The sequence below is a fragment of the Urocampus carinirostris genome, chromosome 1 (assembly GCF_059441175.1).
Source record: "Urocampus carinirostris isolate Australia breed hairy pipefish chromosome 1, RoL_Ucar_1.0, whole genome shotgun sequence".
In the NCBI taxonomy this organism is placed as follows: Eukaryota; Metazoa; Chordata; class Actinopteri; order Syngnathiformes; family Syngnathidae; genus Urocampus; species Urocampus carinirostris.
Window position 1 is genome coordinate 53,535,798 of NC_142349.1, and position 137,445 is coordinate 53,673,242.

Here is a 137,445-nt window from a genome sequence, read left to right on the forward strand (position 1 = left end):
TCGGGCCAAACAAAGTAATGGTGCGCGCAGCTCAGGGGGTATTAAGAGGAGTACTGGTGGTACGTGTTTGGACACGGAGCGTTCCAAGCGTGGGAGTATTTGGTTATAACGGAAGCAGGGGAGTACTGGACCCCAGGGGACAGCTCTGAGGCCCAGTATTTCAAAAATCGGGTTAAATTGCAGCATCAAAGAAGCAATTTACAACCGTTACAAACCAGACAATTCGACCTCCGGGGTCAGATTTTTTAAACAGCACGTGCTGGGGTTTCACGTTGTGGGCCTGGTCCTCGGGACTGGACTCCTTTTTCCGGTCGTAGTGTGTGTAAATGACAGTATGAAATCGACTGATCAGCCAAAATTAAGTAACTACTCTCTAACGACAAATTTCACATCAGTAAGCATGTCAGTTAAAGACATTGATGTCGTTCAAAGTTACCACAGGAATTTCAAGGATAGATGACAACTGGTTGCTAATGGCTGAGCAGGCGGCACATGCTGTCATGATTAATTGTGTTGTGTGTATGGGTGCTCGCCTCAAAAGAGAGTTGTAAAATCCACTCTGAACTCAGAGTTCCTGATAAACGTAATGAATAATGCTGTACCAAACGGAAACTGCTCTTTCTGGGATCAAACCTACCCCGGAACGACAGTTGAAAAACATAAGCCTGTGTTTTCTAAAAGAGTAGTTCAAAATAATTTTACCTGTATAAATAGAATCGGACTTTGTGATAGTCTGAATGGTATACAATGTCACCAAAATGTTGACAGTCAATATAACATTTAAACCACTCTCCCGGAGTGACATCTGGTGGTGGTGTGGAGGAGACAAGTTGTATGATAGACTACCGTACAATACCACAGGATTGTGTGCATCTGTGTCTTATTTTACCTGTGTCTATAACCGCCACCACAATCCCTGAATTGCTAACATCTGTTAAGAGCTTGTTATCACATGTATGGAAAAGTAAAGGTCTACCTATGCCTAGAGTGACAATGATCCTACATACATCGACAGCATTGGTGTTCCAAGAGGCGTACCAGATGAATACAAATTAGTAAATCAAGTAGCAGCGGGTTTTTTGAATCTTTGATTTGTTATTGGTGTACAATTGATAAAAATGTTGACAGAATAAACTATATCCATTTCAATGTGCAGAAGTTAGGAAACAAAACAGAACAAGGTTTCTCCGCCATAACGAGCAACTGCTACCTCCCTCATGGCTTTCCAGAACCGGATTGCTGTTGATATGCTACTGGCTAAAAAGGGAGGGGTCTATTCTGTCTTTGGTGACCAATGTTGCACGTTCATACCGAACGACACGGCAGCAGACGGAAGTCTGACAAAGGCCCTGGAAGGCCTCAGGTCACTTAACAACAAGATGAAAGACCACTAAAGAGTTGACACACAAATGTGGGATGGTTTTGGAGATACGTTTGGAAAATATAAAAAAAAATGTATACTATACCCGTTTTTGCGGATATTCTCACATTGTGTGGATGTTGTTGTATTCCGTGCATAAGAACATTGCTAACGAGACTAATTACAAAAAGCTCTTGCCCCAATGCAGGCAAAGATGGTACCTTTGTATGCTCTGTTGCCCTCGGATACCAATGCTGACGATGACTCTGGCAATTACCATAAAAATGATGATGGTGAAAATTGTAATGACACAAATGTTGATGATGATTGCCTGTCTCTGCATTTTCATGATTTTTACTCAGATCCTGGTCATTATGACGACAACCTCTAAGTGTAACGACTGTTGTTGTGTTCTTGATTTCTCTGTTGAAAATCGTATTGCGAAGTGACAGTTGAATGAAGTATTATGTCTCCGGTAGGATAAAGAGGAGGGAATGATAGAGTTTTATAACTTTATTTATCCTACAGTTGACATGAATACGTTATATATATATATATATATATATATATATATATATATATATATATTCTTAGTCATTTAGAAGAAGTTCTCAGCTTGTAAACTGCTTCCCAAGGTCATGGGTTGTGTTTTGATGTATTGACTGTGTTTCTGTTCTCACATACCATGTTGACCTGGAATGACCTTTTTTGCCATAACTCAAGATTATTTTCCACCAAAGAGCGTGAGAACGAAGGACATGAACTCTTTCACAAGGGAGGCCCTACAACATATCAGCCGGAGAAGAGGCTGTCAAAAAGAAGACTGATTAACGCTACATAGCAAACTGAATATTACAAGGGACGTTTGGAGAAGATTTCTTGAGAGTCAGCTGAGCCTCAGAGCTGAGCAGGGCCGAGCGCAGCAAGCAGCGCAAAGCGAGCGAAAAGATGCCAAACAGCAGAATCTCGGCGGCTCTCAATAATGATGATTAATAAAGTAACTAATTATAAAGAACCGATTCTCTTTGTCCTATATTGCAGAGCGTTTTATTATAAATGTTGGAAACGTGAACCTAACAATCTTCTATCTCCATAATTTTATTCGTGTTTTCATTTTTCCCATCACTTTGTTTTAGTTCCTCTTCTAGTTTTTTTCGTAACTTTTCTTCTCTCCCCCTTTCCTGTCTTCTCCGTTTTTTACAAAACAAAATCGAATGTCTTTTAATATCATACTTTAGATTGTCCCACCATATTCCCAAGTTACTTTCATACTTTGTCATGTTCTTTATGCTGTTCACAATTATATTTTCTATTTCCATTTGATAAAAATTGTCTTTTAAGACTTTTGTATTTAAAATCCATACCCCCGGCCCCTTCTCTATTTTATTCAGATCTATATTAAAAACAATAAAGTCATGATCACTAAAATTACATCTTCTGTAGTAAATACTTTTAAAATTCTCCATAAAACTACTTTTTGCCAAAACAATATCAATTCTGCTTTGCTTAATTTCATCTAAAACAATTTGTCTTCTGCTAAACTTTCTAACTCCTTTATTCCTTTCTCTCCATACATCTATTAAATCGAGTTCTTCCATTACCTGTATTAGTTCCTTTCTTCCCCTTTCTGCTCTAAAAACTATATTATCTGCCACATCTTCTTTCTGTAGTGCTATATTAAAATCCCCAGCAACCACAGTTTCCCCCCAAGCCTCGATTAGAACTTTTAATTTCTTAAAAAATTCAACTTTCTCTTTCTCTTCATTCGGTGCATGTATGTTACAAACATTCATTTTCTCATTACCTTCTCCAACACTTATAGTTAGTATTTTTCCTTTTTTATCATTATATATTTCTGTTACTTCCTCAACCATATTCCTTTTAATTAAAAAAGCCACTCCTCTACCTCTTCCCTCACAATTATTAAATAAAACCTCCCCATCCCATCGTTTTCTAAAATCCTCCGCTATCACACTTGTCCAGTTCGTTTCTTGCAATAAAATAATATCATTTTTCTCAGTCTCTCTGATTAACTTCTGTAATTTTTCGGGATTCACCCCTCCCCTCATGTTTATTGAAATAAAATTCCACCCCATTGAACTAAATAAGTAGCAGTAAATAATCCAAGTCAGACAAAACATAAAAACCAAAAAATATATCATGTGCCACCATCATCCTGTAAAACAGGGGTCACCAACCTTTTTGAAACTGAGAGCTACTTCACGGTTACTGAATCATACGAAGGGCTACCAGTTTGATACGCTCTTCTGAAATAACAAATTTGCTCAGTTTGCCTTTAGTTATACATTATTTATAATGATTAGTAATACTCACCTATGTAAAGACACTGATCATGTTAATGATTTCTAACAATGATTATCAAAAATGACAACAAGGTGGGAAACAGATATCAATATTCAACACTTTATCTCTATTAATCACAGTATTTGTTACATTTTCAGATGATCACTTACATCACTACATTTTAGCAAAAAATATCCCATTTGCACAAGCCACTGACATGCCCTGTTAACAAATCATGAACTATGTTGCAACATGTTTCAAAAAGTTAACAATTATGTAATGTTAAACAAAATCAACTTACATATTTTTAAATATGTAATACATTTTTTATTTCACATTTTGAACTAATGGCCAAGTCTGTGTTATGTTTAACAAAATTATAACTTTTAAATGTCATGAACACACTTTTAAATTGAACACAATTCTTCAATATTTTAATTCAACTTTGCCATGGCACTACCATGTTGTCACTGACTACATCTGGTATCCGTCCTTGGTTAGTGGGAAGACTGGCATTGAATGCTGTTCACCAGTGTGTTGTAATCTGGTGTGTAACTTGACACTGCAACTGTGAGTGAGTCTCTCAGATGTGCATCAGTGAGGCGTGTTCTGTGTTTGTTTTTGATGAAGTTCATGTCAGAAAATGCTGATTCACAGAGATAGGTTGAGCCAAACAGGCTGGCAACCTTCATGGCTGCTGTGCATACTCCACTGTACTTCTCTGTGTCAACAAGGCGCCAAAAGTTTGGTGCAGCCTGGTAGGCTTTGAGATGGAGATCATTTTGCAATGTTATAATTTCAATCTCCACCTGTCCAGCATCCAAGTTGAACGTTGCACTTAACTGCTCAGCAAAGCATGTTGTGTCCCCATTCATGAAAGGGTTGGAAATGAAGAACACACATGGTTCAAGCTGATGAAGGTCACAAAACCTATTCTCAAACTCTTGCCCAAGTCTGTTTATTACTTCAATGTACTTTTCTGCCACTTTTTCAAATGTCTGAGATGCAGAAGCATTGTCTTTCAGCACTGACTGCACAGAGGGAAAGTGCAGAACTTTTTTTCTCTGTAAATCTGCAGAGAATGCATTCATTTTGGCTTTAAATGCATTTAAAGCACTTATCATATCGACAACAGTCTTACCTTTGCCTTGCAGCTGGCAGTTCAGGAGGTTTAATTTCCCAGTAATGTCCACCAAAAATGCAAGGTCAAGTGTCCACTCTGTGTCCTCTAGCAGTGAGACATCTTCGCCTTTGGACTGCATGAACTCTTTGATTTCACGCAAAAGAGACAAAAAACGATGCAAAACTCGTCCTCTGCTGAGCCATCTGATTTCTGTGTGTAGCAGTAGGTCCCCATATTCTGCTGACATCTCCTCTAATAGTACCTTGAAAATCCTGTGCTGCTTTGCTTTGGAGCGGATGTTGTTTATGATTTTCACAACGGGAGTCATCACGTGCCCAAAGCCGATCACTTTCGCACACAACGCCTGCTGGTGAATGATGCAATGGTAATGCAGAAATTTGGGGAAGTCTGGGTCACGTTTACAGTGAGCGATGAAACCTGTCTGTCGGCCGACCATAGCAGGAGCCCCGTCTGTTGTCACCGCTACCAGCTTTTCCAATGGCACCTTTTTCTGCACGAAAAACTCCTTCACCGTGTTATAAATGTCAACTCCTCTCGTAGTTGTCTTTAAGGGCAGTAGTGTCAGGAGTTCTTCTTTTGTGGAGAAATCATTAAACACCATCCGGATAAAAACCAATAACTGCGCTGTACTGCTGCTGTCCACGGACTCATCGCACTGGAGGCTAAACCACTTGCACTTCGCCAGATCCTGCTCCAACTGATCGACCAAGTTACTGGACATAGCTGATACTCGTCTTGCCATCGTAGATGCCCCCAGTTGGACGTCGGAAAGAGTGGAGATTAGGTCGCTTCCATTTTTCTCGTCTTTAAATACAGTGTTAGCAATTAATAACATCGCTTCTTTGACAACTTCTCCATCTGTAAATGCCTTTTTTTTCTTGATCAGAAAATGTGTAGCTCTAAACGAGGCTTCGGTTGCTTTTTGTGAGTTTTTGGCCGGCCTCGTAAAAAAAGACTGTTGCTTACCCAGAGCGGTCTTTAGCTCACGGGCTTTTTCTGCCCGTAGGGCGCTTGCAGGTGGATATTTATCATGGTAGCTTTTGTGACACGTATTGAAATGTCTCTCCACATTGTGCCGTTTTGCTGTCGCCACGGTCGTCCCGCAAATCAGACACACGCAGGTTTCTTTTACAGTCGTAAAAAAGAACTCCTCTTCCCATTCACTGTGAAAGAGATACGTTTTCTTTCTTTTTTCTGCCATGTTTTTGGGGTACGAAAGTGCATACAGCGCCCGCTAGCTTACTCTCCACATCCCACAAGCTCTACTTTACTGCCCATAGGTAAATATTGTGCGCGTTAACCTTAAAGTATTTTTAAGATAGTATTTTTTAAATCTATATACATACAAGTGTGATTAAAAAAATAATAGCAACAGAACAAAATTAATTTTTAGACGCAGCTCTCTATGAGATGTGCTATTTTTGGAACAGGCCCGCGGGCGACTCATGTGGTCCTTGCGGGCGACCGGGTGCCCGCGGGCACCGTGTTGGTGACACCTGCTATAAAACCTCAAATCTCCCTCCAGTTATTTCTATTTGTTTTGCCTTTCTTCTTCTCTCCTGTGCTTGTAATACCTTGTCCGTGTCAATACTTGGTTTTAACCTTTTCCTTTTGCTCATAAAATTGCCCAACTTGTTTAAAACGTCACAGTTACCTTTTTCAACTTCATCCGATGGTTTTTCTTTAATTAGTTCCATGTGCGTCTGGGTCTCCTCTTCTCTCTGCTCCCTCTCTCCCACCGCCTCGGCCCCAACCGCTCCAGTTAAAATCTCGATGTCCATGCCTGAGTCCTCGCGCTCTGAGGCCTGTTTTCCGGGGGGTTGAGCACAGGGGGGATCTTCTACAGGTGCCGGTTCCTGGGAGGGACCCTCATCCCCCTCCTTTGATGTCTCCATGTTTATCTCTGATTCGTTTTCTTCTCCCTCTTTCTCGGCAGAGGAAACACAAGTGCAGCGTGCGAGTGCACGGCAGCAGTCTGGGCATTTTGGAGCGTCGCATTCCCGGGCGTAGTGACCCTGTCGTGAGCACTCCCTGCACGCGAACTCCGGACACTCCCGCAGCACGTGACCAGGGTTCATGCACAATCGGCAGATTTTCACCTGCCGGTCGTGAATCACCCGGCAGTACAGGGGACCGTCCGGAGTCTCGAACCTGGTGGAGTACGGCAGGGAGGCTACATCTTTCGGGAATTTTACTTTAATGAATCTTGTTCCATCTTCAACGGACGTGCCCGGGTAGAAGCGCCGCCTCAATGGGAGGACAGGGTCCACTCTCCACCTCTGCAGCTTTTCCAACACCTCTTCATCTGTTATGAATGGGGGCAGTTGTAGGAAGGAGACCATAACTTCGTTAACTTGTAGTCTTTTAGTCTGAATTAGAACCCCTTTGCATAAGAGACCCCCATCTAAAATTTCACATGCCTCCTCATTTTCCAACGTCGCTTCATATTGTTTATTTTGTGTAGACCGTAGTACCAGTAGCTTCCCCGTACCCACCATCTTCTCGAGCTAAGCAGGGTCGGGCCTGGTTAGTACTTGGATGGGAGACCGCCTGGGAATACCAGGTGCTGTAAGCTTTTTACTTCCAGCAAAGTTTTTGGTATTTTTTCTGGCCTCGGAGCAGCCCCTTTTGGACGGATTTGCATTCTTTCACAACCTGTTTGCAAAACAAATAAATGAAGAATTACACACATATTAAACCCCTGTTGTTTTATAAATGGCTACCCCTCTTGGCAAACAGTGGCGTTGCAACTTCCGCGGTGTTGTCATGTTCCTAGCTCTGTGAGATCTTTATTGACGCATCAATAAAGTGACATCTCCCTCCATAACGAAGCTGGCTCCTGTCTATTTCTTTTATCCACTTATGAGAAGACTTTCTCTCGATTATCGGACCTCCAATTTCTACAACATTTGGCGCCGCAACGTGGACTGGCACTAATTAAGTAAAAAAGAAAAGGGAAAAGACTTCTCAGTGGAACGGTCTCGAATGAGCGGTTGAGGTAAGGAAGATTTTTTTTTTCTCTCCTTACTTCGGTTTGCTTGTCGAGATTCGTGGGAGGACAGGAGCCTGTGACGTCGGAGCTAAATTATGAAAATGCGTGCACGTGGAATTTTCCGTCTATAATCAGGCCCAAGTTCGGACGGATGAGATATGTAAACTGAGTTGAGATTTATTTTTTTTTGTTTTGTCCCGGGAGTTCGGTGCTCAAAGAATCCTGTTTGTTTTGGGACGTAGGCTGCTTGAAAAAGGAAAAAGGCTAATTTTACCTGGATAAAATGGTGCAGCGGCGTCGGTATTTGTAGATTTATAATTGTCTTGTGATCTGTATGGAAACGGTGATGAGACGTCATCATTTGCTGAAGTGACAGTTCGGGAGTAGACGATCTATGTGTGGTTAATACGGGGCATGTTTTATGTGTCTCCCTAGTCGATTGATGGTTTGGGAGGGATATGTAACCTTGCACTTAGGAAAAAGTGTGGTGCATGGAACCTCGCCATTTTCTACAATCTAAAAGGTTATACCGGCGTTAGAAAAATGAGCAGTAATCAGATGTTGTATTATTAAGATATATCCGCATAGAAACAAGCGATACACAGAATGTGTGAGAATTGCTGACATGTTTTCAGTCTGGGAGATGTCTCATTCGGGAATGTTGGTGTGTGTGCCAGCTGGCGTTAATTGTGCGTGTGTCTCTCTGTATGTGGATGTGTGTTCTGTTCGGTTCGGTTTCTCCCCCGCCCGCCTGAGTGAGTGTGCGCGGGTGATTTATACTTAACTGTTTAAGGGCTAGGAGAGCCTGTGTTTCTTTTTGTCTTTTTTTGTTTTTTGTGTTGTTTGGCGTTGGGAGAGGAGTTAAGGAAGCATGGATGATTGATGGAGTGACTGCTTATTCTACATTTTACGGTCTTGTATGTGCGTTAAAGTGTCTTGCTTTTTGTGGGTTGTTCTCGCACCCAAAGCTCACCCCCACCCCACCCCCGTCTTTCCCCCGTCTTTCGCTCTGTGTGAGTTGAGCTCAACCATGTGTATTCCCGCCCCACCCCCGTCTTTCCCCCGTCTTTCGCTCCTTTACTGTATCGAAAAACAAAAAAAAAAGTGGAGGGATTACTTAATTCGTCAAGTGCTCCGTTTGCGTGTGGCCTTTTGATTTGTGAGATCTTGTTCCGATGAACGTGATAAGTATAGTTTGGGTAAATTGAGGAAACAATTTGGCAAGCATTTTCAAAAGACAATGAGGAGCAGATTACTCGATCTTGAGGAAGACCATGAAAAATTTAAGAATTTAATTGCTAAGGTGATGTCTTCATGGTCATTTAACCTAGACTAAACATCCGAGTTTGTAAACATGACCGATTTAACAGGATTCAGAAGTCAGACGCACTGTTGAAAAAGGCTGAAGATGGACAGGAAAACAAGCAAAGAACAAACAAAGACGTTCACTCATCCGTTGTCTGCGCAGCTTGTCTACAGCAGGGTCGTGGGGACACTGGAGCACATCCAGGCTGTCCTCAAACAGTGAGCAGGTGGCAATCTGAACTGATTGCAGCCAGTTTCGAGGAGAAAGAGGTAGACAACTGGGCACCAAGGTCAGTGTGGCACTGATAAAGCTCATGGCACATTCCTGCAGCGGATTGCGAGTGGAACGTCACGATGGACTGAGCCAGACGGCCAAGGCCGTCGACGAGGCGGTGATAACGAACAACACGAGTCTGCATTGAATCACGCTAGAATCTTGTTGATTGACGTAGTGTTTACAAATCTGAGGAATATTGATACGTTTGGATTGTGAATTATTTTATTTTTAACACAGAAATACTGCTAAAATTGTATTTTGAATCTGCTTTCCAGGAAAACGGTGATGTGTCTCCAGATGCAGGAGCATCAGGAGGATTATTAAGGGGAATAGGTAACAGGGGAATACCTTTGACTTTATATCAGATACAAGTGCACAATTTAAAAATATTATGCAAGGGGGGGTGTGAAATAGCTGAAAAAACAAGGTTACTGGTCTCCGTATTTACAGGCCACGGTAGACGGAGAGAATAATAATAATAGGAGTAATAGGAATAATAGGAGCAGTGCCATCAAAAGATCTAGGTGCGGGAACAGTAATTAGGTTTTTGATTAGAGAAGTTATTCCGCGATTTGGCATACCGTCAGAAATAAGCTCGGATAACATTTGTTCAAAAGGTCGTGAAGGGCATCTTACAAAAACTACACATTAAACAACGGTTCGGTGAGGTTTATCAACAAAGTCAAGGGATGGTGGAAAAGAGTAAATGGAATATTAAAATCAAAGATAAACAAGATCTTTGTGAGTACTAGGCTCGACTGAGGGGATGCGCTACAGTTAGCGCTGATGAGTTATCGCATGCAAACTCATTGGATCACGCATTTAACACCGCATGAAATGCTAACAGGCAGACCAGCGCCGCATCTGGGAGGTCCCTATAAGGGGCCGCCACTTGAGCAACTACAAACTGAACTGAGAGACTGTATGAGACAATTGACGGCTGTCATCTACTGGCTGGTTAAGAGACAAGGGTCCAGGGTCGAACAACCATTTGAGAAGACGTCCCAGGGGATCTCGTCTACATCAAAGTTTCAACGAAAGTGGAACCATCCGAGGCGTGAGGGCAACGCTGGCCGCAGTCCAGGTCAAGGGCAGCTCAAAATGGTACCATCTGAACCACTGTACCACGGCTCACGCTGCCACCGTCAACGAGACCAAGCAAGATCAACAGGGCAGTAACGTTAAATTAGGAAAACAAGATGTGGATGACAAAGCTGTGTGTGATAATAAATTGTCTGATACGGTTGTTACTAGGAGCAGAGCTCGAGAAATCGCAGCGGCGAATGGAAATTGCGGGTCCAGAAGTGCAGCCGGGGATCCCGACAGCGACGCTGCAGTTGCAGACCATGACGCATCCTAGAGACAGCGGCCCGGTTAAGTGTGACACTACTGTATAACATGCCAAAACGGTTGAGGATTTGGAAAGTACAAGTACATTTTACCTCATGAAGGGCTCACTGGCCCTGAGGTATGGAAGCTCGAAAGTACCAAAATCAAAAATATTACAGGAAAAAAGAAAAATGTGAGATATGACGAAAATGTGTAAAATATAATTTTTAGAATATGGTTTCATAGGAAACATGCACTCGAAATCTTTTAAAGGGACAGTGTGTATAAATTGACCCCAAGATGTCTTTGCACTGTGGAGTGCAACCAAAATAAAAGTGCTGAACAGGATAAATAAGGAGAGTCACAGTGCCCAAAGAAGCACTATTTTCTTCTAATTATTGTGTCATATCCACTGCCTCTAGGTGATGCTCATGTTATGGAAAACAGCATTTTTTTTTAGAAGACAATGAGAAAAAGATTGATCAATCCTGGAAAGGATTAAATGAATTAAAAATACCGGATTAATGGATTTCGAGACATATCATGGTGATTTAAAAATATAACTGCATGGGAAATGAATGGAAATTAATTAAACTAAGATAATTAATGTCTACTAGTACTTAAAAAAAAACAGGGGTGTCAAACTCATTTTAACTCGGGGGCCACACTAAAGAACAAACATAGAGCGTGACGTCTCGTTTGGTTTCATGTTATAGTCATCATAGTTCCATTCCACTCCATTTAGTTATTAGTATCGATACGACGACACACACACACGCACACTGCTGTCGTCTTAATAAAACTGAATCGTCTCTGCACCGCACAACACAGTGGCCAGGATCACACTCTCAGTCCACTCTTGGCGCCCATACTCAGTCATCCCTCTCCTTAGAGCGCCCTAAACCTTGCTTCCTTGATTGAGTAGAAGGACGTGTATAAATAGTGCAATTGCGATAGAAGACAAGTTTTGAATTACTGAAATTCCGAGTATTATGGGATGAGTCAGACGAAAGAGAGACATAGATTGTGAACTTAGGTTTTAACTCAGGGGGGAAGTTGAGACATTCCGTAAAAATAAGTTAAAACCTAGTTTTTTCCGAAATTGATGAAAAATTGTCTTCTGAATAAGCTCTCCATATAACTGTTTTTTGAGATTCAAATTACGAAATTTGGACGGATAGAAAAATATTACACAGAAGAAATGTTGTAATATTACAAAATTTACAATGTTTGTCAAATTGATTAACAAAAATCAATTAAGATAACCATTCACCATTAGCAAATCGCCCACATTGAGAACATTTTGGGATGGTATTTTTCATTTTTGGCAAAATCATTCACTTTGAGCGTGAATTACCTGCTTTCTTTGCAAAATACTGTTATTTTGAACAAGTTTACTTACTGAAGAGATCATATATAGGTTATGATTTTTATAAAAGGCAAAACAAAGAGTGAATCATAACAATAAAAACGTCTTTTCTTGGGTTAAATTGACAATTTAACAATCTATCCTGGTCATCTGCCTCGAGGGGAATGGCCAACAGCAAGATAACACATTGAAAATCAAAAGAAAATGCAAATAAAAAGTGCATACAAATTTTTTCTCGGATGTGATCAATCTACAAAAGAGAACACTCAAACACTCAAATCAGGGTAAATGATTCTGACAAGGATAATGGTTAAACTGATCCAGTGACTGTATTTAGTGAAAAAGCAAAATTTGAAATTTAGAACTGACGATTTAAAAAATAAATTGTTTATCTTCTAGTTAGAATTTTGGGATAGAATGCTCAAAATGGATAGGGCATCTTATAGTGGGGATTTTGATTTCCACTTAAAATAAATATAAAGACGTGCAACCAGTCGGAGTGCCGATGGACTACCAGAAACCAAATGTGTTAACGACAGTACAGACTAAAGTGACGGATAATATGCTAAACCTTAATGTGACGATACAGGCGAGAAGGGTACCGACACACCAAAGTCCAGAAAAACCTACACCCACGGCGACAGCACTGAGGAGTGAGGTTACAACGCCGACAGCCAAAAATGAGTGCACGGCCAGTACGTAAAATTCGGGAAATTGTGTAGAAGAGGAAAACCATAACCCTAACTCGGTAGTTGTGTAGGCGCATGGTCTCAATGTGCACTGACTTAATTTGACTAATTAAAATTAAATTTTGTGGGCCATCTGTCTTGTTTTATGTTTTATGTTTGTTCAATGTTGTAAGTGTTTGTATTCTTTCCTGTATTCTTATCTTTCTTGTCTATATGGTTGTCCAGCGTTTAATCGGCCCACGTAACTGAAAGGATTAACAGAAAAATATCGAAGGAAAAGGAAAAAGGGAACAATACAGTGCTCAAAGAGACGAGAAAAACGTTTTTAAAGAGGTAGACGGTTTAAAATGTATTGTTTTAGATAGAACCGATAGCACGTCTCGTTAGGAATCGAAAACGTTCGTTTTTTTTAGAAATCGTTTTGACGCTAAGGATGTGCAACATAACGTCCGAGAGCCTATGGAGTTCCCAGAAAAATAAATATTTTTTCAGTTGGAAAACGATGAATTTAGAAGTGAAAAGTCTAGAAAAGTATGTTTGGTTATTTTAGGTGCTTTAGATTATGTTAATGCCAGAATAACACCAAGAAAGGATAGGATAATAACAAAAAGAAAAAAGTTAACCTATTCCGGTTCTCAGTTCAAAATTGGGAAAGTTAAGGAATGTGAAGACGAGGAAAAATCCAATTGAGTGTATTGGAATGGAGTAATTTGGGAATGAAAAGCATTGTTGTACGAGAATAGTGGAAAAGCGTGAGTAAATTCTTTCTTTTCATTGAATATGGAGGGAAAATTCATTGAGTCGAATAAAAATGAGTAAGATATATTGTGGATCAATGCACGTCATTTTCACATTAAATAGGTGAGGCTAAGATAGTAGATTGAATTGGTTTGGAAAGAAAAATAAAAGATAAATAAATAAATAAATAAATAAATAAGTGAGATGGTTATATGTCAATTTCCCATTAAACTAGTGGGCTAAAAGGCATGTGTTAGAGGGCGTAGGAGAAGGGAAAGTTATGTGGAAAATGGATTGTTGGCAGAGCAAGTAAGGAAGTTACAAATACAGAAAGATAAAAGTTAGTAAAAGAAGGTAAAAAGGGGAAAAGAAAGTGGGCGTTGAGGAAAAGAGAAGAGGGGGACATGCAAGTGACAAAAGAAAGGAATGTAAAGGGGAAAAGGTAATTGAATGAAATATTTTTGTTGACAATTGGCCGCAGTAAAGAAAGCATATGTTCCGGGTGGACGTGTATAGCTAGATACCATCGGACAACCGAGAGGAATTCCAGAAGAATTTAAAGCTAGGAATGAAATTAAGTCTGGATTAGAATCGATATTTATCTGGATAACTCCGAAAAAGAACGCAGAATGGATTAATTACATTTATTACAACCAACGACGTTTTATTAATTACATTAACGAGGCCTTTAGTGCAGTAGGAGAGCAAAGCGATTTTCTCTTAGCCAGTAAAGGAGGCGTGTGTCATATGATATAGGAGGAATGCTGTACTTATATACCTTTAAATACATCCGAAGCAGGAAGCTTCACAAAAGCACTGTCAAAAATTCGTGAGTTGAGCAATGAAGTGACAGTAAATACTGAAAAGAACAGTATCTCTTTTGATTGGTTCTCGTCTACATTTGGGTACTGGGGTAGTCTGTTAGCGAAAGGGGAAATTTTTGTGCTAACTGTCGTAATAATTATGTGTTTGTTGTGTTTCTGTGCCATACCTATTCTTAAAAGAGGAATGCTTAAGACTTTTGGAGAACAAATGACAGTAGTGGCAATACTAGGGTGGCAGAAGCTCAATGAGCACAGTTAGTGATTAAATATCCAAGCCTATTCCTAAGTGAGGAAGAACAGATGACTAAACTAAATTCAACGCCTTGAATTTTATCTGGCAACGTTGATAGTCAGTCTACATTATAATAAAAAATGGAGCATCTGCGGAAAGAGAGACATATGATGATCTGGACTGAATACGATATCAATTAGCACTACTGTTAAACACGTAACACACTATATAGCACTAGGAATAACAGCAACAAATATATTGGTTTCTGATTGTGATTCTTTTGTTGGTATGTCACACTGCCGGGGAGCAAGCTGCTGTCTGGGATGGTCAGGATGCATCGTCGCTTCCGGGTTTTTGGCTGCATGGAAACTGAGCGTGATGCCTGCTGGGATGAACACTCACTCCAACATCTGACTTCACGACACCCGTTGACGAATACGACAATGCATGGTCTTCAAATTGTTCACGGGGGTCAGGCCAAAGGCCAATGTGGATATCACTATCCAGTCATGCACTCATCTTGGAATGTATCGACGACTGTTACCGAAATTTGTTATCACTCACTTATCAGTTCATTTATTCATTTACCTTTATCACGTACCGATCAACCGTCGACGGTCCGCGTGTATAATCCAGTGTGTACGGATAAAGATAAATGAAGGGGGGGGGTTAGTGCATGGGTCAGATGTTTGGAGTGTTGGGGGTTTTTGTAAATGAAACATGAACAATGAAAGTTAGAATGATCACAGCAGGCTGACCGCCAGAATTTTATTTTATTTTCGATTTGCGTAAACTCTGTCCGTGTATTGATGTCTATGATTTGTAATACTTTACCACTACTCTGTATTCATTTTTGATTTTAATTTCTGTTCAAAGTGGGAGTATGAACTCCCAAAAGGGGGGATAAGGTAACAGAAGAGAAAAAAAAAAAAAAAAAAAGGGGGGATATGTTGTGGTAAATACACTTGCAAATGTAGAATAGACTTGCATACATGTAGAAATTTAGAAAGACTTGCTTACAGTAGTGGGAAACGGTCGGGTAGACATCCTTGAAGATACTCTTGGCAGACATTAAGTTTCCTTGAAGATAGCGTGCAAGGGACGGGACGCTCTGTACTTGATACGTGATACAGGACCGCCTTTTGGGGTGTACTCAATGGAAGCCTAATCGTCACTACCAGCTTTAAATACATTGTCATGTTCCTAGCTCTGTGAGATCTTTATTGACGCATCAATAAAGTGACATCTCCCTCCGTAACGAGGCTGGCTCCTGTCTATTTCTTTTATCCACTTATGAGAAGACTTTCTCTCGATTATCGGACCTCCAATTTCTACAACATTGATTATAAATACTGAAAATTCTCCCTCTTCTTTCGCTTACGGCCATACTACCCTGAACGCAACCACTTGCAGGTGTGTGATTGCGAGTAGACGGCTGCAGTAGGGAGAGAAAGGCTCTCCCCATTCTTTGTTTTTCTTACTTTGAAGGTTTATTTGAAAGTTTTAAGTACTTTGATTTGTCTACTTTTTTCGTTTTTTGCGTCCCCAGCGGACTTGGTGTCTGTCTGGGGAGCCTTTTTGGGTTCTCTCCTTTTTTGAGAGGACAATGGACGGACAGCGTGGCGTCAATCAAGGAGTGGAGGCGAGCAGCCGAGTTGTAGATCTGCCTCCGGGGACTGATAGAAGGAATGAGGTGGCACTCGACAATGAGAAACCAACAACGTCGAAGAACTACGCTACAAACAAGGTATTTAAAAAGTCGAAAATTGTGAATGAAATCGGACTGGACACAAAGGAAAGGAGCATGGACAATGATTCTAACAAAGTAGCTCGATGTGAAGAGAAAGAAAGTGAGGCGGATGAGAATAATATGAACGGATCAATTAATAAAACAACGGATCTGATTGAGCAAGGACGGAATAATGATGCAGATAAAATGGACGATGGACTGGACGCGAGAAGAAGGAAGGAACATAACATACGTGATAAAGAAAAGAAGAATAACCAAGAAGAAAAAAAAGATATGGGGAATGTGAAAGGACTAAGACAAAGAAAATATTTGAGGGAACTAACAATGCTTTTAGAAACAGAGGGGAGTCAGAACATAGCACCAATTGACTTAATTAAGGAAATTGAGAGGATGGTGGGTGCAGGGAAACTACTCGGACTACGGCCTAAGCAAAATAATCAATATGAAGCAACGCTGGAAAACGAGGAGGCGTGCGAAGCTTTAGATGGAGGTCTTTTATACAAGGGAAATTTAATCCGGACAAAAAGACTTCAAGTGAACGAAATCATGGTCTCCTTTTTGCAACTGCCCCTGTTCATACCGGATGAAGAGGTGCTGGAGAAGCTACAGAGGTGGGGAGTGGACCCTGTCCTTCCATTGAGGCGGCGCTTCTACCCGGGCACATCCGTAGAAGACGGAACGAGGTTCATCAAAGCTAAATTCCCCAAGGATGTGGCCTCCCTGCCGTACTCCACCAGGTTCGAGACTCCGGACGGTCCCCTGTACTGCCGGGTGATTCACGACCGGCAGGTGAAAATCTGCCGGTTGTGCATGAACCCTGGTCACGTGCTGCGGGAGTGTCCGGAGTTCACGTGCAGGGAGTGCTTGCGGCAGGGTCACTACGCCCGGGAGTGCGACGCTCTAAAATGCCCAGACTGCTGCTGTGCACTCGCACGCTGCACTTGTGTTTCCTCTGCCGAGAAAGAGGGAGAAGTAAACGAGTCAGAGATAAACATGGAGACATCAAAGGAGGGGGATGAGGGTCCCTCCCAGGAACCGGCACCTGTAGAAGATCCCCCCTGTGCCCAACCCCCCGGACAACAGGCCTCAGAGCGCGAGGACTCAGGCATGGACATCGAAATTTTAACCGGAGCGGTTGAGACCGAGGCGGTGGGGGAGAGGGAGCAGAGAGAAGAGGAGACCCAGACGCACATGGAACTAATTAAAGAAGAACCATTGGATGAAGTTAAAAAAGGTAACTGTGACGTTTTAAACAAGTTGGGCAATTTTATGAGCAAGAGGAAAAGGTTAAAACCAAGTATTGACACGGACAAGGTATTACAAGCACGGGAGAGAAGAAGAAAGGCAAAACAAACAGAAATAACAGGAGGGAGATATGAGGTTTTACAGGATGATGGTGGCACATGATATATTTTTGGTTTTTATGTTTTGTCTGACTTGGATTATTTACTGCTACTTATTTAGTTCAATGGGGTGGAATTTTATTTCAATAAACATGAGGGGAGGGGTGAATCCCGAAAAATTACAGAAGTTAATCAGAGAGACTGACAAAAATGATATTATTTTATTGCAAGAAACGAACTGGACAAGTGTGATAGCGGAGGATTTTAGAAAGCGATGGGATGGGGAGGTTTTATTTAATAATTGTGAGGGAAGAGGTAGAGGAGTGGCTTTTTTAATTAAAAGGAATATGGTTGAGGAAGTAACAGAAATATATAATGATAAAAAAGGAAAAATACTAACTATAAGTGTTGGAGAAGGTAATGAGAAAATGAATGTTTGTAACATACATGCACCGAATGAAGAGAAAGAGAAAGTTGAATTTTTTAAGAAATTAAAAGTTCTAATCGAGGCTTGGGGGGAAACTGTGGTTGCTGGGGATTTTAATATAGCACTACAGAAAGAAGATGTGGCAGATAATATAGTTTTTAGAGCAGAAAGGGGAAGAAAGGAACTAATACAGGTAATGGAAGAACTCGACTTAATAGATGTATGGAGAGAAAGGAATAAAGGAGTTAGAAAGTTTAGCAGAAGACAAATTGTTTTAGATGAAATTAGGCAAAGCAGAATTGATATTGTTTTGGCAAAAAGTAGTTTTATGGAGAATTTTAAAAGTATTTACTACAGAAGATGTAATTTTAGTGATCATGACTTTATTGTTTTTAATATAGATCTGAATAAAATAGAGAAGGGGCCGGGGGTATGGATTTTAAATACAAAAGTCTTAAAAGACAATTTTTATCAAATGGAAATAGAAAATATAATTGTGAACAGCATAAAGAACATGACAAAGTATGAAAGTAACTTGGGAATATGGTGGGACAATCTAAAGTATGATATTAAAAGACATTCGATTTTGTTTTGTAAAAAACTGAGAAGACAGGAAAGGGGGAGAGAAGAAAAGTTACGAAAAGAACTAGAAGAGGAACTAAAACAAAGTGATGGGAAAAATGAAAACACGAATAAAATTATGGAGATAGAAGATGAACTTAAAAAAATAGAAGAAGAGAAATTCCAGGGAGCTATGATAAGAAGTAGAGCGAAATATATGATTGAAGGCGAACGATGCACAAAGTTCTTTTTTGAACTAGAAAAAAACAGACAGAAAACGGAAGAAATTAAATGTATTAAAAATGGAGAAGGAAAGAGATTGACAGATAAGGACAATATTTTAAAGGAAATAAAAAGATTCTATACCAACTTATTTTCAAAACAAGGTGTGGAAGAGGGTGCAAAAGATTTTTTATTGAATAATATTAAGAGTAAAGTAAGTAAGGAAGATAAAACAATGTGCAATAGAGACATCAATAGTGAAGAAATAGAGAGAGCCATAGATGAGATGAAAAACGGCAGGAGTCCTGGTCTGGATGGCTTACCATGTGAATTTTACAAGGTTTTTAAAGGTTCTCTTGTTCCTGTTTTAAGACAAATGTATGAAGAAGTGTGGAAAGGAGGGGCTCTCAGCTCAAGGATGTCAAGAGGTTTAATTAAAATTATATATAAAAAGAAAGGGGACAGGGAAGAGCTGCAGAATTTTAGACCCATAAGCCTTTTAAATTGTGACTACAAGATTTTGGCGAAGATAATGGCAAACAGACTGAAGCGGGTCTTACCAACAGTCATCCAAACTAACCAGGCTTATGCGGTAATAGGCAGAGACATCTCAGACACAGTTAATGGTGTGAGGGACAAAGTCTGGTACATGGAGAAGGCAGGAGTCAGTGGCTTTTTAATTAATGCAGACTTAGAAAAAGCGTTTGATAGGGTAGAGCACGATTTTCTATTTGCGGTTTTAGAAAGATTTGATTTTGGAGAAAACATAATCCGGTGTCTGAGATGTCTCTACGCTGATGCCAAGAGTTGTGTCAAATGCAATGGTTTTTTAACAGATTTTATTCCTTTAACCAGGTACTACAAGTTAACGAAGTTATGGTCTCCTTCCTACAACTGCCCCCATTCATAACAGATGAAGAGGTGTTGGAAAAGCTGCAGAGGTGGAGAGTGGACCCTGTCCTCCCATTGAGGCGGCGCTTCTACCCGGGCACGTCCGTTGAAGATGGAACAAGATTCATTAAAGTAAAATTCCCGAAAGATGTAGCCTCCCTGCCGTATTCCACTAGATTTGAAACTCCGAACGGTCCCCGGTACTGCCGGGTGATTCACGACCGGCAGGTGAAGATCTGCCGGTTGTGCATGAACCCTGGTCACGTGCTGCGGGAGTGTCCGGAGTTTACGTGCAGGGAGTGCTTACAGTAGGGTCACTATGCCCGGGAATGCGTCGCTCTCAGATGCCCTGATTGCTGCCGTGCATTCATACACTGTACATGCGTTTCTTCTGCTGAGGGAGAGGGAGAAGTAAGCAAGTTGGAGATAAACATGGTGGCATCAGAGGCGGGGGATGAGGGTCCCTCCCAGGAACCGACACCTGAAGAGGATCCCCCCTGTGCTCAGCCCCCCAGACAACAAGACTCAGAGCGCGAAGACTCAGGCATGGACATTGGGATTTTAACTGGAATAATTGGGGCTGAAACAATGGGGGAGAAGGGGCAGAGGGAGGAGGAGACCCAGACACACAAGGAACTAAATAAAGAAGAATCATTGGATGAAGTTGGAAAAGGAAAAATTAACCGTGACATTTCAAACAAGTGGGGCAATTTTACGACCAAAAGGAAAAGGTTGAAACCAAGTATTAACATAGACAAGGTATTACAAGCACAGGAGAGAAGAAGAAAGGCAAAACAAATAGAAATAACTGGAGGGAGATTTGAGGTTTTACAGGATGATGGTGGTACATAGTAATGGTTGGTTTTATGTTTCTTAAATATTTTGTTGGCTTGAATTATTTATTGCCATTTATTATTTTAATGGGGTGGAATTTTATTTCAATAAACATGAGGGGAGGGGCGAATCCCGAAAAATTACAGAAGTTAATCAGAGAGACTGAGAAAAATGATATTATTTTATTGCAAGAAACGAACTGGACAAGTGTGATAGCGGAGGATTTTAGAAAACGATGGGATGGGGAGGTTTTATTTAATAATTGTGAGGGAAGAGGTAGAGGAGTGGCTTTTTTAATTAAAAGGAATATGGTTGAGGAAGTAACAGAAATATATAATGATAAAAAAGGAAAAATACTAACTATAAGTGTTGGAGAAGGTAATGAGAAAATGAATGTTTGTAACATACATGCACCGAATGAAGAGAAAGAGAAAGTTGAATTTTTTAAGAAATTAAAAGTTCTAATCGAGGCTTGGGGGGAAACTGTGGTTGCTGGGGATTTTAATATAGCACTACAGAAAGAAGATGTGGCAGATAATATAGTTTTTAGAGCAGAAAGGGGAAGAAAGGAACTAATACAGGTAATGGAAGAACTCGATTTAATAGATGTATGGAGAGAAAGGAATAAAGGAGTTAGAAAGTTTAGCAGAAGACAAATTGTTTTAGATGAAATTAAGCAAAGCAGAATTGATATTGTTTTGGCAAAAAGTAGTTTTATGGAGAATTTTAAAAGTATTTACTACAGAAGATGTAATTTTAGTGATCATGACTTTATTGTTTTTAATATAGATCTGAATAAAATAGAGAAGGGGCCGGGGGTATGGATTTTAAATACAAAAGTCTTAAAAGACAATTTTTATCAAATGGAAATAGAAAATATAATTGTGAACAGCATAAAGAACATGACAAAGTATGAAAGTAACTTGGGAATATGGTGGGACAATCTAAAGTATGATATTAAAAGACATTCGATTTTGTTTTGTAAAAAACTGAGAAGACAGGAAAGGGGGAGAGAAGAAAAGTTACGAAAAGAACTAGAAGAGGAACTAAAACAAAGTGATGGGAAAAATGAAAACACGAATAAAATTATGGAGATAGAAGATGAACTTAAAAAAATAGAAGAAGAGAAATTCCAGGGAGCTATGATAAGAAGTAGAGCGAAATATATGATTGAAGGCGAACGATGCACAAAGTTCTTTTTTGAACTAGAAAAAAACAGACAGAAAACGGAAGAAATTAAATGTATTAAAAATGGAGAAGGAAAGAGATTGACAGATAAGGACAATATTTTAAAGGAAATAAAAAGATTCTATACCAACTTATTTTCAAAACAAGGTGTGGAAGAGGGTGCAAAAGATTTTTTATTGAATAATATTAAGAGTAAAGTAAGTAAGGAAGATAAAACAATGTGCAATAGAGACATCAATAGTGAAGAAATAGAGAGAGCCATAGATGAGATGAAAAACGGCAGGAGTCCTGGTCTGGATGGCTTACCATGTGAATTTTACAAGGTTTTTAAAGGTTCTCTTGTTCCTGTTTTAAGACAAATGTATGAAGAAGTGTGGAAAGGAGGGGCTCTCAGCTCAAGGATGTCAAGAGGTTTAATTAAAATTATATATAAAAAGAAAGGGGACAGGGAAGAGCTGCAGAATTTTAGACCCATAAGCCTTTTAAATTGTGACTACAAGATTTTGGCGAAGATAATGGCAAACAGACTGAAGCGGGTCTTACCAACAGTCATCCAAACTAACCAGGCTTATGCGGTAAAAGGCAGAGACATCTCAGACACAATTAATGGTGTGAGGGACAAAGTCTGGTACATGGAGAAGGCAGGAGTCAGTGGCTTTTTAATTAATGCAGACTTAGAAAAAGCGTTTGATAGGGTAGAGCACGATTTTCTATTTGCGGTTTTAGAAAGATTTGATTTTGGAGAAAACATAATCCGGTGTCTGAGATGTCTCTACGCTGATGCCAAGAGTTGTGTCAAATGCAATGGTTTTTTAACAGATTTTATTCCTTTAACCAGGTCAATAAGACAGGGCTGTCCACTGTCAGCAATACTTTACTCTTTGGTTGCAGAACCTTTAGGACTTGCGATCAATGCTGACAATGGAATAAAAGGGGTAAAGATTGAAGGTTTTAAGAATTTTAACACAGAAACCAAAATTTATCAATATGCAGATGACACAACCCTAATTTTAAAAGATGAGCACAGCATTTTTAAAGCGTTGGATGCCATAGAAATATACAGCCGGGGTTCAGGAGCTCGGATGAATGTTGGCAAAACTGAGATTTTAAAATTAGGAAAGCAAACCGCCTTGTCAAGGACACTGCCTTTTAAAGAAGTAAAAGATAACCTTAAAATTCTGGGGGTGAGAATAGGGCCAAATGAAAAAGAAACTACGAAACTGATGTGGGAGGAGACAATCGGGAAAATAAGAAATAGATTGGCATTTTGGAAAAGGAGAAGTCTTACTCTGAAGGGAAAAATTTTAGTTGTTAATACACTGTTTTTATCCAAAATATGGAGTGTCCTTGGATCAGTGTGTTTGCCATTACCCACAGTTAAAATTCTGAAGCAGTATGTGACTGATTTTATTTGGGATGGTAAGCCAGCTAAAATAGCCTATGAGACTCTGATTGGAAGGGTGGAGGAAGGCGGTCTGGGATTGCTCGATCCATCCATAAGACTGAAGGCTTTAAGAATAAAAACTGTTAAAAATTTCATGAGGGAGGGAGACAAAGAATCGACACGAATTCTGGAATACTTTTTAGACAAAACTTTTAAAATGGGGCCTTCAGCCTTGTGGATGAAAACAAAAGAATATATGACAAACGGCATCCCAGATTTTTATAGGGAAGTTTTAAGGGCTTGGAGTGATTTTATAGGACATGTAGTTTTTAAACCGGAGGGAAAGGAAGAAATTTTAAATCAACCCTTGTTCTTAAATCCGAATTTACGAATTGGAGGAGGGAACTTTTACAAGCACTGGTTTGACGCAGGATTCCGAAAAATCAGAGATCTTTTGTACGAGGTCAGACCGGGATTCTTGCCATTTCAGGCTTTCATTGACGAGATTGGTGCAACAGTAGACGAATGTAATGAAGAAAAAATCAGAAATGAGTACATGACAATAAAAAAAGCAGTTCCTAAAGAATGGTGCACAATTATAGAAAGAAATGAAAAGAAACAAGAGGAAGGTCCAATGAGAATAGAGATGAAGGACACAGGGACACCTTTTAGTGCTCTTGTTTTAAAAGACTTCTATTCTGTTTTTAGAGAAATGGCTTTTATACAACCGAGAGCAAATTCTTATTGGGAAAAGATGTTTGTAGATTTTAACACAAAAGATGTGTGGAGAAACATCAGAACCGGTTTGAAATGCCCTTCGTTAGAAAATTTTGATTTCCTTTTAGCCCACAACTGTGTTTTTAATGAAATGAGACTTTTTAAGATGGGACTTGCGAGGGATGAAACATGCAAAATATGCAAGAAGGAGAAAGAGGGCTTAAAGCATATGTTCTTTAACTGTGAAGAACTGAAAAAACTGACCGCAGTGCTTAAGGAAATGACGAAAGGTTTTGGACAGAATGAGCAGTATGTTGATGAAAATTGGGAGAAGATGTTTTTATTTGGGATGATACAAGGTAAAAAAGGAAAAAATAACCAGGCACTCAATATAGTTTTGTCAGTGGCTAGGCATACAGTGTGGGTAAGAAGAACGGTTTTGAAGAATAAAGGACGGAAACTGGATATATGCAAACTGTTTGAAAGCAAATTGAAAAGAATAATGGAAGCACTGTATGTCTATTTTAATAATAACGGAATTTTAGAGGTTTTTAACAAAATATTTGTTCTTACTAATCCTTTTGTGCAAATAACTTGGGAGGGTGTAAGAATAATTTTACCAGATGTGATGTAATCAATGTGCCTGTTTGTTTTTTAGAAGAGGGAAGGAAAAAAATTTAAAAAAAAAAAAAAAAAAAAAAAAAAAAAAAAAAAAAATCTCGTCCGATCTCGGAAGCTAAGCAGGGTCGGGCCTGGTTAGTACTTGGATGGGAGACCGCCTGGGAATACCAGGTGCTGTAAGCTTTTTACTTCCAGCAAACTTTTTTAGTATTTTTTCTGGCCTCGGAGCAGCCCCTTTTGGACGGATTTGCATTCTTTCACAACCTGTTTGCAAAACAAATAAATGAAGAATTACACACATATTAAACCCCTGTTGTTTTATAAATGGCTACCCCTCTTGGCAAACAGTGGCGTTGCAACTTCCGCGGTGTTGATTATAAATACTGAAAATTCACCCTCTTCTTTCGCTTACGGCCATACTACCCTGAACACGCCCACTTCCTGGTTTGTGTTTGTGAGTTGATGGCTGCAGTAGGGAGAGGAAGGCTCTCCCCATTCTTTGTTGGTTTTCTTATTTATTTGAAGGTTTATTTAAAAGTTTAAGTGCTTTATTTATTTATTTATTTATTTATTTATTTATTTATTTATTTTCGTTTTTGCGTCCCCAGCAGACTTAGTTTCTGTCTGGGGAGCCTTTTTTTGGTTCTCTCTTTTTTGAACAAACAATGGACAGACCGCATGGCATCGAGTTTGGAGTGGAAGCGGGCAAGCGTGTTGTGGATTTGCCCCCAGGAACTGATGGATGTAGTGAAGTGAAACTGGACAATGGAAAACCGACAACGACAATGGACTGTGATTCAAACAAGGTATTTAAAAAGTTGCTAATTATGAATGAAACCGGACTGGATACAAGGAAAAAGAGTATAGACAATGATTTCAACAAGGTAGCTCGGCATGGAGGGAAAGAAAGTGAGGCGGATGGAAATAATATGAATGGATTAATTAACAAAACAACTGAAATGATTGTACAAGGACAGAATAATGATGCGGATAAAATGAACAATGGATTGGACATGAGGAGAAAGAAGGAATATAACATGCGTGATGGAGAAAAGAGAAATAAGCAAGAAACAAAAAAAGATATGGAGAATGTGAAAGGGCTAAGACAAAGAAAATATTTGGAAGAACTGACAATGCTTTTGGAAACAGAGGAGATTGAAAACATAACACCAATTGACTTAATTAAAGAAATCGAGAAGATGGTGGGTACGGGGAAGCTACTGGTACTACGGTCTACACAAAATAAACAATATGAAGCGACGTTGGAAAATGAGGAGGCATGTGAAATTTTAGATGGGGGTCTCTTATGCAAAGGGGTTCTAATTCAGACTAAAAGACTACAAGTTAACGAAGTTATGGTCTCCTTCCTACAACTGCCCCCATTCATAACAGATGAAGAGGTGTTGGAAAAGCTGCAGAGGTGGAGAGTGGACCCTGTCCTCCCATTGAGGCGGCGCTTCTACCCGGGCACGTCCGTTGAAGATGGAACAAGATTCATTAAAGTAAAATTCCCGAAAGATGTAGCCTCCCTGCCGTATTCCACTAGATTTGAAACTCCGAACGGTCCCCGGTACTGCCGGGTGATTCACGACCGGCAGGTGAAGATCTGCCGGTTGTGCATGAACCCTGGTCACGTGCTGCGGGAGTGTCCGGAGTTTACGTGCAGGGAGTGCTTACAGCAGGGTCACTATGCCCGGGAATGCGTCGCTCTCAGATGCCCTGATTGCTGCCGTGCATTCATACACTGTACATGCGTTTCTTCTGCTGAGGGAGAGGGAGAAGTAAGCAAGTTGGAGATAAACATGGTAGCATCAGAGGCGGGGGATGAGGGTCCCTCCCAGGAACCGACACCTGAAGAGGATCCCCCCTGTGCTCAGCCCCCCAGACAACAAGACTCAGAGCGCGAGGACTCAGGCATGGACATTGGGATTTTAACTGGAATAATTGGGGCTGAAACAATGGGGGAGAAGGGGCAGAGGGAGGAGGAGACCCAGACACACAAGGAACTAAATAAAGAAGAATCATTGGATGAAGTTGGAAAAGGAAAAATTAACCGTGACATTTCAAACAAGTGGGGCAATTTTACGACCAAAAGGAAAAGGTTGAAACCAAGTATTAACATAGACAAGGTATTACAAGCACAGGAGAGAAGAAGAAAGGCAAAACAAATAGAAATAACTGGAGGGAGATTTGAGGTTTTACAGGATGATGGTGGTACATAGTAATGGTTGGTTTTATGTTTCTTAAATATTTTGTTGGCTTGAATTATTTATTGCCATTTATTATTTTAATGGGGTGGAATTTTATTTCAATAAACATGAGGGGAGGGGCGAATCCCGAAAAATTACAGAAGTTAATCAGAGAGACTGAGAAAAATGATATTATTTTATTGCAAGAAACGAACTGGACAAGTGTGATAGCGGAGGATTTTAGAAAACGATGGGATGGGGAGGTTTTATTTAATAATTGTGAGGGAAGAGGTAGAGGAGTGGCTTTTTTAATTAAAAGGAATATGGTTGAGGAAGTAACAGAAATATATAATGATAAAAAAGGAAAAATACTAACTATAAGTGTTGGAGAAGGTAATGAGAAAATGAATGTTTGTAACATACATGCACCGAATGAAGAGAAAGAGAAAGTTGAATTTTTTATGAAATTAAAAGTTCTAATCGAGGCTTGGGGGGAAACTGTGGTTGCTGGGGATTTTAATATAGCACTACAGAAAGAAGATGTGGCAGATAATATAGTTTTTAGAGCAGAAAGGGGAAGAAAGGAACTAATACAGGTAATGGAAGAACTCGATTTAATAGATGTATGGAGAGAAAGGAATAAAGGAGTTAGAAAGTTTAGCAGAAGACAAATTGTTTTAGATGAAATTAAGCAAAGCAGAATTGATATTGTTTTGGCAAAAAGTAGTTTTATGGAGAATTTTAAAAGTATTTACTACAGAAGATGTAATTTTAGTGATCATGACTTTATTGTTTTTAATATAGATCTGAATAAAATAGAGAAGGGGCCGGGGGTATGGATTTTAAATACAAAAGTCTTAAAAGACAATTTTTATCAAATGGAAATAGAAAATATAATTGTGAACAGCATAAAGAACATGACAAAGTATGAAAGTAACTTGGGAATATGGTGGGACAATCTAAAGTATGATATTAAAAGACATTCGATTTTGTTTTGTAAAAAACTGAGAAGACAGGAAAGGGGGAGAGAAGAAAAGTTACGAAAAGAACTAGAAGAGGAACTAAAACAAAGTGATGGGAAAAATGAAAACACGAATAAAATTATGGAGATAGAAGATGAACTTAAAAAAATAGAAGAAGAGAAATTCCAGGGAGCTATGATAAGAAGTAGAGCGAAATATATGATTGAAGGCGAACGATGCACAAAGTTCTTTTTTGAACTAGAAAAAAACAGACAGAAAACGGAAGAAATTAAATGTATTAAAAATGGAGAAGGAAAGAGATTGACAGATAAGGACAATATTTTAAAGGAAATAAAAAGATTCTATACCAACTTATTTTCAAAACAAGGTGTGGAAGAGGGTGCAAAAGATTTTTTATTGAATAATATTAAGAGTAAAGTAAGTAAGGAAGATAAAACAATGTGCAATAGAGACATCAATAGTGAAGAAATAGAGAGAGCCATAGATGAGATGAAAAACGGCAGGAGTCCTGGTCTGGATGGCTTACCATGTGAATTTTACAAGGTTTTTAAAGGTTCTCTTGTTCCTGTTTTAAGACAAATGTATGAAGAAGTGTGGAAAGGAGGGGCTCTCAGCTCAAGGATGTCAAGAGGTTTAATTAAAATTATATATAAAAAGAAAGGGGACAGGGAAGAGCTGCAGAATTTTAGACCCATAAGCCTTTTAAATTGTGACTACAAGATTTTGGCGAAGATAATGGCAAACAGACTGAAGCGGGTCTTACCAACAGTCATCCAAACTAACCAGGCTTATGCGGTAAAAGGCAGAGACATCTCAGACACAATTAATGGTGTGAGGGACAAAGTCTGGTACATGGAGAAGGCAGGAGTCAGTGGCTTTTTAATTAATGCAGACTTAGAAAAAGCGTTTGATAGGGTAGAGCACGATTTTCTATTTGCGGTTTTAGAAAGATTTGATTTTGGAGAAAACATAATCCGGTGTCTGAGATGTCTCTACGCTGATGCCAAGAGTTGTGTCAAATGCAATGGTTTTTTAACAGATTTTATTCCTTTAACCAGGTCAATAAGACAGGGCTGTCCACTGTCAGCAATACTTTACTCTTTGGTTGCAGAACCTTTAGGACTTGCGATCAATGCTGACAATGGAATAAAAGGGGTAAAGATTGAAGGTTTTAAGAATTTTAACACAGAAACCAAAATTTATCAATATGCAGATGACACAACCCTAATTTTAAAAGATGAGCACAGCATTTTTAAAGCGTTGGATGCCATAGAAATATACAGCCGGGGTTCAGGAGCTCGGATGAATGTTGGCAAAACTGAGATTTTAAAATTAGGAAAGCAAACCGCCTTGTCAAGGACACTGCCTTTTAAAGAAGTAAAAGATAACCTTAAAATTCTGGGGGTGAGAATAGGGCCAAATGAAAAAGAAACTACGAAACTGATGTGGGAGGAGACAATCGGGAAAATAAGAAATAGATTGGCATTTTGGAAAAGGAGAAGTCTTACTCTGAAGGGAAAAATTTTAGTTGTTAATACACTGTTTTTATCCAAAATATGGAGTGTCCTTGGATCAGTGTGTTTGCCATTACCCACAGTTAAAATTCTGAAGCAGTATGTGACTGATTTTATTTGGGATGGTAAGCCAGCTAAAATAGCCTATGAGACTCTGATTGGAAGGGTGGAGGAAGGCGGTCTGGGATTGCTCGATCCATCCATAAGACTGAAGGCTTTAAGAATAAAAACTGTTAAAAATTTCATGAGGGAGGGAGACAAAGAATCGACACGAATTCTGGAATACTTTTTAGACAAAACTTTTAAAATGGGGCCTTCAGCCTTGTGGATGAAAACAAAAGAATATATGACAAACGGCATCCCAGACTTTTATAGGGAAGTTTTAAGGGCTTGGAGTGATTTTATAGGACATGTAGTTTTTAAACCGGAGGGAAAGGAAGAAATTTTAAATCAACCCTTGTTCTTAAATCCGAATTTACGAATTGGAGGAGGGAACTTTTACAAGCACTGGTTTGACGCAGGATTCCGAAAAATCAGAGATCTTTTGTACGAGGTCAGACCGGGATTCTTGCCATTTCAGGCTTTCATTGACGAGATTGGTGCAACAGTAGACGAATGTAATGAAGAAAAAATCAGGAATGAGTACATGACAATAAAAAAAGCAGTTCCTAAAGAATGGTGGACAATTATAGAAAGAAATGAAAAGAAACAAGAGGAAGGTCCAATGAGAATAGAGATGAAGGACACAGGGACACCTTTTAGTGCTCTTGTTTTAAAAGACTTCTATTCTGTTTTTAGAGAAATGGCTTTTATACAACCGAGAGCAAATTCTTATTGGGAAAAGATGTTTGTAGATTTTAACACAAAAGATGTGTGGAGAAACATCAGAACCGGTTTGAAATGCCCTTCGTTAGAAAATTTTGATTTCCTTTTAGCCCACAACTGTGTTTTTAATGAAATGAGACTTTTTAAGATGGGACTTGCGAGGGATGAAACATGCAAAATATGCAAGAAGGAGAAAGAGGGCTTAAAGCATATGTTCTTTAACTGTGAAGAACTGAAAAAACTGACCGCAGTGCTTAAGGAAATGACGAAAGGTTTTGGACAGAATGAGCAGTATGTTGATGAAAATTGGGAGAAGATGTTTTTATTTGGGATGATACAAGGTAAAAAAGGAAAAAATAACCAGGCACTCAATATAGTTTTGTCAGTGGCTAGGCATACAGTGTGGGTAAGAAGAACGGTTTTGAAGAATAAAGGACGGAAACTGGATATATGCAAACTGTTTGAAAGCAAATTGAAAAGAATAATGGAAGCACTGTATGTCTATTTTAATAATAACGGAATTTTAGAGGTTTTTAACAAAATATTTGTTCTTACTAATCCTTTTGTGCAAATAACTTGGGAGGGTGTAAGAATAAGTTTACCAGATGTGATGTAATCGACGTGCCTGTTTGTGTTTTAGCTCTATTACAATCTTTGAAGATGTATTTTACAAGTTGTTTATGATCACTGCACAAAAAGTACTTTATGAATTATGCGACACAGTGTGCTCTGAATTTACACATAATTTGTTTTAACATTAATGCACGAATGTTGTTGTACGAGTGTTAGATGACCACGTTTTGTGCATAAGAAGAAAGAGAAAGAAAAAAAAAAAAAAAATAAATAAATAAAAAAAAATCTCGTCCGATCTCGGAAGCTAAACAGGGTCGGGCCTGGTTAGTACTTGGATGGGAGACCGCCTGGGAATACCAGGTGCTGTAAGCTTTTTACTTCCAGCAAAGTTTTTGGTATTTTTTCTGGCCTCGGAGCAGCCCCTTTTGGACGGATTTGCATTCTTTCACAACCTGTTTGCAAAACAAATAAATGAAGAATTACGCACATATTAAACCCCTGTTGTTTTATAAATGGCTACCCCTCTTGGCAAACAGTGGCGTTGCAACTTCCGCGGTGTTGATTATAAATACTGAAAATTCACCCGCTTCTTTCGCTTACTGATGGAGTTGTATTTATCCTACAGTTGACATTTAATATGTTATATGTGTTCTCAGCCATTTTTGAAGAGTTCTCAGCCCGTAAACTAAACTCCAGGGCCATGAGTTGTGTTTTTACAGACTGTGTTTTGTTCTCACATACCAACGGATGTACCCTGACCTATGACCTCTTCATGCCATAACTCAAGATTGTTTTTCACCAAAGAGCCTGGGAAAAAGGAGTTTCCCAGGACCAAGGTCACCTGTCATCATTGGATGGAAAGCAGACCTTCGAAAGAAGACTAATCAACTCTACGTAGCAAAGGCAAAAACTGAATATTAGAAGGGAGGTTTTTCGAGGAGACTCTCAGAGCCAGAGCCGAGATTTCTTCAGAGCCCAGCTAGCGAGCAAGCGAGGCGGAGATCCGTAACAGCTCGATCTCCGGGGCTCTCAATATGATGATTAATAAAGTAACTAATTATAAAGAAAAAAAAAAAAAAAAAAGGGAGAGAGAAACATAAAGGGGAAAGTTAATTAAATATTAAGAGAGATAATTTGGTGAAAATTAAGTGAGACTAACCTTAATACAATAGATTGGAAAAAAAAAAACTTACTTTTTCAATATTGAACTGTTTTAAATCTAGAGTAAGTAAATGGGTAGAGTGGAGCACATTATAGAGTGCTTTTGAAGATCTTCATTGACTTGAAATGCGTTGTTTAGATGCAAACCATTTGCGATTTATGGCATTACCTTTGTGGAAATACCGTAATGTATCCTAAAAAGGAGGATAACGAATATACAGGGCCATATAGTGAACCGCGTCGATTAATGGCTGCTGCCTCTTTACTGAGGAAGGAAGAGCAGGCACACAGTAATACGCCTCGCTCCACGCCGCCCCCACAATATGCCAAATATCATTCACATGCGCTAATACCCCCCAGGCCATTTACCCACTTCCGAGGAGAAGCCGTGAAGAGGGTAGGGTTTTACCGCCCGATTCTCAATGGCTAAAAGGCCAAGTGGACCCCCTTATTGACAGAGTAAAACATAGATATAGATAACGAGAAACTGATTAATCCTGAGTAGGTCAGATCATGGGTCATAGCACGGCCTTGGCAGTGATTAATTAAAAAGGGAGTTATTTTTCTGGGTTGAATAATGGTTTTAAATCTAGAAGGGGGATTCACACGTGACACCGAGCAAGCTGTGAATAATAAAAAAAAAAAAAAAAAGAGGTGAATATGAGGACGCAGGAATTAAGTGGACACTAAATTAAGGAGAAGATAAGGTTATAGTTATAGTTGATACAATATTTACACAGAAATATTTGCATGTAAGATGTTACATACAGTTGAGATTTGTGTAATATGCATTTGGTGAAAAATAGTCAAAACATGTGACAGTAATTTTATAGATAAGCTATAAAAATAAAAGAAAATTATATAAAGGATGAAAATCTATTTGAAGGCAAATGAACATAGACATAACATATTGTTTTGCTTTAGAACAAGAAATGAGAGAATTGCAAAGTATTACAATAATAAATTCGACTACAAAAATACTGTAGTGATACAAAAACTACACTATTTTGTTGCCATAATGAGAAATATTATAGACTAAAAAAAAAAAAAAAATATATATATATATATATATATATATATATATATAAAGGAAGGAAACGTTTGATTTTACAGCAAAAGTGTTGCTCTAACGATGTTTTTGAGTTTCAGAATTTTGGTTCTTGTCTCATTTGGACTCAACAATCCGCTGAGGAGAAAATGGAGGAACGGTGAGAAAAAAAAGTAGCATTACTAACGATGATGAAGATATTTGAATGGGATGAACGATGGTAAGTGAAACACCAATTTTTATGATATTAAAGGAATATGTCAACAATAAAGGCGTTACAGGTGAGAACCAGAAAAGTTTTGTGTTCATATTCGGCCGGTATGAACCATAACTATGATGAGTAGATCTCATCTTGTTGGAATCCATCACAGCGATCATCGAGCAGCGATTGGAGGACACCCTGAACTGGTTGCAAGCCAATTGCAGGGCACACAAAGATAGACAATTCACTAGCTCATTCACACATAGGGACAATTTGGACCAGTCAGTCCACTTGAAATGCATGTTTTTTGAAAGAGGAAAGTAAACCGTAACAATGAGAGCATGCAGGCTGGCTGGAACACACACACCTGTTCCCAGGTCCTTAGTAATGCCGCACACGTGCTGGCCACTGCGCCACCGTGCTGCACACACATATATAATATATATCTCATCTCATCTCAGCAGCTGCACCGCTTATCCTCAGTAGGGTCGCGGGGGTGCTGGAGCCCATCCCAGCAATCATCAGGCAGTGGGCAGGGGACACCCTGGTATATATGATTTTTTTTAAACTGAACTATCAATAATGATAATATGATAGGAATTTTGAATTCCGTGTACTAGCTTGCTAAAAGATTTATAGATCTTGGCAGAACCCCTGAAATTTGGTGATACAAAGATCGAACTTATAAATCGGTGACAAATAAAGTAGATATCTGCGTATTCATTCAGTTTTGATCATCGAATTATTAATTTATTTTCTGCATTTGTTGATGGTAATTGCGAATAACAGGCTTGTCTTTTTCCATTTTTCTACTTACTGTACTTTTCTTTAACATCTTAGTACAACATAATTCGTGATATCAATCATCAAAGCAAATGAGCCGTTTGAAAGCAAGCTCTCTTTGATGAATTGAACAAGGAAAAAAGCCGTTTGTCTAATAAAAAGACTGACCTTCGCTCGACAAGAATTACCAACAACAATGACGTAATCTCGAAGCGACGAGATCTCATTAGTGAAGATCGGCGTGCAGGAAAATAAAAAAAAAAAAAAACTCGTACAGCAAATTCAAAATAACGACAAAGCTTGTAATGCGTTAAATCTTTGTTAAAGAGTAAACTAAATGATAATGAAAATTTAAAGGAAAAAAAAAGGTTGCGTACCCAGCATAAATGATGCGTCTTGGACAGGTAAGCGGGAAAATGAAAACACTGAGTGTATAATACAAGATAATTATACAGAATAGTATAAAAAGAAAGAATATTTGAGTGAACAACTAATCATTTTTCGTTGAAAATGCGAATAGCAAAGGGTAATAACTTTAAGACGTGTAGTTTTGCTCTTAATAAAGAAAGGACGATTAAAGCAATGAAGCTGACTAAAAATGGTCCATAATTTTAGTGTCAATCTTCTTGTTCGTAAATGGACAAATTCAAAAGAGGCGTAAGACGTAAAAAGATTATTTCCTTAGTTGTTCTCGTATTACAAAAAAGAAAATTCGAGACTAGAAATAATTAATAACGTAGCTGAAGCTATTTCAGTCAATGAATGAAATGTTTCCTTTAAACAAAGGAAAAAAGAAACGTATTAATAGTCGGACCAGATCATGTTGATCTGTATAGCCTTGGTCACGGGGGATCTTGAAGGGCTGCTTAAAACAAAGACTAATGCGTAGAAGCAAAGATTGTTGCGCAGAATAAAAGATATGAATGAACAAAATAAATACACTCAACAAAATGGTTCATGAGTGACGGGTATGTATTGCTCTATATTGAATCAATAACAAAAGATTGATTATGATTACAGAGAGAAGAAAATACAATTAGAAAAGTTATGACATTAAGTTCGATTTGGCATTTTTAGAGATTTTTTAGATCTTTTGAGATTTTTGATGTTTAGATAGTGTGTGGGTTTGGAATTTTGACAAATTTAGCCCAAAGGACAATGATTACACACTGATTTTTTTTTTTAGAATGAGTGTTACGATTGACAAGTGATAAGCAAATGTGTAACAAATACTGACTTATGGTTTGGTTAAGTTAAAAGGAAACGGTTTCTATGGAAGAGCATTTTTACAGTAGAAGACAATAAGAAACTGATCAATCTTGAAGAGAGTCATAGGAAATAAAAGTAACGGATTAGTTGATTTCGAGACATATCGGGCTAATTTAAGAATAATTGCATGGGAAATAAATGGGTAGAAATTGATTAAACTAAGATAATGTCTACTAGTACTTAAATTTAGAGAAAAATTTAAGACATAGAGTAATCCGGCCAATTTACTAAAAAAAAAATCCCACTACGTAAGCACAGTGGAATTAACGAGACTCTCAAGTGCCAGTGAATTCCGCAAAAAGACTCTTTCTAAGTCTCCAAAGGACATATAAATCTGTCAAAAAGAGGCCATGGACTAATTTGCTGAAAGAGCCAAAGACATCAGTCATCCATTGTCTGCGCCGCTTATCAACAGCGAGGCCAAGGGAGTGATATGGAGCACATCCCAGCTAGGCTCATAAACAACGAGCTCAAGGGAGTGGGGGTAACACACACGGCGAGACGTAAAGTGTTGGGCCTGCGGTCGAAAGGTCACATGTCCTTTGAATGTGAAGAAGAAAGCTCTGCTGAGCAACACCAAACAGCGTGACTAGGCCAAGATAGTATTCAGACATAAAGTCAAATAGATAGATAGATAGATAGATAGATACTTTGTTCATCCCCGAAGGGAAATTCACATTTCCAGCAGCATCCCTGAGCTGAGAACAAACAATCGAGAACAATCGAAAATAACACGGGAGCTGCTGGAGTGGCTGCCATTCGTGACGGCGCCGGAAGAAACGATTCAATTTGAATCATGTACAAACAAACAAACAAAATATTATTGCATATGGTAGCAGTTCTTTTATCGAGCAAAATATAGAGTGGTTTTCGAGTGCCCTCTTGGAAACAAATGAAAATCATGGAACTTCAATGGACGCTCAGATGCCAATTTTTGAACGCTCATTGCAAATCCTGTTGCGTTTTTGCTTTGGAAAATAATTGTTCATAAGTATGAAACTGATTGTGCTTACTTGAATAATGATTTGTGTTTATGGTAACTGTGTGTACAAAATAATGTATGCCATAGCAGCAGTATTCTTACCTGACCCACTCAAGTCACTGTTTAAACAGCATAACTGGCTTATGGATAGATGCGTACCGCATATCTCGTTGTGCAAAAAGAAGAGCATCAAATGGCAAGACTTGGAAAAATTAGTGTACAAAGGAGAAAGGCTCTTTTCTGGTCGGTGACAGTGCAGTCAGAAGTACACTTAATAGAAGAACAAGAATGACAAATCTTTTTAACCGGAGAGGACGAGGAATTCCCGAGAAATTATGGTCTCAGGGGCCTACTGACGTGGGCCTTGTAAAAGGGGCATCCCCTGTAGTAGTCAGACCAAAAACAGGGCATCGCCCTAGAATAAAACAATATCCACTCAAGCCAGATGCTATGGCTGGGATACAACCAGTGATTGAAAATTTAATAAAAGCAGGGGTGTTAGTGGAATGTGCCGACTCCCCAGTAAACACGCCACAACATGCACTCTTGGTTAATATCGTGGACCTATAACAACTCTGTGACAGTGACTGTGCCACCAAATGCCACCATTGTGATGTCCATACCGATAACCTCTTTAAAAGGGTTCCAGTGAGGCAGTCTAGGGAGACAGCCAACACATATTACTGGGCAAGGGTGGGAGGAGTACTGGTGGTACGTGTTTGGACACGGAGCGTTCCAAGGGTGGGAGTATTTGGTTATAACGGAAGCAGGGGAGTACTGGACCCCAGGGGACAGCTCTGAGGCCCAGTATTTCAAAAAATCGGGTTAAATTGCAGCATCAAGGAAGCAATTTACAACTGACTATAACCGTTACAAACCAGACAATTCGACCTCCGGGATCAGATTTTTTTTAACAGCACGTGCTGGGGTTTCACGTTATGGGCCTGGTCCTCGGGCATGGACCCCTTTTTCCCGGTCGTAGTGTGTGTAAATGACAGTATGAAATCGACTGATCAGCCAAAATTAAGTAACTACTCTGTAACGACAAATATCACATCAGTAAGCATGTCAGTCGAAGACATTAATGGGTGGTTCAAAGTTACCACAGGAATTTCAAGGATAGATAACAACTGGTTGCTAATGGCTGAGCAGGCGGCACATGCTGTCATGAATGATTGTGTTGTGTGTAGTCTGAATGATATACAATGTCACCGAATGTTGACAGTCAATATAACATTTAAACCACTCTCCCGGAGTGACATCTGGTGGTGGTGTGGAGAAGACAAGTTGTATGATAGACTACCGTACAATACCACGGGATTGTGTGCATCTGTGTCTCTTATTTTACCTGTGTCTATAACCGCCACCACAATCCCTGAATTGCTAACATCTGTGAAGAGCTTGTTATCACATGCATGGAAAAGTAAAGGTCTACCTATGCCTGGAGTGACAATGATCCTACATACATCGACAGTATCGGTGTTCCAAGAGGCGTACCAGATGAATACAAATTAGCAGATCAAGTAGCAGCGGGTTTTGAATCTTTGATTTGTTATTGGTGTACAATTAATAAAAATGTTGACAGAATAAACTATATCCATTTCAATGTGCAGAAGTTAGGAAACAAAACAGAACAAGGTTTCTCCGCCATACACGAGCAACTCTCTGCTACCTCCCTCATGGCTTTCCAGAACCGGATTGCTGTTGATATGCTACTGGCTGAAAAGGGAGGGGTCTGTTCTATCTTTGGTGACCAATGTTGCACGTTCATACCGAACAACACGGCAGCAGACGGAAGTCTGACAAAGGCCCTGGAAGGCCTCAGGTCACTTAACAACAAGATGAAAGACCACTCAGGAGTTGACACATCAATGTGGGATGGTTTTGGAGATACGTTTGGAAAATATAAAAATATTAATATATGGCTATAGCTGTTTTTGCGGCAATTCTCACATTGTGTGGATGTTGTTGTATTCCGTGCATAAGAACATTGCTAACGAGACTAATTACAACAGCTCTTGCCCCAATGCAGGCAAAGATGGTACCTTTGTATGCTCTGTTGCCCTCGGACACCGATGCTGACGATGACTCTGGCAATTACCATAAAAATGACGATGGTGAAAATTGTAATGACACAAATGTTGATGATGATTGCCTGTCTCTGCATTTTCATGATTTTTACTCAGATCCTGGTCATTATGACGACAACCTCTAAGTGTAACAACTGTTGTTGTGTTCATGATTTCTCTGTTGAAAATCGTATTGCGAAGTGACAGTTGAATGAAGTATTATATCACCTGTAGGGTAAAGAGGAGGGAATGATGGAGTTGTATTTATCCTACAGTTGACATTTAATATGTTATATGTGTTCTCAGCCATTTTTGAAGAGTTCTCAGCCCGTAAACTAAACTCCAGGGCCATGAGTTGTGTTTTTACAGACTGTGTTTTGTTCTCACATACCAACGGATGTACCCTGACCTATGACCTCTTCATGCCATAACTCAAGATTGTTTTTCACCAAAGAGCCTGGGAAAAAGGAGTTTCCCAGGACCAAGGTCACCTGTCATCATTGGATGGAAAGCAGACCTTCGAAAGAAGACTAATCAACTCTACGTAGCAAAGGCAAAAACTGAATATTAGAAGGGAGGTTTTTCGAGGAGACTCTCAGAGCCAGAGCCGAGATTTCTTCAGAGCCCAGCTAGCGAGCAAGCGAGGCGGAGATCCGTAACAGCTCGATCTCCGGGGCTCTCAATATGATGATTAATAAAGTAACTAATTCTAAATAACCGATTCTCTATGTCTTCTTTTATTACAGAGCGTTTTATTAAAAATGTTGGGGACATGAACCTAACACTTACGGCCATACTACCCTGAACACGCCCGATCTCGTCCGATCTCGGAAGCTAAGCAGGGTCGGGCCTGTTTAGTACTTGGATGGGAGACCGCCTGGGAATACCAGGTGCTGTAAGTGTTGGAGAAATTGGAGGTTCGATAATCGAGAGAAAAGTCTTCTCATATGTGGATAAGGAAAATGGACAGGAGCCAGCCTCGTGGAGGGAGATACAACTTTATTGATGCGTCAATGAAGATCTCAGAGAGCTGGGAACATGACAATGTATTTAAAGCTGGTAGTGACGATTAGGCTTCGATTGAGTACACCCCAAAAGGCGGTCCTGTATCACGTATCAAGTACAGAGCGTCCCGTCCCTTGCACGCTATCTTCAAGGAAACTTAATGTCGCCAAGCGTATCTTCAAGGATGTCTACCCGACCTTTTCCCACAACTGTAAGCAAGTCTTTCTAAATTTCTACATGTATGCAAATCTATTCTACATTTCTACATGTATGCAAATCTATTCTACATTTCTACATGTATGCAAATCTATTCTACAAATGCAAGTGTATTTACCACAACATATCCCCCCATTGGGATTTTATACTCCCATTCTGAACAGAAATTAAAATCAAAAATGAATACAGGGTAGTGGTAAAGTATTACAAATCATAGACATCAATACACGGACAGAGTTTACGCGAATCGAAAATAAAATAAAATTCTGGCGGTCAGCCTGCTGTGATCATTCTAACTTTCATTGTTCATGTTTCATTTACAAAAAACCCCAACACTCCAAACATCTGACCCATGCACTAACCCCCCCTTCATTTATCTTTATCCGTACATACTGGATTATACACGTAGACCGTCGACGGTTGATAGGTACGTGATAAAGGTAAATGAATAAATGAACTGATAAGTGATAACAAATTTTTGGTAACAGTCGTCGATACATTTCAAGATGAGTGCATGACTGGATAGTGATACAGTGTACACATTGGCCTTTGGCCTGACCCCCGTGAACAATTTGAAGACCATGCACTGTCGTATTCGTCAACGGGTCTCATGAAGTCAGATGTTGGAGTGAGTGTTCATCCCAGCAGGCATCACGCTCAGTTTCCATGCTGCCAAAAACCCGGAAGCGACGATGCATCCTGACCATCACAGACAGCAGCCTGTTCCCCGGCAGTGTGACATACCAACAAAAGAATCACAATTGGAAATCAATATATTTGTGGCGGTTATTCCTAGCGCTATATAGTGTTTTGCGTGATTAACACTAGTGCTACTTGATATTGCTATTAGTGCAGATCATCATTTGTGTCTCTTTCCGCAGATGCTCCATTATTTAATGTAATGTAGACTGACTGTTAATGTTGCCAGATAAAATTCAAGGTGTTGAATTTAGTTGAGTCATCTGTTCCTCCTCACTCAGGAATAAGCTTGGATATTCAATCACTAACTGTGCTAATTGAGCTTCTGCCACCCTAGCATTAGCCACTACTGTCATTTGTTCTCCAAAAGTCTTAAGCATTCCTCTTTCAAGAATAGGTATGGCACAGAAACACAACAAACACATAATTATTACGACAGTTAGTACAAAAATTTCCCCCTTCGCTAACATACCACCCCAGTACCCAAATGTAGACGAGAACCAATCAAAAGAGATACTGTTCTTTACAGTATTTACTGTCACTTCATTGCTCAACTCACGAATCTTCGACAGTGCTTTTGTGAAGCTTCCTGCTTCGGCTGTGTTTAAAGGTATATAAGTACAGCATTCCTCCTTTATCATATGACACACGCCTCCTTTACTGGCTAAGAGAAAATCGAGGGCCTGACGATTCTGCCAGGCCATCCTAGATGTCTCATGTAACTGTTCTCCTATTGCACTAAAGGCCTCGTTAGTGTAATTAATAAAACGTTGCTGGTTGTAATAAATGTAAATAATCCATTCTGCGTTCTTATTCGGAGTTATCCAGATACATATCGATTCTAATCCAGACTTAATTTCATTCCTAGCTTTAAATTCCTCTGGAATTCCTCTCGGTTGTCCGATGGTATCTAGCTATACACGTCTACCCGGAACATATGCTTTCTTTACTGCGGCCAATTGTCAACAAAAATATTTCATTCAATTACCTTTTCCCCTTTACATTCCTTCCTCTTGTCACTTGCATGTCCCCCTCTTCTCTTTTCCTCAATGCCTACTATCTCTCCCCCTTTTTACCTTCTTTTACTAACTTTTATCTTTCTGTATTTGTAACTTCCTTACTTGCTCTGCCAACAATCCATTTTCCACATAACTTTCCCTTCTCCTACGCCCTCTAACACATGCTTTTTAGCCCACTAGTTTAATGGGAAATTGACATATAACCATCTCACTTATTTATTTATTTATTTATTTTTTTGTCTTTCCAAACCAATTCAATCTACTATCTTAGCTTCACCTACTTAATGTGAAAATGACGTGCATTGATCTACAATGATTCATCTTACTCATCTTTATTCGACTCAATGAATTTTTCCTCCATATTCAATGAAAAGAAAGAATTTACTCACGCTATTCCACTACTTTCGTATAACAATGCTTTTCATTCTCAAATTACTCCATTCCAATTCACTCAATTGGATTTTTCCTCGTCTTCACATTCCTTAATTTTCCAATTTTGAACTGAAAACCGGAATAGGTTAACTTTTTTCTTTTTGTTATTATTCTATCCTTTCTTGGTGTTATTCTGGCATTAACATAATCTAAAGCACCTAAAATAACCAAACATAATTTTTCTAGACCTTTCACCCCTAAATTCATCGTTTTCCAACTGAAAAAACATTTATTTTTCTGGGAACTCCATAGGCTCTCGAACGTTATGTTGCACACCCTTAGCTTCAAAACGATTTCTAAAAAAAACGAACGTTTTCGATTCCTAACGAGACGTGCTATCGGTTCTATCTAAAACAATACATTTTAAACCGTCTTCCTCTTTAAAAAACGTTTTTCTCGTCTCAATGAGCACTGTATTGTTCCCTTTTTCCTTTTCCTTCGATATTTTTCTGTTAACCCTTTCAGTTACGTGGGCCGCTTAAACGCCAGCGCTGGACAACCATATAAGACAAGAAAGATAAGAATACAGGAAAGAATACAAACACTTACAACATTGAACAAACATAAAACATAAAACAAGACAGATGGCCCACAAAAATTTAAGTTAATTAGTCAAATTAAGTCAGTGCACATTGAGACCTTGCGCCTACACAACTACCGAGTTAGGGTTATGGTTTTCCTCGCCGTGGGTGTAGGTTTCTCTGGACTTTGGTGTGTCGGTACCCTTCTCGCCTGTATCGTCACATTAAGGTTTAGCATATTATCCGTCACTTTAGCCTGTACTGTCGTTAACACATTTGGTTTCTGGTAGTCCATCGGCACTCCGACTGGTTGCACGTTTCTCTTTCGTCTGACTCATCCCATAATACTCGGAATTTCAGTAATTCAAACTTGTCTTCTATCGCAAATTGCACTATTTATACACGTCCTTCTACTCAATCAAGGAAGCAAGGTTTAGGGCGCTCTGAGGAGAGGGATGACTGAGTATGGGCACCAAGAGCGGACTGAGAGTGTGATCGTGGCCACTGTGTTGTGCGGTGCAGAGACGATTCAGTTTTTTTAAGACGACAGCAGTGTGCGTGTGTGTGTGTCGTCGTATCGATACTAATAACTAAATGGAGTGGAATGGAACTATGATGACTATAACATGAAACCAAACGAGACGTCACGCTCTATAGAGAATTTATCGACCTATTTCATCATCGCCTACAATCAGCTCAAATTTTTTTTCCAACATTCTGCTCCTTAAAAAGAACCTAAAAAGAAATCCGTCATTAAAAGCGCAATTAACCACCAGTCCATCGTCCCAAAAACAATGGTTCTAAGTCAAGGGTGGGCAAACTTTTGGCGTCACGAGCCTGGGGACACATCCGGTTTTCCCATTTACAGTTATGATGTCACATTTCATTATATTTATTTCATGTTTATCTATTTTGTGTATATGTATGAACCCCTACTGAACACCAGCATACCTTCAGGGCAATTGCAGTTGATTCAACAAGGTTCGTTTGCTTTCGGAGCGGACTAATCCCGTTTCAATCCAATTGATTCAAATTGATAATGTGTTTCGATTTACAATAGTTTCATCATTCCATATTTACTTCTAGAACCAATTAAACGTATAAGTAGAGGTACAACTGTGTTATTGTAGTTGTGCACGTATGTAGTATTTCTGTCATGTCCAGCATGGTCGCCGTGGCGACCGTCTAATTTGCGTGTGTCCTTCTTAAGGGCTTGCCCGTTCTGAGTAAAAGCCTGTTTTATGAGTATTCCTAGTCTGAGTTCCTGTTTGCCTGTAAGCCAGTTGCTGTTTTGTTTATTCCCTAAGCGTTGGACAATTTTGCTGAATAGAAGTAACTGGTCGTTAAGCGATTGAGTTCAGGTCCGCTCTGCACTTAACTCAACCATTCCTGCAGTAGTATCTTATAATATTTACAAAATAAGATTAAATAAGATTCTGTAATATTTTCGAAGTAGGTTGTAGTACACCTGAGGCTATATTTTTGCAGGATTTCTTTAGTAGCGCTAGTATTAATGCTGTTGTAGTTTTGTAGCAGTATTCTTGCAGAATTTCTGTAGTTGGTCTTTTTAGAATTATAGCCGTACCATATACTATGTCCCGGTTTTCAAGCTCTATATTCCATTTTCTAGTAATTTCATAGAATTTCTGTAGTAGGATTTACATTATTGTAATATTTTACCATCCCATTTCTTGTTCTCCTTTGGTTTACTGCACATGAATGGCTGGATTAAACCCTAGAGGTTTAATTCTGACCCAATTGTGGAAAAATGTATTTGATTAATTCGTTTACCCCTGTGCTCAGCATCTTTTTCTATAATACAATTTTATGTATTGCGTGGTACGTATCTTCTTATTCTAAAGAAAAACAACATGTTATGTCTATGTTTATTTGCCTTCAATTAGATATTGATCCTTTTAATAATTTCCTTTTATTTTTATAGCTCATCTATAAAAATACTGTTATATGTTTTGCACAATGCTGACAACTTTTTTGCACTACAATGACTATTTTTCACCAAATGCATATTACACAAACCTCAACTGTATGTAACATTTTACATGCACATTTTTGTGTAAATATTGTATTACTTATAACTATAACCTTATCTTTTCCGTTCCTTTACCTAACTCTGAAGATGGAGTGTCATGCCAAATTTTAATTGTCAGTTACAATATGTGAACCCGTTTTGTAACTATGTCCGTAACGGTATATTCCATTCCATCATAAATGATGCGCATATATGTAGTGCCTTCCCAGACCCTGAGGAACTCCAAAAACACTACATAATGTGTTGTTTTTCATATTTTTGTCGCAAGTTTTTCATACCCAATTTTCAGCAAATTATTATTATTTAAATAACTTATGTTGTATGTTTGTCTTAGTGTTTCTTTTTTCTTTTCTTTCAGAATTAAAGCAAAACAATATACTAGGTTAACTTTTTTTTTTTTTTGTGGAATTCAGGGGCACTTAGAGTCTCGTTAAGTTTTATCGTGCTTACGTACTGAGATGTTTTAGTGCACAGGTGTCAAACAAGGCGGCCCGCGGGCCAGATCAGGCCCGCTAAGGGATTGAATCCGGCCCGCGACAACACTCAGTGAAGCGCAAGAGAAAAACAAGCTGCAGGTTGAAATATGTCAACTTGATGTTGGCAAAGCCAGGTGGCTCTCACAAACGCTGTACTTGTATATTCTTTCTCTCTCTTCCTCCCTTTTTCTCTCAACCATTATCTCTCTTTCACTCCCCTCGTCTCTCTTTTTCTCTCAGTCTTTTTACTTTATTTTGCTCTCTCTTCATTTTCTCTTTTTTTCTCTTTCTCTCTATTTTGCTTTCCCCTTCTCTCTTTCTCTATCTTTTTCTTTCCCCTTCTCTCTTTCTCCCCTCCTCTCTTTCCCTCAGTTTCTTGTTTTCCTTCTCTCTTTCTATTTCTCCATGGATTTCTGTCTTTCTCTTTCGTCCCACCCTCTCTCTTTTTCTCGCCCTCTCTTTTGCACTTTCTCATTTTCTTTCTCTCTAATGTACTAGTCCGGCCCCCGAGAGAATGTTTGTTCTTTAGTGTGGCCCCCGAGTTAAAATGAGTTTGACACCCCTGTTTTAGTGAATTAGCCAGGTTATTCAATTTCTAAATTTTTCTCTAAATTTAAGTACTAGTAGACATTATCTTAGTTTAATTAATTTCCATTCATTTCCCATGCAGTTATATTTTTAAATCACCATGATATGTCTCGAAATCCATTAATCCGTTATTTTTAATTCCTTTAATCCTTTCCAGGATTGATCAATCTTTTTCTCATTGTCTTCTAAAAAAAATGCTCTTTTCCATAGACAATGTTTCATTTTAACTTAACCAAACCATAAGTCAGCTATTGTTTCGCATTTATTAATCATTTGTCGAACGTAACACTCATTCTAAAAAATTCAGTGTGGAATCAATTGTCCTAAAAAACTGCCAACTCGAACTCAATGTCAAAAATTTCTAATTGTCTTTTCATCCCTCTGTAATCATAATCTCTTATTGTTGATTCGATATAAAGCAATACCTACTTGTCACTTATGAATTATCTTGTTGAATCGTATTTATTTTATATTACTATCTTAATCTTTTATTCCGCGCAACAATCTTCGTTTTTACGCAATTGTCTTAGTTCCCTTTGTTTTTCTTTTTCTTTTCTTTTTAAAAGAAATATTTCATTCAGTGACTGAAATAGCTTCAGCTACGTTATTAATGATTTCTAGTCTCGAATTTTCCTCCCTGTGATAATACGTCGTCATTTTCAAACTTCTTTCAATCTTTGATAATTCGAAATCATTCATACCACTAGTAATCTATTATTGAATATGAGAAAAACTAAGGAAACAATCCTTTTACGTATTACGCCTCTTTTGAATTTGTCCATTTATAACCAACGAAAAGATGGACACTGAAATTATGGACGGTCTCCAGTCGTCTTCTTTGTTTTACTCGCCCTTGCTTTATTAGGAGCATAACTACACGTCTTAAAAATTCTTACCCTTTTGCCATTCGCATATTCAACGAGAGATGATTAGTTTTGTTATTTAAACATTCTTTCTTTTTAAACTATTCTGTATAATTATCTTGTATACACTCAGTGTTCTCATTTCACCATGTACCTGTGTCCCAGATGCATCATTCATGCTGGGGACGCAAACTTTTCCTTTAAATTGTCATTATCATTTAATTCCTCTTTAACAAAGATTCAACGCATTACATCATCGTTACTTTGGTTTTGCTGTATGAGTTTTTATTCTTCTGCACGCCGATCTTAGCTAATGAGATCTCGTCGCTTCGAGATTACGTCATTGTTGTCGGTAATTGGTTAAGTCAGTCTTTTTCATTAGACAAAACTGCTTTTTCCTCAATTTATTGACGAGAGCCAGCTCATAAATGCCCTTCTTGCACTTAACTTGGTATTTAGTTCTGTAGTTATTTATTTTTAATTGATGTAGTGTACTATGTCTCTGTTTTAAAGTACTATATTGAATCGTTAGTTTTGTGATATTGTTTAGTATACCTCTAGGGGCATTTCTCTATTACCGTATTACTGTCGTAGTATTTCTACGGTACTTTCATTCAGCGATTTTAATTTTCACTGTGTGACGTTTTGAGTGTTGAGTGACTTAAAATTCGACTCCCTCCCGCCGTCACTTATGAGTGCTGAGGCTCATTTTGTCTGTCATTTTGTCTCAAATTATTGATTCAAAACCTGATGCAAGCCAAGTTATTTTGTGAAAATGTCAAAAATTCCTACAACTGAAGATACTTACGTATTTACTTTTAGCACAGGCGCTGGGCAATGGAGTAAAATGCGCATGTCCTGTTTATAGTTCCTAACACTTACCCAATCAAAACGTTTGAGTTTCTTTGTTACAGCTTCTGGATAAAACGTTCGTTCTCGGTTAAGGTTTTTTCCCGCGAGTTTTTATTAGAAATGTCTTGATAGTGAACCTAAATCGTTTAATTAATGAAATTGTGAATATGTTTGATTGCTAATAGGATTTTCGAGAAGGGTTGTTCAAATCCTCACTATGTGTTTGCTGGTAATAACATCATATTGGAACATAATATTATGAATGTGCTTGATTGCTGTTGTGATTGTCATGATTGTTTTATTTTAATATTAGTGTCAATAAATTTGTTCAAACCAAAAAAAGCTTTCTTATAAAGTATTTTTAGCAATTTGCATCCAAAACAGGGACTGCTGGTGTGACTACGTGACTGTAAACTGGAGTTACTGGAGTTTTCCATAACATAACATGAGCATCACCTAGAGGCAGTGAAAAATAGTGCTTATGTGGGCACTGTGACTCTCCTATTCATCCTGTTAAGCACTTTTATTTTGGTTGCACTCCACAGTGCAAAGACATCTTGGGGTCAATTTATACACACTGTCCCTTTAAAAAATTTCGAGTGCATGTTTCTTATGAAACCATATTCTAAAAATTATATTTTACACATTTTCGTCATATCTCACATTTTTTCTTTTTTCCTGTAATATTTTTGATTATGGTACTTTCGAGCTTCCATACCTCAGGGCCATTGAGCCCTTCATGAGGTAAAATGTACTTGTACTTTCCAAATCCTCAACCGTTTTGGCATGTTATACAGTAGTGTCACACTTAACCGGGCCGCTGTCTCTAGGATGCGTCATGGTCTGCAACTGCAGCGTCGCTTTTTGGATCTCCGGTTGCACTTTCGGAACCGCAATTTCCATTCGCCGCTGCGATTTCTCGAGCTCTGCTCCTAGTAACAATCATATCAGACAATTTATTATCACACACAGCTTTGTCATCCACATCTTGTTTTCCTAATTTTAACGTTACTGCCCTGTTGATCTTGCTTGGTCTCGTTGACGGTGGCAGCGTGAGCCGTGGTACAGTGGTTCAGATGGTACCATTTTGAGCTGCCCTCGACCTGGACTGCGGCCGGCGTTGCCCTCACGACGGTGTACGGTCCCTCACGCCTCGGATGGTTCCACTTTCGTTGAAACCTTGATGTAGACGAGATCCCCTGGGACGTCTTTTCAAATGGTTGTTCGACCTTGGACTCTTGTCTCTTCACCAGCCGGTAGATGACAGCCGTCAATTGTCTCATACAGTCTCTCAGTTCAGTTTGTAGTGTTTTGTAGTTGCTCAAGTGGCGGCCCCTTATAGGGACCTCCCAGATGCGGTGCTGGTCTGCCTGTTAGCATTTCATGCGGTGTTAAATGCGTGATCCAATGAGTTTGCATGCGATAACTCATCAGCGCTAACTGTAGCGCATCCCCTCAGTTGAGCCTAGTACTCACAAAGATCTTGTTTATCTTTGATTTTAATATTCCATTTACTCTTTTCCACCATCCCTTGACTTTGTTGATAAACCTCACCGAACCGTTGTTTAATGTGTAGTTTTTGTAAGATGCCCTTCACGACCTTTTGAACAAATGCCGCACCGTTATCCGAACTTATTTCTGACGGTATGCCAAATCGCGGAATAACTTCTCTAATCAAAAACCTAATTACTGTTTCCGCACCTAGATCTTTTGATGGCACTGCTCCTATTATTCCTATTACTCCTTCCTATTATTATTCTCTCCGTCTACCGTGGCCTGTAAATACGGAGACCTACACCCTTATTTCTCCAGCTATTTCACACCCCCCCCTTGCATAATATTTTTAAATTGTGCACTTGTATCTGATATAAAGTCAAAGGTATTCCCCTGTTACCTATTCTCCTTAATAATCCTCCTGATGCTCCTGCATCTGGAGACACATCACCGTTTTTCTGGAAAGCAGATTCAAAATACAATTTTAGCAGTATTTCTGTGTTAAAAATAAAATAATTCACAATCCAAACGTATCAATATTCCTCAGATTTGTAAACACTACGTCAATCAACAAGATTCTAGCGTGATTCAATGCAGACTCGTGTTGTTCGTTATCACCGCCCCGTCGACGGCCTTGGCCGTCTGGCTCAGTCCATTGTGACGTTCCACTCGTAATCCGCTGTAGGAATGCGCCCATGAGCTTTATCAGTGCCACACTGACCTTGGTGCCCAGTTGTCTACCTCTTTCTTCTCGAAACTGGCTGCAATCAGTTCAGATTGCCCCCTGCTCACTGTTTGAGGACAGCCTGGATGTGCTCCAGTGTCCCCACGACCCTGCTGTAGACAAGCGGCGCAGACAACGGATGAGTGAACGTCTTTGTTTGTTCTTTGCTTGTTTTTCTGTCCATCTTCAGCCTTTTTCAACAGTGCGTCTGACTTCTGAATCCTGTTAAATCGGTCATGTTTACAAACTCGGATGTTTAGTCTAGGTTAAATGACCATGAAGACATCACCTTAGCAATTAAATTCTTAAATTTTTCATGGTCTTCCTCAAGATCGAGTAATCTGCTCCTCATTGTCTTTTGAAAATGCTTGCCAAATTGTTTCCTCAATTTACCCAAACTCTACTTATCACGTTTATCGGAACAAGATCTCACAAATCAAAAGGCCACACGCAAACGGAGCACTTGACGAATTAAGTAATCCCTGCACTTTTATTTATTTTCCATACAGTAAAGGAGCGAAAGACGGGGGAAAGACGGGGGTGGGGTGGGGGTGATCGGAGCGGGAATACACACGGTTGAGCTCAACTCACACAGGGAAAGACGGAGAGTGGTGGGGGTAAGCGGTGGGGGCGAGAATAACCCACAAAAAAGCAAGACACTTTAACGCACATACAAGACCGTAAAATGTAGAATAAGCAGTCACTCCATCATTCATCCATGCGTCCTTAACTCCTCTCCCAACGCCAAACAAAACAAAAAAAAACAAAAAACAGTTAAGTATAAATCACCCGCGCACTCTCACTCAGGCGGCCGGGGGAGAAACCGAACCGAACAGAACACACATCCACAGACAGAGAGACACACGCACAATTATCGCCAGCTGGCACACACACCAACATTTCCGAATGAGACATCTCCCAGACTGAAAACATGTCAGCAATTCTCACACATTCTTTGTATCGCTTGTTTCTATGCGGATATATCTTAATAATACAACATCTGATTACTGCTCATTTTTCTAACGTCGGTATAACCTTTCAGATTGTAGAAAATGGCGAGGTTCCATGCACCACACTTTTTCTTAAGTGCAAGGTTACATGTCCGACTCCCAATCATCAATCGACTAGGGAAACACATAAAACATGCCCCGTATTAACCATATATAGATCGTCTACTCTCGAACTGTCACTTCAGCAAATGATGACGTCTTATCACAGCTTTACACAGATCTCAAGACAATCATAAATATACAAATACCGACGCCGCTGCACCTTTTATCGAGGTAAAATAGCCTTTTTCCGTTTTCAAGCAGCCTATGTCCCAAAACAAACAGGATTCTTTGAGCACCGAACTCCCGGGACAAAAAAATAAATCTCAACTCAGTTTACATATCTCATCCGTCCGAACTTGGGCCTGACTATAGACGGAAAATCCACGTGCACGAATTTTCATAATTTAGCTCCGACGTCACAGGCTCCCGTCCTCCCACGAATCTCGACAAGCAAACCGAAATAAGGAGAGAAAAAACTTTCCTTACCTCACTCGCTTTTTTGAGACAGTTCCACTGAGAAGTCCTCCTCCCTTTTCTTTTTTTTTTTAATTAGTGCCAATCCACGTTGAGGCGCCATTTAATGTTGGAGAAATTGGAGGTTCGATAATCGAGAGAAAAGTCTTCTCATATGTGGATAAGGAAAATGGACAGGAGCCAGCCTCGTTCGGAGGGAGATGCAACTTTATTGATGCGTCAATGAAGATCTCAGAGAGCTGGGAACATGACAATGTATTTAAAGCTGGTAGTGACGATTAGGCTTCGATTGAGTACACCCCAAAAGGCGGTCCTGTATCACGTATCAAGTACAGAGCGTCCCGTCCCTTGCACGCTATCTTCAAGGAAACTTAATGTCGCCAAGCGTATCTTCAAGGATGTCTACCTGACCTTTTCCCACAACTGTAAGCAAGTCTTTCTAAATTTCTACATGTATGCAAATCTATTCTACATTTCTACATGTATGCAAATCTATTCTACATTTCTACATGTATGCAAATCTATTCTACAAACGCAAGTGTATTTACCACTACATAAGCTTTTTACTTCCAGCAAAGTTTTTGGTATTTTTTCTGGCCTCGGAGCAGCCCCTTTTGGACGGATTTGCATTCTTTCACAACCTTTTTGCAAAACAAATAAATGAAGAAATACGCACATATTAAACCACTGTTGTTTTATAAATGGCTACCCCTCTTGGCAAACAGTGGCGTTGCAACTTCCGCGGTGTTGATTATAAATACTGAAAATTCACCCTTTTCTCTCGCTTACGGCCATACTACCCTGAACACGCCCGATCTCGTCCGATCTCGGAAGCTAAGCAGGGTCGGGCCTGGTTAGTACTTGGATGGGAGACCGCCTGGGAATACCAGGTGCTGTAAGCTTTTTACTTCCAGCAAACTTTTTGGTATTTTTTCTGGCCTCGGAGCAGCCCCTTTTGGACGGATACAGCATTATTTCACAACCTGTTTGCAAAACAAATAAATGAAGAATTACACACATATTAAACCCCTGTTGTTTTATAAATGGCTACCCCTCTTGGCAAACAGTAGCGTTGCAACTTCCGCGGTGTTGATTATAAATACTGAAAATCCCCCCCTTTTGCTTACGGCCATACTACCCTGAACGCAACCACTTGCAGGTGTGTGATTGCGAGTAGACGGCTGCAGTAGGGAGAGAAAGGCTCTCCCCATTCTTTGTTTTTCTTACTTTGAAGGTTTATTTGAAAGCTTAAGTGCTTTGATTTGTCTACTTTTTCGTTTTTTGCGTCCCCAGCGGACTTGGTGTCTGTCTGGGGAGCCTTTTTTTGGTTCTCTCCTTTTTTGAGAGGACAATGGACGGACAGCGTGGCGTCAATCAAGGAATGGAGGCGAGCAGGCGAGTTGTAGATCTGCCCCCGGGGACTGATAGAAGGAATGAGGTGGCACTCGACAATGAAAAACCAACAACGTCGACGAACTACGCTCTAAACAAGGTATTTAAAAAGTCGATAATTGTGAATGAAATCGGACTGGACACAAAGGAAAAAGATATGGACAATGATTCTAACAAAGTAGCTCGGCGTGAAGAGAAAGAAATTGAGGCGGATGAGAATAATATGAACGGATTAATTAATAAAACAATGGATTTGACTGAACAAGGACAGAGGAATGATGCGGATAAAGTGAACGATGGACTGGACATGAGGAGAAAGAAGGAATATAACATGCGTGATGGAGAAAAGAGAAATAAGCAAGAAACAAAAAAAGATATGGAGAATGTGAAAGGGCTAAGACAAAGAAAATATTTGAAAGAACTGACAATGCTTTTGGAAACAGAGGAGATTGAAAACATAACACCAATTGACTTAATTAAAGAAATTGAGAAGATGGTGGGTACGGGGAAGCTACTGGTGCTACGGTCTACACAAAATAAACAATATGAAGCGACGTTGGAAAATGAGGAGGCATGTGAAATTTTAGATGGGGGTCTCTTATGCAAAGGGGTTCTAATTCAGACTAAAAGACGACAAGTTAACGAAGTTATGGTCTCCTTCCTACAACTGCCCCCATTCATAACAGATGAAGAGGTGTTGGAAAAGCTGTAGAGGTGGAGAGTGGACCCCGTCCTCCCATTGAGGCGGCGCTTCTACCCGGGCACGTCCGTTGAAGATGGAACAAGATTCATTAAAGTAAAATTCCCGAAAGATGTAGCCTCCCTGCCGTACTCCACCAGGTTCGAGACTCCGGAAGGTCCCCTGTACTGCCGGGTGATTCACGACCGGCAGGTGAAAATCTGCCGGTTGTGCATGAACCCTGGTCACGTGCTGCGGGAGTGTCCGGAGTTCACGTGCAGAGAGTGCTCGCGGCAGGGTCACTACGCCCGGGAATGCGACGCTCCAAAATGCCCAGACTGCTGCCGTGCACTCGCACGCTGCACTTGTGTTTCCTCTGCCGAGAAAGAGGGAGAAGAAACCGAATCAGAGATAAACATGGAGACATCAAAGGAGGGGAATGAGGGTCCCTCCCAGGAACCGGCACCTGTAGAAGATCCCCCCTGTGCTCAACCCCCCGGAAAACAGGCCTCAGAGCGCGAGGACTCAGGCATGGACATCGAGATTTTAACTGGAGCGGTTGGAGCCGAGGCGGTGGGAGAGAGGGAGCAGAGAGAAGAGGAGACCCAGACGCACATGGAACTAATTAAAGAAAAACCATCGGATGAAGTTGAAAAAGGTAACTGTGACGTTTTAAGCAAGTTGGGCAATTTTATGAGCAAAAGGAAAAGGTTAAAACCAAGTATTGACACGGACAAGGTATTACAAGCACAGGAGAGAAGAAGAAAGGCAAAACAAATAGAAATAACTGGAGGGAGATTTGAGGTTTTACAGGATGATGGTGGTACATAGTAATGGTTGGTTTTTATGTTTTGTCTGACTTGGATTATTTACTGCTACTTATTTAGTTCAATGGGGTGGAATTTTATTTCAATAAACATGAGGGGAGGGGTGAATCCCGAAAAATTACAGAAGTTAATCAGAGAGACTGAGAAAAATGATATTATTTTATTGCAAGAAACGAACTGGACAAGTGTGATAGCGGAGGATTTTAGAAAACGATGGGATGGGGAGGTTTTATTTAATAATTGTGAGGGAAGAGGTAGAGGAGTGGCTTTTTTAATTAAAAGGAATATGGTTGAGGAAGTAACAGAAATATATAATGATAAAAAAGGAAAAATACTAACTATAAGTGTTGGAGAAGGTAATGAGAAAATGAATGTTTGTAACATACATGCACCGAATGAAGAGAAAGAGAAAGTTGAATTTTTTATGAAATTAAAAGTTCTAATCGAGGCTTGGGGGGAAACTGTGGTTGCTGGGGATTTTAATATAGCACTACAGAAAGAAGATGTGGCAGATAATATAGTTTTTAGAGCAGAAAGGGGAAGAAAGGAACTAATACAGGTAATGGAAGAACTCGATTTAATAGATGTATGGAGAGAAAGGAATAAAGGAGTTAGAAAGTTTAGCAGAAGACAAATTGTTTTAGATGAAATTAAGCAAAGCAGAATTGATATTGTTTTGGCAAAAAGTAGTTTTATGGAGAATTTTAAAAGTATTTACTACAGAAGATGTAATTTTAGTGATCATGACTTTATTGTTTTTAATATAGATCTGAATAAAATAGAGAAGGGGCCGGGGGTATGGATTTTAAATACAAAAGTCTTAAAAGACAATTTTTATCAAATGGAAATAGAAAATATAATTGTGAACAGCATAAAGAACATGACAAAGTATGAAAGTAACTTGGGAATATGGTGGGACAATCTAAAGTATGATATTAAAAGACATTCGATTTTGTTTTGTAAAAAACTGAGAAGACAGGAAAGGGGGAGAGAAGAAAAGTTACGAAAAGAACTAGAAGAGGAACTAAAACAAAGTGATGGGAAAAATGAAAACACGAATAAAATTATGGAGATAGAAGATGAACTTCAAAAAATAGAAGAAGAGAAATTCCAGGGAGCTATGATAAGAAGTAGAGCGAAATATATGATTGAAGGCGAACGATGCACAAAGTTCTTTTTTGAACTAGAAAAAAACAGACAGAAAACGGAAGAAATTAAATGTATTAAAAATGGAGAAGGAAAGAGATTGACAGATAAGGACAATATTTTAAAGGAAATAAAAAGATTCTATACCAACTTATTTTCAAAACAAGGTGTGGAAGAGGGTGCAAAAGATTTTTTATTGAATAATATTAAGAGTAAAGTAAGTAAGGAAGATAAAACAATGTGCAATAGAGACATCAATAGTGAAGAAATAGAGAGAGCCATAGATGAGATGAAAAACGGCAGGAGTCCTGGTCTGGATGGCTTACCATGTGAATTTTACAAGGTTTTTAAAGGTTCTCTTGTTCCTGTTTTAAGACAAATGTATGAAGAAGTGTGGAAAGGAGGGGCTCTCAGCTCAAGGATGTCAAGAGGTTTAATTAAAATTATATATAAAAAGAAAGGGGACAGGGAAGAGCTGCAGAATTTTAGACCCATAAGCCTTTTAAATTGTGACTACAAGATTTTGGCGAAGATAATGGCAAACAGACTGAAGCGGGTCTTACCAACAGTCATCCAAACTAACCAGGCTTATGCGGTAATAGGCAGAAACATCTCAGACACAGTTAATGGTGTGAGGGACAAAGTCTGGTACATGGAGAAGGCAGGAGTCAGTGGCTTTTTAATTAATGCAGACTTAGAAAAAGCGTTTGATAGGGTAGAGCACGATTTTCTATTTGCGGTTTTAGAAAGATTTGATTTTGGAGAAAACATAATCCGGTGTCTGAGATGTCTCTACGCTGATGCCAAGAGTTGTGTCAAATGCAATGGTTTTTTAACAGATTTTATTCCTTTAACCAGGTCAATAAGACAGGGCTGTCCACTGTCAGCAATACTTTACTCTTTGGTTGCAGAACCTTTAGGACTTGCGATCAATGCTGACAATGGAATAAAAGGGGTAAAGATTGAAGGTTTTAAGAATTTTAACACAGAAACCAAAATTTATCAATATGCAGATGACACAACCCTAATTTTAAAAGATGAGCACAGCATTTTTAAAGCGTTGGATGCCATAGAAATATACAGCCGGGGTTCAGGAGCTCGGATGAATGTTGGCAAAACTGAGATTTTAAAATTAGGAAAGCAAACCGCCTTGTCAAGGACACTGCCTTTTAAAGAAGTAAAAGATAACCTTAAAATTCTGGGGGTGAGAATAGGACCAAATGAAAAAGAAACTACGAAACTGATGTGGGAGGAGACAATCGGGAAAATAAGAAATAGATTGGCATTTTGGAAAAGGAGAAGTCTTACTCTGAAGGGAAAAATTTTAGTTGTTTAATACACTGTTTTTATCCAAAATATGGAGTGTCCTTGGATCAGAGTGTTTGCCATTACCCACAGTTAAAACTCTGAAGCAGTATGTGACTGATTTTATTTGGGATGGTAAGCCAGCTAAAATAGCCTATGAGACTCTGATTGGAAGGGTGGAGGAGGGCGGTCTGGGATTGCTCGATCCATCCATAAGACTGAAGGCTTTAAGAATAAAAACTGTTAAAAATTTCATGAGGGAGGGAGACAAAGAATCGACACGAATTCTGGAATACTTTTTAGACAAAACTTTTAAAATGGGGCCTTCAGCCTTGTGGATGAAAACAAAAGAATATATGACAAACGGCATCCCAGACTTTTATAGGGAAGTTTTAAGGGCTTGGAGTGATTTTATAGGACATGTAGTTTTTAAACCGGAGGGAAAGGAAGAAATTTTAAATCAACCCTTGTTCTTAAATCCGAATTTACGAATTGGAGGAGGGAACTTTTACAAGCACTGGTTTGACGCAGGATTCCGAAAAATCAGAGATCTTTTGTACGAGGTCAGACCGGGATTCTTGCCATTTCAGGCTTTCATTGACGAGATTGGTGCAACAGTAGACGAATGAAATGAAGAAAAAATCAGGAATGAGTACATGACAATAAAAAAAGCAGTTCCTAAAGAATGGTGGACAATTATAGAAAGAAATGAAAAGAAACAAGAGGAAGGTCCAATGAGAATAGAGATGAAGGACACAGGGACACCTTTTAGTGCTCTTGTTTTAAAAGACTTCTATTCTGTTTTTAGAGAAATGGCTTTTATACAACCGAGAGCAAATTCTTATTGGGAAAAGATGTTTGTAGATTTTAACACAAAAGATGTGTGGAGAAACATCAGAACCGGTTTGAAATGCCCTTCGTTAGAAAATTTTGATTTCCTTTTAGCCCACAACTGTGTTTTTAATGAAATGAGACTTTTTAAGATGGGACTTGCGAGGGATGAAACATGCAAAATATGCAAGAAGGAGAAAGAGGGCTTAAAGCATATGTTCTTTAACTGTGAAGAACTGAAAAAACTGACCGCAGTGCTTAAGGAAATGACGAAAGGTTTTGGACAGAATGAGCAGTATGTTGATGAAAATTGGGAGAAGGTGTTTTTATTTGGGATGATACAAGGTAAAAAAGGAAAAAATAACCAGGCACTCAATATAGTTTTGTCAGTGGCTAGGCATACAGTGTGGGTAAGAAGAACGGTTTTGAAGAATAAAGGACGGAAACTGGATATATGCAAACTGTTTGAAAGCAAATTGAAAAGAATAATGGAAGCACTGTATGTCTATTTTAATAATAACGGAATTTTAGAGGTTTTTAACAAAATATTTGTTCTTACTAATCCTTTTGTGCAAATAACTTGGGAGGGTGTAAGAATAATTTTACCAGATGTGATGTAATCAATGTGCCTGTTTGAACTAACTAAATAATGTTTTTTTCTTGTGATAACGGCTGCCTGCACTGTAAATGTTTAACCTGAATGTTTTTAGGACAACCTTTGCAAAACGAGTATTGTAAATGTGTATTTTTATATGAATAAAGAAAAAAAAAAAAAAAAAAAATCTCGTCCGATCTCGGAAGCTAAGCAGGGTCGGGCCTGGTTAGTACTTGGATGGGAGACCGCCTGGGAATACCAGGTGCTGTAAGCTTTTTAATTCCAGCAAACTTTTTGGTATTTTTTCTGGCCTCGGAGCAGCCCCTTTTGGACGGATTTGCATTCTTTCACAACCTTTTTGCAAAACAAATAAATGAAGAAATACGCACATATTAAACCCCTGTTGTTCTATAAATGGCTACCCCTCTTGGCAAACAGTGGGGTTGCAACTTCCGCGGTGTTGATTATAAATACTGAAAATTCACCCTCTTCTTTCGCTTACGGCCATACTACCCTGAACACGCCCGATCTCGTCCGATCTCGGAAGCTAAGCAGGGTCGGGCCTGTTTAGTACTTGGATGGGAGACCGCCTGGGAATACCAGGTGCTGTAAGCTTTTTACTTCCAGCAAGCTTTTTGGTATTTTTTCTGGCCTCGGAGCAGCCCCTTTTGGACGGATTTGCATTCTTTCACAACCTGTTTGCAAAACAAATAAATGAAGAATTACACACATATTAAACCCCTGTTGTTTTATAAATGGCTACCCCTCTTGGCAAACAGTGGAGTTGCAACTTCCACGGTGTTGATTATAAATACTGAAAATTCACCCTCTTCTTTCGCTTACGGCCATACTACCCTGAACACGCCCGATCTCGGAAGCTAAGCAGGGTCGGGCCTGGTTAGTACTTGGATGGGAGACCGCCTGGGAATACCAGGTGCTGTAAGCTTTTTACTTCCAGCAAGCTTTTTGGTATTTTTTCTGGCCTCGGAGCAGCCCCTTTTGGACGGATTTGCATTCTTTCACAACCTTTTTGCAAAACAAATAAATGAAGAATTACACACATATTAAACCCCTGTTGTTTTATAAATGGCTACCCCTCTTGGCAAACAGTGGAGTTGCAACTTCCGCGGTGTTGATTATAAATAGTGAAAATCCACCCTCTTCTTTCGCTTACGGCCATACTACCCTGAACACGCCCGATCTCGGAAGCTAAGCAGGGTCGGGCCTGGTTAGTACTTGGATGGGAGACCGCCTGGGAATACCAGGTGCTGTAAGCTTTTTACTTCCAGCAAACTTTTTGGTATTTTTTCTGGCCTCGGAGCAGCCCCTTTTGGACGGATTTGCATTCTTTCACAACCTGTTTGCAAAACAAATAAATGAAGAATTACACACATATTAAACCCCTGTTGTTTTATAAATGGCTACCCCTCTTGGCAAACAGTGGCGTTGCAACTTCCGCAGTGTTGATTATAAATACTGAAAATTCACCCTCTTCTTTCGCTTACGGCCATACTACCCTGAACACGCCCGATCTCGTCCGATCTCGGAAGCTAAGCAGGGTCGGGCCTGGTTAGTACTTGGATGGGAGACCGCCTGGGAATACCCGGTGCTGTAAGCATTTTACTTCCAGCAAACTTTTTGGTATTTTTTCTGGCCTCGGAGCAGCCCCTTTTGGACGGATTTGCATTCTTTCACAACCTTTTTGCAAAACAAATAAATGAAGAAATACGAACATATTAAACCATTGTTGTTTTATAATTTGCTACCCCTCTTGGCAAACAGTGGGGTTGCAACTTCCGCGGTGTTGATTATAAATACTGAAAATTCACCCCCTTCTCTCGCTTACGGCCATACTACCCTGAACACGCCCGATCTCGTCCGATCTCGGAAGCTAAGCAGGGTCGGGCCTGGTTAGTACTTGGATGGGAGACCGCCTGGGAATACCAGGTGCTGTAAGCTTTTTACTTCCAGCAAACTTTTTGGTATTTTTTCTGGCCTCGGAGCAGCCCCTTTTGGACGGATTTGCATTCTTTCACAACCTTTTTGCAAAACAGATAAATGAAGAATTACGCACATATTAAACCACTGTTGTTTTATAATTTGCTACCCCTCTTGGCACACAGTGGCGTTGCAACTTCCGTGGTGTAATTATAAATACTAAAAATTCTCCCTCTTCTTTCGCTTACGGCCATACTACCCTGAACACGCCCGATCTCGGAAGCTAAGCAGGGTCGGGCCTGGTTAGTACTTGGATGGGAGACCGCCTGGGAATACCAGGTGCTGTAAGCTTTTTACTTCCAGCAAACTTTTTGGTATTTTTTCTGGCCTCGGAGCAGCCCCTTTTGGACGGATTTGCATTCTTTCACAACCTTTTTGCAAAACAAATAAATGAAGAAATACGAACATATTAAACCATTGTTGTTTTATAATTTGCTACCCCTCTTGGCAAACAGTGGGGTTGCAACATCCGCGGTGTTGATTATAAATACTGAAAATTCACCCTCTTCTCTCGCTTACGGCCATACTACCCTGAACACGCCCGATCTCGTCCGATCTCGGAAGCTAAGCAGGGTCGGGCCTGGTTAGTACTTGGATGGGAGACCGCCTGGGAATACCAGGTGCTGTAAGCTTTTTACTTCCAGCAAACTTTTTGGTATTTTTTCTGGCCTCGGAGCAGCCCCTTTTGGACGGATTTGCATTCTTTCACAACCTTTTTGCAAAACAAATAAATGAAGAAATACGAACATATTAAACCATTGTTGTTTTATAATTTGCTACCCCTCTTGGCAAACAGTGGGGTTGCAACTTCCGCGGTGTTGATTATAAATACTGAAAATTCACCCTCTTCTCTCGCTTACGGCCATACTACCCTGAACACGCCCGATCTCGTCCGATCTCGGAAGCTAAGCAGAGTCGGGCCTGGTTAGTACTTGGATGGGAGACCGCCTGGGAATACCAGGTGCTGTAAGCTTTTTACTTCCAGCAAACTTTTTGGTATTTTTTCTGGCCTCGGAGCAGCCCCTTTTGGACGGATTTGCATTCTTTCACAACCTTTTTGCAAAACAAATAAATGAAGAAATACGAACATATTAAACCATTGTTGTTTTATAATTTGCTACCCCTCTTGGCACACAGTGGAGTTGCAACTTCCGCGGTGTTGATTATAAATACTGAAAATCCACCCTCTTCTTTCGCTTACGGCCATACTACCCTGAACACGCCCGATCTCGTCCGATCTCGGAAGCAAGCAGGGTCGGGCCTGGTTAGTACTTGGATGGGAGACCGCCTGGGAATACCAGGCGCTGTAAGCTTTTTACTTCCAGCAAGCTTTTTGGTATTTTTTCTGGCCTCGGAGCAGCCCCTTTTGGACGGATTTGCATTCTTTCACAACCTTTTTGCAAAACAAATAAATGAAGAATTACACACATATTAAACCACTGTTGTTTTATAATTTGCTACCCCTCTTGGCAAACAGTGGAGTTGCAACTTCCGCGGTGTTGATTATAAATACTGAAAATTCACCCCCTTCTCTCGCTTACGGCCATACTACCCTGAACACGCCCGATCTCGTCTGATCTCGGAAGCTAAGCAGGGTCGGGCCTGGTTAGTACTTGGATGGGAGACCGCCTGGGAATACCAGGTGCTGTAAGCTTTTTACTTCCAGCAAACTTTTTGGTATTTTTTATGGCCTCGGAGCAGCCCCTTTTGGACGGATTTGCATTCTTTCACAACCTGTTTGCAAAACAAATAAATGAAGAATTACGCACATATTAAACCCCTGTTGTTCTATAAATTGCTACCCCTCTTGGCAAACAGTGGAGTTGCAACTTCCGCGGTGTTGATTATAAATACTGAAAATTCACCTCATTCGCTTACGGCCATACTACCCTGAACACGCCCGATCTCGTCCGATCTCGGAAGCTAAGCAGGGTCGGGCCTGGTTAGTACTTGGATGGGACACCGCCTGGGAATACCAGGTGCTGTAAGCTTTTTACTTCCAGCAAACTTTTTGGTATTTTTTCTGGCCTCGGAGCAGCCCCTTTTGGACGGATTTGCATTCTTTCACAACCTGTTTGCAAAACAAATAAATGAAGAATTACGCACATATTAAACCCCTGTTGTTCTATAAATTGCTACCCCTCTTGGCAAACAGTGGAGTTGCAACTTCCGCGGTGTTGATTATAAATACTGAAAATTCACCCTCTTCTTTCGCTTACGGCCATACTACCCTGAACACGCCCGATCTCGTCCGATCTCGGAAGCTAAGCAGGGTCGGGCCTGGTTAGTACTTGGATGGGAGACCGCCTGGGAATACCAGGTGCTGTAAGCTTTTTACTTCCAGCAAACTTTTTGGTATTTTTTCTGGCCTCGGAGCAGCCCCTTTTGGACGGATTTGCATTCTTTCACAACCTGTTTGCAAAACAAATAAATGAAGAATTACGCACATATTAAACCCCTGTTGTTCTATAAATTGCTACCCCTCTTGGCAAACAGTGGAGTTGCAACTTCCGCGGTGTTGATTATAAATACTGAAAATTCACCCTCTTCTTTCGCTTACGGCCATACTACCCTGAACACGCCCGATCTCGGAAGCTAAGCAGGGTCGGGCCTGGTTAGTACTTGGATGGGAGACCGCCTGGGAATACCAGGTGCTGTAAGCTTTTTACTTCCAGCAAACTTTTTGGTATTTTTTCTGGCCTCGGAGCAGCCCCTTTTGGACGGATTTGCATTCTTTCACAACCTTTTTGCAAAACAGATAAATGAAGAATTACACACATATTAAACCACTGTTGTTTTATAATTTGCTACCCCTCTTGGCACACAGTGGCGTTGCAACTTCCGTGGTGTAATTATAAATACTAAAAATTCTCCCTCTTCTTTCGCTTACGGCCATACTACCCTGAACACGCCCGATCTCGGAAGCTAAGCAGGGTCGGGCCTGGTTAGTACTTGAATGGGAGACCGCCTGGGAATACCAGGTGCTGTAAGCTTTTTACTTTTAGCAAACTTTTTGGTATTTTTTCTGGCCTCGGAGCAGCCCCTTTTGGACGGATTTGCATTCTTTCACAACCTGTTTGCAAAACAAATAAATGAAGAATTACGCACATATTAAACCCCTGTTGTTCTATAAATTGCTACCCCTCTTGGCAAACAGTGGAGTTGCAACTTCCGCGGTGTTGATTATAAATACTGAAAATTCACCCTCTTCTTTCGCTTACGGCCATACTACCCTGAACACGCCCGATCTCGTCCGATCTCGGAAGCTAAGCAGGGTCGGGCCTGGTTAGTACTTGGATGGGAGACCGCCTGGGAATACCAGGTGCTGTAAGCTTTTTACTTCCAGCAAGCTTTTTGGTATTTTTTCTGGCTTCGGAGAAGCCCCTTTTGGACGGATTTGCATTCTTTCACAACCTGTTTGCAAAACAAATAAATGAAGAATTACGCACATATTAAACCCCTGTTGTTTTATAAATGGCTACCCCTCTTGGCAAACAGTGGGGTTGCAACTTCCGCGGTGTTGATTATAAATAGTGAAAATCCACCCTCTTCTTTCGCTTACGGCCATACTACCCTGAACACGCCCGATCTCGTCCGATCTCGGAAGCTAAGCAGGGTCGGGCCTGGTTAGTACTTGGATGGGAGACCGCCTGGGAATACCAGGTGCTGTAAGCTTTTTACTTCCAGCAAACTTTTTGGTATTTTTTCTGGCCTCGGAGCAGCCCCTTTTGGACGGATTTGCATTCTTTCACAACCTGTTTGCAAAACAAATAAATGAAGAATTATGCACATATTAAACCCCTGTTGTTTTATAATAATAATAATAATAATAATTTCCTTGTATTGTCATTCTGTGTAACAATGTACACAGAACGAAATGTCGATTGCACCTGACCCGTTGTAGCGAGCCGATGCAGCCGCAGCCAACAGAGGGCGCCGCCGACCACTTTTTAAGTCTTAGGAATGACTCGGCCGGGGCGCGAATCACCGACCTCCCAGTCTCAAAGCGGCCCCCTACCAAATGGCTACCCCTCTTGGCAAACAGTGGGGTTGCAACATCCGCGGTGTTGATTATAAATACTGAAAATTCACCCTCTTCTCTCGCTTACGGCCATACTACCCTGAACACGCCCGATCTCGTCCGATCTCGGAAGCTAAGCAGGGTCGGGCCTGGTTAGTACTTGGATGGGAGACCGCCTGGGAATACCAGGTGCTGTAAGCTTTTTACTTCCAGCAAACTTTTTGGTATTTTTTCTGGCCTCGGAGCAGCCCCTTTTGGACGGATTTGCATTCTTTCACAACCTGTTTGCAAAACAAATAAATGAAGAATTATGCACATATTAAACCCCTGTTGTTCTATAAATGGCTACCCCTCTTGGCAAACAGTGGCGTTGCAATTTCCGCGGTGTTGATTATAAATACTGAAAATTCTCCCTCTTCTTTCGCTTACGGCCATACTACCATGAACACGCCCGATCTCGTCCGATCTCGGAAGCTAAGCAGGGTCGGGCCTGGTTAGTACTTGGATGGGAGACCTCCTGGGAATACCAGGTGCTGTAAGCTTTTTACTTCCAGCAAACTTTTTGGTATTTTTTCTGGCCTCGGAGCAGCCCCTTTTGGACGGATTTGCATTCTTTCACAACCTTTTTGCAAAACAAATAATCGAAGAAATACGCACATATTAAACCCCTGTTGTTTTATAAATGGCTACCCCTCTTGGCAAACAGTGGCGTTGCAACTTCCGCGGTGTTGATTATAAATACTGAAAATTCACCCTCTTCTTTTGCCTACGGCCATACTACCCTGAACGCAACCACTTGCAGGTGTGTGATTGCGAGTAGACGGCTGCAGTAGGGAGAGAAAGGCTCTCCCCATTCTTTGTTTTTCTTACTTTGAAGGTTTATTTGAAAGTTTAAGTACTTTGATTTGTCTACTTTTTTCGTTTTTTGCGTCCCCAGCGGACTTGGTGTCTGTCTGGGGAGCCTTTTTGGGTTCTCTCCTTTTTTGAGAGGACAATGGACGGACAGCGTGGCGTCAATCAAGGAGTGGAGGCGAGCAGCCGAGTTGTAGATCTGCCTCCGGGGACTGATAGAAGGAATGAGGTGGCACTCGACAATGAGAAACCAACAACGTCGAAGAACTACGCTACAAACAAGGTATTTAAAAAGTCGAAAATTGTGAATGAAATCGGACTGGACACAAAGGAAAGGAGCATGGACAATGATTCTAACAAAGTAGCTCGATGTGAAGAGAAAGAAAGTGAGGCGGATGAGAATAATATGAACGGATCAATTAATAAAACAACGGATCTGTTTGAGCAAGGACGGAATAATGATGCAGATAAAATGGACGATGGACTGGACGCGAGAAGAAGGAAGGAACATAACATACGTGATAAAGAAAAGAAGAATAACCAAGAAGAAAAAAAAGATATGGGGAATGTGAAAAGACTAAGACAAAGAAAATATTTGAGGGAACTAACAATGCTTTTAGAAACAGAGGGGAGTCAGAACATAGCACCAATTGACTTAATTAAGGAAATTGAGAGGATGGTGGGTGCAGGGAAACTACTCGGACTACGGCCTAAGCAAAATAATCAATATGAAGCAACGCTGGAAAACGAGGAGGCGTGCGAAGCTTTAGATGGAGGTCTTTTATACAAGGGAAATTTAATCCGGACAAAAAGACTTTAAGTGAACGAAATCATGGTCTCCTTTTTGCAACTGCCCCTGTTCATACCGGATGAAGAGGTGCTGGAGAAGCTACAGAGGTGGGGAGTGGACCCTGTCCTTCCATTGAGGCGGCGCTTCTACCCGGGCACATCCGTAGAAGACGGAACGAGGTTCATCAAAGCTAAATTCCCCAAGGATGTGGCCTCCCTGCCGTACTCCACCAGGTTCGAGACTCCGGACGGTCCCCTGTACTGCCGGGTGATTCACGACCGGCAGGTGAAAATCTGCCGGTTGTGCATGAACCCTGGTCACGTGCTGCGGGAGTGTCCGGAGTTCACGTGCAGGGAGTGCTCGCGGCAGGGTCACTACGCCCGGGAGTGCGACGCTCTAAAATGCCCAGACTGCTGCCGTGCACTCGCACGCTGCACTTGTGTTTCCTCTGCCGAGAAAGAGGGAGAAGTAAACGAGTCAGAGATAAACATGGAGACATCAAAGGAGGGGGATGAGGGTCCCTCCCAGGAGCCGGCACCTGTAGAAGATCCCCCCTGTGCCCAACCCCCTGGACAACAGGCCTCAGAGCGCGAGGACTCAGGCATGGACATCGAAATTTTAACCGGAGCGGTTGAGACCGAGGCGGTGGGGGAGAGGGAGCAGAGAGAAGAGGAGACCCAGACGCACATGGAACTAATTAAAGAAGAACCATTGGATGAAGTTAAAAAAGGTAACTGTGACGTTTTAAACAAGTTGGGCAATTTTATGAGCAAGAGGAAAAGGTTAAAACCAAGTATTGACACGGACAAGGTATTACAAGCACGGGAGAGAAGAAGAAAGGCAAAACAAACAGAAATAACTGGAGGGAGATATGAGGTTTTACAGGATGATGGTGGCACATGATATATTTTTGGTTTTTATGTTTTGTCTGACTTGGATTATTTACTGCTACTTATTTAGTTCAATGGGGTGGAATTTTATTTCAATAAACATGAGGGGAGGGGTGAATCCCGAAAAATTACAGAAGTTAATCAGAGAGACTGAGAAAAATGATATTATTTTATTGCAAGAAACGAACTGGACAAGTGTGATAGCGGAGGATTTTAGAAAACGATGGGATGGGGAGGTTTTATTTAATAATTGTGAGGGAAGAGGTAGAGGAGTGGCTTTTTTAATTAAAAGGAATATGGTTGAGGAAGTAACAGAAATATATAATGATAAAAAAGGAAAAATACTAACTATAAGTGTTGGAGAAGGTAATGAGAAAATGAATGTTTGTAACATACATGCACCGAATGAAGAGAAAGAGAAAGTTGAATTTTTTATGAAATTAAAAGTTCTAATCGAGGCTTGGGGGGAAACTGTGGTTGCTGGGGATTTTAATATAGCACTACAGAAAGAAGATGTGGCAGATAATATAGTTTTTAGAGCAGAAAGGGGAAGAAAGGAACTAATACAGGTAATGGAAGAACTCGATTTAATAGATGTATGGAGAGAAAGGAATAAAGGAGTTAGAAAGTTTAGCAGAAGACAAATTGTTTTAGATGAAATTAAGCAAAGCAGAATTGATATTGTTTTGGCAAAAAGTAGTTTTATGGAGAATTTTAAAAGTATTTACTACAGAAGATGTAATTTTAGTGATCATGACTTTATTGTTTTTAATATAGATCTGAATAAAATAGAGAAGGGGCCGGGGGTATGGATTTTAAATACAAAAGTCTTAAAAGACAATTTTTATCAAATGGAAATAGAAAATATAATTGTGAACAGCATAAAGAACATGACAAAGTATGAAAGTAACTTGGGAATATGGTGGGACAATCTAAAGTATGATATTAAAAGACATTCGATTTTGTTTTGTAAAAAACTGAGAAGACAGGAAAGGGGGAGAGAAGAAAAGTTACGAAAAGAACTAGAAGAGGAACTAAAACAAAGTGATGGGAAAAATGAAAACACGAATAAAATTATGGAGATAGAAGATGAACTTAAAAAAATAGAAGAAGAGAAATTCCAGGGAGCTATGATAAGAAGTAGAGCGAAATATATGATTGAAGGCGAACGATGCACAAAGTTCTTTTTTGAACTAGAAAAAAACAGACAGAAAACGGAAGAAATTAAATGTATTAAAAATGGAGAAGGAAAGAGATTGACAGATAAGGACAATATTTTAAAGGAAATAAAAAGATTCTATACCAACTTATTTTCAAAACAAGGTGTGGAAGAGGGTGCAAAAGATTTTTTATTGAATAATATTAAGAGTAAAGTAAGTAAGGAAGATAAAACAATGTGCAATAGAGACATCAATAGTGAAGAAATAGAGAGAGCCATAGATGAGATGAAAAACGGCAGGAGTCCTGGTCTGGATGGCTTACCATGTGAATTTTACAAGGTTTTTAAAGGTTCTCTTGTTCCTGTTTTAAGACAAATGTATGAAGAAGTGTGGAAAGGAGGGGCTCTCAGCTCAAGGATGTCAAGAGGTTTAATTAAAATTATATATAAAAAGAAAGGGGACAGGGAAGAGCTGCAGAATTTTAGACCCATAAGCCTTTTAAATTGTGACTACAAGATTTTGGCGAAGATAATGGCAAACAGACTGAAGCGGGTCTTACCAACAGTCATCCAAACTAACCAGGCTTATGCGGTAATAGGCAGAAACATCTCAGACACAGTTAATGGTGTGAGGGACAAAGTCTGGTACATGGAGAAGGCAGGAGTCAGTGGCTTTTTAATTAATGCAGACTTAGAAAAAGCGTTTGATAGGGTAGAGCACGATTTTCTATTTGCGGTTTTAGAAAGATTTGATTTTGGAGAAAACATAATCCGGTGTCTGAGATGTCTCTACGCTGATGCCAAGAGTTGTGTCAAATGCAATGGTTTTTTAACAGATTTTATTCCTTTAACCAGGTCAATAAGACAGGGCTGTCCACTGTCAGCAATACTTTACTCTTTGGTTGCAGAACCTTTAGGACTTGCGATCAATGCTGACAATGGAATAAAAGGGGTAAAGATTGAAGGTTTTAAGAATTTTAACACAGAAACCAAAATTTATCAATATGCAGATGACACAACCCTAATTTTAAAAGATGAGCACAGCATTTTTAAAGCGTTGGATGCCATAGAAATATACAGCCGGGGTTCAGGAGCTCGGATGAATGTTGGCAAAACTGAGATTTTAAAATTAGGAAAGCAAACCGCCTTGTCAAGGACACTGCCTTTTAAAGAAGTAAAAGATAACCTTTAAATTCTGGGGGTGAGAATAGGACCAAATGAAAAAGAAACTACGAAACTGATGTGGGAGGAGACAATCGGGAAAATAAGAAATAGATTGGCATTTTGGAAAAGGAGAAGTCTTACTCTGAAGGGAAAAATTTTAGTTGTTAATACACTGTTTTTATCCAAAATATGGAGTGTCCTTGGATCAGAGTGTTTGCCATTACCCACAGTTAAAACTCTGAAGCAGTATGTGACTGATTTTATTTGGGATGGTAAGCCAGCTAAAATAGCCTATGAGACTCTGATTGGAAGGGTGGAGGAGGGCGGTCTGGGATTGCTCGATCCATCCATAAGACTGAAGGCTTTAAGAATAAAAACTGTTAAAAATTTCATGAGGGAGGGAGACAAAGAATCGACACGAATTCTGGAATACTTTTTAGACAAAACTTTTAAAATGGGGCCTTCAGCCTTGTGGATGAAAACAAAAGAATATATGACAAACGGCATCCCAGACTTTTATAGGGAAGTTTTAAGGGCTTGGAGTGATTTTATAGGACATGTAGTTTTTAAACCGGAGGGAAAGGAAGAAATTTTAAATCAACCCTTGTTCTTAAATCCGAATTTACGAATTGGAGGAGGGAACTTTTACAAGCACTGGTTTGACGCAGGATTCCGAAAAATCAGAGATCTTTTGTACGAGGTCAGACCGGGATTCTTGCCATTTCAGGCTTTCATTGACGAGATTGGTGCAACAGTAGACGAATGTAATGAAGAAAAAATCAGGAATGAGTACATGACAATAAAAAAAGCAGTTCCTAAAGAATGGTGGACAATTATAGAAAGAAATGAAAAGAAACAAGAGGAAGGTCCAATGAGAATAGAGATGAAGGACACAGGGACACCTTTTAGTGCTCTTGTTTTAAAAGACTTCTATTCTGTTTTTAGAGAAATGGCTTTTATACAACCGAGAGCAAATTCTTATTGGGAAAAGATGTTTGTAGATTTTAACACAAAAGATGTGTGGAGAAACATCAGAATCGGTTTGAAATGCCCTTCGTTAGAAAATTTTGATTTCCTTTTAGCCCACAACTGTGTTTTTAATGAAATGAGACTTTTTAAGATGGGACTTGCGAGGGATGAAACATGCAAAATATGCAAGAAGGAGAAAGAGGGCTTAAAGCATATGTTCTTTAACTGTGAAGAACTGAAAAAACTGACCGCAGTGCTTAAGGAAATGACGAAAGGTTTTGGACAGAATGAGCAGTATGTTGATGAAAATTGGGAGAAGATGTTTTTATTTGGGATGATACAAGGTAAAAAAGGAAAAAATAACCAGGCACTCAATATAGTTTTGTCAGTGGCTAGGCATACAGTGTGGGTAAGAAGAACGGTTTTGAAGAATAAAGGACGGAAACTGGATATATGCAAACTGTTTGAAAGCAAATTGAAAAGAATAATGGAAGCACTGTATGTCTATTTTAATAATAACGGAATTTTAGAGGTTTTTAACAAAATATTTGTTCTTACTAATCCTTTTGTGCAAATAACTTGGGAGGGTGTAAGAATAATTTTACCAGATGTGATGTAATCAATGTGCCTGTTTGTTTTTTAGAGAAAGTGAAGAAAAAAAGAATAAAAAAAAAAAAAGATCTCGTCCGATCTCGGAAGCTAAGCAGGGTCGGGCCTGGTTAGTACTTGGATGGGAGACCGCCTGGGAATACCAGGTGCTGTAAGCTTTTTACTTCCAGCAAAGTTTTTGCTATTTTGTTAGAAGAAGAGGGAAGAAAAAAAGAAGAAAAAAAAAAAAAAAAAAAAAAAATCTCGTCCGATCTCGGAAGCTAAGCAGGGTCGGGCCTGGTTAGTACTTGGATGGGAGACCGCCTGGGAATACCAGGTGCTGTAAGCTTTTTACTTCCATCAAACTTTTTGGTATTTTTTCTGGCCTCGGAGCATCCCCTTTTGGACGGAGTTGCATTCTTTCACAACCTTTTTGCAAAACAAATAAATGAAGAATTACACACATATTAAACCACTGTTGTTTTATAATTTGCTACCCCTCTTGGCACACAGTGGAGTTGCAACTTCCGCGGTGTTGATTATAAATACTGAAAATCCACCCTCTTCTTTCGCTTACGGCCATACTACCCTGAACACGCCCGATCTCGTCCGATCTCGGAAGCTAAGCAGGGTCGGGCCTGGTTAGTACTTGGATGGGAGACCGCCTGGGAATACCAGGTGCTGTAAGCTTTTTACTTCCAGCAAACTTTTTGGTATTTTTTCTGGCCTCGGAGCAGCCCCTTTTGGACGGATTTGCATTCTTTCACAACCTTTTTGCAAAACAAATAAATGAAGAAATACGAACATATTAAACCATTGTTGTTTTATAATTTGCTACCCCTCTTGGCAAACAGTGGGGTTGCAACTTCCGCGGTGTTGATTATAAATACTGAAAATTCACCCTCTTCTCTCGCTTACGGCCATACTACCCTGAACACGCCCGATCTCGTCCGATCTCGGAAGCTAAGCAGGGTCGGGCCTGGTTAGTACTTGGATGGGAGACCTCCTGGGAATACCAGGTGCGGTAAGCTTTTTACTTCCAGCAAACTTTTTGGTATTTTTTCTGGCCTCGGAGCAGCCCCTTTTGGACGGATTTGCATTCTTTCACAACCTGTTTGCAAAACAAATAAATGAAGAATTACACACATATTAAACCCCTGTTGTTCTATAAATGGCTACCCCTCTTGGCAAACAGTGGAGTTGCAACTTCCGCGGTGTTGATTATAGATACTGAAAATTCACCCTCTTCTTTCGCTTACGGCCATACTACCCTGAACACGCCCGATCTCGGAAGCTAAGCAGGGTCGGGCCTGGTTAGTACTTGGATGGGAGACCGCCTGGGAATACCAGGTGCTGTAAGCTTTTTACTTCCAGCAAACTTTTTGGTATTTTTTCTGGCCTCGGAGCAGCCCCTTTTGGACGGATTTGCATTCTTTCACAACCTGTTTGCAAAACAAATAAATGAAGAATTACACACATATTAAACCACTGTTGTTTTATAATTTGCTACCCCTCTTGGCACACAGTGGCGTTGCAACTTCCGTGGTGTAATTATAAATACTAAAAATTCTCCCTCTTCTTTCGCTTACGGCCATACTACCCTGAACACGCCCGATCTCGTCCGATCTCGGAAGCTAAGCAGGGTCGGGCCTGGTTAGTACTTGGATGGGAGACCGCCTGGGAATACCCGGTGCTGTAAGCGTTTTACTTCCAGCAAACTTTTTGGTATTTTTTCTGGCCTCGGAGCAGCCCCTTTTGGACGGATTTGCATTCTTTCACAACCTTTTTGCAAAACAAATAAATGAAGAAATACGAACATATTAAACCATTGTTGTTTTATAATTTGCTACCCCTCTTGGCAAACAGTGGGGTTGCAACTTCCGCGGTGTTGATTATAAATACTGAAAATTCACCCCCTTCTCTCGCTTACGGCCATACTACCCTGAACACGCCCGATCTCGTCCGATCTCGGAAGCTAAGCAGGGTCGGGCCTGGTTAGTACTTGGATGGGAGACCGCCTGGGAATACCAGGTGCTGTAAGCTTTTTACTTCCAGCAAACTTTTTGGTATTTTTTCTGGCCTCGGAGCAGCCCCTTTTGGACGGATTTGCATTCTTTCACAACCTGTTTGCAAAACAAATAAATGAAGAATTACACATATTAAACCCCTGTTGTTCTATAAATGGCTACCCCTCTTGGCAAACAGTGGAGTTGCAACTTCCGCGGTGTTGATTATAAATACTGAAAATTCACCCTCTTCTTTCGCTTACGGCCATACTACCCTGAAAACGCCCGATCTCGTCCGATCTCGGAAGCTAAGCAGGGTCGGGCCTGGTTAGTACTTGGATGGGAGACCGCCTGGGAATACCAGGTGCTGTAAGCTTTTTACTTCCAGCAAGCTTTTTGGTATTTTTTCTGGCCTCGGAGCAGCCCCTTTTGGACGGATTTGCATTCTTTCACAACCTGTTTGCAAAACAAATAAATGAAGAATTACACACATATTAAACCCCTGTTGTTTTATAAATGGCTACCCCTCTTGGCAAACAGTGGAGTTGCAACTTCCACGGTGTTGATTATAAATACTGAAAATTCACCCTCTTCTTTCGCTTACGGCCATACTACCCTGAACACGCCCGATCTCGGAAGCTAAGCAGGGTCGGGCCTGGTTAGTACTTGGATGGGAGACCGCCTGGGAATACCAGGTGCTGTAAGCTTTTTACTTCCAGCAAGCTTTTTGGTATTTTTTCTGGCCTCGGAGCAGCCCCTTTTGGACGGATTTGCATTCTTTCACAACCTTTTTGCAAAACAAATAAATGAAGAATTACACACATATTAAACCCCTATTGTTTTATAAATGGCTACCCCTCTTGGCACACAGTGGCGTTGCAACTTCCGTGGTGTGATTATAAATACTGAAAATTCTCCTTATTCTTTCGCTTACGGCCATACTACCCTGAACACTCCCGATCTCGTCCGATCTCGGAAGCTAAGCAGGGTCAGGCCTGGTTAGTACTTGGATGGGAGACCGCCTGGGAATACCAGGTGCTGTAAGCTTTTTACTTCCAGCAAGCTTTTTGGTATTTTTTCTGGCCTCGGAGCAGCCCCTTTTGGACGGATTTGCATTCTTTCACAACCTGTTTGCAAAACAAATAAATGAAGAATTACACACATATTAAACCCCTGTTGTTTTATAAATGGCTACCCCTCTTGGCAAACAGTGGAGTTGCAACTTCCGCGGTGTTGATTATAAATAGTGAAAATCCACCCTCTTCTTTCGCTTACGGCCATACTACCCTGAACACGCCCGATCTCGGAAGCTAAGCAGGGTCGGGCCTGGTTAGTACTTGGATGGGAGACCGCCTGGGAATACCAGGTGCTGTAAGCTTTTTACTTCCAGCAAACTTTTTGGTATTTTTTCTGGCCTCGGAGCAGCCCCTTTTGGACGGATTTGCATTCTTTCACAACCTTTTTGCAAAACAAATAAATGAAGAAATACGAACATATTAAACCATTGTTGTTTTATAATTTGCTACCCCTCTTGGCAAACAGTGGGGTTGCAACTTCCGCGGTGTTGATTATAAATACTGAAAATTCACCCCCTTCTCTCGCTTACGGCCATACTACCCTGAACACGCCCGATCTCGTCCGATCTCGGAAGCTAAGCAGGGTCGGGCCTGGTTAGTACTTGGATGGGAGACCGCCTGGGAATACCAGGTGCTGTAAGCTTTTTACTTCCAGCAAACTTTTTGGTATTTTTTCTGGCCTCGGAGCAGCCCCTTTTGGACGGATTTGCATTCTTTCACAACCTTTTTGCAAAACAGATAAATGAAGAATTACACACATATTAAACCACTGTTGTTTTATAATTTGCTACCCCTCTTGGCACACAGTGGCGTTGCAACTTCCGTGGTGTAATTATAAATACTAAAAATTCTCCCTCTTCTTTCGCTTACGGCCATACTACCCTGAACACGCCCGATCTCGGAAGCTAAGCAGGGTCGGGCCTGGTTAGTACTTGGATGGGAGACCGCCTGGGAATACCAGGTGCTGTAAGCTTTTTACTTCCAGCAAGCTTTTTGGTATTTTTTCTGGCCTCGGAGCAGCCCCATTTGGACGGATTTGCATTATTTCACAACCTGTTTGCAAAACAAATAAATGAAGAATTACACACATATTAAACCCCTGTTGTTTTATAAATTGTTACCCCTCTTGGCAAACAGTGGCGTTGCAACTTCCGCGGTGTTGATTATAAATACTGAAAATTCACCTCATTCGCTTACGGCCATACTACCCTGAACACGCCCGATCTCGTCCGATCTCGGAAGCTAAGCAGGGTCGGGCCTGGTTAGTACTTGGATGGGAGACCGCCTGGGAATACCAGGTGCTGTAAGCTTTTTACTTCCAGCAAGCTTTTTGGTATTTTTTCTGGCCTCGGAGCAGCCCCTTTTGGACGGATTTGCATTCTTTCACAACCTTTTTGCAAAACAAATAAATGAAGAATTACACACATATTAAACCACTGTTGTTTTATAATTTGCTACCCCTCTTGGCACACAGTGGAGTTGCAACTTCCGCGGTGTTGATTATAAATACTGAAAATTCACTCTCTTCTTTTGCTTACGGCCATACTACCCTGAACACGCCCGATCTCGTCCGATCTCGGAAGCTAAGCAGGGTCGGGCCTGGTTAGTACTTGGATGGGAGACCGCCTGGGAATACCAGGTGCTGTAAGCTTTTTACTTCCAGCAAACTTTTTGGTATTTTTTCTGGCCTCGGAGCAGCCCCTTTTGGACGGATTTGCATTCTTTCACAACCTGTTTGCAAAACAAATAAATGAAGAATTACGCACATATTAAACCCCTGTTGTTCTATAAATTGCTACCCCTCTTGGCAAACAGTGGAGTTGCAACTTCCGCGGTGTTGATTATAAATACTGAAAATTCACCCTCTTCTTTCGCTTACGGCCATACTACCCTGAACACGCCCGATCTCGTCCGATCTCGGAAGCTAAGCAGGGTCGGGCCCGGTTAGTACTTGGATGGGAGACCGCCTGGGAATACCAGGTGCTGTAAGCTTTTTACTTCCAGCAAGCTTTTTGGTATTTTTTCTGGCCTCGGAGCAGCCCCTTTTGGACGGATTTGCATTCTTTCACAACCTTTTTGCAAAACAAATAAATGAAGAATTACACACATATTAAACCCCTATTGTTTTATAAATGGCTACCCCTCTTGGCACACAGTGGCGTTGCAACTTCCGTGGTGTGATTATAAATACTGAAAATTCTCCTTATTCTTTCGCTTACGGCCATACTACCCTGAACACTCCCGATCTCGTCCGATCTCGGAAGCTAAGCAGGGTCGGGCCTGGTTAGTACTTGGATGGGAGACCGCCTGGGAATACCAGGTGCTGTAAGCTTTTTACTTCCAGCAAACTTTTTGGTATTTTTTCTGGCCTCGGAGCAGCCCCTTTTGGACGGATTTGCATTCTTTCACAACCTTTTTGCAAAACAAATAAATGAAGAAATACGAACATATTAAACCATTGTTGTTTTATAATTTGCTACCCCTCTTGGCAAACAGTGGGGTTGCAACTTCCGCGGTGTTGATTATAAATACTGAAAATTCACCCTCTTCTCTCGCTTACGGCCATACTACCCTGAACACGCCCGATCTCGTCCGATCTCGGAAGCTAAGCAGGGTCGGGCCTGGTTAGTACTTGGATGGGAGACCGCCTGGGAATACCAGGTGCTGTAAGCTTTTTACTTCCAGCAAACTTTTTGGTATTTTTTCTGGCCTCGGAGCAGCCCCTTTTGGACGGATTTGCATTCTTTCACAACCTGTTTGCAAAACAAATAAATGAAGAATTACACACATATTAAACCCCTGTTGTTTTATAAATGGCTACCCCTCTTGGCAAACAGTGGCGTTGCAACTTCCGCGGTGTTGATTATAAATAGTGAAAATCCACCCTCTTCTTTCGCTTACGGCCATACTACCCTGAACACGCCCGATCTCGGAAGCTAAGCAGGGTCGGGCCTGGTTAGTACTTGGATGGGAGACCGCCTGGGAATACCAGGTGCTGTAAGCTTTTTACTTCCAGCAAACTTTTTGGTATTTTTTCTGGCCTCGGAGCAGCCCCTTTTGGACGGATTTGCATTCTTTCACAACCTGTTTGCAAAACAAATAAATGAAGAATTACGCACATATTAAACCCCTGTTGTTCTATAAATGGCTACCCCTCTTGGCAAACAGTGGAGTTGCAACTTCCGCGGTGTTGATTATAAATACTGAAAATTCACCCTCTTCTTTCGCTTACGGCCATACTACCCTGAACACGCCCGATCTCGTCCGATCTCGGAAGCTAAGCAGGGTCGGGCCCGGTTAGTACTTGGATGGGAGACCGCCTGGGAATACCAGGTGCTGTAAGCTTTTTACTTCCAGCAAGCTTTTTGGTATTTTTTCTGGCCTCGGAGCAGCCCCTTTTGGACGGATTTGCATTCTTTCACAACCTTTTTGCAAAACAAATAAATGAAGAATTACACACATATTAAACCACTGTTGTTTTATAATTTGCTACCCCTCTTGGCACACAGTGGAGTTGCAACTTCCGCGGTGTTGATTATAAATACTGAAAATCCACCTTCTTCTTTCGCTTACGGCCATACTACCCTGAACACGCCCGATCTCGTCCGATCTCGGTAGCTAAGCAGGGTCGGGCCTGGTTAGTACTTGGATGGGAGACCGCCTGGGAATACCAGGTGCTGTAAGCTTTTTACTTCCAGCAAACTTTTTGGTATTTTTTCTGGCCTCGGAGCAGCCCCTTTTGGACGGATTTGCATTCTTTCACAACCTGTTTGCAAAACAAATAAATGAAGAATTACACATATTATTATTATTATTATTATTATTATTAAACCCCTGTTGTTCTATAAATGGCTACCCCTCTTGGCAAACAGTGGAGTTGCAACTTCCGCGGTGTTGATTATAAATACTAAAAATTCACCCTCTTCTTTCGCTTACGGCCATACTACCCTGAACACGCCCGATCTCGTCCGATCTCGGAAGCTAAGCAGGGTCGGGCCTGGTTAGTACTTGGATGGGAGACCTCCTGGGAATACCAGGTGCTGTAAGCTTTTTACTTCCAGCAAACTTTTTGGTATTTTTTCTGGCCTCGGAGCAGCCCCTTTTGGACGGATTTGCATTCTTTCACAACCTGTTTGCAAAACAAATAAATGAAGAATTACACACATATTAAACCCCTGTTGTTTTATAAATGGCTACCCCTCTTGGCAAACAGTGGCGTTGCAACTTCCGCGGTGTTGATTATAAATACTGAAAATTCACGCTCTTCTCTCGCTTACGGCCATACTACCCTGAACACGCCCGATCTCGTCCGATCTCGGAAGCTAAGCAGTCGGGCCTGGTTAGTACTTGGATGGGAGACCGCCTGGGAATACCAGGTGCTGTAAGCTTTTTACTTCCAGCAAACTTTTTGGTATTTTTTCTGGCCTCGGAGCAGCCCCTTTTGGACGGATTTGCATTCTTTCACAACCGGTTTGCAAAACATATAAATGAAGAATTACACACATATTAAACCCCTGTTGTTTTATAATTGGCTACCCCTCTTGGCAAACAGTGGCGCTGCAACTTCCGCGGTGTTGATTATAAATACTAAAAATTCTCCGTCGACTTTCGCTTACGGCCATACTACCCTGAACACGCCCGATCTCGTCCGATCTCGGAAGCTAAGCAGGGTCGGGCCTGGTTAGTACTTGGATGGGAGACCGCCTGGGAATACCAGGTGCTGTAAGCTTTTTACTTCCAGCAAACTTTTTAGTAGTTTTTCTGGCCTCGGAGCAGCCCCTTTTGGACGGATACAGCATTCTTTCACAACCGGTTTGCAAAACAAATAAATGAAGAATTACGCCCATATTAAACCCCTGTTGTTTTATAATTGGCTACCCCTCTTGGCAAACAGTGGCGCTGCAACTTCCGCAGTGTTGATTATAAATACTGAAAATTCTCCCTCTTCTTTCGCTTACGGCCATACTACCCTGAACACGCCCGATCTCGTCCGATCTCGGAAGCTAAGCAGGGTCGGGCCTGGTTAGTACTTGGATGGGAGACCGCCTGGGAATACCAGGTGCTGTAAGCTTTTTACTTCCAGCAAACTTTTTGGTATTTTTTCTGGCCTCGGAGCAGCCCCTTTTGGACGGATTTGCATTCTTTCACAACCTGTTTGCAAAACAAATAAATGAAGAATTACACACATATTAAACCCCTGTTGTTTTATAAATGGCTACCCCTCTTGGCAAACAGTGGCGTTGCAACTTCCGCGGTGTTGATTATAAATACTGAAAATTCACCCTCTTCTTTCGCTTACGGCCATACTACCCTGAACACGCCCGATCTCTGACCGATCTCGGAAGCTAAGCAGGGTCGGGCCTGGTTAGTACTTGGATGGGAGAACGCCTGGGAATACCAGGTGCTGTAAGCTTTTTACTTCCAGCAAAGTTTTTGGTATTTTTTCTGGCTTCGGAGCAGCCCCTTTTGGACGGATTTGCATTCTTTCACAACCTTTTTGCAAAACAAATAAATGAAGAATTACACACATATTAAACCCCTGTTGTTTTATAATTGGCTACCCCTCTTGGCAAACAGTGGCGCTGCAACTTCCGCAGTGTTGAATATAAATACTGGAAATTCTCCCTCTTATTTCGCTTACGGCCATACTACCCTGAACACGCCCGATCTCGTCCGATCTCAGAAGCTAAGCAGGGTCGAGCCTGGTTAGTACTTGGTTGGGAGACAGCCTGGGAATACCAGGTGCTGTAAGCTTTTTACTTCCAGCAAAGTTTTTGGGTTTTTTTCTGGCCTCGGAGCAGCCCCTTTTGGATGGATACAGCATTCTTTCACAACCTTTTTGCAAAACAAATAAATGAAGAATTACACTCATATTAAACCACTGTTGTTTTATAATTTGCTACCCCTCTTGGCACACAGTGGCGTTGCAACTTCCGTGGTGTAATTATAAATACTAAAAATTCTCCCTCTTCTTTCGCTTACGGCCATACTACCCCGAACACGCCCGATCTCGTCCGATCTCGGAAGCTAAGCAGGGTCGGGCCTGGTTAGTACTTGGATGGGAGACCGCCTGGGAATACCAGGTGCGGTAAGCTTTTTACTTCCAGCAAACTTTTTGGTATTTTTTCTGGCCTCGGAGCAGCCCCTTTTGGACGGATTTGCATTCTTTCACAACCTGTTTGCAAAACAAATAAATGAAGAATTACACACATATTAAACCCCTGTTGTTCTATAAATGGCTACCCCTCTTGGCAAACAGTGGAGTTGCAACTTCCGCGGTGTTGATTATAGATACTGAAAATTCACCCTCTTCTTTCGCTTACGGCCATACTACCCTGAACACGCCCGATCTCGGAAGCTAAGCAGGGTCGGGCCTGGTTAGTACTTGGATGGGAGACCGCCTGGGAATACCAGGTGCTGTAAGCTTTTTACTTCCAGCAAACTTTTTGGTATTTTTTCTGGCCTCGGAGCAGCCCCTTTTGGGCGGATTTGCATTCTTTCACAACCTGTTTGCAAAACAAATAAATGAAGAATTACGCACATATTAAACCCCTGTTGTTCTATAAATGGCTACCCCTCATGCCAAACAGTGGAGTTGCAACTTCCGCGGTGTTGATTATAAATACTGAAAATTCACCCTCTTCTTTCGCTTACGGCCATACTACCCTGAACAGGCCCGATCTCGTCCGATCTCGGAAACTAAGCAGGGTCGGGCCTGGTTAGTACTTGGATGGGAGACCGCCTGGGAATACCAGGTGCTGTAAGCTTTTTACTTCCAGCAAAGACACTGCTGATAAACAAGAGGAGAAGAGGGATGAATTCACTGTTCCGCCTCCAGTTTCTATGGGAAAATGGACCAACAAGGAAAGGGTTCTCATCTTCTCATCGAGAGGTGTTGACTACAGAACGCGACATTTGATGCAAGACATGAGGAGCATCATGCCACATTCAAAAGCAGATACCAAAATGGACAGAAAAGACAAGTTATTTGTGATCAATGAGGTATGTGAGATGAAGAACTGCAATAAGTGCCTATTTTTTGAAGCCAAGAAGAAACAAGATCTCTACATGTGGATATCAAATACTCCTAACGGGCCATCTGCCAAATTCCTGGTTCAGAATATTCACACTCTGGCTGAGCTCAAGATGACTGGGAATTGCCTGAAAGGTTCCAGACCGCTTCTGTCCTTCGATCCTACATTCGACAAGGAGCCTCATTACGCATTACTGAAAGAGCTTTTTATACAGACGTTTTCTACGCCACATTATCACCCAAAAAGCCAACCCTTTGTAGACCATGTCTTCACCTTCACTATTGTGGACGAAAGGATTTGGTTCAGAAACTACCAGATCATTGAGGAGGATGCAGCGCTCGTGGAAATCGGACCACGCTTCGTTTTAAACCTCATAAAAATGTTTCAAGGAAGCTTCGGGGGACCAACGCTTTATGAAAACCCAAACTTCAAGTCGCCAAATAGGCACCGGCGCGAGCTCCGCATAGCAGCAGCGGCCCGTGTGCGTGAGAGGCAGGTCGTGAAGGAGATGCAGAAGATGAAGAAGGCCGAGATCAAGCCAGAGATTGTCAGCGATGTGACCGACAGCGTCTTCGATACGCCGGCACCTGAGAAACCGGTCGTGATTGAGACAGAGCCGCCCGAACGCGTTTCAACAACTAAAAAGAAGGGCAAAATGTTTAAAAGGAACCGGATGCAGAAGGCCCGCCTGTAAATGGACGGACTGTTAAGTGACAGGGAGAGAGTTGAAAGTACATTTATTAACTTCATGTTTTTTTTAGTGTGTGCAACATATCAAGTTGCTTTTTGTCATGTTTCGAACGAAGCTTCATTTCTGCTTTTGATGTTTTGTACATTTTCAGACCAAAAAAAAGTACTGGCATAAAAATCTTAAACCTTTGGGTGAAAGTCAGTTTCAAGTAAAAAAATCTCGTCCGATCTCGGAAGCTAAGCAGGGTCGGGCCTGGTTAGTACTTGGATGGGAGACCGCCTGGGAATACCAGGTGCTGTAAGCTTTTTACTTCCAGCAAACTTTTTGGTATTTTTTCTGGCCTCGGAGAAGCCCCTTTTGGACGGATTTGCATTCTTTCACAACCTGTTTGCAAAACAAATAAATGAAGAATTACGCACATATTAAACCCCTGTTGTTCTATAAATGGTTACCCCTCTTGGCAAACAGTGGAATTGCAACTTCCGCGGTGTTGATTATAAATACTGAAAATTCACCCTCTTCTTTCGCTTACGGCCATACTACCCTGAACACGCCCGATCTCGTCCGATCTCGGAAGCTAAGCAGGGTCGGGCCTGGTTAGTACTTGGATGGGAGACCGCCTGGGAATACCAGGTGCTGTAAGCTTTTTACTTCCAGCAAGCTTTTTGGTATTTTTTCTGGCCTCGGAGCAGCCCCTTTTGGGCGGATTTGCATTCTTTCACAACCTGTTTGCAAAACAAATAAATGAAGAATTACGCACATATTAAACCCCTGTTGTTCTATAAATGGCTACCCCTCATGCCAAACAGTGGAGTTGCAACTTCCGCGGTGTTGATTATAAATACTGAAAATTCACCCTCTTCTTTCGCTTACGGCCTTACTACCCTGAACACGCCCGATCTCGTCCGATCTCGGAAACTAAGCAGGGTCGGGCCTGGTTAGTACTTGGATGGGAGACCGCCTGGGAATACCAGGTGCTGTAAGCTTTTTACTTCCAGCAAGCTTTTTGGTATTTTTTCTGGCCTCGGAGCAGCCCCTTTTGGACGGATTTGCATTCTTTCACAACCTTTTTGCAAAACAGATAAATGAAGAATTACACACATATTAAACCACTGTTGTTTTATAATTTGCTACCCCTCTTGGCACACAGTGGCGTTGCAACTTCCGTGGTGTAATTATAAATACTAAAAATTCTCCCTCTTCTTTCGCTTACGGCCATACTACCCTGAACACGCCCGATCTCGTCCGATCTCGGAAGCTAAGCAGGGTCGGGCCTGGTTAGTACTTGGATGGGAGACCGCCTGGGAATACCAGGTGCTGTAAGCTTTTTACTTCCAGCAAGCTTTTTGGTATTTTTTCTGGCCTCGGAGCAGCCCCATTTGGACGGATTTGCATTATTTCACAACCTGTTTGCAAAACAAATAAATGAAGAATTACACACATATTAAACCCCTGTTGTTTTATAAATTGTTACCCCTCTTGGCAAACAGTGGCGTTGCAACTTCCGCGGTGTTGATTATAAATACTGAAAATTCACCTCATTCGCTTACGGCCATACTACCCTGAACACGCCCACTTCCTGGTTTGTGTTTGTGAGTTGACGGCTGCAGTAGGGAGAGAAAGGCTCTCCCCATTCTTTGTTGGTTTTCTTATTTATTTGAAGGTTTATTTAAAAGTGTAAGTGCTTTATTTTCGTTTTTGCGTCCCCAGCAGACTTAGTTTCTGTCTGGGGAGCCTCTTTTTGGTTCTTTCTTTTTTGAACGAACAATGGACGGACCGCATGGCATCGAGCTTGGAGTGGAAGCGGACAAGCGTGTTGTGGATTTGCCCCCAGGAACGGATGGATGTAGTGAAGTGAAACTGGACAATGGAAAACCGACAACGACAATGGACTGTGATTCAAACAAGGTATTTAAAAAGTTGCTAATTATGAATGAAACCGGACTGGATACAAGGAAAAAGAGTATGGACAATGATTTCAACAAGGTAGCTCGGCATGGAGGGAAAGAAAGTGAGGCGGATGGAAATAATATGAATGGATTAATTAACAAAACAACTGAAATGATTGTACAAGGACAGAATAATGATGCGGATAAAATGAACAATGGATTGGACATGAGGAGAAAGAAGGAATATAACATGCGTGATAGAGAAAAGAGAAATAAGCAAGAAACAAAAAAAGATATGGAGAATGTGAAAGGGCTAAGACAAAGAAAATATTTGAAAGAACTGACGATGCTTTTGGAAACAGAGGAGATTGAAAACATAACACCAGTTGACTTGATTAAAGGAATCGAGAAGACGGTGGGTGCGGGGAAGCTACTGGTACTACGGTCTACACAAAACAAACAATATCAAGCGACGTTGGAAAATGAGGAGGCATGTGAAATTTTAGATGGGGGCCTCTTATGCAAAGGGGTTCTAATCCAGACTAAAAGACTACAAGTGAACGAGGTTATGGTCTCCTTCCTACAACTGGCCCCATTCATAACCGATGAAGAGGTGTTGGAAAAGCTGCGGAGGTGGAGAGTGGACCCTGTCCTCCCATTGAGGCGGCGCTTCTACCCGGGCACGTCCGTTGAAGATGGGACAAGATTCATCAAAGTAAAATTCCCGAAAGATGTAGCCTCCCTGCCGTATTCCACCAGGTTCGAGACTCCGGACGGTCCCCAGTACTGCCGGGTGATTCACGACCGGCAGGTGAAAATCTGCCGGTTGTGCATGAACCCTGGTCACGTGCTGCGGGAGTGTCCGGAGTTTACATGCAGGGAGTGCTTACAGCAGGGTCACTATGCCCGGGAATGCGTCGCTCCCAGATGCCCTGATTGCTCCTGTGCATTCATACACTGTACATGCGTTTCTTCTGCTGAGGGAGAGGGAGAAGTAAGCAAGTTGGAGATTAACATGGTAGCATCAGAGGCGGGGGATGAGGGTCCCTCCCAGGAACCGACGCATGAAGAGGATCCCCCCTGTGCTCAGCCCCCCAGACAACAAGACTCAGAGAGCGAGGACTCAGACATGGACATTGGGATTTTAACTGGAACAATTGAAGCTGAAACAATGGAGGAGGAGGAGCAGAGGGAGGAGGAGACCCGGACACACAAGGAACTTAATAAAGAAGAATCGTTGGATAAAGATGGACAAGGTAACTGTGACGTTTTAAACAAGTTGGGCAATTTTATGAGCAAAAGGAAAAGGTTAAAACCAAGTATTGACACGGACAAGGTATTACAAGCACAGGAGAGAAGAAGAAAGGCAAAACAAATAGAAATAAATGGAGGGAGATATGAGGTTTTACAGGATGATGGTGGTACATAGTAATGGTTGGTTTTATGTTTCTTAAATATTTTGTTGGCTTGAATTATTTATTGCCATTTATTATTTTAATGGGGTGGAATTTTATTTCAATAAACATGAGGGGAGGGGCGAATCCCGAAAAATTACAGAAGTTAATCAGAGAGACTGAGAAAAATGATATTATTTTATTGCAAGAAACGAACTGGACGAGTGTGATAGCGGAAGATTTTAGAAAACGATGGGATGGGGAGGTTTTATTTAATAATTGTGAGGGAAGAGGTAGAGGAGTGGCTTTTTTAATTAAAAGGAATATGGTTGAGGAAGTAACAGAAATATATAATGATAAAAAAGGAAAAATACTAACTATAAGTGTTGGAGAAGGTAATGAGAAAATGAATGTTTGTAACATACATGCACCGAATGAAGAGAAAGAGAAAGTTGAATTTTTTAAGAAATTAAAAGTTCTAATCGAGGCTTGGGGGGAAACTGTGGTTGCTGGGGATTTTAATATAGCACTACAGAAAGAAGATGTGGCAGATAATATGGTTTTTAGAGCAGAAAGGGGAAGAAAGGAACTAATACAGGTAATGGAAGAACTCGATTTAATAGATGTATGGAGAGAAAGGAATAAAGGAGTTAGAAAGTTTAGCAGAAGACAAATTGTTTTAGATGAAATTAAGCAAAGCAGAATTGATATTGTTTTGGCAAAAAGTAGTTTTATGGAGAATTTTAAAAGTATTTACTACAGAAGATGTAATTTTAGTGATCATGACTTTATTGTTTTTAATATAGATCTGAATAAAATAGAGAAGGGGCCGGGGGTATGGATTTTAAATACAAAAGTCTTAAAAGACAATTTTTATCAAATGGAAATAGAAAATATAATTGTAAACAGCATAAAGAACATGACAAAGTATGAAAGTAACTTGGGAATATGGTGGGACAATCTAAAGTATGATATTAAAAGACATTCGATTTTGTTTTGTAAAAAACTGAGAAGACAGGAAAGGGGGAGAGAAGAAAAGTTACGAAAAGAACTAGAAGAGGAACTAAAACAAAGTGATGGGAAAAATGAAAACACGAATAAAATTATGGAGATAGAAGATGAACTTAAAAAAATAGAAGAAGAGAAATTCCAGGGTGCTATGATAAGAAGTAGAGCGAAATATATGATTGAAGGCGAACGATGCACAAAGTTCTTTTTTGAACTAGAAAAAAACAGACAGAAAACGGAAGAAATTAAATGTATTAAAAATGGAGAAGGAAAGAGATTGACAGATAAGGACAATATTTTAAAGGAAATAAAAAGATTCTATACCAACTTATTTTCGAAACAAGGTGTGGAAGAGGGTGCAAAAGATTTTTTATTGAATAATATTAAGAGTAAAGTAAGTAAGGAAGATAAAACAATGTGCAATAGAGACATCAATAGTGAAGAAATAGAGAGAGCCATAGATGAGATGAAAAACGGCAGGAGTCCTGGTCTGGATGGCTTACCATGTGAATTTTACAAGGTTTTTAAAGGTTCTCTTGTTCCTGTTTTAAGACAAATGTATGAAGAAGTGTGGAAAGGAGGGGCTCTCAGCTCAAGGATGTCAAGAGGTTTAATTAAAATTATATATAAAAAGAAAGGGGACAGGGAAGAGCTGCAGAATTTTAGACCCATAAGCCTTTTAAATTGTGACTACAAGATTTTGGCGAAGATAATGGCAAACAGACTGAAGCGGGTCTTACCAACAGTCATCCAAACTAACCAGGCTTATGCGGTAATAGGCAGAGACATCTCAGACACAGTTAATGGTGTGAGGGACAAAGTCTGGTACATGGAGAAGGCAGGAGTCAGTGGCTTTTTAATTAATGCAGACTTAGAAAAAGCGTTTGATAGGGTAGAGCACGATTTTCTATTTGCGGTTTTAGAAAGATTTGATTTTGGAGAAAACATAATCCGGTGTCTGAGATGTCTCTACGCTGATGCCAAGAGTTGTGTCAAATGCAATGGTTTTTTAACAGATTTTATTCCTTTAACCAGGTCAATAAGACAGGGCTGTCCACTGTCAGCAATACTTTATTCTTTGGTTGCAGAACCTTTAGGACTTGCGATCAATGCTGACAATGGAATAAAAGGGGTAAAGATTGAAGGTTTTAAGAATTTTAACACAGAAACCAAAATTTATCAATATGCAGATGACGCAACCCTAATTTTAAAAGATGAGCACAGCATTTTTAAAGCGTTGGATGCCATAGAAATATACAGCCGGGGTTCAGGAGCTCGGATGAATGTTGGCAAAACTGAGATTTTAAAATTAGGAAAGCAAACCGCCTTGTCAAGGACACTGCCTTTTAAAGAAGTAAAAGATAACCTTAAAATTCTGGGGGTGAGAATAGGGCCAAATGAAAAAGAAATTACGAAACTGATGTGGGAGGAGACAATCGGGAAAATAAGAAATAGATTGGCTTTTTGGAAAAGGAGAAGTCTTACTCTGAAGGGAAAAATTTTAGTTGTTAATACACTGTTTTTATCCAAAATATGGAGTGTCCTTGGATCAGTGTGTTTGCCATTACCCACAGTTAAAACTCTGAAGCAGTATGTGACTGATTTTATTTGGGATGGTAAGCCAGCTAAAATAGCCTATGAGACTCTGATTGGAAGGGTGGAGGAGGGCGGTCTGGGATTGCTCGATCCATCCATAAGACTGAAGGCTTTAAGAATAAAAACTGTTAAAAATTTCATGAGGGAGGGAGACAAAGAATCGACACGAATTCTGGAATACTTTTTAGACAAAACTTTTAAAATGGGGCCTTCAGCCTTGTGGATGAAAACAAAAGAATATATGACAAACGGCATCCCAGACTTTTATAGGGAAGTTTTAAGGGCTTGGAGTGATTTTATAGGACATGTAGTTTTTAAACCGGAGGGAAAGGAAGAAATTTTAAATCAACCCTTGTTCTTAAATCCGAATTTACGAATTGGAGGAGGGAACTTTTACAAGCACTGGTTTGACGCAGGATTCCGAAAAATCAGAGATCTTTTGTACGAGGTCAGACCGGGATTCTTGCCATTTCAGGCTTTCATTGACGAGATTGGTGCAACAGTAGACGAATGTAATGAAGAAAAAATCAGGAATGAGTACATGACAATAAAAAAAGCAGTTCCTAAAGAATGGTGGACAATTATAGAAAGAAATGAAAAGAAACAAGAGGAAGGTCCAATGAGAATAGAGATGAAGGACACAGGGACACCTTTTAGTGCTCTTGTTTTAAAAGATTTCTATTCTGTTTTTAGAGGAATGGCTTTTATACAACCGAGAGCAAATTCTTATTGGGAAAAGATGTTTGTAGATTTTAACACAAAAGATGTGTGGAGAAACATCAGAACTGGTTTGAAATGCCCTTCGTTAGAAAATTTTGATTTCCTTTTAGCCCACAACTGTGTTTTTAATGAAATGAGACTTTTTAAGATGGGACTTGCGAGGGATGAAACATGCAAAATATGCAAGAAGGAGAAAGAGGGCTTAAAGCATATGTTCTTTAACTGTGAAGAACTGAAAAAACTGACCGCAGTGCTTAAGGAAATGACGAAAGGTTTTGGACAGAATGAGCAGTATGTTGATGAAAATTGGGAGAAGATGTTTTTATTTGGGATGATACAAGGTAAAAAAGGAAAAAATAACCAGGCACTCAATATAGTTTTGTCAGTGGCTAGGCATACAGTGTGGGTAAGAAGAACGGTTTTGAAGAATAAAGGACGGAAACTGGATATATGCAAACTGTTTGAAAGCAAATTGAAAAGAATAATGGAAGCACTGTATGTCTATTTTAATAATAACGGAAGTTTAGAGGTTTTTAACAAAATATTTGTTCTTACTAATCCTTTTGTGCAAATAACTTGGGAGGGTGTAAGAATAAGTTTACCAGATGTGATGTAATCGACGTGCCTGTTTGTGTTTTAGCTCTATTACAATCTTTGAAGATGTATTTTACAAGTTGTTTATGGTCACTGCACAAAAAGTACTTTATGAATTATGCGACACAGTGTGCTCTGAATTTACACATAATTTTTTTTAACATTAATGCACGAATGTTGTTGTACGAGTGTTAGATGACCACGTTTTGTGTTTTTGAAAGCTATGAAGATGTACTGAGCAAAATGATGTAAATTATGGATTGTAAAATTGTTTTTGGATAAGCTCTATCAATAAAAGTCAAAAAAAAAAAAAAAAATCTCGTCCGATCTCGGAAGCTAAGCAGGGTCGGGCCTGGTTAGTACTTGGATGTGAGACCGCCTGGGAATACCAGGTGCTGTAAGCTTTTTACTTCCAGCAAAGTTTTTGGTATTTTTTCTGGCCTCGGAGCAGCCCCTTTTGGACGGATTTGCATTCTTTCACAACCTGTTTGCAAAACAAATAAATGAAGAATTACACACATATTAAACCCCTGTTGTTTTATAAATGGCTACCCCTCTTGGCAAACAGTGGCGTTGCAATTTCCGCGGTGTTGATTATAAATACTGAAAATTCTCCGTCTTCTTTCGCTTACGGCCATACTACCCTGAACACGCCCGATCTCGTCCGATCTCGGAAGCTAAGCAGGGTCGGGCCTGGTTAGTACTTGGATGGGAGACCGCCTGGGAATACCAGGTGCTGTAAGCTTTTTACTTCCAGCAAAGTTTTTGGTATTTTTTCTGGCCTCGGAGCATCCCCTTTTGGACGGATTTGCATTCTTTCACAACCTGTTTGCAAAACAAATAAATGAAGAAATACGCACATATTAAACCCCTGTTGTTTTATAAATGGCTACCCCTCTTGGCACACAGTGGCGTTGCAAATTCCGCGGTGTTGATGTTGTGGTAAATACACTTGCAAATGTAGAATAGACTTGCATACATGTAGAAATTTAGAAAGACTTGCTTACAGTAGTGGGAAACGGTCGGGTAGACATCCTTGAAGATACTCTTGGCAGACATTAAGTTTCCTTGAAGATAGCGTGCAAGGGACGGGACGCTCTGTACTTGATACGTGATACAGGACCGCCTTTTGGGGTGTACTCAATCGAAGCCTAATCGTCACTACCAGCTTTGAATACATTGTCATGTTCCTAGCTCTGTGAGATCTTTATTGACGCATCAATAAAGTGACATCTCCCTCCATAACGAAGCTGGCTCCTGTCTATTTCTTTTATCCACTTATGAGAAGACTTTCTCTCGATTATCGGACCTCCAATTTCTACAACATTTGGCGCCGCAACGTGGACTGGCACTAATTAAGTAAAAAAGAAAAGGGAAAAGACTTCTCAGTGGAACGGTCTCGAATGAGCGGTTGAGGTAAGGAAGATTTTTTTTTTCTCTCCTTACTTCGGTTTGCTTGTCGAGATTCGTGGGAGGACAGGAGCCTTGATTATAAATACTGAAAATTCACCCTCTTCTTTCGCTTACGGCCATACTACCCTGAACATGCCCGATCTCGGAAGCTAAGCAGGGTCAGGCCTGGTTAGTACTTGGATGGGAGACCGCCTGGGAATACCAGGTGCTGTAAGCTTTTTACTTCCAGCAAAGTTTTTGGTATTTTTTCTGGCCTCGGAGCAGCCCCTTTTGGACGGATTTGCATTCTTTCACAACCTGTTTGCAAAACAAATAAATGAAGAATTACACACATATTAAACCCCTGTTGTTTTATAAATGGCTACCCCTCTTGGCAAACAGTGGCGTTGCAACTTCCGCGGTGTTGTCATGTTCCTAGCTCTGTGAGATCTTTATTGACGCATCAATAAAGTGACATCTCCCTCCATAACGAAGCTGGCTCCTGTCTATTTCTTTTATCCACTTATGAGAAGACTTTCTCTCGATTATCGGACCTCCAATTTCTACAACATTTGGCGCCGCAACGTGGACTGGCACTAATTAAGTAAAAAAGAAAAGGGAAAAGACTTCTCAGTGGAACGGTCTCGAATGAGCGGTTGAGGTAAGGAAGATTTTTTTTTTTCTCTCCTTACTTCGGTTTGCTTGTCGAGATTCGTGGGAGGACAGGAGCCTTGATTATAAATACTGAAAATTCACCCTCTTCTTTCGCTTACGGCCATACTACCCTGAACATGCCCGATCTCGGAAGCTAAGCAGGGTCAGGCCTGGTTAGTACTTGGATGGGAGACCGCCTGGGAATACCAGGTGCTGTAAGCTTTTTACTTCCAGCAAAGTTTTTGGTATTTTTTCTGGCCTCGGAGCAGCCCCTTTTGGACGGATTTGCATTCTTTCACAACCTGTTTGCAAAACAAATAAATGAAGAATTACACACATATTAAACCCCTGTTGTTTTATAAATGGCTACCCCTCTTGGCAAACAGTGGCGTTGCAACTTCCGCGGTGTTGTCATGTTCCTAGCTCTGTGAGATCTTTATTGACGCATCAATAAAGTGACATCTCCCTCCATAACGAAGCTGGCTCCTGTCTATTTCTTTTATCCACTTATGAGAAGACTTTCTCTCGATTATCGGACCTCCAATTTCTACAACATTTGGCGCCGCAACGTGGACTGGCACTAATTAAGTAAAAAAGAAAAGGGAAAAGACTTCTCAGTGGAACGGTCTCGAATGAGCGGTTGAGGTAAGGAAGATTTTTTTTTTTCTCTCCTTACTTCGGTTTGCTTGTCGAGATTCGTGGGAGGACAGGAGCCTGTGACGTCGGAGCTAAATTATGAAAATGCGTGCACGTGGAATTTTCCGTCTATAATCAGGCCCAAGTTCGGACGGATGAGATATGTAAACTGAGTTGAGATTTATTTTTTTTTGTTTTGTCCCGGGAGTTCGGTGCTCAAAGAATCCTGTTTGTTTTGGGACGTAGGCTGCTTGAAAAAGGAAAAAGGCTAATTTTACCTGGATAAAATGGTGCAGCGGCGTCGGTATTTGTAGATTTATAATTGTCTTGTGATCTGTATGGAAACGGTGATGAGACGTCATCATTTGCTGAAGTGACAGTTCGGGAGTAGACGATCTATGTGTGGTTAATACGGGGCATGTTTTATGTGTCTCCCTAGTCGATTGATGGTTTGGGAGGGATATGTAACCTTGCACTTAGGAAAAAGTGTGGTGCATGGAACCTCGCCATTTTCTACAATCTAAAAGGTTATACCGGCGTTAGAAAAATGAGCAGTAATCAGATGTTGTATTATTAAGATATATCCGCATAGAAACAAGCGATACACAGAATGTGTGAGAATTGCTGACATGTTTTCAGTCTGGGAGATGTCTCATTCGGGAATGTTGGTGTGTGTGCCAGCTGGCGTTAATTGTGCGTGTGTCTCTCTGTATGTGGATGTGTGTTCTGTTCGGTTCGGTTTCTCCCCCGCCCGCCTGAGTGAGTGTGCGCGGGTGATTTATACTTAACTGTTTAAGGGCTAGGAGAGCCTGTGTTTCTTTTTGTCTTTTTTTGTTTTTTGTGTTGTTTGGCGTTGGGAGAGGAGTTAAGGAAGCATGGATGATTGATGGAGTGACTGCTTATTCTACATTTTACGGTCTTGTATGTGCATTAAAGTGTCTTGCTTTTTGTGGGTTGTTCTCGCACCCAAAGCTCACCCCCACCCCACCCCCGTCTTTCCCCCGTCTTTCGCTCTGTGTGAGTTGAGCTCAACCATGTGTATTCCCGCCCCACCCCCGTCTTTCCCCCGTCTTTCGCTCCTTTACTGTATCGAAAAACAAAAAAAAAAGTGGAGGGATTACTTAATTCGTCAAGTGCTCCGTTTGCGTGTGGCCTTTTGATTTGTGAGATCTTGTTCCGATGAACGTGATAAGTATAGTTTGGGTAAATTGAGGAAACAATTTGGCAAGCATTTTCAAAAGACAATGAGGAGCAGATTACTCGATCTTGAGGAAGACCATGAAAAATTTAAGAATTTAATTGCTAAGGTGATGTCTTCATGGTCATTTAACCTAGACTAAACATCCGAGTTTGTAAACATGACCGATTTAACAGGATTCAGAAGTCAGACGCACTGTTGAAAAAGGCTGAAGATGGACAGGAAAACAAGCAAAGAACAAACAAAGACGTTCACTCATCCGTTGTCTGCGCAGCTTGTCTACAGCAGGGTCGTGGGGACACTGGAGCACATCCAGGCTGTCCTCAAACAGTGAGCAGGTGGCAATCTGAACTGATTGCAGCCAGTTTCGAGGAGAAAGAGGTAGACAACTGGGCACCAAGGTCAGTGTGGCACTGATAAAGCTCATGGCACATTCCTGCAGCGGATTGCGAGTGGAACGTCACGATGGACTGAGCCAGACGGCCAAGGCCGTCGACGAGGCGGTGATAACGAACAACACGAGTCTGCATTGAATCACGCTAGAATCTTGTTGATTGACGTAGTGTTTACAAATCTGAGGAATATTGATACGTTTGGATTGTGAATTATTTTATTTTTAACACAGAAATACTGCTAAAATTGTATTTTGAATCTGCTTTCCAGGAAAACGGTGATGTGTCTCCAGATGCAGGAGCATCAGGAGGATTATTAAGGGGAATAGGTAACAGGGGAATACCTTTGACTTTATATCAGATACAAGTGCACAATTTAAAAATATTATGCAAGGTGGGGTGTGAAATAGCTGAAAAAACAAGGTTACTGGTCTCCGTATTTACAGGCCACGGTAGACGGAGAGAATAATAATAATAGGAGTAATAGGAATAATAGGAGCAGTGCCATCAAAAGATCTAGGTGCGGGAACAGTAATTAGGTTTTTGATTAGAGAAGTTATTCCGCGATTTGGCATACCGTCAGAAATAAGCTCGGATAACATTTGTTCAAAAGGTCGTGAAGGGCATCTTACAAAAACTACACATTAAACAACGGTTCGGTGAGGTTTATCAACAAAGTCAAGGGATGGTGGAAAAGAGTAAATGGAATATTAAAATCAAAGATAAACAAGATCTTTGTGAGTACTAGGCTCGACTGAGGGGATGCGCTACAGTTAGCGCTGATGAGTTATCGCATGCAAACTCATTGGATCACGCATTTAACACCGCATGAAATGCTAACAGGCAGACCAGCGCCGCATCTGGGAGGTCCCTATAAGGGGCCGCCACTTGAGCAACTACAAACTGAACTGAGAGACTGTATGAGACAATTGACGGCTGTCATCTACTGGCTGGTTAAGAGACAAGGGTCCAGGGTCGAACAACCATTTGAGAAGACGTCCCAGGGGATCTCGTCTACATCAAAGTTTCAACGAAAGTGGAACCATCCGAGGCGTGAGGGACCGTACACCGTCGTGAGGGCAACGCTGGCCGCAGTCCAGGTCAAGGGCAGCTCAAAATGGTACCATCTGAACCACTGTACCACGGCTCACGCTGCCACCGTCAACGAGACCAAGCAAGATCAACAGGGCAGTAACGTTAAATTAGGAAAACAAGATGTGGATGACAAAGCTGTGTGTGATAATAAATTGTCTGATACGGTTGTTACTAGGAGCAGAGCTCGAGAAATCGCAGCGGCGAATGGAAATTGCGGGTCCAGAAGTGCAGCCGGGGATCCCGACAGCGACGCTGCAGTTGCAGACCATGACGCATCCTAGAGACAGCGGCCCGGTTAAGTGTGACACTACTGTATAACATGCCAAAACGGTTGAGGATTTGGAAAGTACAAGTACATTTTACCTCATGAAGGGCTCACTGGCCCTGAGGTATGGAAGCTCGAAAGTACCAAAATCAAAAATATTACAGGAAAAAAGAAAAATGTGAGATATGACGAAAATGTGTAAAATATAATTTTTAGAATATGGTTTCATAGGAAACATGCACTCGAAATCTTTTAAAGGGACAGTGTGTATAAATTGACCCCAAGATGTCTTTGCACTGTGGAGTGCAACCAAAATAAAAGTGCTGAACAGGATAAATAAGGAGAGTCACAGTGCCCAAAGAAGCACTATTTTCTTCTAATTATTGTGTCATATCCACTGCCTCTAGGTGATGCTCATGTTATGGAAAACAGCATTTTTTTTTAGAAGACAATGAGAAAAAGATTGATCAATCCTGGAAAGGATTAAATGAATTAAAAATACCGGATTAATGGATTTCGAGACATATCATGGTGATTTAAAAATATAACTGCATGGGAAATGAATGGAAATTAATTAAACTAAGATAATTAATGTCTACTAGTACTTAAAAAAAAACAGGGGTGTCAAACTCATTTTAACTCGGGGGCCACACTAAAGAACAAACATAGAGCGTGACGTCTCGTTTGGTTTCATGTTATAGTCATCATAGTTCCATTCCACTCCATTTAGTTATTAGTATCGATACGACGACACACACACACGCACACTGCTGTCGTCTTAATAAAACTGAATCGTCTCTGCACCGCACAACACAGTGGCCAGGATCACACTCTCAGTCCACTCTTGGCGCCCATACTCAGTCATCCCTCTCCTTAGAGCGCCCTAAACCTTGCTTCCTTGATTGAGTAGAAGGACGTGTATAAATAGTGCAATTGCGATAGAAGACAAGTTTTGAATTACTGAAATTCCGAGTATTATGGGATGAGTCAGACGAAAGAGAGACATAGATTGTGAACTTAGGTTTTAACTCAGGGGGGAAGTTGAGACATTCCGTAAAAATAAGTTAAAACCTAGTTTTTTCCGAAATTGATGAAAAATTGTCTTCTGAATAAGCTCTCCATATAACTGTTTTTTGAGATTCAAATTACGAAATTTGGACGGATAGAAAAATATTACACAGAAGAAATGTTGTAATATTACAAAATTTACAATGTTTGTCAAATTGATTAACAAAAATCAATTAAGATAACCATTCACCATTAGCAAATCGCCCACATTGAGAACATTTTGGGATGGTATTTTTCATTTTTGGCAAAATCATTCACTTTGAGCGTGAATTACCTGCTTTCTTTGCAAAATACTGTTATTTTGAACAAGTTTACTTACTGAAGAGATCATATATAGGTTATGATTTTTATAAAAGGCAAAACAAAGAGTGAATCATAACAATAAAAACGTCTTTTCTTGGGTTAAATTGACAATTTAACAATCTATCCTGGTCATCTGCCTCGAGGGGAATGGCCAACAGCAAGATAACACATTGAAAATCAAAAGAAAATGCAAATAAAAAGTGCATACAAATTTTTTCTCGGATGTGATCAATCTACAAAAGAGAACACTCAAACACTCAAATCAGGGTAAATGATTCTGACAAGGATAATGGTTAAACTGATCCAGTGACTGTATTTAGTGAAAAAGCAAAATTTGAAATTTAGAACTGACGATTTAAAAAATAAATTGTTTATCTTCTAGTTAGAATTTTGGGATAGAATGCTCAAAATGGATAGGGCATCTTATAGTGGGGATTTTGATTTCCACTTAAAATAAATATAAAGACGTGCAACCAGTCGGAGTGCCGATGGACTACCAGAAACCAAATGTGTTAACGACAGTACAGACTAAAGTGACGGATAATATGCTAAACCTTAATGTGACGATACAGGCGAGAAGGGTACCGACACACCAAAGTCCAGAAAAACCTACACCCACGGCGACAGCACTGAGGAGTGAGGTTACAACGCCGACAGCCAAAAATGAGTGCACGGCCAGTACGTAAAATTCGGGAAATTGTGTAGAAGAGGAAAACCATAACCCTAACTCGGTAGTTGTGTAGGCGCATGGTCTCAATGTGCACTGACTTAATTTGACTAATTAAAATTAAATTTTGTGGGCCATCTGTCTTGTTTTATGTTTTATGTTTGTTCAATGTTGTAAGTGTTTGTATTCTTTCCTGTATTCTTATCTTTCTTGTCTATATGGTTGTCCAGCGTTTAATCGGCCCACGTAACTGAAAGGATTAACAGAAAAATATCGAAGGAAAAGGAAAAAGGGAACAATACAGTGCTCAAAGAGACGAGAAAAACGTTTTTAAAGAGGTAGACGGTTTAAAATGTATTGTTTTAGATAGAACCGATAGCACGTCTCGTTAGGAATCGAAAACGTTCGTTTTTTTTAGAAATCGTTTTGACGCTAAGGATGTGCAACATAACGTCCGAGAGCCTATGGAGTTCCCAGAAAAATAAATATTTTTTCAGTTGGAAAACGATGAATTTAGAAGTGAAAAGTCTAGAAAAGTATGTTTGGTTATTTTAGGTGCTTTAGATTATGTTAATGCCAGAATAACACCAAGAAAGGATAGGATAATAACAAAAAGAAAAAAGTTAACCTATTCCGGTTCTCAGTTCAAAATTGGGAAAGTTAAGGAATGTGAAGACGAGGAAAAATCCAATTGAGTGTATTGGAATGGAGTAATTTGGGAATGAAAAGCATTGTTGTACGAGAATAGTGGAAAAGCGTGAGTAAATTCTTTCTTTTCATTGAATATGGAGGGAAAATTCATTGAGTCGAATAAAAATGAGTAAGATGAATCATTGTGGATCAATGCACGTCATTTTCACATTAAATAGGTGAGGCTAAGATAGTAGATTGAATTGGTTTGGAAAGAAAAATAAAAGATAAATAAATAAATAAATAAATAAATAAGTGAGATGGTTATATGTCAATTTCCCATTAAACTAGTGGGCTAAAAGGCATGTGTTAGAGGGCGTAGGAGAAGGGAAAGTTATGTGGAAAATGGATTGTTGGCAGAGCAAGTAAGGAAGTTACAAATACAGAAAGATAAAAGTTAGTAAAAGAAGGTAAAAAGGGGAAAAGAAAGTGGGCGTTGAGGAAAAGAGAAGAGGGGGACATGCAAGTGACAAAAGAAAGGAATGTAAAGGGGAAAAGGTAATTGAATGAAATATTTTTGTTGACAATTGGCCGCAGTAAAGAAAGCATATGTTCCGGGTGGACGTGTATAGCTAGATACCATCGGACAACCGAGAGGAATTCCAGAAGAATTTAAAGCTAGGAATGAAATTAAGTCTGGATTAGAATCGATATTTATCTGGATAACTCCGAAAAAGAACGCAGAATGGATTAATTACATTTATTACAACCAACGACGTTTTATTAATTACATTAACGAGGCCTTTAGTGCAGTAGGAGAGCAAAGCGATTTTCTCTTAGCCAGTAAAGGAGGCGTGTGTCATATGATATAGGAGGAATGCTGTACTTATATACCTTTAAATACATCCGAAGCAGGAAGCTTCACAAAAGCACTGTCAAAAATTCGTGAGTTGAGCAATGAAGTGACAGTAAATACTGAAAAGAACAGTATCTCTTTTGATTGGTTCTCGTCTACATTTGGGTACTGGGGTAGTCTGTTAGCGAAAGGGGAAATTTTTGTGCTAACTGTCGTAATAATTATGTGTTTGTTGTGTTTCTGTGCCATACCTATTCTTAAAAGAGGAATGCTTAAGACTTTTGGAGAACAAATGACAGTAGTGGCAATACTAGGGTGGCAGAAGCTCAATGAGCACAGTTAGTGATTAAATATCCAAGCCTATTCCTAAGTGAGGAAGAACAGATGACTAAACTAAATTCAACGCCTTGAATTTTATCTGGCAACGTTGATAGTCAGTCTACATTATAATAAAAAATGGAGCATCTGCGGAAAGAGAGACATATGATGATCTGGACTGAATACGATATCAATTAGCACTACTGTTAAACACGTAACACACTATATAGCACTAGGAATAACAGCAACAAATATATTGGTTTCTGATTGTGATTCTTTTGTTGGTATGTCACACTGCCGGGGAGCAAGCTGCTGTCTGGGATGGTCAGGATGCATCGTCGCTTCCGGGTTTTTGGCTGCATGGAAACTGAGCGTGATGCCTGCTGGGATGAACACTCACTCCAACATCTGACTTCACGACACCCGTTGACGAATACGACAATGCATGGTCTTCAAATTGTTCACGGGGGTCAGGCCAAAGGCCAATGTGGATATCACTATCCAGTCATGCACTCATCTTGGAATGTATCGACGACTGTTACCGAAATTTGTTATCACTCACTTATCAGTTCATTTATTCATTTACCTTTATCACGTACCGATCAACCGTCGACGGTCCGCGTGTATAATCCAGTGTGTACGGATAAAGATAAATGAAGGGGGGGGGTTAGTGCATGGGTCAGATGTTTGGAGTGTTGGGGGTTTTTGTAAATGAAACATGAACAATGAAAGTTAGAATGATCACAGCAGGCTGACCGCCAGAATTTTATTTTATTTTCGATTTGCGTAAACTCTGTCCGTGTATTGATGTCTATGATTTGTAATACTTTACCACTACTCTGTATTCATTTTTGATTTTAATTTCTGTTCAAAGTGGGAGTATGAACTCCCAAAAGGGGGGATAAGGTAACAGAAGAGAAAAAAAAAAAAAAAAAAAAGGGGGGATATGTTGTGGTAAATACACTTGCAAATGTAGAATAGACTTGCATACATGTAGAAATTTAGAAAGACTTGCTTACAGTAGTGGGAAACGGTCGGGTAGACATCCTTGAAGATACTCTTGGCAGACATTAAGTTTCCTTGAAGATAGCGTGCAAGGGACGGGACGCTCTGTACTTGATACGTGATACAGGACCGCCTTTTGGGGTGTACTCAATCGAAGCCTAATCGTCACTACCAGCTTTAAATACATTGTCATGTTCCTAGCTCTGTGAGATCTTTATTGACGCATCAATAAAGTGACATCTCCCTCCGTAACGAGGCTGGCTCCTGTCTATTTCTTTTATCCACTTATGAGAAGACTTTCTCTCGATTATCGGACCTCCAATTTCTACAACATTGATTATAAATACTGAAAATTCTCCCTCTTCTTTCGCTTACGGCCATACTACCCTGAACGCAACCACTTGCAGGTGTGTGATTGCGAGTAGACGGCTGCAGTAGGGAGAGAAAGGCTCTCCCCATTCTTTGTTTTTCTTACTTTGAAGGTTTATTTGAAAGTTTTAAGTACTTTGATTTGTCTACTTTTTTCGTTTTTTGCGTCCCTAGCGGACTTGGTGTCTGTCTGGGGAGCCTTTTTGGGTTCTCTCCTTTTTTGAGAGGACAATGGACGGACAGCGTGGCGTCAATCAAGGAGTGGAGGCGAGCAGCCGAGTTGTAGATCTGCCTCCGGGGACTGATAGAAGGAATGAGGTGGCACTCGACAATGAGAAACCAACAACGTCGAAGAACTACGCTACAAACAAGGTATTTAAAAAGTCGAAAATTGTGAATGAAATCGGACTGGACACAAAGGAAAGGAGCATGGACAATGATTCTAACAAAGTAGCTCGATGTGAAGAGAAAGAAAGTGAGGCGGATGAGAATAATATGAACGGATCAATTAATAAAACAACGGATCTGATTGAGCAAGGACGGAATAATGATGCAGATAAAATGGACGATGGACTGGACGCGAGAAGAAGGAAGGAACATAACATACGTGATAAAGAAAAGAAGAATAACCAAGAAGAAAAAAAAGATATGGGGAATGTGAAAGGACTAAGACAAAGAAAATATTTGAGGGAACTAACAATGCTTTTAGAAACAGAGGGGAGTCAGAACATAGCACCAATTGACTTAATTAAGGAAATTGAGAGGATGGTGGGTGCAGGGAAACTACTCGGACTACGGCCTAAGCAAAATAATCAATATGAAGCAACGCTGGAAAACGAGGAGGCGTGCGAAGCTTTAGATGGAGGTCTTTTATACAAGGGAAATTTAATCCGGACAAAAAGACTTCAAGTGAACGAAATCATGGTCTCCTTTTTGCAACTGCCCCTGTTCATACCGGATGAAGAGGTGCTGGAGAAGCTACAGAGGTGGGGAGTGGACCCTGTCCTTCCATTGAGGCGGCGCTTCTACCCGGGCACATCCGTAGAAGACGGAACGAGGTTCATCAAAGCTAAATTCCCCAAGGATGTGGCCTCCCTGCCGTACTCCACCAGGTTCGAGACTCCGGACGGTCCCCTGTACTGCCGGGTGATTCACGACCGGCAGGTGAAAATCTGCCGGTTGTGCATGAACCCTGGTCACGTGCTGCGGGAGTGTCCGGAGTTCACGTGCAGGGAGTGCTTGCGGCAGGGTCACTACGCCCGGGAGTGCGACGCTCTAAAATGCCCAGACTGCTGCTGTGCACTCGCACGCTGCACTTGTGTTTCCTCTGCCGAGAAAGAGGGAGAAGTAAACGAGTCAGAGATAAACATGGAGACATCAAAGGAGGGGGATGAGGGTCCCTCCCAGGAACCGGCACCTGTAGAAGATCCCCCCTGTGCCCAACCCCCCGGACAACAGGCCTCAGAGCGCGAGGACTCAGGCATGGACATCGAAATTTTAACCGGAGCGGTTGAGACCGAGGCGGTGGGGGAGAGGGAGCAGAGAGAAGAGGAGACCCAGACGCACATGGAACTAATTAAAGAAGAACCATTGGATGAAGTTAAAAAAGGTAACTGTGACGTTTTAAACAAGTTGGGCAATTTTATGAGCAAGAGGAAAAGGTTAAAACCAAGTATTGACACGGACAAGGTATTACAAGCACGGGAGAGAAGAAGAAAGGCAAAACAAACAGAAATAACAGGAGGGAGATATGAGGTTTTACAGGATGATGGTGGCACATGATATATTTTTGGTTTTTATGTTTTGTCTGACTTGGATTATTTACTGCTACTTATTTAGTTCAATGGGGTGGAATTTTATTTCAATAAACATGAGGGGAGGGGTGAATCCCGAAAAATTACAGAAGTTAATCAGAGAGACTGACAAAAATGATATTATTTTATTGCAAGAAACGAACTGGACAAGTGTGATAGCGGAGGATTTTAGAAAGCGATGGGATGGGGAGGTTTTATTTAATAATTGTGAGGGAAGAGGTAGAGGAGTGGCTTTTTTAATTAAAAGGAATATGGTTGAGGAAGTAACAGAAATATATAATGATAAAAAAGGAAAAATACTAACTATAAGTGTTGGAGAAGGTAATGAGAAAATGAATGTTTGTAACATACATGCACCGAATGAAGAGAAAGAGAAAGTTGAATTTTTTATGAAATTAAAAGTTCTAATCGAGGCTTGGGGGGAAACTGTGGTTGCTGGGGATTTTAATATAGCACTACAGAAAGAAGATGTGGCAGATAATATAGTTTTTAGAGCAGAAAGGGGAAGAAAGGAACTAATACAGGTAATGGAAGAACTCGATTTAATAGATGTATGGAGAGAAAGGAATAAAGGAGTTAGAAAGTTTAGCAGAAGACAAATTGTTTTAGATGAAATTAAGCAAAGCAGAATTGATATTGTTTTGGCAAAAAGTAGTTTTATGGAGAATTTTAAAAGTATTTACTACAGAAGATGTAATTTTAGTGATCATGACTTTATTGTTTTTAATATAGATCTGAATAAAATAGAGAAGGGGCCGGGGGTATGGATTTTAAATACAAAAGTCTTAAAAGACAATTTTTATCAAATGGAAATAGAAAATATAATTGTGAACAGCATAAAGAACATGACAAAGTATGAAAGTAACTTGGGAATATGGTGGGACAATCTAAAGTATGATATTAAAAGACATTCGATTTTGTTTTGTAAAAAACTGAGAAGACAGGAAAGGGGGAGAGAAGAAAAGTTACGAAAAGAACTAGAAGAGGAACTAAAACAAAGTGATGGGAAAAATGAAAACACGAATAAAATTATGGAGATAGAAGATGAACTTAAAAAAATAGAAGAAGAGAAATTCCAGGGAGCTATGATAAGAAGTAGAGCGAAATATATGATTGAAGGCGAACGATGCACAAAGTTCTTTTTTGAACTAGAAAAAAACAGACAGAAAACGGAAGAAATTAAATGTATTAAAAATGGAGAAGGAAAGAGATTGACAGATAAGGACAATATTTTAAAGGAAATAAAAAGATTCTATACCAACTTATTTTCAAAACAAGGTGTGGAAGAGGGTGCAAAAGATTTTTTATTGAATAATATTAAGAGTAAAGTAAGTAAGGAAGATAAAACAATGTGCAATAGAGACATCAATAGTGAAGAAATAGAGAGAGCCATAGATGAGATGAAAAACGGCAGGAGTCCTGGTCTGGATGGCTTACCATGTGAATTTTACAAGGTTTTTAAAGGTTCTCTTGTTCCTGTTTTAAGACAAATGTATGAAGAAGTGTGGAAAGGAGGGGCTCTCAGCTCAAGGATGTCAAGAGGTTTAATTAAAATTATATATAAAAAGAAAGGGGACAGGGAAGAGCTGCAGAATTTTAGACCCATAAGCCTTTTAAATTGTGACTACAAGATTTTGGCGAAGATAATGGCAAACAGACTGAAGCGGGTCTTACCAACAGTCATCCAAACTAACCAGGCTTATGCGGTAAAAGGCAGAGACATCTCAGACACAATTAATGGTGTGAGGGACAAAGTCTGGTACATGGAGAAGGCAGGAGTCAGTGGCTTTTTAATTAATGCAGACTTAGAAAAAGCGTTTGATAGGGTAGAGCACGATTTTCTATTTGCGGTTTTAGAAAGATTTGATTTTGGAGAAAACATAATCCGGTGTCTGAGATGTCTCTACGCTGATGCCAAGAGTTGTGTCAAATGCAATGGTTTTTTAACAGATTTTATTCCTTTAACCAGGTCAATAAGACAGGGCTGTCCACCGTCAGCAATACTTTACTCTTTGGTTGCAGAACCTTTAGGACTTGCGATCAATGCTGACAATGGAATAAAAGGGGTAAAGATTGAAGGTTTTAAGAATTTTAACACAGAAACCAAAATTTATCAATATGCAGATGACACAACCCTAATTTTAAAAGATGAGCACAGCATTTTTAAAGCGTTGGATGCCATAGAAATATACAGCCGGGGTTCAGGAGCTCGGATGAATGTTGGCAAAACTGAGATTTTAAAATTAGGAAAGCAAACCGCCTTGTCAAGGACACTGCCTTTTAAAGAAGTAAAAGATAACCTTAAAATTCTGGGGGTGAGAATAGGGCCAAATGAAAAAGAAACTACGAAACTGATGTGGGAGGAGACAATCGGGAAAATAAGAAATAGATTGGCATTTTGGAAAAGGAGAAGTCTTACTCTGAAGGGAAAAATTTTAGTTGTTAATACACTGTTTTTATCCAAAATATGGAGTGTCCTTGGATCAGTGTGTTTGCCATTACCCACAGTTAAAATTCTGAAGCAGTATGTGACTGATTTTATTTGGGATGGTAAGCCAGCTAAAATAGCCTATGAGACTCTGATTGGAAGGGTGGAGGAAGGCGGTCTGGGATTGCTCGATCCATCCATAAGACTGAAGGCTTTAAGAATAAAAACTGTTAAAAATTTCATGAGGGAGGGAGACAAAGAATCGACACGAATTCTGGAATACTTTTTAGACAAAACTTTTAAAATGGGGCCTTCAGCCTTGTGGATGAAAACAAAAGAATATATGACAAACGGCATCCCAGATTTTTATAGGGAAGTTTTAAGGGCTTGGAGTGATTTTATAGGACATGTAGTTTTTAAACCGGAGGGAAAGGAAGAAATTTTAAATCAACCCTTGTTCTTAAATCCGAATTTACGAATTGGAGGAGGGAACTTTTACAAGCACTGGTTTGACGCAGGATTCCGAAAAATCAGAGATCTTTTGTACGAGGTCAGACCGGGATTCTTGCCATTTCAGGCTTTCATTGACGAGATTGGTGCAACAGTAGACGAATGTAATGAAGAAAAAATCAGAAATGAGTACATGACAATAAAAAAAGCAGTTCCTAAAGAATGGTGCACAATTATAGAAAGAAATGAAAAGAAACAAGAGGAAGGTCCAATGAGAATAGAGATGAAGGACACAGGGACACCTTTTAGTGCTCTTGTTTTAAAAGACTTCTATTCTGTTTTTAGAGAAATGGCTTTTATACAACCGAGAGCAAATTCTTATTGGGAAAAGATGTTTGTAGATTTTAACACAAAAGATGTGTGGAGAAACATCAGAACCGGTTTGAAATGCCCTTCGTTAGAAAATTTTGATTTCCTTTTAGCCCACAACTGTGTTTTTAATGAAATGAGACTTTTTAAGATGGGACTTGCGAGGGATGAAACATGCAAAATATGCAAGAAGGAGAAAGAGGGCTTAAAGCATATGTTCTTTAACTGTGAAGAACTGAAAAAACTGACCGCAGTGCTTAAGGAAATGACGAAAGGTTTTGGACAGAATGAGCAGTATGTTGATGAAAATTGGGAGAAGATGTTTTTATTTGGGATGATACAAGGTAAAAAAGGAAAAAATAACCAGGCACTCAATATAGTTTTGTCAGTGGCTAGGCATACAGTGTGGGTAAGAAGAACGGTTTTGAAGAATAAAGGACGGAAACTGGATATATGCAAACTGTTTGAAAGCAAATTGAAAAGAATAATGGAAGCACTGTATGTCTATTTTAATAATAACGGAATTTTAGAGGTTTTTAACAAAATATTTGTTCTTACTAATCCTTTTGTGCAAATAACTTGGGAGGGTGTAAGAATAAGTTTACCAGATGTGATGTAATCGACGTGCCTGTTTGTGTTTTAGCTCTATTACAATCTTTGAAGATGTATTTTACAAGTTGTTTATGATCACTGCACAAAAAGTACTTTATGAATTATGCGACACAGTGTGCTCTGAATTTACACATAATTTGTTTTAACATTAATGCACGAATGTTGTTGTACGAGTGTTAGATGACCACGTTTTGTGCATAAGAAGAAAGAGAAAGAAAAAAAAAAAATAAATAAATAAATAAAAAAAAATCTCGTCCGATCTCGGAAGCTAAACAGGGTCGGGCCTGGTTAGTACTTGGATGGGAGACCGCCTGGGAATACCAGGTGCTGTAAGCTTTTTACTTCCAGCAAAGTTTTTGGTATTTTTTCTGGCCTCGGAGCAGCCCCTTTTGGACGGATTTGCATTCTTTCACAACCTGTTTGCAAAACAAATAAATGAAGAATTACGCACATATTAAACCCCTGTTGTTTTATAAATGGCTACCCCTCTTGGCAAACAGTGGCGTTGCAACTTCCGCGGTGTTGATTATAAATACTGAAAATTCACCCGCTTCTTTCGCTTACTGATGGAGTTGTATTTATCCTACAGTTGACATTTAATATGTTATATGTGTTCTCAGCCATTTTTGAAGAGTTCTCAGCCCGTAAACTAAACTCCAGGGCCATGAGTTGTGTTTTTACAGACTGTGTTTTGTTCTCACATACCAACGGATGTACCCTGACCTATGACCTCTTCATGCCATAACTCAAGATTGTTTTTCACCAAAGAGCCTGGGAAAAAGGAGTTTCCCAGGACCAAGGTCACCTGTCATCATTGGATGGAAAGCAGACCTTCGAAAGAAGACTAATCAACTCTACGTAGCAAAGGCAAAAACTGAATATTAGAAGGGAGGTTTTTCGAGGAGACTCTCAGAGCCAGAGCCGAGATTTCTTCAGAGCCCAGCTAGCGAGCAAGCGAGGCGGAGATCCGTAACAGCTCGATCTCCGGGGCTCTCAATATGATGATTAATAAAGTAACTAATTATAAAGAAAAAAAAAAAAAAAAAAGGGAGAGAGAAACATAAAGGGGAAAGTTAATTAAATATTAAGAGAGATAATTTGGTGAAAATTAAGTGAGACTAACCTTAATACAATAGATTGGAAAAAAAAAAACTTACTTTTTCAATATTGAACTGTTTTAAATCTAGAGTAAGTAAATGGGTAGAGTGGAGCACATTATAGAGTGCTTTTGAAGATCTTCATTGACTTGAAATGCGTTGTTTAGATGCAAACCATTTGCGATTTATGGCATTACCTTTGTGGAAATACCGTAATGTATCCTAAAAAGGAGGATAACGAATATACAGGGCCATATAGTGAACCGCGTCGATTAATGGCTGCTGCCTCTTTACTGAGGAAGGAAGAGCAGGCACACAGTAATACGCCTCGCTCCACGCCGCCCCCACAATATGCCAAATATCATTCACATGCGCTAATACCCCCCAGGCCATTTACCCACTTCCGAGGAGAAGCCGTGAAGAGGGTAGGGTTTTACCGCCCGATTCTCAATGGCTAAAAGGCCAAGTGGACCCCCTTATTGACAGAGTAAAACATAGATATAGATAACGAGAAACTGATTAATCCTGAGTAGGTCAGATCATGGGTCATAGCACGGCCTTGGCAGTGATTAATTAAAAAGGGAGTTATTTTTCTGGGTTGAATAATGGTTTTAAATCTAGAAGGGGGATTCACACGTGACACCGAGCAAGCTGTGAATAATAAAAAAAAAAAAAAAAAGAGGTGAATATGAGGACGCAGGAATTAAGTGGACACTAAATTAAGGAGAAGATAAGGTTATAGTTATAGTTGATACAATATTTACACAGAAATATTTGCATGTAAGATGTTACATACAGTTGAGATTTGTGTAATATGCATTTGGTGAAAAATAGTCAAAACATGTGACAGTAATTTTATAGATAAGCTATAAAAATAAAAGAAAATTATATAAAGGATGAAAATCTATTTGAAGGCAAATGAACATAGACATAACATATTGTTTTGCTTTAGAACAAGAAATGAGAGAATTGCAAAGTATTACAATAATAAATTCGACTACAAAAATACTGTAGTGATACAAAAACTACACTATTTTGTTGCCATAATGAGAAATATTATAGACTAAAAAAAAAAAAAATATATATATATATATATATATATATATATATATATAAAGGAAGGAAACGTTTGATTTTACAGCAAAAGTGTTGCTCTAACGATGTTTTTGAGTTTCAGAATTTTGGTTCTTGTCTCATTTGGACTCAACAATCCGCTGAGGAGAAAATGGAGGAACAGTGAGAAAAAAAAGTAGCATTACTAACGATGATGAAGATATTTGAATGGGATGAACGATGGTAAGTGAAACACCAATTTTTATGATATTAAAGGAATATGTCAACAATAAAGGCGTTACAGGTGAGAACCAGAAAAGTTTTGTGTTCATATTCGGCCGGTACGAACCATAACTATGATGAGTAGATCTCATCTTGTTGGAATCCATCACAGCGATCATCGAGCAGCGATTGGAGGACACCCTGAACTGGTTGCAAGCCAATTGCAGGGCACACAAAGATAGACAATTCACTAGCTCATTCACACATAGGGACAATTTGGACCAGTCAGTCCACTTGAAATGCATGTTTTTTGAAAGAGGAAAGTAAACCGTAACAATGAGAGCATGCAGGCTGGCTGGAACACACACACCTGTTCCCAGGTCCTTAGTAATGCCGCACACGTGCTGGCCACTGCGCCACCGTGCTGCACACACATATATAATATATATCTCATCTCATCTCAGCAGCTGCACCGCTTATCCTCAGTAGGGTCGCGGGGGTGCTGGAGCCCATCCCAGCAATCATCAGGCAGTGGGCAGGGGACACCCTGGTATATATGATTTTTTTTAAACTGAACTATCAATAATGATAATATGATAGGAATTTTGAATTCCGTGTACTAGCTTGCTAAAAGATTTATAGATCTTGGCAGAACCCCTGAAATTTGGTGATACAAAGATCGAACTTATAAATCGGTGACAAATATAGTAGATATCTGCGTATTCATTCAGTTTTGATCATCGAATTATTAATTTATTTTCTGCATTTGTTGATGGTAATTGCGAATAACAGGCTTGTCTTTTTCCATTTTTCTACTTACTGTACTTTTCTTTAACATCTTAGTACAACATAATTCGTGATATCAATCATCAAAGCAAATGAGCCGTTTGAAAGCAAGCTCTCTTTGATGAATTGAACAAGGAAAAAAGCCGTTTGTCTAATAAAAAGACTGACCTTCGCTCGACAAGAATTACCAACAACAATGACGTAATCTCGAAGCGACGAGATCTCATTAGTGAAGATCGGCGTGCAGGAAAATAAAAAAAAAAAAAAACTCGTACAGCAAATTCAAAATAACGACAAAGCTTGTAATGCGTTAAATCTTTGTTAAAGAGTAAACTAAATGATAATGAAAATTTAAAGGAAAAAAAAAGGTTGCGTACCCAGCATAAATGATGCGTCTTGGACAGGTAAGCGGGAAAATGAAAACACTGAGTGTATAATACAAGATAATTATACAGAATAGTATAAAAAGAAAGAATATTTGAGTGAACAACTAATCATTTTTCGTTGAAAATGCGAATAGCAAAGGGTAATAACTTTAAGACGTGTAGTTTTGCTCTTAATAAAGAAAGGACGATTAAAGCAATGAAGCTGACTAAAAATGGTCCATAATTTTAGTGTCAATCTTCTTGTTCGTAAATGGACAAATTCAAAAGAGGCGTAAGACGTAAAAAGATTATTTCCTTAGTTGTTCTCGTATTACAAAAAAGAAAATTCGAGACTAGAAATAATTAATAACGTAGCTGAAGCTATTTCAGTCAATGAATGAAATGTTTCCTTTAAACAAAGGAAAAAAGAAACGTATTAATAGTCGGACCAGATCATGTTGATCTGTATAGCCTTGGTCACGGGGGATCTTGAAGGGCTGCTTAAAACAAAGACTAATGCGTAGAAGCAAAGATTGTTGCGCAGAATAAAAGATATGAATGAACAAAATAAATACACTCAACAAAATGGTTCATGAGTGACGGGTATGTATTGCTCTATATTGAATCAATAACAAAAGATTGATTATGATTACAGAGAGAAGAAAATACAATTAGAAAAGTTATGACATTAAGTTCGATTTGGCATTTTTAGAGATTTTTTAGATCTTTTGAGATTTTTGATGTTTAGATAGTGTGTGGGTTTGGAATTTTGACAAATTTAGCCCAAAGGACAATGATTACACACTGATTTTTTTTTTTAGAATGAGTGTTACGATTGACAAGTGATAAGCAAATGTGTAACAAATACTGACTTATGGTTTGGTTAAGTTAAAAGGAAACGGTTTCTATGGAAGAGCATTTTTACAGTAGAAGACAATAAGAAACTGATCAATCTTGAAGAGAGTCATAGGAAATAAAAGTAACGGATTAGTTGATTTCGAGACATATCGGGCTAATTTAAGAATAATTGCATGGGAAATAAATGGGTAGAAATTGATTAAACTAAGATAATGTCTACTAGTACTTAAATTTAGAGAAAAATTTAAGACATAGAGTAATCCGGCCAATTTACTAAAAAAAAAATCCCACTACGTAAGCACAGTGGAATTAACGAGACTCTCAAGTGCCAGTGAATTCCGCAAAAAGACTCTTTCTAAGTCTCCAAAGGACATATAAATCTGTCAAAAAGAGGCCATGGACTAATTTGCTGAAAGAGCCAAAGACATCAGTCATCCATTGTCTGCGCCGCTTATCAACAGCGAGGCCAAGGGAGTGATATGGAGCACATCCCAGCTAGGCTCATAAACAACGAGCTCAAGGGAGTGGGGGTAACACACACGGCGAGACGTAAAGTGTTGGGCCTGCGGTCGAAAGGTCACATGTCCTTTGAATGTGAAGAAGAAAGCTCTGCTGAGCAACACCAAACAGCGTGACTAGGCCAAGATAGTATTCAGACATAAAGTCAAATAGATAGATAGATAGATAGATAGATACTTTGTTCATCCCCGAAGGGAAATTCACATTTCCAGCAGCATCCCTGAGCTGAGAACAAACAATCGAGAACAATCGAAAATAACACGGGAGCTGCTGGAGTGGCTGCCATTCGTGACGGCGCCGGAAGAAACGATTCAATTTGAATCATGTACAAACAAACAAACAAAATATTATTGCATATGGTAGCAGTTCTTTTATCGAGCAAAATATAGAGTGGTTTTCGAGTGCCCTCTTGGAAACAAATGAAAATCATGGAACTTCAATGGACGCTCAGATGCCAATTTTTGAACGCTCATTGCAAATCCTGTTGCGTTTTTGCTTTGGAAAATAATTGTTCATAAGTATGAAACTGATTGTGCTTACTTGAATAATGATTTGTGTTTATGGTAACTGTGTGTACAAAATAATGTATGCCATAGCAGCAGTATTCTTACCTGACCCACTCAAGTCACTGTTTAAACAGCATAACTGGCTTATGGATAGATGCGTACCGCATATCTCGTTGTGCAAAAAGAAGAGCATCAAATGGCAAGACTTGGAAAAATTAGTGTACAAAGGAGAAAGGCTCTTTTCTGGTCGGTGACAGTGCAGTCAGAAGTACACTTAATAGAAGAACAAGAATGACAAATCTTTTTAACCGGAGAGGACGAGGAATTCCCGAGAAATTATGGTCTCAGGGGCCTACTGACGTGGGCCTTGTAAAAGGGGCATCCCCTGTAGTAGTCAGACCAAAAACAGGGCATCGCCCTAGAATAAAACAATATCCACTCAAGCCAGATGCTATGGCTGGGATACAACCAGTGATTGAAAATTTAATAAAAGCAGGGGTGTTAGTGGAATGTGCCGACTCCCCAGTAAACACGCCACAACATGCACTCTTGGTTAATATCGTGGACCTATAACAACTCTGTGACAGTGACTGTGCCACCAAATGCCACCATTGTGATGTCCATACCGATAACCTCTTTAAAAGGGTTCCAGTGAGGCAGTCTAGGGAGACAGCCAACACATATTACTGGGCAAGGGTGGGAGGAGTACTGGTGGTACGTGTTTGGACACGGAGCGTTCCAAGGGTGGGAGTATTTGGTTATAACGGAAGCAGGGGAGTACTGGACCCCAGGGGACAGCTCTGAGGCCCAGTATTTCAAAAAATCGGGTTAAATTGCAGCATCAAGGAAGCAATTTACAACTGACTATAACCGTTACAAACCAGACAATTCGACCTCCGGGATCAGATTTTTTTTAACAGCACGTGCTGGGGTTTCACGTTATGGGCCTGGTCCTCGGGCATGGACCCCTTTTTCCCGGTCGTAGTGTGTGTAAATGACAGTATGAAATCGACTGATCAGCCAAAATTAAGTAACTACTCTGTAACGACAAATATCACATCAGTAAGCATGTCAGTCGAAGACATTAATGGGTGGTTCAAAGTTACCACAGGAATTTCAAGGATAGATAACAACTGGTTGCTAATGGCTGAGCAGGCGGCACATGCTGTCATGAATGATTGTGTTGTGTGTAGTCTGAATGATATACAATGTCACCGAATGTTGACAGTCAATATAACATTTAAACCACTCTCCCGGAGTGACATCTGGTGGTGGTGTGGAGAAGACAAGTTGTATGATAGACTACCGTACAATACCACGGGATTGTGTGCATCTGTGTCTCTTATTTTACCTGTGTCTATAACCGCCACCACAATCCCTGAATTGCTAACATCTGTGAAGAGCTTGTTATCACATGCATGGAAAAGTAAAGGTCTACCTATGCCTGGAGTGACAATGATCCTACATACATCGACAGTATCGGTGTTCCAAGAGGCGTACCAGATGAATACAAATTAGCAGATCAAGTAGCAGCGGGTTTTGAATCTTTGATTTGTTATTGGTGTACAATTAATAAAAATGTTGACAGAATAAACTATATCCATTTCAATGTGCAGAAGTTAGGAAACAAAACAGAACAAGGTTTCGCCGCCATACACGAGCAACTCTCTGCTACCTCCCTCATGGCTTTCCAGAACCGGATTGCTGTTGATATGCTACTGGCTGAAAAGGGAGGGGTCTGTTCTATCTTTGGTGACCAATGTTGCACGTTCATACCGAACAACACGGCAGCAGACGGAAGTCTGACAAAGGCCCTGGAAGGCCTCAGGTCACTTAACAACAAGATGAAAGACCACTCAGGAGTTGACACATCAATGTGGGATGGTTTTGGAGATACGTTTGGAAAATATAAAAATATTAATATATGGCTATAGCTGTTTTTGCGGCAATTCTCACATTGTGTGGATGTTGTTGTATTCCGTGCATAAGAACATTGCTAACGAGACTAATTACAACAGCTCTTGCCCCAATGCAGGCAAAGATGGTACCTTTGTATGCTCTGTTGCCCTCGGACACCGATGCTGACGATGACTCTGGCAATTACCATAAAAATGACGATGGTGAAAATTGTAATGACACAAATGTTGATGATGATTGCCTGTCTCTGCATTTTCATGATTTTTACTCAGATCCTGGTCATTATGACGACAACCTCTAAGTGTAACAACTGTTGTTGTGTTCATGATTTCTCTGTTGAAAATCGTATTGCGAAGTGACAGTTGAATGAAGTATTATATCACCTGTAGGGTAAAGAGGAGGGAATGATGGAGTTGTATTTATCCTACAGTTGACATTTAATATGTTATATGTGTTCTCAGCCATTTTTGAAGAGTTCTCAGCCCGTAAACTAAACTCCAGGGCCATGAGTTGTGTTTTTACAGACTGTGTTTTGTTCTCACATACCAACGGATGTACCCTGACCTATGACCTCTTCATGCCATAACTCAAGATTGTTTTTCACCAAAGAGCCTGGGAAAAAGGAGTTTCCCAGGACCAAGGTCACCTGTCATCATTGGATGGAAAGCAGACCTTCGAAAGAAGACTAATCAACTCTACGTAGCAAAGGCAAAAACTGAATATTAGAAGGGAGGTTTTTCGAGGAGACTCTCAGAGCCAGAGCCGAGATTTCTTCAGAGCCCAGCTAGCGAGCAAGCGAGGCGGAGATCCGTAACAGCTCGATCTCCGGGGCTCTCAATATGATGATTAATAAAGTAACTAATTCTAAATAACCGATTCTCTATGTCTTCTTTTATTACAGAGCGTTTTATTAAAAATGTTGGGGACATGAACCTAACACTTACGGCCATACTACCCTGAACACGCCCGATCTCGTCCGATCTCGGAAGCTAAGCAGGGTCGGGCCTGTTTAGTACTTGGATGGGAGACCGCCTGGGAATACCAGGTGCTGTAAGTGTTGGAGAAATTGGAGGTTCGATAATCGAGAGAAAAGTCTTCTCATATGTGGATAAGGAAAATGGACAGGAGCCAGCCTCGTGGAGGGAGATACAACTTTATTGATGCGTCAATGAAGATCTCAGAGAGCTGGGAACATGACAATGTATTTAAAGCTGGTAGTGACGATTAGGCTTCGATTGAGTACACCCCAAAAGGCGGTCCTGTATCACGTATCAAGTACAGAGCGTCCCGTCCCTTGCACGCTATCTTCAAGGAAACTTAATGTCGCCAAGCGTATCTTCAAGGATGTCTACCCGACCTTTTCCCACAACTGTAAGCAAGTCTTTCTAAATTTCTACATGTATGCAAATCTATTCTACATTTCTACATGTATGCAAATCTATTCTACATTTCTACATGTATGCAAATCTATTCTACAAATGCAAGTGTATTTACCACAACATATCCCCCCATTGGGATTTTATACTCCCATTCTGAACAGAAATTAAAATCAAAAATGAATACAGGGTAGTGGTAAAGTATTACAAATCATAGACATCAATACACGGACAGAGTTTACGCGAATCGAAAATAAAATAAAATTCTGGCGGTCAGCCTGCTGTGATCATTCTAACTTTCATTGTTCATGTTTCATTTACAAAAAACCCCAACACTCCAAACATCTGACCCATGCACTAACCCCCCCTTCATTTATCTTTATCCGTACATACTGGATTATACACGTAGACCGTCGACGGTTGATAGGTACGTGATAAAGGTAAATGAATAAATGAACTGATAAGTGATAACAAATTTTTGGTAACAGTCGTCGATACATTTCAAGATGAGTGCATGACTGGATAGTGATACAGTGTACACATTGGCCTTTGGCCTGACCCCCGTGAACAATTTGAAGACCATGCACTGTCGTATTCGTCAACGGGTCTCATGAAGTCAGATGTTGGAGTGAGTGTTCATCCCAGCAGGCATCACGCTCAGTTTCCATGCTGCCAAAAACCCGGAAGCGACGATGCATCCTGACCATCACAGACAGCAGCCTGTTCCCCGGCAGTGTGACATAGCAACAAAAGAATCACAATTGGAAATCAATATATTTGTGGCGGTTATTCCTAGCGCTATATAGTGTTTTGCGTGATTAACACTAGTGCTACTTGATATTGCTATTAGTGCAGATCATCATTTGTGTCTCTTTCCGCAGATGCTCCATTATTTAATGTAATGTAGACTGACTGTTAATGTTGCCAGATAAAATTCAAGGTGTTGAATTTAGTTGAGTCATCTGTTCCTCCTCACTCAGGAATAAGCTTGGATATTCAATCACTAACTGTGCTAATTGAGCTTCTGCCACCCTAGCATTAGCCACTACTGTCATTTGTTCTCCAAAAGTCTTAAGCATTCCTCTTTCAAGAATAGGTATGGCACAGAAACACAACAAACACATAATTATTACGACAGTTAGTACAAAAATTTCCCCCTTCGCTAACATACCACCCCAGTACCCAAATGTAGACGAGAACCAATCAAAAGAGATACTGTTCTTTACAGTATTTACTGTCACTTCATTGCTCAACTCACGAATCTTCGACAGTGCTTTTGTGAAGCTTCCTGCTTCGGCTGTGTTTAAAGGTATATAAGTACAGCATTCCTCCTTTATCATATGACACACGCCTCCTTTACTGGCTAAGAGAAAATCGAGGGCCTGACGATTCTGCCAGGCCATCCTAGATGTCTCATGTAACTGTTCTCCTATTGCACTAAAGGCCTCGTTAGTGTAATTAATAAAACGTTGCTGGTTGTAATAAATGTAAATAATCCATTCTGCGTTCTTATTCGGAGTTATCCAGATACATATCGATTCTAATCCAGACTTAATTTCATTCCTAGCTTTAAATTCCTCTGGAATTCCTCTCGGTTGTCCGATGGTATCTAGCTATACACGTCTACCCGGAACATATGCTTTCTTTACTGCGGCCAATTGTCAACAAAAATATTTCATTCAATTACCTTTTCCCCTTTACATTCCTTCCTCTTGTCACTTGCATGTCCCCCTCTTCTCTTTTCCTCAATGCCTACTATCTCTCCCCCTTTTTACCTTCTTTTACTAACTTTTATCTTTCTGTATTTGTAACTTCCTTACTTGCTCTGCCAACAATCCATTTTCCACATAACTTTCCCTTCTCCTACGCCCTCTAACACATGCTTTTTAGCCCACTAGTTTAATGGGAAATTGACATATAACCATCTCACTTATTTATTTATTTATTTATTTTTTTGTCTTTCCAAACCAATTCAATCTACTATCTTAGCTTCACCTACTTAATGTGAAAATGACGTGCATTGATCTACAATGATTCATCTTACTCATCTTTATTCGACTCAATGAATTTTTCCTCCATATTCAATGAAAAGAAAGAATTTACTCACGCTATTCCACTACTTTCGTATAACAATGCTTTTCATTCTCAAATTACTCCATTCCAATTCACTCAATTGGATTTTTCCTCGTCTTCACATTCCTTAATTTTCCAATTTTGAACTGAAAACCGGAATAGGTTAACTTTTTTCTTTTTGTTATTATTCTATCCTTTCTTGGTGTTATTCTGGCATTAACATAATCTAAAGCACCTAAAATAACCAAACATAATTTTTCTAGACCTTTCACCCCTAAATTCATCGTTTTCCAACTGAAAAAACATTTATTTTTCTGGGAACTCCATAGGCTCTCGAACGTTATGTTGCACACCCTTAGCTTCAAAACGATTTCTAAAAAAAACGAACGTTTTCGATTCCTAACGAGACGTGCTATCGGTTCTATCTAAAACAATACATTTTAAACCGTCTTCCTCTTTAAAAAACGTTTTTCTCGTCTCAATGAGCACTGTATTGTTCCCTTTTTCCTTTTCCTTCGATATTTTTCTGTTAACCCTTTCAGTTACGTGGGCCGCTTAAACGCCAGCGCTGGACAACCATATAAGACAAGAAAGATAAGAATACAGGAAAGAATACAAACACTTACAACATTGAACAAACATAAAACATAAAACAAGACAGATGGCCCACAAAAATTTAAGTTAATTAGTCAAATTAAGTCAGTGCACATTGAGACCTTGCGCCTACACAACTACCGAGTTAGGGTTATGGTTTTCCTCGCCGTGGGTGTAGGTTTCTCTGGACTTTGGTGTGTCGGTACCCTTCTCGCCTGTATCGTCACATTAAGGTTTAGCATATTATCCGTCACTTTAGCCTGTACTGTCGTTAACACATTTGGTTTCTGGTAGTCCATCGGCACTCCGACTGGTTGCACGTTTCTCTTTCGTCTGACTCATCCCATAATACTCGGAATTTCAGTAATTCAAACTTGTCTTCTATCGCAAATTGCACTATTTATACACGTCCTTCTACTCAATCAAGGAAGCAAGGTTTAGGGCGCTCTGAGGAGAGGGATGACTGAGTATGGGCACCAAGAGCGGACTGAGAGTGTGATCGTGGCCACTGTGTTGTGCGGTGCAGAGACGATTCAGTTTTTTTAAGACGACAGCAGTGTGCGTGTGTGTGTGTCGTCGTATCGATACTAATAACTAAATGGAGTGGAATGGAACTATGATGACTATAACATGAAACCAAACGAGACGTCACGCTCTATAGAGAATTTATCGACCTATTTCATCATCGCCTACAATCAGCTCAAATTTTTTTTCCAACATTCTGCTCCTTAAAAAGAACCTAAAAAGAAATCCGTCATTAAAAGCGCAATTAACCACCAGTCCATCGTCCCAAAAACAATGGTTCTAAGTCAAGGGTGGGCAAACTTTTGGCGTCACGAGCCTGGGGACACATCCGGTTTTCCCATTTACAGTTATGATGTCACATTTCATTATATTTATTTCATGTTTATCTATTTTGTGTATATGTATGAACCCCTACTGAACACCAGCATACCTTCAGGGCAATTGCAGTTGATTCAACAAGGTTCGTTTGCTTTCGGAGCGGACTAATCCCGTTTCAATCCAATTGATTCAAATTGATAATGTGTTTCGATTTACAATAGTTTCATCATTCCATATTTACTTCTAGAACCAATTAAACGTATAAGTAGAGGTACAACTGTGTTATTGTAGTTGTGCACGTATGTAGTATTTCTGTCATGTCCAGCATGGTCGCCGTGGCGACCGTCTAATTTGCGTGTGTCCTTCTTAAGGGCTTGCCCGTTCTGAGTAAAAGCCTGTTTTATGAGTATTCCTAGTCTGAGTTCCTGTTTGCCTGTAAGCCAGTTGCTGTTTTGTTTATTCCCTAAGCGTTGGACAATTTTGCTGAATAGAAGTAACTGGTCGTTAAGCGATTGAGTTCAGGTCCGCTCTGCACTTAACTCAACCATTCCTGCAGTAGTATCTTATAATATTTACAAAATAAGATTAAATAAGATTCTGTAATATTTTCGAAGTAGGTTGTAGTACACCTGAGGCTATATTTTTGCAGGATTTCTTTAGTAGCGCTAGTATTAATGCTGTTGTAGTTTTGTAGCAGTATTCTTGCAGAATTTCTGTAGTTGGTCTTTTTAGAATTATAGCCGTACCATATACTATGTCCCGGTTTTCAAGCTCTATATTCCATTTTCTAGTAATTTCATAGAATTTCTGTAGTAGGATTTACATTATTGTAATATTTTACCATCCCATTTCTTGTTCTCCTTTGGTTTACTGCACATGAATGGCTGGATTAAACCCTAGAGGTTTAATTCTGACCCAATTGTGGAAAAATGTATTTGATTAATTCGTTTACCCCTGTGCTCAGCATCTTTTTCTATAATACAATTTTATGTATTGCGTGGTACGAATCTTCTTATTCTAAAGAAAAACAACATGTTATGTCTATGTTTATTTGCCTTCAATTAGATATTGATCCTTTTAATAATTTCCTTTTATTTTTATAGCTCATCTATAAAAATACTGTTATATGTTTTGCACAATGCTGACAACTTTTTTGCACTACAATGACTATTTTTCACCAAATGCATATTACACAAACCTCAACTGTATGTAACATTTTACATGCACATTTTTGTGTAAATATTGTATTACTTATAACTATAACCTTATCTTTTCCGTTCCTTTACCTAACTCTGAAGATGGAGTGTCATGCCAAATTTTAATTGTCAGTTACAATATGTGAACCCGTTTTGTAACTATGTCCGTAACGGTATATTCCATTCCATCATAAATGATGCGCATATATGTAGTGCCTTCCCAGACCCTGAGGAACTCCAAAAACACTACATAATGTGTTGTTTTTCATATTTTTGTCGCAAGTTTTTCATACCCAATTTTCAGCAAATTATTATTATTTAAATAACTTATGTTGTATGTTTGTCTTAGTGTTTCTTTTTTCTTTTCTTTCAGAATTAAAGCAAAACAATATACTAGGTTAACTTTTTTTTTTTTTTGTGGAATTCAGGGGCACTTAGAGTCTCGTTAAGTTTTATCGTGCTTACGTACTGAGATGTTTTAGTGCACAGGTGTCAAACAAGGCGGCCCGCGGGCCAGATCAGGCCCGCTAAGGGATTGAATCCGGCCCGCGACAACACTCAGTGAAGCGCAAGAGAAAAACAAGCTGCAGGTTGAAATATGTCAACTTGATGTTGGCAAAGCCAGGTGGCTCTCACAAACGCTGTACTTGTATATTCTTTCTCTCTCTTCCTCCCTTTTTCTCTCAACCATTATCTCTCTTTCACTCCCCTCGTCTCTCTTTTTCTCTCAGTCTTTTTACTTTATTTTGCTCTCTCTTCATTTTCTCTTTTTTTCTCTTTCTCTCTATTTTGCTTTCCCCTTCTCTCTTTCTCTATCTTTTTCTTTCCCCTTCTCTCTTTCTCCCCTCCTCTCTTTCCCTCAGTTTCTTGTTTTCCTTCTCTCTTTCTATTTCTCCATGGATTTCTGTCTTTCTCTTTCGTCCCACCCTCTCTCTTTTTCTCGCCCTCTCTTTTGCACTTTCTCATTTTCTTTCTCTCTAATGTACTAGTCCGGCCCCCGAGAGAATGTTTGTTCTTTAGTGTGGCCCCCGAGTTAAAATGAGTTTGACACCCCTGTTTTAGTGAATTAGCCAGGTTATTCAATTTCTAAATTTTTCTCTAAATTTAAGTACTAGTAGACATTATCTTAGTTTAATTAATTTCCATTCATTTCCCATGCAGTTATATTTTTAAATCACCATGATATGTCTCGAAATCCATTAATCCGTTATTTTTAATTCCTTTAATCCTTTCCAGGATTGATCAATCTTTTTCTCATTGTCTTCTAAAAAAAATGCTCTTTTCCATAGACAATGTTTCATTTTAACTTAACCAAACCATAAGTCAGCTATTGTTTCGCATTTATTAATCATTTGTCGAACGTAACACTCATTCTAAAAAATTCAGTGTGGAATCAATTGTCCTAAAAAACTGCCAACTCGAACTCAATGTCAAAAATTTCTAATTGTCTTTTCATCCCTCTGTAATCATAATCTCTTATTGTTGATTCGATATAAAGCAATACCTACTTGTCACTTATGAATTATCTTGTTGAATCGTATTTATTTTATATTACTATCTTAATCTTTTATTCCGCGCAACAATCTTCGTTTTTACGCAATTGTCTTAGTTCCCTTTGTTTTTCTTTTTCTTTTCTTTTTAAAAGAAATATTTCATTCAGTGACTGAAATAGCTTCAGCTACGTTATTAATGATTTCTAGTCTCGAATTTTCCTCCCTGTGATAATACGTCGTCATTTTCAAACTTCTTTCAATCTTTGATAATTCGAAATCATTCATACCACTAGTAATCTATTATTGAATATGAGAAAAACTAAGGAAACAATCCTTTTACGTATTACGCCTCTTTTGAATTTGTCCATTTATAACCAACGAAAAGATGGACACTGAAATTATGGACGGTCTCCAGTCGTCTTCTTTGTTTTACTCGCCCTTGCTTTATTAGGAGCATAACTACACGTCTTAAAAATTCTTACCCTTTTGCCATTCGCATATTCAACGAGAGATGATTAGTTTTGTTATTTAAACATTCTTTCTTTTTAAACTATTCTGTATAATTATCTTGTATACACTCAGTGTTCTCATTTCACCATGTACCTGTGTCCCAGATGCATCATTCATGCTGGGGACGCAAACTTTTCCTTTAAATTGTCATTATCATTTAATTCCTCTTTAACAAAGATTCAACGCATTACATCATCGTTACTTTGGTTTTGCTGTATGAGTTTTTATTCTTCTGCACGCCGATCTTAGCTAATGAGATCTCGTCGCTTCGAGATTACGTCATTGTTGTCGGTAATTGGTTAAGTCAGTCTTTTTCATTAGACAAAACTGCTTTTTCCTCAATTTATTGACGAGAGCCAGCTCATAAATGCCCTTCTTGCACTTAACTTGGTATTTAGTTCTGTAGTTATTTATTTTTAATTGATGTAGTGTACTATGTCTCTGTTTTAAAGTACTATATTGAATCGTTAGTTTTGTGATATTGTTTAGTATACCTCTAGGGGCATTTCTCTATTACCGTATTACTGTCGTAGTATTTCTACGGTACTTTCATTCAGCGATTTTAATTTTCACTGTGTGACGTTTTGAGTGTTGAGTGACTTAAAATTCGACTCCCTCCCGCCGTCACTTATGAGTGCTGAGGCTCATTTTGTCTGTCATTTTGTCTCAAATTATTGATTCAAAACCTGATGCAAGCCAAGTTATTTTGTGAAAATGTCAAAAATTCCTACAACTGAAGATACTTACGTATTTACTTTTAGCACAGGCGCTGGGCAATGGAGTAAAATGCGCATGTCCTGTTTATAGTTCCTAACACTTACCCAATCAAAACGTTTGAGTTTCTTTGTTACAGCTTCTGGATAAAACGTTCGTTCTCGGTTAAGGTTTTTTCCCGCGAGTTTTTATTAGAAATGTCTTGATAGTGAACCTAAATCGTTTAATTAATGAAATTGTGAATATGTTTGATTGCTAATAGGATTTTCGAGAAGGGTTGTTCAAATCCTCACTATGTGTTTGCTGGTAATAACATCATATTGGAACATAATATTATGAATGTGCTTGATTGCTGTTGTGATTGTCATGATTGTTTTATTTTAATATTAGTGTCAATAAATTTGTTCAAACCAAAAAAAGCTTTCTTATAAAGTATTTTTAGCAATTTGCATCCAAAACAGGGACTGCTGGTGTGACTACGTGACTGTAAACTGGAGTTACTGGAGTTTTCCATAACATAACATGAGCATCACCTAGAGGCAGTGAAAAATAGTGCTTATGTGGGCACTGTGACTCTCCTATTCATCCTGTTAAGCACTTTTATTTTGGTTGCACTCCACAGTGCAAAGACATCTTGGGGTCAATTTATACACACTGTCCCTTTAAAAAATTTCGAGTGCATGTTTCTTATGAAACCATATTCTAAAAATTATATTTTACACATTTTCGTCATATCTCACATTTTTTCTTTTTTCCTGTAATATTTTTGATTATGGTACTTTCGAGCTTCCATACCTCAGGGCCATTGAGCCCTTCATGAGGTAAAATGTACTTGTACTTTCCAAATCCTCAACCGTTTTGGCATGTTATACAGTAGTGTCACACTTAACCGGGCCGCTGTCTCTAGGATGCGTCATGGTCTGCAACTGCAGCGTCGCTTTTTGGATCTCCGGTTGCACTTTCGGAACCGCAATTTCCATTCGCCGCTGCGATTTCTCGAGCTCTGCTCCTAGTAACAATCATATCAGACAATTTATTATCACACACAGCTTTGTCATCCACATCTTGTTTTCCTAATTTTAACGTTACTGCCCTGTTGATCTTGCTTGGTCTCGTTGACGGTGGCAGCGTGAGCCGTGGTACAGTGGTTCAGATGGTACCATTTTGAGCTGCCCTCGACCTGGACTGCGGCCGGCGTTGCCCTCACGACGGTGTACGGTCCCTCACGCCTCGGATGGTTCCACTTTCGTTGAAACCTTGATGTAGACGAGATCCCCTGGGACGTCTTTTCAAATGGTTGTTCGACCTTGGACTCTTGTCTCTTCACCAGCCGGTAGATGACAGCCGTCAATTGTCTCATACAGTCTCTCAGTTCAGTTTGTAGTGTTTTGTAGTTGCTCAAGTGGCGGCCCCTTATAGGGACCTCCCAGATGCGGTGCTGGTCTGCCTGTTAGCATTTCATGCGGTGTTAAATGCGTGATCCAATGAGTTTGCATGCGATAACTCATCAGCGCTAACTGTAGCGCATCCCCTCAGTTGAGCCTAGTACTCACAAAGATCTTGTTTATCTTTGATTTTAATATTCCATTTACTCTTTTCCACCATCCCTTGACTTTGTTGATAAACCTCACCGAACCGTTGTTTAATGTGTAGTTTTTGTAAGATGCCCTTCACGACCTTTTGAACAAATGCCGCACCGTTATCCGAACTTATTTCTGACGGTATGCCAAATCGCGGAATAACTTCTCTAATCAAAAACCTAATTACTGTTTCCGCACCTAGATCTTTTGATGGCACTGCTCCTATTATTCCTATTACTCCTTCCTATTATTATTCTCTCCGTCTACCGTGGCCTGTAAATACGGAGACCTACACCCTTATTTCTCCAGCTATTTCACACCCCCCCCTTGCATAATATTTTTAAATTGTGCACTTGTATCTGATATAAAGTCAAAGGTATTCCCCTGTTACCTATTCTCCTTAATAATCCTCCTGATGCTCCTGCATCTGGAGACACATCACCGTTTTTCTGGAAAGCAGATTCAAAATACAATTTTAGCAGTATTTCTGTGTTAAAAATAAAATAATTCACAATCCAAACGTATCAATATTCCTCAGATTTGTAAACACTACGTCAATCAACAAGATTCTAGCGTGATTCAATGCAGACTCGTGTTGTTCGTTATCACCGCCCCGTCGACGGCCTTGGCCGTCTGGCTCAGTCCATTGTGACGTTCCACTCGTAATCCGCTGTAGGAATGCGCCCATGAGCTTTATCAGTGCCACACTGACCTTGGTGCCCAGTTGTCTACCTCTTTCTTCTCGAAACTGGCTGCAATCAGTTCAGATTGCCCCCTGCTCACTGTTTGAGGACAGCCTGGATGTGCTCCAGTGTCCCCACGACCCTGCTGTAGACAAGCGGCGCAGACAACGGATGAGTGAACGTCTTTGTTTGTTCTTTGCTTGTTTTTCTGTCCATCTTCAGCCTTTTTCAACAGTGCGTCTGACTTCTGAATCCTGTTAAATCGGTCATGTTTACAAACTCGGATGTTTAGTCTAGGTTAAATGACCATGAAGACATCACCTTAGCAATTAAATTCTTAAATTTTTCATGGTCTTCCTCAAGATCGAGTAATCTGCTCCTCATTGTCTTTTGAAAATGCTTGCCAAATTGTTTCCTCAATTTACCCAAACTCTACTTATCACGTTTATCGGAACAAGATCTCACAAATCAAAAGGCCACACGCAAACGGAGCACTTGACGAATTAAGTAATCCCTGCACTTTTATTTATTTTCCATACAGTAAAGGAGCGAAAGACGGGGGAAAGACGGGGGTGGGGTGGGGGTGATCGGAGCGGGAATACACACGGTTGAGCTCAACTCACACAGGGAAAGACGGAGAGTGGTGGGGGTAAGCGGTGGGGGCGAGAATAACCCACAAAAAAGCAAGACACTTTAACGCACATACAAGACCGTAAAATGTAGAATAAGCAGTCACTCCATCATTCATCCATGCGTCCTTAACTCCTCTCCCAACGCCAAACAAAACAAAAAAAAACAAAAAACAGTTAAGTATAAATCACCCGCGCACTCTCACTCAGGCGGCCGGGGGAGAAACCGAACCGAACAGAACACACATCCACAGACAGAGAGACACACGCACAATTATCGCCAGCTGGCACACACACCAACATTTCCGAATGAGACATCTCCCAGACTGAAAACATGTCAGCAATTCTCACACATTCTTTGTATCGCTTGTTTCTATGCGGATATATCTTAATAATACAACATCTGATTACTGCTCATTTTTCTAACGTCGGTATAACCTTTCAGATTGTAGAAAATGGCGAGGTTCCATGCACCACACTTTTTCTTAAGTGCAAGGTTACATGTCCGACTCCCAATCATCAATCGACTAGGGAAACACATAAAACATGCCCCGTATTAACCATATATAGATCGTCTACTCTCGAACTGTCACTTCAGCAAATGATGACGTCTTATCACAGCTTTACACAGATCTCAAGACAATCATAAATATACAAATACCGACGCCGCTGCACCTTTTATCGAGGTAAAATAGCCTTTTTCCGTTTTCAAGCAGCCTATGTCCCAAAACAAACAGGATTCTTTGAGCACCGAACTCCCGGGACAAAAAAATAAATCTCAACTCAGTTTACATATCTCATCCGTCCGAACTTGGGCCTGACTATAGACGGAAAATCCACGTGCACGAATTTTCATAATTTAGCTCCGACGTCACAGGCTCCCGTCCTCCCACGAATCTCGACAAGCAAACCGAAATAAGGAGAGAAAAAACTTTCCTTACCTCACTCGCTTTTTTGAGACAGTTCCACTGAGAAGTCCTCCTCCCTTTTCTTTTTTTTTTTAATTAGTGCCAATCCACGTTGAGGCGCCATTTAATGTTGGAGAAATTGGAGGTTCGATAATCGAGAGAAAAGTCTTCTCATATGTGGATAAGGAAAATGGACAGGAGCCAGCCTCGTTCGGAGGGAGATGCAACTTTATTGATGCGTCAATGAAGATCTCAGAGAGCTGGGAACATGACAATGTATTTAAAGCTGGTAGTGACGATTAGGCTTCGATTGAGTACACCCCAAAAGGCGGTCCTGTATCACGTATCAAGTACAGAGCGTCCCGTCCCTTGCACGCTATCTTCAAGGAAACTTAATGTCGCCAAGCGTATCTTCAAGGATGTCTACCTGACCTTTTCCCACAACTGTAAGCAAGTCTTTCTAAATTTCTACATGTATGCAAATCTATTCTACATTTCTACATGTATGCAAATCTATTCTACATTTCTACATGTATGCAAATCTATTCTACAAACGCAAGTGTATTTACCACTACATAAGCTTTTTACTTCCAGCAAAGTTTTTGGTATTTTTTCTGGCCTCGGAGCAACCCCTTTTGGACGGATTTGCATTCTTTCACAACCTTTTTGCAAAACAAATAAATGAAGAAATACGCACATATTAAACCACTGTTGTTTTATAAATGGCTACCCCTCTTGGCAAACAGTGGCGTTGCAACTTCCGCGGTGTTGATTATAAATACTGAAAATTCACCCTTTTCTCTCGCTTACGGCCATACTACCCTGAACACGCCCGATCTCGTCCGATCTCGGAAGCTAAGCAGGGTCGGGCCTGGTTAGTACTTGGATGGGAGACCGCCTGGGAATACCAGGTGCTGTAAGCTTTTTACTTCCAGCAAACTTTTTGGTATTTTTTCTGGCCTCGGAGCAGCCCCTTTTGGACGGATACAGCATTATTTCACAACCTGTTTGCAAAACAAATAAATGAAGAATTACACACATATTAAACCCCTGTTGTTTTATAAATGGCTACCCCTCTTGGCAAACAGTGGCGTTGCAACTTCCGCGGTGTTGATTATAAATACTGAAAATCCCCCCCTTTTGCTTACGGCCATACTACCCTGAACGCAACCACTTGCAGGTGTGTGATTGCGAGTAGACGGCTGCAGTAGGGAGAGAAAGGCTCTCCCCATTCTTTGTTTTTCTTACTTTGAAGGTTTATTTGAAAGCTTAAGTGCTTTGATTTGTCTACTTTTTCGTTTTTTGTGTCCCCAGCGGACTTGGTGTCTGTCTGGGGAGCCTTTTTTTGGTTCTCTCCTTTTTTGAGAGGACAATGGACGGACAGCGTGGCGTCAATCAAGGAATGGAGGCGAGCAGGCGAGTTGTAGATCTGCCCCCGGGGACTGATAGAAGGAATGAGGTGGCACTCGACAATGAAAAACCAACAACGTCGACGAACTACGCTCTAAACAAGGTATTTAAAAAGTCGATAATTGTGAATGAAATCGGACTGGACACAAAGGAAAAAGATATGGACAATGATTCTAACAAAGTAGCTCGGCGTGAAGAGAAAGAAAGTGAGGCGGATGAGAATAATATGAACGGATTAATTAATAAAACAATGGATTTGACTGAACAAGGACAGAGGAATGATGCGGATAAAGTGAACGATGGACTGGACATGAGGAGAAAGAAGGAATATAACATGCGTGATGGAGAAAAGAGAAATAAGCAAGAAACAAAAAAAGATATGGAGAATGTGAAAGGGCTAAGACAAAGAAAATATTTGAAAGAACTGACAATGCTTTTGGAAACAGAGGAGATTGAAAACATAACACCAATTGACTTAATTAAAGAAATTGAGAAGATGGTGGGTACGGGGAAGCTACTGGTGCTACGGTCTACACAAAATAAACAATATGAAGCGACGTTGGAAAATGAGGAGGCATGTGAAATTTTAGATGGGGGTCTCTTATGCAAAGGGGTTCTAATTCAGACTAAAAGACGACAAGTTAACGAAGTTATGGTCTCCTTCCTACAACTGCCCCCATTCATAACAGATGAAGAGGTGTTGGAAAAGCTGTAGAGGTGGAGAGTGGACCCCGTCCTCCCATTGAGGCGGCGCTTCTACCCGGGCACGTCCGTTGAAGATGGAACAAGATTCATTAAAGTAAAATTCCCGAAAGATGTAGCCTCCCTGCCGTACTCCACCAGGTTCGAGACTCCGGAAGGTCCCCTGTACTGCCGGGTGATTCACGACCGGCAGGTGAAAATCTGCCGGTTGTGCATGAACCCTGGTCACGTGCTGCGGGAGTGTCCGGAGTTCACGTGCAGAGAGTGCTCGCGGCAGGGTCACTACGCCCGGGAATGCGACGCTCCAAAATGCCCAGACTGCTGCCGTGCACTCGCACGCTGCACTTGTGTTTCCTCTGCCGAGAAAGAGGGAGAAGAAACCGAATCAGAGATAAACATGGAGACATCAAAGGAGGGGAATGAGGGTCCCTCCCAGGAACCGGCACCTGTAGAAGATCCCCCCTGTGCTCAACCCCCCGGAAAACAGGCCTCAGAGCGCGAGGACTCAGGCATGGACATCGAGATTTTAACTGGAGCGGTTGGAGCCGAGGCGGTGGGAGAGAGGGAGCAGAGAGAAGAGGAGACCCAGACGCACATGGAACTAATTAAAGAAAAACCATCGGATGAAGTTGAAAAAGGTAACTGTGACGTTTTAAGCAAGTTGGGCAATTTTATGAGCAAAAGGAAAAGGTTAAAACCAAGTATTGACACGGACAAGGTATTACAAGCACAGGAGAGAAGAAGAAAGGCAAAACAAATAGAAATAACTGGAGGGAGATTTGAGGTTTTACAGGATGATGGTGGTACATAGTAATGGTTGGTTTTTATGTTTTGTCTGACTTGGATTATTTACTGCTACTTATTTAGTTCAATGGGGTGGAATTTTATTTCAATAAACATGAGGGGAGGGGTGAATCCCGAAAAATTACAGAAGTTAATCAGAGAGACTGAGAAAAATGATATTATTTTATTGCAAGAAACGAACTGGACAAGTGTGATAGCGGAGGATTTTAGAAAACGATGGGATGGGGAGGTTTTATTTAATAATTGTGAGGGAAGAGGTAGAGGAGTGGCTTTTTTAATTAAAAGGAATATGGTTGAGGAAGTAACAGAAATATATAATGATAAAAAAGGAAAAATACTAACTATAAGTGTTGGAGAAGGTAATGAGAAAATGAATGTTTGTAACATACATGCACCGAATGAAGAGAAAGAGAAAGTTGAATTTTTTATGAAATTAAAAGTTCTAATCGAGGCTTGGGGGGAAACTGTGGTTGCTGGGGATTTTAATATAGCACTACAGAAAGAAGATGTGGCAGATAATATAGTTTTTAGAGCAGAAAGGGGAAGAAAGGAACTAATACAGGTAATGGAAGAACTCGATTTAATAGATGTATGGAGAGAAAGGAATAAAGGAGTTAGAAAGTTTAGCAGAAGACAAATTGTTTTAGATGAAATTAAGCAAAGCAGAATTGATATTGTTTTGGCAAAAAGTAGTTTTATGGAGAATTTTAAAAGTATTTACTACAGAAGATGTAATTTTAGTGATCATGACTTTATTGTTTTTAATATAGATCTGAATAAAATAGAGAAGGGGCCGGGGGTATGGATTTTAAATACAAAAGTCTTAAAAGACAATTTTTATCAAATGGAAATAGAAAATATAATTGTGAACAGCATAAAGAACATGACAAAGTATGAAAGTAACTTGGGAATATGGTGGGACAATCTAAAGTATGATATTAAAAGACATTCGATTTTGTTTTGTAAAAAACTGAGAAGACAGGAAAGGGGGAGAGAAGAAAAGTTACGAAAAGAACTAGAAGAGGAACTAAAACAAAGTGATGGGAAAAATGAAAACACGAATAAAATTATGGAGATAGAAGATGAACTTCAAAAAATAGAAGAAGAGAAATTCCAGGGAGCTATGATAAGAAGTAGAGCGAAATATATGATTGAAGGCGAACGATGCACAAAGTTCTTTTTTGAACTAGAAAAAAACAGACAGAAAACGGAAGAAATTAAATGTATTAAAAATGGAGAAGGAAAGAGATTGACAGATAAGGACAATATTTTAAAGGAAATAAAAAGATTCTATACCAACTTATTTTCAAAACAAGGTGTGGAAGAGGGTGCAAAAGATTTTTTATTGAATAATATTAAGAGTAAAGTAAGTAAGGAAGATAAAACAATGTGCAATAGAGACATCAATAGTGAAGAAATAGAGAGAGCCATAGATGAGATGAAAAACGGCAGGAGTCCTGGTCTGGATGGCTTACCATGTGAATTTTACAAGGTTTTTAAAGGTTCTCTTGTTCCTGTTTTAAGACAAATGTATGAAGAAGTGTGGAAAGGAGGGGCTCTCAGCTCAAGGATGTCAAGAGGTTTAATTAAAATTATATATAAAAAGAAAGGGGACAGGGAAGAGCTGCAGAATTTTAGACCCATAAGCCTTTTAAATTGTGACTACAAGATTTTGGCGAAGATAATGGCAAACAGACTGAAGCGGGTCTTACCAACAGTCATCCAAACTAACCAGGCTTATGCGGTAATAGGCAGAGACATCTCAGACACAGTTAATGGTGTGAGGGACAAAGTCTGGTACATGGAGAAGGCAGGAGTCAGTGGCTTTTTAATTAATGCAGACTTAGAAAAAGCGTTTGATAGGGTAGAGCACGATTTTCTATTTGCGGTTTTAGAAAGATTTGATTTTGGAGAAAACATAATCCGGTGTCTGAGATGTCTCTACGCTGATGCCAAGAGTTGTGTCAAATGCAATGGTTTTTTAACAGATTTTATTCCTTTAACCAGGTCAATAAGACAGGGCTGTCCACTGTCAGCAATACTTTACTCTTTGGTTGCAGAACCTTTAGGACTTGCGATCAATGCTGACAATGGAATAAAAGGGGTAAAGATTGAAGGTTTTAAGAATTTTAACACAGAAACCAAAATTTATCAATATGCAGATGACACAACCCTAATTTTAAAAGATGAGCACAGCATTTTTAAAGCGTTGGATGCCATAGAAATATACAGCCGGGGTTCAGGAGCTCGGATGAATGTTGGCAAAACTGAGATTTTAAAATTAGGAAAGCAAACCGCCTTGTCAAGGACACTGCCTTTTAAAGAAGTAAAAGATAACCTTAAAATTCTGGGGGTGAGAATAGGGCCAAATGAAAAAGAAACTACGAAACTGATGTGGGAGGAGACAATCGGGAAAATAAGAAATAGATTGGCATTTTGGAAAAGGAGAGGTCTTACTCTGAAGGGAAAAATTTTAGTTGTTAATACACTGTTTTTATCCAAAATATGGAGTGTCCTTGGATCAGTGTGTTTGCCATTACCCACAGTTAAAACTCTGAAGCAGTATGTGACTGATTTTATTTGGGATGGTAAGCCAGCTAAAATAGCCTATGAGACTCTGATTGGAAGGGTGGAGGAGGGCGGTCTGGGATTGCTCGATCCATCCATAAGACTGAAGGCTTTAAGAATAAAAACTGTTAAAAATTTCATGAGGGAGGGAGACAAAGAATCGACACGAATTCTGGAATACTTTTTAAACAAAACTTTTAAAATGGGGCCTTCAGCCTTGTGGATGAAAACAAAAGAATATATGACAAACGGCATCCCAGACTTTTATAGGGAAGTTTTAAGGGCTTGGAGTGATTTTATAGGACATGTAGTTTTTAAACCGGAGGGAAAGGAAGAAATTTTAAATCAACCCTTGTTCTTAAATCCGAATTTACGAATTGGAGGAGGGAACTTTTACAAGCACTGGTTTGACGCAGGATTCCGAAAAATCAGAGATCTTTTGTACGAGGTCAGACCAGGATTCTTGCCATTTCAGGCTTTCATTGACGAGATTGGTGCAACAGTAGACGAATGTAATGAAGAAAAAATCAGGAATGAGTACATGACAATAAAAAAAGCAGTTCCTAAAGAATGGTGGACAATTATAGAAAGAAATGAAAAGAAACAAGAGGAAGGTCCAATGAGAATAGAGATGAAGGACACAGGGACACCTTTTAGTGCTCTTGTTTTAAAAGACTTCTATTCTGTTTTTAGAGAAATGGCTTTTATACAACCGAGAGCAAATTCTTATTGGGAAAAGATGTTTGTAGATTTTAACACAAAAGATGTGTGGAGAAACATCAGAACCGGTTTGAAATGCCCTTCGTTAGAAAATTTTGATTTCCTTTTAGCCCACAACTGTGTTTTTAATGAAATGAGACTTTTTAAGATGGGACTTGCGAGGGATGAAACATGCAAAATATGCAAGAAGGAGAAAGAGGGCTTAAAGCATATGTTCTTTAACTGTGAAGAACTGAAAAAACTGACCGCAGTGCTTAAGGAAATGACGAAAGGTTTTGGACAGAATGAGCAGTATGTTGATGAAAATTGGGAGAAGATGTTTTTATTTGGGATGATACAAGGTAAAAAAGGAAAAAATAACCAGGCACTCAATATAGTTTTGTCAGTGGCTAGGCATACAGTGTGGGTAAGAAGAACGGTTTTGAAGAATAAAGGACGGAAACTGGATATATGCAAACTGTTTGAAAGCAAATTGAAAAGAATAATGGAAGCACTGTATGTCTATTTTAATAATAACGGAAGTTTAGAGGTTTTTAACAAAATATTTGTTCTTACTAATCCTTTTGTGCAAATAACTTGGGAGGGTGTAAGAATAAGTTTACCAGATGTGATGTAATCGACGTGCCTGTTTGTGTTTTAGCTCTATTACAATCTTTGAAGATGTATTTTACAAGTTGTTTATGGTCACTGCACAAAAAGTACTTTATGAATTATGCGACACAGTGTGCTCTGAATTTACACATAATTTGTTTTAACATTAATGCACGAATGTTGTTGTACGAGTGTTAGATGACCACGTTTTGTGTTTTTGAAAGCTATGAAGATGTACTGAGCAAAATGATGTAAATTATGGATTGTAAAATTGTTTTTGGATAAGCTCTATCAATAAAAGTCAAAAAAAAAAAATCTCGTCCGATCTCGGAAGCTAAGCAGGGTCGGGCCTGGTTAGTACTTGGATGGGAGACCGCCTGGGAATACCAGGTGCTGTAAGCTTTTTACTTCCAGCAAACTTTTTGGTATTTTTTCTGGCCTCGGAGCAGCCCCTTTTGGACGGATTTGCATTCTTTCACAACCTGTTTGCAAAACAAATAAATGAAGAATTACGCACATATTAAACCCCTGTTGTTCTATAAATGGCTACCCCTCTTGGCAAACAGTGGAGTTGCAACTTCCGCGGTGTTGATTATAAATACTGAAAATTCACCCTCTTCTTTCGCTTACGGCCATACTACCCTGAACACGCCCGATCTCGTCCGATCTCGGAAGCTAAGCAGGGTCGGGCCCGGTTAGTACTTGGATGGGAGACCGCCTGGGAATACCAGGTGCTGTAAGCTTTTTACTTCCAGCAAGCTTTTTGGTATTTTTTCTGGCCTCGGAGCAGCCCCTTTTGGACGGATTTGCATTCTTTCACAACCTTTTTGCAAAACAAATAAATGAAGAATTACACACATATTAAACCACTGTTGTTTTATAATTTGCTACCCCTCTTGGCACACAGTGGAGTTGCAACTTCCGCGGTGTTGATTATAAATACTGAAAATCCACCTTCTTCTTTCGCTTACGGCCATACTACCCTGAACACGCCCGATCTCGTCCGATCTCGGTAGCTAAGCAGGGTCGGGCCTGGTTAGTACTTGGATGGGAGACCGCCTGGGAATACCAGGTGCTGTAAGCTTTTTACTTCCAGCAAACTTTTTGGTATTTTTTCTGGCCTCGGAGCAGCCCCTTTTGGACGGATTTGCATTCTTTCACAACCTGTTTGCAAAACAAATAAATGAAGAATTACACATATTATTATTATTATTATTATTATTAAACCCCTGTTGTTCTATAAATGGCTACCCCTCTTGGCAAACAGTGGAGTTGCAACTTCCGCGGTGTTGATTATAAATACTAAAAATTCACCCTCTTCTTTCGCTTACGGCCATACTACCCTGAACACGCCCGATCTCGTCCGATCTCGGAAGCTAAGCAGGGTCGGGCCTGGTTAGTACTTGGATGGGAGACCGCCTGGGAATACCAGGTGCTGTAAGCTTTTTACTTCCAGCAAACTTTTTGGTATTTTTTCTGGCCTCGGAGCAGCCCCTTTTGGACGGATTTGCATTCTTTCACAACCTGTTTGCAAAACAAATAAATGAAGAATTACACACATATTAAACCCCTGTTGTTTTATAAATGGCTACCCCTCTTGGCAAACAGTGGCGTTGCAACTTCCGCGGTGTTGATTATAAATACTGAAAATTCACGCTCTTCTCTCGCTTACGGCCATACTACCCTGAACACGCCCGATCTCGTCCGATCTCGGAAGCTAAGCAGTCGGGCCTGGTTAGTACTTGGATGGGAGACCGCCTGGGAATACCAGGTGCTGTAAGCTTTTTACTTCCAGCAAACTTTTTGGTATTTTTTCTGGCCTCGGAGCAGCCCCTTTTGGACGGATTTGCATTCTTTCACAACCTGTTTGCAAAACAAATAAATGAAGAATTACGCACATATTAAACCACTGTTGTTTTATAATTTGCTACCCCTCTTGGCAAACAGTGGGGTTGCAACTTCCGCGGTGTTGATTATAAATACTGAAAATTCACCCTCTTCTCTCGCTTACGGCCATACTACCCTGAACACGCCCGATCTCGTCCGATCTCGGAAGCTAAGCAGTGTCGGGCCTGGTTAGTACTTGGATGGGAGACCGCCTGGGAATACCAGGTGCTGTAAGCTTTTTACTTCCAGCAAACTTTTTGGTATTTTTTCTGGCCTCGGAGCAGCCCCTTTTGGACGGATTTGCATTCTTTCACAACCGGTTTGCAAAACATATAAATGAAGAATTACACACATATTAAACCCCTGTTGTTTTATAATTGGCTACCCCTCTTGGCAAACAGTGGCGCTGCAACTTCCGCGGTGTTGATTATAAATACTAAAAATTCTCCGTCTACTTTCGCTTACGGCCATACTACCCTGAACACGCCCGATCTCGTCCGATCTCGGAAGCTAAGCAGGGTCGGGCCTGGTTAGTACTTGGATGGGAGACCGCCTGGGAATACCAGGTGCTGTAAGCTTTTTACTTCCAGCAAACTTTTTAGTAGTTTTTCTGGCCTCGGAGCAGCCCCTTTTGGACGGATACAGCATTCTTTCACAACCTGTTTGCAAAACAAATAAATGAAGAATTACGCCCATATTAAACCCCTGTTGTTTTATAATTGGCTACCCCTCTTGGCAAACAGTGGCGCTGCAACTTCCGCAGTGTTGATTATAAATACTGAAAATTCTCCCTCTTCTTTCGCTTACGGCCATACTACCCTGAACACGCCCGATCTCGTCCGATCTCGGAAGCTAAGCAGGGTCGGGCCTGGTTAGTACTTGGATGGGAGACCGCCTGGGAATACCAGGTGCTGTAAGCTTTTTACTTCCAGCAAAGACACTGCTGATAAACAAGAGGAGAAGAGGGATGAATTCACTGTTCCGCCTCCAGTTTCTATGGGAAAATGGACCAACAAGGAAAGGGTTCTCATCTTCTCATCGAGAGGTGTTGACTACAGAACGCGACATTTGATGCAAGACATGAGGAGCATCATGCCACATTCAAAAGCAGATACCAAAATGGACAGAAAAGACAAGTTATTTGTGATCAATGAGGTATGTGAGATGAAGAACTGCAATAAGTGCCTATTTTTTGAAGCCAAGAAGAAACAAGATCTCTACATGTGGATATCAAATACTCCTAACGGGCCATCTGCCAAATTCCTGGTTCAGAATATTCACACTCTGGCTGAGCTCAAGATGACTGGGAATTGCCTGAAAGGTTCCAGACCGCTTCTGTCCTTCGATCCTACATTCGACAAGGAGCCTCATTACGCATTACTGAAAGAGCTTTTTATACAGACGTTTTCTACGCCACATTATCACCCAAAAAGCCAACCCTTTGTAGACCATGTCTTCACCTTCACTATTGTGGACGAAAGGATTTGGTTCAGAAACTACCAGATCATTGAGGAGGATGCAGCGCTCGTGGAAATCGGACCACGCTTCGTTTTAAACCTCATAAAAATGTTTCAAGGAAGCTTCGGGGGACCAACGCTTTATGAAAACCCAAACTTCAAGTCGCCAAATAGGCACCGGCGCGAGCTCCGCATAGCAGCAGCGGCCCGTGTGCGTGAGAGGCAGGTCGTGAAGGAGATGCAGAAGATGAAGAATGCCGAGATCAAGCCAGAGATTGTCAGCGATGTGACCGACAGCGTCTTCGATACGCCGGCACCTGAGAAACCGGTCGTGATTGAGACAGAGCCGCCCGAACGCGTTTCAACAACTAAAAAGAAGGGCAAAATGTTTAAAAGGAACCGGATGCAGAAGGCCCGCCTGTAAATGGACGGACTGTTAAGTGACAGGGAGAGAGTTGAAAGTACATTTATTAACTTCATGTTTTTTTTAGTGTGTGCAACATATCAAGTTGCTTTTTGTCATGTTTCGAACGAAGCTTCATTTCTGCTTTTGATGTTTTGTACATTTTCAGACCAAAAAAAAGTACTGGCATAAAAATCTTAAACCTTTGGGTGAAAGTCAGTTTCAAGTAAAAAAATCTCGTCCGATCTCGGAAGCTAAGCAGGGTCGGGCCTGGTTAGTACTTGGATGGGAGACCGCCTGGGAATACCAGGTGCTGTAAGCTTTTTACTTCCAGCAAACTTTTTGGTATTTTTTCTGGCCTCGGAGAAGCCCCTTTTGGACGGATTTGCATTCTTTCACAACCTGTTTGCAAAACAAATAAATGAAGAATTACGCACATATTAAACCCCTGTTGTTTTATAAATGGCTACCCCTCTTGGCAAACAGTGCTGTTGCAACTTCCTCGGTGTTGATTATAAATACTGAAAGCCACCCTCTTCTTTCGCTTACGGCCATACTACCCTGAACACGCCCGATCTCGGAAGCTAAGCAGGGTTGGGCCTGGTTAGTACTTGGATGGGAGACCGCCTGGGAATACCAAGTGCTGTAAGCTTTTTACTTCCAGCAAACTTTTTGGTATTTTTTCTGGCCTCGGAGCAGCCCCTTTTGGACGGATTTGCATTCTTTCACAACCTGTTTGCAAAACAAATAAATGAAGAATTACGCACATATTAAACCCCTGTTGTTCTATAAATGGCTACTCCTCTTGGCAAACAGTGGAGTTGCAACTTCCGCGGTGTTGATTATAAATACTGAAAATTCACCCTCTTCTTTCGCTTACGGCCATACTACCCTGAACACGCCCGATCTCGTCCGATCTCGGAAGCTAAGCAGGGTCGGGCCTGGTTAGTACTTGGATGGGAGACCGCCTGCGAATACCAGGTGCTGTAAGCTTTTTACTTCCAGCAAACTTTTTGGTATTTTTTCTGGCCTCGGAGCAGCCCCTTTTGGACGGATTTGCATTCTTTCACAACCTGTTTGCAAAACAAATAAATGAAGAATTACGCACATATTAAACCCCTGTTGTTCTATAAATGGTTACCCCTCTTGGCAAACAGTGGAATTGCAACTTCCGCGGTGTTGATTATAAATACTGAAAATTCACCCTCTTCTTTCGCTTACGGCCATACTACCCTGAACACGCCCGATCTCGTCCGATCTCGGAAGCTAAGCAGGGTCGGGCCTGGTTAGTACTTGGATGGGAGACCGCCTGGGAATACCAGGTGCTGTAAGCTTTTTACTTCCAGCAAACTTTTTGGTATTTTTTCTGGCCTCGGAGCAGCCCCTTTTGGACGGATTTGCATTCTTTCACAACCTGTTTGCAAAACAAATAAATGAAGAATTACGCACATATTAAACCCCTGTTGTTTTATAAATGGCTACCCCTCTTGGCAAACAGTGGCGTTGCAACTTCCGCGGTGTTGATTATAAATACTGAAAATTCACCCTCTTCTTTCGCTTACGGCCATACTACCCTGAACACGCCCGATCTCGTCCGATCTCGGAAGCTAAGCAGGGTCGGGCCTGGTTAGTACTTGGATGGGAGACCGCCTGGGAATACCAGGTGCTGTAAGCTTTTTACTTCCAGCAAACTTTTTGGTATTTTTTCTGGCCTCGGAGCAGCCCCTTTTGGACGGATTTGCATTCTTTCACAACCTGTTTGCAAAACAAATAAATGAAGAATTACGCACATATTAAACCCCTGTTGTTCTATAAATGGCTACCCCTCTTGGCAAACAGTGGAGTTGCAACTTCCGCGGTGTTGATTATAAATACTGAAAATTCACCCTCTTCTTTCGCTTACGGCCATACTACCCTGAACACGCCCGATCTTGTCCGATCTCGGAAGCTAAGCAGGGTCGGGCCTGGTTAGTACTTGGATGGGAGACCGCCTGGGAATACCAGGTGCTGTAAGCTTTTTACTTCCAGCAAACTTTTTGGTATTTTTTCTGGCCTCGGAGCAGCCCCTTTTGGACGGATTTGCATTCTTTCACAACCTGTTTGCAAAACAAATAAATGAAGAATTACACACATATTAAACCCCTGTTGTTCTATTAATGGCTACCCCTCTTGGCAAACAGTGGAGTTGCAACTTCCACGGTGTTGATTATAAATACTGAAAATTCACCCTCTTCTTTCGCTTACGGCCATACTACCCTGAACATGCCCGATCTCGGAAGCTAAGCAGGGTCGGGCCTGGTTAGTACTTGGATGGGAGACCGCCTGGGAATACCAGGTGCTGTAAGCTTTTTACTTCCAGCAAACTTTTTGGTATTTTTTCTGGCCTCGGAGCAGCCCCTTTTGGACGGATTTGCATTCTTTCACAACCTTTTTGCAAAACAAATAAATGAAGAAATACGAACATATTAAACCATTGTTGTTTTATAATTTGCTACCCCTCTTGGCAAACAGTGGGGTTGCAACTTCCGCGGTGTTGATTATAAATACTGAAAATTCACCCTCTTCCCTCGCTTACGGCCATACTACCCTGAACACGCCCGATCTCGTCCGATCTCGGAAGCTAAGCAGGGTCGGGCCTGGTTAGTACTTGGATGGGAGACCGCCTGGGAATACCAGGTGCTG

The 137,445-nt window shown here is 40.3% G+C and overlaps 1 protein-coding gene, 54 non-coding genes and 17 pseudogenes across 55 annotated transcripts in view; 71 read left to right on the plus strand and 1 right to left on the minus strand.

The window, feature by feature from the left end:
- Positions 1 to 4,161: 4,161 nt before the first annotated feature.
- On the minus strand, positions 4,162 to 6,299 carry LOC148375725 (general transcription factor II-I repeat domain-containing protein 2A-like). Its single transcript, XM_088352744.1, has 2 exons — positions 5,775 to 6,299; positions 4,162 to 5,612 (listed from the first exon to the last, which is right to left on the minus strand). Exons 1-2 carry the CDS (start codon positions 6,007 to 6,009, stop codon positions 4,162 to 4,164), a joined length of 1,686 nt encoding a protein of 561 aa, XP_088208870.1. The 5' UTR covers positions 6,010 to 6,299.
- A 32,583-nt stretch (positions 6,300 to 38,882) lies between these two features.
- On the plus strand, positions 38,883 to 39,001 carry LOC148375726 (5S ribosomal RNA). The gene has a single exon (XR_015847751.1). It is a non-coding gene; the product is annotated as a 5S ribosomal RNA (ribosomal RNA).
- A 12,346-nt stretch (positions 39,002 to 51,347) lies between these two features.
- On the plus strand, positions 51,348 to 51,466 carry LOC148375727 (5S ribosomal RNA). The gene has a single exon (XR_015849185.1). It is a non-coding gene; the product is annotated as a 5S ribosomal RNA (ribosomal RNA).
- A 6,369-nt stretch (positions 51,467 to 57,835) lies between these two features.
- Positions 57,836 to 57,954, plus strand: LOC148375728 (5S ribosomal RNA). The gene has a single exon (XR_015847467.1). It is a non-coding gene; the product is annotated as a 5S ribosomal RNA (ribosomal RNA).
- A 222-nt stretch (positions 57,955 to 58,176) lies between these two features.
- LOC148375729 (5S ribosomal RNA) lies at positions 58,177 to 58,285 on the plus strand (annotated as a pseudogene).
- Positions 58,286 to 58,507: 222 nt separating this feature from the next.
- LOC148375730 (5S ribosomal RNA) lies at positions 58,508 to 58,616 on the plus strand (annotated as a pseudogene).
- A 222-nt stretch (positions 58,617 to 58,838) lies between these two features.
- LOC148375731 (5S ribosomal RNA) lies at positions 58,839 to 58,957 on the plus strand. The gene has a single exon (XR_015847402.1). It is a non-coding gene; the product is annotated as a 5S ribosomal RNA (ribosomal RNA).
- A 222-nt stretch (positions 58,958 to 59,179) lies between these two features.
- Positions 59,180 to 59,298, plus strand: LOC148375732 (5S ribosomal RNA). Its single transcript, XR_015849186.1, has one exon. It is a non-coding gene; the product is annotated as a 5S ribosomal RNA (ribosomal RNA).
- Positions 59,299 to 59,519: 221 nt separating this feature from the next.
- Positions 59,520 to 59,628, plus strand: LOC148375733 (5S ribosomal RNA; annotated as a pseudogene).
- Positions 59,629 to 59,850: 222 nt separating this feature from the next.
- Positions 59,851 to 59,969, plus strand: LOC148375734 (5S ribosomal RNA). Its single transcript, XR_015849187.1, has one exon. It is a non-coding gene; the product is annotated as a 5S ribosomal RNA (ribosomal RNA).
- Positions 59,970 to 60,191: 222 nt separating this feature from the next.
- On the plus strand, positions 60,192 to 60,310 carry LOC148375735 (5S ribosomal RNA). Its single transcript, XR_015847567.1, has one exon. It is a non-coding gene; the product is annotated as a 5S ribosomal RNA (ribosomal RNA).
- Positions 60,311 to 60,532: 222 nt separating this feature from the next.
- LOC148375736 (5S ribosomal RNA) lies at positions 60,533 to 60,650 on the plus strand. Its single transcript, XR_015848075.1, has one exon. It is a non-coding gene; the product is annotated as a 5S ribosomal RNA (ribosomal RNA).
- A 222-nt stretch (positions 60,651 to 60,872) lies between these two features.
- LOC148375737 (5S ribosomal RNA) lies at positions 60,873 to 60,991 on the plus strand. The gene has a single exon (XR_015847277.1). It is a non-coding gene; the product is annotated as a 5S ribosomal RNA (ribosomal RNA).
- Positions 60,992 to 61,209: 218 nt separating this feature from the next.
- LOC148375738 (5S ribosomal RNA) lies at positions 61,210 to 61,328 on the plus strand. The gene has a single exon (XR_015847370.1). It is a non-coding gene; the product is annotated as a 5S ribosomal RNA (ribosomal RNA).
- Positions 61,329 to 61,550: 222 nt separating this feature from the next.
- Positions 61,551 to 61,669, plus strand: LOC148375739 (5S ribosomal RNA). The gene has a single exon (XR_015849188.1). It is a non-coding gene; the product is annotated as a 5S ribosomal RNA (ribosomal RNA).
- A 222-nt stretch (positions 61,670 to 61,891) lies between these two features.
- LOC148375740 (5S ribosomal RNA) lies at positions 61,892 to 62,000 on the plus strand (annotated as a pseudogene).
- A 221-nt stretch (positions 62,001 to 62,221) lies between these two features.
- On the plus strand, positions 62,222 to 62,330 carry LOC148375741 (5S ribosomal RNA; annotated as a pseudogene).
- Positions 62,331 to 62,552: 222 nt separating this feature from the next.
- Positions 62,553 to 62,671, plus strand: LOC148375742 (5S ribosomal RNA). The gene has a single exon (XR_015849189.1). It is a non-coding gene; the product is annotated as a 5S ribosomal RNA (ribosomal RNA).
- A 222-nt stretch (positions 62,672 to 62,893) lies between these two features.
- LOC148375743 (5S ribosomal RNA) lies at positions 62,894 to 63,012 on the plus strand. Its single transcript, XR_015849190.1, has one exon. It is a non-coding gene; the product is annotated as a 5S ribosomal RNA (ribosomal RNA).
- A 428-nt stretch (positions 63,013 to 63,440) lies between these two features.
- Positions 63,441 to 63,559, plus strand: LOC148375744 (5S ribosomal RNA). The gene has a single exon (XR_015849191.1). It is a non-coding gene; the product is annotated as a 5S ribosomal RNA (ribosomal RNA).
- A 222-nt stretch (positions 63,560 to 63,781) lies between these two features.
- LOC148375745 (5S ribosomal RNA) lies at positions 63,782 to 63,900 on the plus strand. The gene has a single exon (XR_015847522.1). It is a non-coding gene; the product is annotated as a 5S ribosomal RNA (ribosomal RNA).
- Positions 63,901 to 65,042: 1,142 nt separating this feature from the next.
- Positions 65,043 to 80,765, plus strand: LOC148375746 (ribosome biogenesis protein BRX1 homolog pseudogene; annotated as a pseudogene).
- On the plus strand, positions 70,342 to 70,460 carry LOC148375747 (5S ribosomal RNA). The gene has a single exon (XR_015849192.1). It is a non-coding gene; the product is annotated as a 5S ribosomal RNA (ribosomal RNA).
- LOC148375748 (5S ribosomal RNA) lies at positions 70,683 to 70,801 on the plus strand. Its single transcript, XR_015847637.1, has one exon. It is a non-coding gene; the product is annotated as a 5S ribosomal RNA (ribosomal RNA).
- On the plus strand, positions 71,024 to 71,132 carry LOC148375749 (5S ribosomal RNA; annotated as a pseudogene).
- LOC148375750 (5S ribosomal RNA) lies at positions 71,354 to 71,472 on the plus strand. Its single transcript, XR_015847453.1, has one exon. It is a non-coding gene; the product is annotated as a 5S ribosomal RNA (ribosomal RNA).
- Positions 71,695 to 71,813, plus strand: LOC148375751 (5S ribosomal RNA). Its single transcript, XR_015849193.1, has one exon. It is a non-coding gene; the product is annotated as a 5S ribosomal RNA (ribosomal RNA).
- Positions 72,034 to 72,152, plus strand: LOC148375752 (5S ribosomal RNA). The gene has a single exon (XR_015847411.1). It is a non-coding gene; the product is annotated as a 5S ribosomal RNA (ribosomal RNA).
- Positions 72,375 to 72,483, plus strand: LOC148375753 (5S ribosomal RNA; annotated as a pseudogene).
- LOC148375754 (5S ribosomal RNA) lies at positions 72,705 to 72,823 on the plus strand. Its single transcript, XR_015847795.1, has one exon. It is a non-coding gene; the product is annotated as a 5S ribosomal RNA (ribosomal RNA).
- Positions 73,046 to 73,154, plus strand: LOC148375755 (5S ribosomal RNA; annotated as a pseudogene).
- Positions 73,377 to 73,495, plus strand: LOC148375756 (5S ribosomal RNA). Its single transcript, XR_015849194.1, has one exon. It is a non-coding gene; the product is annotated as a 5S ribosomal RNA (ribosomal RNA).
- LOC148375757 (5S ribosomal RNA) lies at positions 73,717 to 73,825 on the plus strand (annotated as a pseudogene).
- On the plus strand, positions 74,044 to 74,162 carry LOC148375758 (5S ribosomal RNA). The gene has a single exon (XR_015849195.1). It is a non-coding gene; the product is annotated as a 5S ribosomal RNA (ribosomal RNA).
- LOC148375759 (5S ribosomal RNA) lies at positions 74,385 to 74,503 on the plus strand. Its single transcript, XR_015849196.1, has one exon. It is a non-coding gene; the product is annotated as a 5S ribosomal RNA (ribosomal RNA).
- Positions 74,726 to 74,844, plus strand: LOC148375760 (5S ribosomal RNA). The gene has a single exon (XR_015849457.1). It is a non-coding gene; the product is annotated as a 5S ribosomal RNA (ribosomal RNA).
- On the plus strand, positions 75,066 to 75,184 carry LOC148375761 (5S ribosomal RNA). The gene has a single exon (XR_015849389.1). It is a non-coding gene; the product is annotated as a 5S ribosomal RNA (ribosomal RNA).
- Positions 75,407 to 75,525, plus strand: LOC148375762 (5S ribosomal RNA). Its single transcript, XR_015849197.1, has one exon. It is a non-coding gene; the product is annotated as a 5S ribosomal RNA (ribosomal RNA).
- On the plus strand, positions 75,748 to 75,856 carry LOC148375763 (5S ribosomal RNA; annotated as a pseudogene).
- LOC148375764 (5S ribosomal RNA) lies at positions 76,079 to 76,197 on the plus strand. Its single transcript, XR_015849458.1, has one exon. It is a non-coding gene; the product is annotated as a 5S ribosomal RNA (ribosomal RNA).
- LOC148375765 (5S ribosomal RNA) lies at positions 76,420 to 76,538 on the plus strand. The gene has a single exon (XR_015847330.1). It is a non-coding gene; the product is annotated as a 5S ribosomal RNA (ribosomal RNA).
- On the plus strand, positions 76,783 to 76,901 carry LOC148375766 (5S ribosomal RNA). Its single transcript, XR_015847937.1, has one exon. It is a non-coding gene; the product is annotated as a 5S ribosomal RNA (ribosomal RNA).
- On the plus strand, positions 77,124 to 77,240 carry LOC148375767 (5S ribosomal RNA). The gene has a single exon (XR_015848130.1). It is a non-coding gene; the product is annotated as a 5S ribosomal RNA (ribosomal RNA).
- Positions 77,463 to 77,581, plus strand: LOC148375768 (5S ribosomal RNA). The gene has a single exon (XR_015849198.1). It is a non-coding gene; the product is annotated as a 5S ribosomal RNA (ribosomal RNA).
- LOC148375769 (5S ribosomal RNA) lies at positions 77,805 to 77,923 on the plus strand. Its single transcript, XR_015849199.1, has one exon. It is a non-coding gene; the product is annotated as a 5S ribosomal RNA (ribosomal RNA).
- On the plus strand, positions 78,146 to 78,265 carry LOC148375770 (5S ribosomal RNA). The gene has a single exon (XR_015848108.1). It is a non-coding gene; the product is annotated as a 5S ribosomal RNA (ribosomal RNA).
- On the plus strand, positions 78,488 to 78,606 carry LOC148375771 (5S ribosomal RNA; annotated as a pseudogene).
- LOC148375772 (5S ribosomal RNA) lies at positions 78,829 to 78,947 on the plus strand. Its single transcript, XR_015847988.1, has one exon. It is a non-coding gene; the product is annotated as a 5S ribosomal RNA (ribosomal RNA).
- LOC148375773 (5S ribosomal RNA) lies at positions 79,170 to 79,278 on the plus strand (annotated as a pseudogene).
- LOC148375774 (5S ribosomal RNA) lies at positions 79,501 to 79,619 on the plus strand. Its single transcript, XR_015847794.1, has one exon. It is a non-coding gene; the product is annotated as a 5S ribosomal RNA (ribosomal RNA).
- Positions 80,766 to 81,103: 338 nt separating the features above from the next.
- LOC148375775 (5S ribosomal RNA) lies at positions 81,104 to 81,222 on the plus strand. Its single transcript, XR_015849200.1, has one exon. It is a non-coding gene; the product is annotated as a 5S ribosomal RNA (ribosomal RNA).
- Positions 81,223 to 81,444: 222 nt separating this feature from the next.
- On the plus strand, positions 81,445 to 81,563 carry LOC148375776 (5S ribosomal RNA). The gene has a single exon (XR_015847965.1). It is a non-coding gene; the product is annotated as a 5S ribosomal RNA (ribosomal RNA).
- Positions 81,564 to 81,784: 221 nt separating this feature from the next.
- LOC148375777 (5S ribosomal RNA) lies at positions 81,785 to 81,903 on the plus strand. Its single transcript, XR_015849201.1, has one exon. It is a non-coding gene; the product is annotated as a 5S ribosomal RNA (ribosomal RNA).
- Positions 81,904 to 88,404: 6,501 nt separating this feature from the next.
- LOC148375778 (5S ribosomal RNA) lies at positions 88,405 to 88,523 on the plus strand. Its single transcript, XR_015849202.1, has one exon. It is a non-coding gene; the product is annotated as a 5S ribosomal RNA (ribosomal RNA).
- Positions 88,524 to 89,299: 776 nt separating this feature from the next.
- On the plus strand, positions 89,300 to 89,408 carry LOC148375779 (5S ribosomal RNA; annotated as a pseudogene).
- A 529-nt stretch (positions 89,409 to 89,937) lies between these two features.
- On the plus strand, positions 89,938 to 90,046 carry LOC148375780 (5S ribosomal RNA; annotated as a pseudogene).
- A 22,514-nt stretch (positions 90,047 to 112,560) lies between these two features.
- Positions 112,561 to 112,679, plus strand: LOC148375781 (5S ribosomal RNA). Its single transcript, XR_015847752.1, has one exon. It is a non-coding gene; the product is annotated as a 5S ribosomal RNA (ribosomal RNA).
- A 12,346-nt stretch (positions 112,680 to 125,025) lies between these two features.
- LOC148375782 (5S ribosomal RNA) lies at positions 125,026 to 125,144 on the plus strand. The gene has a single exon (XR_015849203.1). It is a non-coding gene; the product is annotated as a 5S ribosomal RNA (ribosomal RNA).
- A 6,496-nt stretch (positions 125,145 to 131,640) lies between these two features.
- On the plus strand, positions 131,641 to 131,759 carry LOC148375783 (5S ribosomal RNA). The gene has a single exon (XR_015849460.1). It is a non-coding gene; the product is annotated as a 5S ribosomal RNA (ribosomal RNA).
- A 222-nt stretch (positions 131,760 to 131,981) lies between these two features.
- Positions 131,982 to 132,100, plus strand: LOC148375784 (5S ribosomal RNA). The gene has a single exon (XR_015847332.1). It is a non-coding gene; the product is annotated as a 5S ribosomal RNA (ribosomal RNA).
- Positions 132,101 to 132,341: 241 nt separating this feature from the next.
- On the plus strand, positions 132,342 to 132,460 carry LOC148375785 (5S ribosomal RNA). Its single transcript, XR_015849204.1, has one exon. It is a non-coding gene; the product is annotated as a 5S ribosomal RNA (ribosomal RNA).
- A 222-nt stretch (positions 132,461 to 132,682) lies between these two features.
- LOC148375786 (5S ribosomal RNA) lies at positions 132,683 to 132,799 on the plus strand. The gene has a single exon (XR_015848132.1). It is a non-coding gene; the product is annotated as a 5S ribosomal RNA (ribosomal RNA).
- A 222-nt stretch (positions 132,800 to 133,021) lies between these two features.
- On the plus strand, positions 133,022 to 133,140 carry LOC148375787 (5S ribosomal RNA). The gene has a single exon (XR_015847629.1). It is a non-coding gene; the product is annotated as a 5S ribosomal RNA (ribosomal RNA).
- Positions 133,141 to 133,362: 222 nt separating this feature from the next.
- On the plus strand, positions 133,363 to 133,481 carry LOC148375788 (5S ribosomal RNA). Its single transcript, XR_015849205.1, has one exon. It is a non-coding gene; the product is annotated as a 5S ribosomal RNA (ribosomal RNA).
- Positions 133,482 to 133,704: 223 nt separating this feature from the next.
- Positions 133,705 to 133,823, plus strand: LOC148375789 (5S ribosomal RNA). The gene has a single exon (XR_015849206.1). It is a non-coding gene; the product is annotated as a 5S ribosomal RNA (ribosomal RNA).
- Positions 133,824 to 135,306: 1,483 nt separating this feature from the next.
- On the plus strand, positions 135,307 to 135,415 carry LOC148375790 (5S ribosomal RNA; annotated as a pseudogene).
- A 222-nt stretch (positions 135,416 to 135,637) lies between these two features.
- On the plus strand, positions 135,638 to 135,756 carry LOC148375791 (5S ribosomal RNA). Its single transcript, XR_015847391.1, has one exon. It is a non-coding gene; the product is annotated as a 5S ribosomal RNA (ribosomal RNA).
- Positions 135,757 to 135,978: 222 nt separating this feature from the next.
- Positions 135,979 to 136,097, plus strand: LOC148375792 (5S ribosomal RNA). Its single transcript, XR_015849207.1, has one exon. It is a non-coding gene; the product is annotated as a 5S ribosomal RNA (ribosomal RNA).
- A 222-nt stretch (positions 136,098 to 136,319) lies between these two features.
- Positions 136,320 to 136,438, plus strand: LOC148375793 (5S ribosomal RNA). The gene has a single exon (XR_015849208.1). It is a non-coding gene; the product is annotated as a 5S ribosomal RNA (ribosomal RNA).
- A 222-nt stretch (positions 136,439 to 136,660) lies between these two features.
- On the plus strand, positions 136,661 to 136,779 carry LOC148375794 (5S ribosomal RNA). The gene has a single exon (XR_015847592.1). It is a non-coding gene; the product is annotated as a 5S ribosomal RNA (ribosomal RNA).
- A 222-nt stretch (positions 136,780 to 137,001) lies between these two features.
- Positions 137,002 to 137,110, plus strand: LOC148375795 (5S ribosomal RNA; annotated as a pseudogene).
- A 222-nt stretch (positions 137,111 to 137,332) lies between these two features.
- Positions 137,333 to 137,445, plus strand: part of LOC148375796 (5S ribosomal RNA) — a 119-nt gene continuing 6 nt past the window's right edge. The window contains exon 1 of the ribosomal RNA XR_015849209.1: positions 137,333 to 137,445. This exon is cut by the window's right edge and continues 6 nt beyond it. This is a non-coding gene — a ribosomal RNA (5S ribosomal RNA).

Excerpts from the sequence above, each read along its gene's own strand:
- LOC148375725 (XM_088352744.1), bottom strand. The coding sequence starts at position 6,009 with ATGGCAGAAAAAAGAAAGAAAACGTATCTCTTTCACAGTGAATGGGAA. Across the intron at positions 5,613-5,774 it reads TGAGCTAAAGACCGCTCTGG|ACGAGAAAAATGGAAGCGAC; the intron begins GTAAGCAACAGT and ends CTGTATTTAAAG.